Source organism: Pseudorasbora parva, chromosome 4 (genome assembly GCF_024679245.1).
Source record: "Pseudorasbora parva isolate DD20220531a chromosome 4, ASM2467924v1, whole genome shotgun sequence".
Lineage (NCBI taxonomy): Eukaryota > Metazoa > Chordata > Actinopteri > Cypriniformes > Gobionidae > Pseudorasbora > Pseudorasbora parva.
The window spans coordinates 5,905,448-6,026,612 of record NC_090175.1 but is presented as its reverse complement, the minus strand read 5'-3'; the positions used below and the strand labels follow the sequence as shown (position 1 = coordinate 6,026,612).

General features: G+C 40.5%; 3 protein-coding genes across 4 annotated transcripts; 2 read left to right on the top strand and 1 right to left on the bottom strand.

Moving 5' to 3' along the window:
- Positions 1 to 12,837: 12,837 nt before the first annotated feature.
- On the top strand, positions 12,838 to 37,305 carry LOC137073847 (GTPase IMAP family member 8-like). Its single transcript, XM_067442552.1, has 4 exons — positions 12,838 to 13,214; positions 31,664 to 31,741; positions 34,992 to 36,218; positions 36,338 to 37,305. Exons 2-4 carry the CDS (start codon positions 31,723 to 31,725, stop codon positions 37,168 to 37,170), a joined length of 2,079 nt encoding a protein of 692 aa, XP_067298653.1. The 5' UTR covers positions 12,838 to 13,214; positions 31,664 to 31,722; the 3' UTR covers positions 37,171 to 37,305.
- Positions 13,819 to 22,465, bottom strand: LOC137073846 (galectin-5-like). 2 transcript variants are annotated; one of them, XM_067442550.1, is made up of 5 exons: positions 22,327 to 22,465; positions 15,624 to 15,653; positions 15,179 to 15,267; positions 14,899 to 15,055; positions 13,819 to 14,174 (listed from the first exon to the last, which is right to left on the bottom strand). In XM_067442550.1, exons 1-5 carry the CDS (start codon positions 22,327 to 22,329, stop codon positions 14,028 to 14,030), a joined length of 426 nt encoding a protein of 141 aa, XP_067298651.1. In that variant the 5' UTR covers positions 22,330 to 22,465; the 3' UTR covers positions 13,819 to 14,027. The 2 variants fall into 2 exon arrangements, with proteins under 2 accessions (XP_067298651.1, XP_067298650.1); XM_067442549.1 differs by lacking the exon at positions 22,327 to 22,465 and adding an exon at positions 17,617 to 17,753.
- Positions 37,306 to 43,224: 5,919 nt separating the features above from the next.
- LOC137072755 (B-cell receptor CD22-like) lies at positions 43,225 to 90,332 on the top strand. The gene is made up of 12 exons (XM_067440678.1): positions 43,225 to 43,561; positions 51,355 to 51,699; positions 52,836 to 53,084; positions 58,385 to 58,642; positions 59,816 to 60,073; positions 60,219 to 60,476; positions 60,572 to 60,814; positions 81,330 to 81,453; positions 81,627 to 81,672; positions 83,488 to 83,565; positions 83,640 to 83,717; positions 89,242 to 90,332. The coding sequence occupies exons 1-12, from the start codon at positions 43,492 to 43,494 to the stop codon at positions 89,263 to 89,265; spliced, it is 2,031 nt and encodes a 676-aa protein (XP_067296779.1). The 5' UTR covers positions 43,225 to 43,491; the 3' UTR covers positions 89,266 to 90,332.
- The last annotated feature ends 30,833 nt before the right edge of the window (positions 90,333 to 121,165 follow it).

Genomic DNA, 121,165 nt, shown 5'->3' with positions numbered 1-121,165 from the left:
GACACCTAGCAAGGATGGGCCTAGAGCTGGACCAGGCAGCAGGTAGTCGTTCAAAACTTGGCCTTGATACTGAAAGGAGCAGTTAAAAACGACACGGTTCTTGCCATTATGCTGAACAAGATGGTGTGGTAGGAACCATGACTCACCACTTTTGCTGATTTCGTTTGTGGAGAGTTTTAAAGCATAGCCAGCAACTTCCAGCTTCTTTATCTCTTCCTTGTATGCAGCAGCTTTGGCTTGATCCCTTTCAAGGTATCTTTCAGTGTTCCTTAAATTAGGCAGCACTGCTTCCATTGAGGCCTGAAGAAGTGGCATGTCCTTTTTGCGCAGTAAGGGGGTGGCATATCGATCCACTTTATCAACTGATACTCTGGTAGTCTGAGTTTGGAGGAGGTGTATAGCTTCTCTGTCTTGCTGTGACCGTGTTACTGACTTCTCTGATTTGAGTGGAATGACATCAGCCTGCCAAAGCCTTTCCACATTTTTTAGCAACTCTACCTGTGAAGGGCTAAAAGTGGCATGTAAACACTGCTGAGTGTTAAGCGTTACCTCCAGTACTCGAGCCGGGCCTTGCAGAGCCCATCCCAGTCGTGTATTAACAGCTGCTGGGCCCCCTGGTGGGCCAAGGCGAACTGGCTCGATTGGGGTAATGAGATGAGGATGGTCAGCTCCGATTAACAGCAATGGACGAGCCTTATGAATGGGCTGGAGTGGAAGGCCGATCAAATGGTTGTATTTCTGCTGTAAGATCGCCAAAGGATATGAGTACTCTGCCAGGCTTAAGGGTTCAGCTGTGAAGGCATTCTGGATCTTATAACTCTTATGTGGCTGAGAGGGTGTTGAAATTTGGAATGACACTGCTGAACCTTTGAGTGTAGTAAGATCGTGCCTGATGGTTCTTAAGGTTAAGTCCTCAGCCTTTCCTTTGAGTCCTAGCATTTTGGCTGCTGATGACAGGAGGATGGTGCGCTCAGATCCATCATCAAGCACTGCATAGGTGTCCAAACACTGCCCATTATGCTGCAAGACTACCCTAACCACCTTTAAGAGGACTCGTTTAGAACTTGGAGGTCTGTCCAAGTGTAGTGGTTTTGTGGTAGAGCTCACCAGACATGTACCCTCATTTGTTGTCTTAATGTTAACGTCGTGAAGGATCTGTAAGTGTTTGCCATTACACTTGTGGCAGGGCTTCTTCAAAGTACATTGCGCAGATCGATGTGAGCGTGCGCACTTCCAGCATCTGTTGTTGGTCTTTATCCAGTCTGTGATTTGGTCTTTAGTGAGTGCTTGGAATGTGGTGCACTGGCTCAGATAATGGTCTCTGTTATCACAGTATGGACAGAATGCATAGCTCTTCTCGAATTTCTTTGCTGGTTGGCGTAACATATCAGCTGAAGTTGGCTGATCTGCACCATGAAGGATTGTAGCTGCTCTGGGTTTGAATCTGGGTTCTCTGCTTAAGTCAACTTTGTGTCTGACTCTGTCTCTCTGGGCTTTGTTTCCTCCAAAGCTCTCATGGTCTTGGCACCATGACTCAAACTTCAGCCACTTTGCCAAATCAATGAGTGTGTACACAGTACCAGGTTCACTGCTGATGCTCCTTCTAAAGGCTGCGCGTAGCTCGGGTGGTAATTTAGTAAGGAGTCGCGCCACATGAGAACCACAGCGTAGTTCAACCTCTCCATCTGACCCCAAAGTTTTGAGGAGGCCTACTAATGCTTGGACTTGGAGAGCAAAGCGCTCAAAGCTCAATGTGTCACCAGACAGGATATCTGGGGAGTCCATAACAGCTGCTATCTTGTTTAGAGCCAGTTGATGAGGACGGCCATATCTCTCAGTTAATGCCACCATGGTGTCTGAATAAGGGGTTAGCGAGTTCAAGAACGAGTCGGCTATCAGGCGTGCCTCCATGAGTTTCAACAGTTCCGTTGTATCATCTGGCAATAAGTTACCCAAAGCTAACTTTAGCCGGGTAAATTCACCTGGGTCTCGATGGATGAAGTCGGGTATGGTTGGCTGTGGACCCCTATAAGTTGTCTCCTGTCTAGTTGAACTGGACTGCCACGCCACTGGGTTTGCTGGTGGCCCATAAGGTTGAGAATGGGAAGAAACAGCAGGCATTAAAGGCGTAGAGGTTGTCAATTTTGGTTTCAACTGCCGTGAGACCTGTTGGTTTCTAAAGGGGTCAAGCATGTTTGAAGGAACATGTGTCACTCCATCACTAGCAAAGCTGTCTGGGTAATGACTCAAGGCTGGAGATTGAACACTGTGAGCCTCAAGATGTTCTTTACGATGTGGAGTAGGATGTCTGCGTGGGGCTGGTACTGGATGGACTCGAGGGGCTGGTCTAGGAACAGGTTGCTCTGATTCTCTGTAGACAGTTCTAGGTGAGGGTAATGGAGGTGTTGGGGCTACTGGCTGCACTTTATGAAGTGGAGAAGCTGAATCTGGTTGGTTTCTCATTAGCATTTCTTGCATACCTTTCTGGATATCTAACAGTTGTCTAATTTCCTCCTTCATTGTTTGCTGGGCTTGACGAAGCTGTCTGTTCTCTCTTTCAAGGTCATGCAATCTTTCTCTTGATTCTCGAGGTATGGAATGAGTTTCCATCTGTGGTAAATACTCATCTCTCTCGCTACACTGATCTTTGATGAGATACCAGGGCTCTCCCTCTGTGTCTCCTGCATCCAACGAATCAGGTGTTCGTCTGCCAGGCTCCTGGTATGCACTTTGGTGGCTGAAATCGTGCCAATGTGCCATCCTTCTATCTCTTCGCTGATAATCTTCTCGCCCATGTGACTGCTGTGCCGTTAGAGAAGCTCTAATTTGATTTGGATACTGAACTTCAAATTCTTCTAAATAGGCTGGATGGCGGACTGAACGTTTAGGACGTGCACCTTCAGTCTGATATTCATCCATTCTGGCCCAATGTAAGCACAATGATCCGGCTCGAAGGACCAATTTGTTAGGGATTGTACTAAGGACTGTATTGCACTGGTTTAAAATAGCTGTGCTCGCACTGGTGTGTCGGTCAGAACACAGTAGGCAGGAATCAGAATACCAGTCTTTTATTAAGCACAATAAACGGCACAGTCAGACCACAGGGCATTGTGTGGCATTATATTATCAGACATGATATCTGAGGTAGTATGTTGTGTGGTCTGAAACAGTAAATAATAAACACAATTAGCAAATATTAAACATTTCCCTCATTATTAACAATAACTGCCATTTATCCCGATGTTTGATTAGAAACATAACATTTTCTACGGTAGTACCACTTTTCTCCACTAGGTGGCGCCTAGCGCTCATAAACGGAATAATCCGAAACATCTTGCTGCGTCATTGAACAATAAGCTATAAACCATATACAATTACAGATAGGATCTACACACTAATCAAACACATTATTCAGTGATCATTATTATAATGAACTCTAGTGTATTTAGAATATATACATGTTAAACAAACATCTGAGGCTAGATGTAAGCACAGTCGTCATCACTTCGCGGACGATCGAACTCACGATGCTGTAATTATTCATCAGATAGGAAATTCGATAGAGAACACTATTAAAGGACTTACATGGTTTCATCGACGCACAACTTAAACATATCCAGTTTGACCATGAAAGTCAAACTCAGTCCACATGCTGGAGAAACCCAAGTGGTACCTTTCGCGTGGTCGACTCATCAGGAACTGAAATCGAAAGTGACTGACGCACATTTAATAACAACTGATCGGATTGGTTGTTACTTCACAACAAAGATAATTAACTGATTAATGTAGTGATGATTGGCAATTTTTGAAGATACCTGATGTTAACAAGCAGAATTACCAAATGAGGCCATTTTGGTGATCAGTGTTTGTTTAACTTGGGCTCTTGACCCTTGACTTTGTAAGATTATATTTTGTTTGATGCCGTAACCAACAGTCAGACAAGCCATGAGAAAAGCTGATTGTTTGGTGTTGGTTATGTTTTGATGTTGTCATTACTTGATCTGAATCACTCAACTAATTTAGAGTCTCTTAGTTGGGTTTATCTGGTTGATTATAACATGAGATCCAGCATTTTCAATATAATTCTAATGATTTCTTTGCCACTAGAGGCAGACGTTGAAAAGACGTCCACTGAGGAGCCAGAATGAAAGTTTTTATGACGTCTGTTTTGGACGTGATCTGCACGTCTGATATAGACCCTCATGGACCTCAAGGTTAAACACTAGTTCAAATCTGCTCATTGTGGACATATGTTTTATCTGTAATTGCAAAGCAACTCACAGACAAAGTGTGTTTATCCAAAAATCATAAAAACAAAATTAACAGATAATTAGATGTTGATGAGTTATGGTTCATTTGAAGTCACCATTGTGGAGGGAAGCGTTTGCTTTAGTTGGGCTCTTGGCCCCCGTATGTGTGTTAGCCTTTCTGAGGCTGCTGTAACTGTGTGTGTGTGAAACACAAGAGTTGTGTATGAAGGTAAATTGATGCCATATAGAATTGCAAGCGTAGGGTAAGATTTGTGAAAGTGTACATAAGATTGCAAGCGTAAATTAAATTTGCATGCACAAGATAAGTTTTGCAAAGGTGTAAATTGCCTTTCAAGTGTAAGAAAAAAATATTTGCAGCATTTTACTGTTTTCATAAGTGTAATTCATGTATTGTGAAACTGCACCTTCATGTTAACGCAAAATAAATATGATCTGTTTTCTTCTGACTTCCATTTTTCTGCGCTTACCCTTTTGACACGTTTATTTCGCCAAAATACGGCCAAAAGCATTGCACGCCTGTGAACATCGATTTGCAAGCGGAAAAGACAGAGTCAGGAACTGCGAAATAGATTAAGCATGTAAAACCAACTTTTGTGTAAAAAAATAAACTGTTGCAACTGTCTAAATGACTTGTTGTGTGCGTAGGGCAAAAAGGCTCCCGAAATAAACCGATTTGCACAGTTCCGTCTTTCTTTTAGCTGTGCTTACAGTTTTGGCACGATTCTGTCACTGACTGAGTTTATCAAGCGTGAGGAGGAAGGCGGGTCCACTTTCTTCTGGAGCCAATCAAATGAGCTGCTCGATTTACTCTTATCTGATTGGTTCAACCAAGTTGGTTCAAACCTCAGACGCCAGAACACATCTTTATCTTCAATTTATTTTTAATGCACAAATACATATAAATAAACAAACAAATAAATAAATAAATAACGATTGCTAAATAAGCTGTGCATTTTAGACGTATGTTTTCATCCTGAATTTCGAGCTGGTGTAGTCATTGGTTTGGAATTGTGTGTGTGTGTGTGTGTGTGTGTGTATATATATATATATATATATATATATATATATATATATATATATATATATATATATATATATATATAAACACCACTGAGCTGATGTTAAACTTCACAATCAAAACATTTCTTTCCCCTTCTTTAATAGCCATGTAACAATACCATTCTGAATAATTTTTTCAGACCACATTTCATGGTATTTAACAATCAATTATATATTTTGAAACATCGTTCTGGTCACTGTCAATATTGATTCTGATTAGTGATCGTGTAGTTGTGTAGACAGATCAAGCTATTATATAGTTAGCATGAAAAAGGAAATGCTTTCTCTTTGTCCAGATTTGACTGTAGGATAATACAAAACTGATACTTCAAATCAATATAAAACTCAACTTTGACAAAGAGTAGCCTTTTATAATGATTCATATTTATATAACAAGGAATACACAGCCATACAGTATGGATATACCGCCATCTAGAGGTTAAACGATGGCATTACAGATGATAAATGGTGCATAATTTAGAGGTACCCTTAAAATACATGTTAAAGGAAAACATATTTTTGTTATTATTAACTAATTTTAGCAAAATACTACTACTACTACTACTAATAATAATAATAATTTTGGAATCGCCTCTGATCAGTAGTCAGGTGATATTATGCATGCAGTGCAAATACTAGGTCTACGTTTAGCAGCATCAAGATTACAAACTTATATCTGGCAGGATGATGATGATGACGATGATGATGATGATGATGATGATGATGATGATACATGCACTGAATTCACATAAATTTTCTTTCTCAACACACCAGCTCAGAATTCAGGATGGAAACATATAAGTCTTAAACCTAATGGTGCACAGATTGTTAAGCAATTGTGCTTTATTTATTTATTTATTTATTTATTTATTTGTTTGTTTGTTTATTTATATGTATTTGTGCATTAAAAATAAATTGAAGATAAAGATGTGTTCTGGCGTCTGAGGTTTGAACCAACTTGGTTGAACCAATCAGATAAGAGTAAATCGAGCAGCTCATTTGATTGGCTCCAGAAGAAAGTGGACCCGCCTTCCTCCTCACGCTTGATAAACTCAGTCAGTGACAGAATCGTGCCAAAACTGAAAGCGCAGCTAAAAGAAAGACGGAACTGTGCAAATCGGTTTATTTCGGGAGCCTTTTTGCCCTACGCACACAACAAGTCATTTAGACAGTTGCAACAGTTTATTTTTTTACACAAAAGTTGGTTTTACATGCTTAATCTATTTCGCAGTTCCTGACTCTGTTTTTTCTGCTTGCAAATCGATGTTCACAGGCGTGCAATGCTTTTGGCCGTATTTTGGCGAAATAAACGTGTCAAAAGGGTAAACGCAGAAAAATGGAAGTCAGAAGAATACAGATCATATTTATTTTGCGTTAACATGAAGCTGCAGTTTCACAATACATGAATTACACTTATGAAAACAGTAAAATGCTGCAAATATTTTTTTCTTACACTTGAAAGGCAATTTACACCTTTGCAAAACTTATCTTGTGCATGCAAATTTAATTTACGCTTGCAATCTTATGTACACTTTCACAAATCTTACCCTACGCTTGCAATTCTATATGGCATCAATTTACCTTCATAGTTGTGGCTGAGAAAGCAAAGCTAAAGTGACATCAGGTGTTGTCAGCTCCTTGTTGATGATAACTAAATCATCAGAAAGTGTGTATCTGATATTATGTTTTTATTTGGTACAATAGTAATTTGTTTATAGCCTCTGCAGTATTGGCACCAATAGCCTTATCCTGAAGGATGATAAAGTACATACACCCAATGTGTTGAGAAAATATTTCCCATGATCACTCACAGACATCAAGGTTTGGCCTATGTTTCACAACAACGGTGACACAAAACCGCTTCCTGCTGCAATGCATGATGGGTGGCTTCGTAGTACAAAACTGATGCTTGATTGTCACCATTGTTGTGAATCATAGGCCAAATCTTGATATCTGTGTGTGACCATGGGAAATATTTTCTCAAAACATTGGGTAGACATACATTTTTTCTCACCCGTCAGGATAGGTGGTCCTTTTATTGCTATTGGTGCCAATAATGCAGATTCACAAGATTATAGAGGCTATGAACAAATAACTACTGTGCCAAACAAGAACACAAAAAACAACATCAGATGCTCACTTTCTGATGATTTAGTTATCATCAACAAGGAGCTGACAACATCTGATGTCACATTAGCTTTGCTTTCTCAGCCACAACTCTTGTGTTACACACACACACAGTTACAGCAGCCTCAGAAACGCTAACACACATACGGGGACCAAGAGCCCAACTAAAGCAAACGCTTCCCTCCACAATGGTGACTTCAAATGAACCATAAATCCTCAACATCTAAACCTCTGTTAATTCTTAGTAAGAGCTTCTGTAGACGTCTGACTCTGACAGAAATAGTCAAAGTGTGTCTTATATCTGTGATTAAGGGCAGCACAGTGTCTCAGTGGGAAACACTGGCTCCTCACAGCAAGAAGATCCTGGATTGAATCCTGAGCCAGAGAGTCTTTCCTTCAGGTCTGGTTTCTCTCATGATCCAAACATGTGTGAATTACAGATGATAAGTTGTCTAAAGTGTCTAAAGGTGTGAGTGAAATTTATTTTATTTTTATGATTTTCGGACAAACACACTGTCTGAGTTGCTTTGCAATTACAAATGGAAAATATGTCCACTTGTGAATTGTGATGTTCTCATTTGGTGATTCTGCTTGTTATCATCAGGTATCTTCAATAATTGCCAATAATCAGTTAATTATCTTATTAACTTTAACACTGCTTCAGTGTTACTTTAACACTCTTATTTTAACACTTTAACACTCTTGAGTGTGGTCTCACATGTACTCTCAGGAGAGTTCATTTAACACTGGAGTTTTTGCTGTGTCATGAGACAATTAAGAGATGAATTAAGTGATAACTGAGAACACCTGTTAACAAGAATCACTAAAGGACAGAGAAACACGAGAACTACAACTGACTTCAGCCACAGCTTTAGATGAAATCAACTGAAGATAAAAGAAGACATTAAATCTCTGAAGATCTCATCAGAGGATTAAACAACTCCACAAACAGCATTACCAGCTTCACACATTACTAACCAGACTGACTTTATTTCCTTCAGACGTCTACAGAAGCTCTTATTGAGAATTATCAGATGATGTTTTATTGGTTCATCTGATGTTAGCATTATGGTGATCAGTGTTTAGTTGGTCTCTTGACCCTTGACATAATAACATTAGTTTTCCTCTTGCTGCTGTAATGGTGTGTTTTCAATATTTTAACACGTTAACGACTTTTAATTAATCTCATGCGTTATTGTGTTAACGTTGACAGCCCTAATTACAATACATAGAGATTAAACTTGTTACTTTTAGATTTATAAGTTAAGCATTTCTTAAAAATGATGGATTTCAAGCCTGGTGATATTATTGAGCTTCAGTATAAAGGCCTTATGATGTGATATAAAAGAAATGTCTTCTGCTCTGTCGTCTTTTGTGGATCTTTTATTTGACCCATATTGTGTTTCTTATTAGATTTCGTAATCAGTGTGCTGAAAATTTGTCACAGATTGTAAAGGTTTAGTCACATTAGAATTTACGCTCTATTCACTTTCATCCATGTGATCTCAGGGCGACGAAAAAAACTCAAAGCTGCCGGGAAAATTGGCGTGTTTCATGGCAGACGGAAATCATAAGTATTTGTCTTGTGTTTTTTCTTGCATCATTGATTTTCATGCATTCTCAGAAGTTACATGTTGCAATCCAAATTGTTGAAATTTATTGTCCATGTTCTAACAGCCAAAACAGGAAATAGGGAACATGCATTTGATGTGATATAATTTCAGTTCAGACTTAAAATGAAATGTCCCTTTTGCATGCTCAAAATATGATCTTGCATGGGCAGAATTGTGGCAGAATCGTAATCCCATATTTTTTTTCTTTTGTCTTCTCACATTTAATCACGTCTGTTCCCTGGAAAGATTAGTAACGTTACACCTCTAGTGGTTTGAGTCATTAGTTCTGTCATCAGTGCCTGATCTGGGCCGTGACAGCCCAAGAAGCAAAGCATGCAGACCTGGAAACAGAACCGATCAGTTCATCTCTCGAGTCTTTGGATTCCAGTCATTCATTCTCACAGTCCCATCGGCTGAATGCAGAAGATCCTCCACAGGATGGTCAACACAAAATGAACAAATCGCTCTCTGAGACAACTCGTTGTTCCCGAGTCATATTTAAGATTAGTTTAAAAAAAAATAATAATAAATTGTTCATAAACTACACATCTCTAACACATAGTCAACAGATCACAACTGTACACATGCTGGAAGAAGAGGTAAGTGTAATCAATCTTTGTCAATGTTGGAAAAAAATATTTTAAGGATACACTTAATGGGCCCTATCTTGCACCCAGCGCAATTGACTTTGTACACCGACGCATGTGTCATTCCTACTTTGCACCCACGCAGAGCGCTTTTACCTCCACAGAAGCACGTCGCTAAACTAGTGAATAAACTTGCGCTCCCTGGGCGGTTCAGCGCAAAAAAGGAGGCATGTTCCGGCGCAAACAATCCCTGGTGCTATTTTATGTTCCATTAAACAATTGCGCCACTGACCAGAAAAAACCTAGTCTACAGTCAGTGGCGTGTTGCGCGTTGTTCATTATGCTATTTTAAGGGCGCATGCTTGACCATAATGTATAGAGTGCACAACGTGCATACACTTTGCTCATGTAATCTACACAGATGCAACCGTTATTTTTGCAATCATAAATTGTTACACTAAAAAAAAAATTTACACATGAGATGACGGAAATCATTGTGGTATGCCATGAAGATGTGAAAAAATAGGCATAAATCTAGCTTACAAATTATTCAGGCTGTGAACCGCTCCTGGTGTGCGCCTGGTAAATACGCCATAATAATAGCGATCCATAATGGAACTTGCGCACCTGCTTTTAAAGGGAATGTTGGATGCCGCTCTGATTGGTTTATTCACGTTACGCCCAAACCACACCTATGAATAATGAAGCTACTTCAGACCAACCCACTTTAGATTTGCGCCGGGCGCAAGAACCATTTTTCCCGCCGGGAAAATAGCAACAGCGCCGAGACCCGCCCACAAAGTTACTTGCGCTTCGCGCTTTGACACTTGCGTTTCAGATCGTTAAAATAGGGCCTAATGTATCAAGTCCAGACCAAATTGCCCAACGTCAAATGTTGTGGGCGGGTTAATTTCAGCTGGCATCCAGGCAAACAAAAACCATAAACTCACATAAACATTAAGGTCAAACTGCCCAACTAAAGGAAGCACTGATCACTATAATGGTGACAAAACATTTTCAATAAAACATCAACATCTAAACCTGTGCCTGCAGTCAGCGCGGGTATCGGGTGCAAGCAACTAAGATGTTGCACATGTCAAAGAGAATGTAGGCGAACATCCAAATAAACTTAGTTTAAATGGAAAATTTATTTTTGTTCGCTCACAATATTTTTTTATTTACGAAACAAACATTTGTCTGCAAAACTTAGTTCACGCACGTGCGAAATGCCCCTTTGGAGCGCTAAAAATATGATCTTGCACGGGCAGAATTGTGGCAGAATCGTAATCCCAAAACGACTCAGATTCAAAGGTGAGGTGAATTAACAGACTGAGCAATTAATTAAGATGCATTAGCTTATAGTTACATTTATTTTTTTATTCCAAATGTGATCAATGTTTGCATTAGTACTAGTGTTGTATTGGGGAATTTAACGTGACATTTCATTTATAATCTGCTGAAATGAACAAAATTACTTGAAAAAAGATTTGCTCATTTTGCTGAACGAGATTCAAAGATCCGAGTACGTAAAACGATCCAAATTTCCCACTATGCGTCGCTCAGCATACGTCATTTACTCCATTGCTCTGATTGGTTGAGTGTTTATCAAATTGAGGTCTTTCCTGGTTGCTCCTATTAATACTGCTATCGTACATATTTTATGATTGAAATGTTCTTTACAGTCCTGCTCAGCATATCTCCTGTTTTCATTCTTCTCCCTCAGTTTGTTTATCATTTTCATGAGCTCAGTGTCTTAATAGTGATCTTCAGCTTTGTTAACTCTTTCCCTCATTCAGAAGATGCGTAATAGCGCCCCCTACTGTATAACAGTGAAAACACTGAAACCTGGACAATTCAGTTTTGGCCGGGAAATAGTTCTGGATCCACTTAACAAACCAACCCATGTTGATTGTAGGTGATGGTGGTTTGCGTCTTCTTCTTTAGCTCTTCAATGGTGTCCTTGTCATCTGTCAAGTTTAGTCCCGACTAGAATGATCGGAGTTTTGGGACAGTGATGTCTGACCTCTGGAAACCACCTTTCATGGACGCTCTCAAACGAATCTGGATCCACAAGAGAGAAGACGATCAGAAACACATCCGTGTCATCTCTTGTCCTGCTGTATCCCAGAAGTCCAGGTTTACCGGAATCCCATTGAACATATTGGAGGCACATTTGGTCGTAAACACAGTGGGAATGTATTCTCCCGAAAAAACATTGCTGATGAAACTGATCAGAAGGCATGATTTTCCAACAGCACTGTCCCCAACTAACACTACCTTTATGCCCTGCATCTGTGTTAACTTACTGTAAAATACAATGCTTCCTGCTCAGACCAGAATAACCAGCTCTTCACAATTCAGTGACACACTGATTCAACACAACGAAGATGTCACAACCAATCATCAACATCTAAACCTCTGTTAATTCTCAATAAGAGCTTCTGTAGTCGTCTGACAGAAATAAAGTCAGTCTGGTTAGTAATGTGTGAAGCTGGTAATGCTGTTTGTGGAGTTGTTTAATCCTCTGATGAGATCTTCAGAGATTTAATGTCTTCTTTTATCTTCAGTTGATTTCATCTAAGGCATTATCTTAAGAATGTGCTTGCCTACTATTTTTCTCAGGGTGTGTCTACATGACAACAATGTAGTAAAATAAAACCGCATCACTCCATCATGCTAACCTGAGAAATAGCTTCTGTACACAGCAGGCGTTTGTGTCTGAGATTCCTCCAGTGATCACTAGGGGTCGATATAGTTCTGAAATGTAGCATCTCTTCTGTTCTTTGAACCGTATTGAAAGGGAACATCAACTTTTACCTTCATATTAAGTGTGAAATATCTAATAATATATGGTTACACAATCCTCTTTAACACTTCACGGTAAGGGTACTTGAATTATCATGACTTATGCATTACCTGTTAGTTCCTGATGATTCATGAGATATTAATGCATGAATTCATGATAATTCATGTGCCCTTACCGTAGAGTGTTACCCATTTCTCTTCTCTAAAAACCTCAAAATATTTTCAGATTAACTTTAAGAGAAATATATTTTTCTTTTTTAGCTAAAGGTCAATTATGTTTTTCTCTTGTTGAGGAAGTGACGCTGATATTTCTGTAAGTATGTGCAAAAACACAGTTAGCAAAATATCAGTGTTAACCACACACTAAAGCTAAAAGAGCATGTGTTAAACCGTCAGTCGTTCAGTTGCTGTTGATCTGATGAGCTTCAACACGGTAAGACAAACACACTCTTACTTAAATGAAAACTGATGATTATTTCTATAGATGAAGCTCATATAACACATGATTCCTGACATGAGAAATATCTTCTGTTCATCTAATGATCAGTTCATTCACACACACTGATGTTGAGCATTAATAATCTCCAGATGTGCAAAGATCTCACTAACACTAAGAGCTGTTTAGGGTGATGAACACACACTGTTTATGAGTATATGAGTGATGTTTAATGCTGTATTATAGATGTATTTTATGCTGATGTCGGTCAGAATGGCTCCTCCTCTTCCTCTGATCTTTCTGCTCATGATTCTCGGTGAGTCTCTGTTACATTCACATTACAAACACTCTGATGTTTTATTTCATTTTATTGTCAAAGACCCCATAATGATGATTAATGATCAGTTTTCTGTACTATATTGATGCGTTTCCTTTTGAATCAGGAAGTTTGAGTGAGAGGTGTCAATGGGCTTGTCCGTTTTATAAATATCCAATAGTTTTTAGTCAGTTTTAAACATGAATTGCTATTTTTTTTTTGGTTTAGGGGAGGGACTTTCTCACTTATCAGAGCATTTGATTGGACAAACATCAGTGTATCGTTAAATCATGGATATTTTTGGCTAATTTTCTCAGAAGACAGTGTAGAAATACTTGATGAGAATAATTGATGAGAGTTGTGAGATTTACTCGCACACAGACATCAAAAATCAGCCTATGAATCTCAACAATCTGACATGCTTCATGCCTCATGCCACAATGCGTTACATTTTGCATTACAATGCGTTTTTTCTTTTTTTTAATCTTGATTCACGCTTATTGTTTTTCGATTCATTACCGCAGTATTTTAGGTGGAAAATTGATCCTATAATATTTTGCTAGAATTATTTGCACAAACAGCATGAATGGATTGGAAACCTCAATGCAGAACAGTCTTTATTATCATTATCAATTATCATTCTTTTCACTGAAGCTGTGGACAATCACATAGCTATCAGACAAGTGAAATATATCTGCATGTGGAAATACAGATTGATACATCAAATGCAAATAATCTCTTTTTTGCTAAACAAGTTTATATAAATTGCTGCATTTTTTGAACATTCATTTCAGATTTGGATAAGATGCTTTTTTATGGCTGCACAAAGGTCAACTGCAGATCTCCATCAATGTCTAAAACATCAATGTCCTCCAGCTTAGTGTAACGATGCTTGTAAGTGTGAGTTCGTTCACCATTGACAAACACTTCATAGGCTTGATGACCGCAGATGATGGCGACCTAAAAGGCACAAACAAGTCAAGGATGTAAAATCATTAAACTACAGATGTCCCCAAAAAGTTCTAATGTACAGTGCCAACTAACACATTTTCATAACACTTTATTTTACAGCTTCCTTGTTACATAATTACATTGGTTGCATAATTACACACAACTAATCCTAAATCCAACCATAAACCTACCCAGCAGACACAGTAAGTCAATGTGACGTCAGGAAGATGTTAGACTCCTACTAATTTCATTCAGACGTTGGATTTTGGTTGAAAATGAAAATCCCCAACACATCTACTACTTATGCAAACGTTGATCACTCAAAAAATAAATTATAAGCTAAAACAGCCACACACATACGCAGTGATCATGCACATCTCACACAACCCCATTCAGTATAGTGCAAAAATGTATTGTCAACAGTGTTTTCTGAGATTTATAAAATAGCTTAGAAACTGAAGTTATAGTATATATTTTGTAGAATCTAAACCCACAGCTTCACTATTAGTAGAGAGATGCTGGCAGGTAGAATTAATTCACATGCAATCACACCTCTCACTATTCATTCATTATGCCATAGCTGTCCTGTGGACAAGAAAAACAGTGTTTGCATCTCAGCTTAAGGTCTAGGGTTATTTGTTCTCTAATGCGGCCATCAGCGACTAGTCGACATCGACTCGATTTCATCACATAAATGTCGACTTTAAAACATCGGAAGTCGTTCAACCCCTACCTGCAGTGGTTTCCCTCTATTGAATGGAAAAGGTCCAGATCGATCCTCCTCGCCCCACTTTCCATCCTCATAGCTGTTTCTAATAACCATATTTTCATCAAAACGAGGATTGTAGTGAAGTGCAATTCCAATTTTGTGCCGCAGGTTAATTTCTATTCTGTTGGCAAAAAAAAAGAAACTTTATTTCATTGATCAGATGGATGGTGTCATTAAGACAGCTTTTGAAGCCAATTTTAAACCGATGCATGATCTTTCTGCAGAAAGAAATTATATTTTAAACCTTTTTGCTTCAGGACTGATGAGTCCTTGGATGATGATGACTTTGCCAGGCTCAAGTCCACCATGGAAGATGCTTTTATACGGGACCTTCTGAAATTGTGGGTCAGAATAATTAAAGATATTAATATTTAACTGAAATGTAATGTATATCATATTAACACTTTAGTCCCTTGCCAAAAGTTAATTCAAATCCACTTCACATAATACAATAAAAATTGTATAGTATTCAAGATGATTTTATATATATATATATATATATATATATATATATATATATATATATATATATATATATATATATATATATATATTTAGTGGGTTTATTTATGGGCTTCCATACAAACAACAGTGTCCATGCATTTGTAAATATCATTCTTACAATAAAGTGTAGTAAAAGTGCTACAGAGATCAAAATGTTAAAGAAAAAAAAGAAAAAAAAAACTTACAAAAGATCCTGGAGTTGGAGCATATTGGGGCTGTAAGGAAAAATATAAATGCACATATTTAGGAAAGAAGAAGATTGTCAGGTTAGGTTTAGAGGTTTTCAGTTCAGGTTTAAAAAAATAATAAACATTAAAAAAACACATAATTTCCAAAATATGAACGTTCAACTTTTACTGTGCCACAGAATAATGTAGTTTTAATAGTTTCATTGGAAATGCTGCATTTGAATCATGAATCAGTGTTTGCTTAGTAAAAAAAAAAAAAAAAAAAAATTGAGAAAATGTGTTCAGACTTTACTGACGTAAACGCTGCACAATGGCAAGTGGAAATACTGATTTAATTCAGCCACATATGTTTGAACCAAAAGAGATTGATTTATATTAATATCATTTTATGTATCACAAATCATGTTCCGGTTTGCCATCTCAGTCATCTCGGCTTTTTATGTATAAAAATTATTATTATTATTATTTATTTTTGTCAAGCTCTGTGGCTTTTAAAGGTGCAATGTGTGAATTTAATTGGCATCTACCGGTGATGTTGTGAATTGCATTAAGCCACCGCTCACCCCTCCTTTTTGATGCACATAGAGAAGCTTCAGGGGACGACACTGTCAGGGTTGGGTTAAGGGAAAGGAGCGAAGACTCAATATGAAGGAGGAATGGGCTTTACTTGATAAACAAAAACTACACTGAGGTGGAAAAACAAGACTTGACATGGAGCAGGGAAACACAAGGTGTTCAATGACGATCCAGCACAGGACTACAAACACAAGGGGAATAAATAGGGAGCAAACAAAAAGAGGGTAACAAGGGAAGACAGATGGGTCAGATTAACCAATATCAGGAAACAAGGTGGGCGGGGTTAGACAATAGACATGAGCACATGGCACAAATAAACACTTGACAAGCCATGTGCTCACACCAAACATGACATGACTATGCAGTTAATGAGAACTCATAAGCTGTTTTCACAAAACATGATAACATGAAAGCACAGACAGAGCGCACGACAACAAGTGAATGCTCATCTCATTTAATACTGTCAGTCCCGCCGCTGGCCGTCTTGATGAATCAGTGAATCAAGTCAGTGACTAAAACCATCAACTTCATGTCATTTCTGTTAGCAGCATGAAACAAATCTGTTATTTAAATGATTAAACTGCAGAAGGTGATCAAAGAACATTCTTTATCATGTTCGGATCTGTTAATCACACGTTTATCTGCAGTGCACACTTGCCCAAACTGCCGTTAAGCTGCTCAACAGAAACTCTTACTGTATTCATGTCGATGTCGTGTTTGGTGTTAGTTGTGGTGAAAGCATTTTGTGAAAGAAATAATGTTGTAAATTTCACTCGTGTTTATTCAGAGCTCTCAGATACAAAAAAATAAAAAATAAAAATAAACTCACAGCGCCCTCAACAACTCGTTACAATAACACTTTCTCAGCAATCTTTCCCCAGCTCTCCGTCTCTCTCTGGACTGGCATTGCTGCTCGCCTCATTAAACCACGCCCCCTCCACCGCATAATCTAATACTCATTTCAAATGCAAAGATGTCAGCCAATCGCAACAGTGGGTGTTTTCACTGAAGTCTAACAGCAGGCAAGTAAATCTGTGATTGGATGTGCCATGGTCATGAAATATAATTCATTTATAAATATAAAGTTATTAAGGAAATTAGTTTCTGCATTACTGAAAAAGTTTCAAATAGGCTAAATCATCAGACTGGCCTAATGGGGCAAATCCTTTGGGGCAATTGTTCTACCGTCCAACAAAGTCTATAAGCAAATCAATATCATAAATGTAGTAATGCATTTTTTATAGTAATGCATTTAACCTGATGAATATATTTATAGGAAGAGAAGATTAGTTTATTTCATACATGAAAAATGGTAATATCGCTTTTTATTTTTTTATTTTAAATAAAACATTCAGCATATTGTCAATTTACTAAACTGAAATGAATCATGATTTTAAAATAACTGGTCACTTACCGGGTTGAAAAACGGCAGTTGCTGATACAGAGCCATTTTGTCAAATGTTAAAGTTTATTTTCAATCTTATATTCAAGGCTGAGCACCCCTTACAAAATGTCCAGATGAACACAGACAGAGAGTGCTCTGATCAAGCTTTCTTCAAAGGTGCATTTGTGCTTTACGTTTCGGTTTATAAACCTTTCTCAAACAAAGAAATATCAACACATCTAATTCTCGACCAATAAAATTAACTGTTGCCTTATAAGGCACTATTATATAAAATATGCAAAATAACATTAGAGCTCTCACCCCATATAGCATGTGCTTTCTTAAGTAAATAAATAGTGGCTATCACATTACAGTTGCACAATCCTTCAGTCTGCTTCACACTGTAAAAAAATAATAACTTTTAAAAACTGTGAAATGCATGACAGCACAGGGTTCCAAACCTTAATGGAAATAATGGTTGAAGATTGTTACAACTGCACTGAAAAAAGGTTTTCATTAATTCAATTAAAAACATTTAGGGTAATGGTTCACATCTATATTTCATACTTTAGCCAATGAAAAATAAATAAAAAATAACTTGCACAAAACAATATTTTCCATAAAGAAAGTCTATATATATATATATATATATATATATATATATATATATATATATATATATATATATATATATATATATATATATATATATGTATATATATATATATATATATAGTCTTGTTCAAAATAATAGCAGTACAATGTGACTAACCAGAATAATCAAGGTTTTTAGTATATTTTTTATTGCTATGTGGCAAACAAGTTACCAGTAGGTTCAGTAGATTGTCAGAAAACAAACAAGACCCAGCATTCATGATATGCACGCTCTTAAGGCTGTGCAATTGGGCAATTAGTTGAAAGGGGTGTGTTCAAAAAAATAGCAGTCTACCTTTGACTGTACAAACTCAAAACTATTTTGTACAAACATTTTTTTTTTCTGGGATTTAGCAATCCTGTGAATCACTAAACTAATATTTAGTTGTATGACCACAGTTTTTTAAAACTGCTTGACATCTGTGTGGCATGGAGTCAACCAACTTGTGGCACCTCTCAGCTGTTATTCCACTCCATGATTCTTTAACAACATTCCACAATTCATTCACATTTCTTGGTTTTGCTTCAGAAACAGCATTTTTGATATCACCCCACAAGTTCTCAATTGGATTAAGGTCTGGAGATTGGGCTGGCCACTCCATAACATTAATTTTGTTGGTTTGGAGCCAAGACTTTGGAGCCCGTTTACTAGTGTGTTTTGGGTCATTGTCTTGTTGAAACAACCGTTTCAAGGGCATGTCCTCTTCAGCATAGGGCAACATGACCTCTTCAAGTATTTTAACATATGCAAACTGATCCATGATCCCTGGTATGCGATAAATAGGCCCAACACCATAGTAGGAGAAACATGCCCATATCATGATGCTTGCACCTCCATGCTTCACTGTCTTCACTGTGTACTGTGGCTTGAATTCAGAGTTTGGGGGTCGTCTCACAAACTGCCTGTGGCCCTTGGACCCAAAAAGAACAATTTTACTCTCATCAGTCCACAAAATGTTCCTCCATTTCTCTTTAGGCCAGTTGATGTGTTCTTTGGCAAATTGTAACCTCTTCTGCACATGCCTTTTTTTTAACAGAGGGACTTTGCGGGGGATTCTTGAAAATAGATTAGCTTCACACAGACGTCTTCTAACTGTCACAGTACTTACAGGTAACTCCAGACTGTCTTTGATCATCCTGGAGGTGATCATTGGCTGAGCCTTTGCCATTCTAGTTATTCTTCTATCCATTTTGATGGTTGTCTTCCGTTTTCTTCCACGTCTCTCTGGTTTTGCTCTCCATTTTAAGGCATTGGAGATCATTTTAGCTGAACAGCCTATCATTTTTTGCACCTCTTTATAGGTTTTCCCCTCTCTAATCAACTTTTTAATCAAAGTACGCTGTTCTTCTGAACAATGTCTTGAACGACCCATTTTCCTCAGCTTTCAAATGCATGTTCAACAAGTGTTGGCTTCATCCTTAAATAGGGGCCACCTGATTCACACCTGTTTCTTCACAAAATTGATGACCTCAGTGATTGAATGCCACACTGCTATTTTTTTGAACACACCCCTTTCAACTAATTCAACTAATTGCCCAATTGCACAGACTTAAGAGCGTGCATATCATGAATGCTGGGTCTCATTTGTTTTCTGAGAATCTACTGAACCTACTGGTAACTTGTTTGCCACGTATATATAAAGATTTAATCAGAACAAAAATTCTCATTTAATAAATAAGTATTAGACATGATGTGCTTTATCTAATCAAATAGAAAGTTTAAATAGTTACTTTAGCGATTAGCATATGGCTTTGTATCAGTAGAAACCCGGGAGTATATTTAAATGACCATGCTTCCCCATGCATTTTATTTCTGGAAAAAATCCTCAGATGTCCAAGTATCATCATAATCAGAGGATTTTTTGGCCAGAGGCTAAAGACTACAGCCAGTAGAGGAGCTATTTCCACATGTTTTCAACCTGTTCATGGGGATTGGGATCGCACTCACAGCGCTCGGCTTTGGCAGCTGCAGGCATTCATGTAAACGGAGCGGTGCAGAGCAAAGTGAGTGTTTCAACTTCTCAAATTAATTACTATGAATCAGAATTAAAGGAGTACTTGAGCGCTGGGAAGATGAATCTGTATTTAAACTGGGTCATTAATGTAGTAGAAATGTGAAATTATTTTTTTAATTGCTAAGGTGCTTTCTAGACTGAGAAAAGACAGACAATGTATTTTTGTCACATGGGGATGAAAGACAACAATTCCCAGAATGCTTCGCTGCCCTACAAGGCCATTCCCAAAAACATGCAGAAAACATGCGGACATGGCTCCCTCTGCTGGCTGTAGTCTTAAGCCTCTGGCAAAACAATTCCTCCGATGACACAAATTGACGATATTTGCGTCATGGGAGGAATTTTTCCAGAAATAAAATGCATAAATCTCTTGTCTCAGGGGGATATGAGGGAGGGAAGCACAATCATTTGAATATACTCCAGGGTTTCTACTGATACAAAGCCATATGCTAATCGCTGAAGTAACCCTTTAAGATTCCAAAGGCATGATCTAAAAAAAGCGCCAGACTGAACACGTGCTGTGAACGACTGAAACACCCGCGCTTACCTCAGCTCACATCAGGAGAGCTCATTCAGCTCATTTATCACAATGAATGTAATCTGACTCCTGCTGCGTTTGTGCTGTGACAGTCACCCAGCGGCTCAATCACATTATATTGAACAAACACAGGCAAGTGATCCAGTAGCAGTGTCCGTTGAATTCGATGCGACTATCCAATCGAAGTAGAACACATGGAGACTGGGGAAAGTCTCTAGCGGGTCCGTTGATTTTATTCCCCACTGGCTCAAAAGCACACCTATGGCGGTAAACTTCAGGAACGCCCATCAATGTATAAACGAGGAAAGCACCACAACCCCACGCTTCAGTCTTGCCACAAAAGTGGATCTGTACGAATAGAAAATGCCACACAGCCTCCATGTTTGCAGTGTGCCACCGGCCTTATTGTCTTTAATATCTCCCCTCATCAGTTAAGAAATTTAAATTGTCATGGAAAGTCAATTTGTAAGATTGTGAAGATGATAAATGTCTGTGAAATGTAAATAATTTGAAGATGTAAGTGTAATCAAGTTCGTAGATATGGGAAGGAAGGAGGCGGGAACCGGCGAATGTTCAACAAAGACTTTAATCAAATATTAAACAAAACGAAAGTAACGCAGGCAGCCCCTCACGGATGACTGCCCGCACACACATAACAAAACATAAACAAAACTCAACGTAAAGTTCAGGCCTGGTCCTCTCTCGTCCTTGACTGGTGTCGCTCATCCTTAAAGGTCCCATTCTTTGCGATTCCATCTTTCAAACTTTAGTTAGTGTGTAATGTTGCTGTTAGAGCATAAATAATACCTGTAAAATTATAAAGCTCAAAGTTCAATGCTAAGCGAGATATTTTATTTAACAGAAGTTCCCTTTCGAAGCCTACAGCGAACGGCCGGTTTGGACTACACCGCTGCACTTCCTGCTGTAATGACGTCACTAGAACCGTTTGTTGACGAACCCTCCGCCCACAAGAACACGCAAAATAGGGGGCGTTATCCTTTTGCTCTCGCAGGTCGAGAATAGGAAGCGTTGTTTTTGTAGAGTGTGTTTGTCGCCATGCCATTGAAACGCTGTTATTTTCATCCCGGAGTCAAATCACCTTTGTTTGGCCTTCCCACGGACGCTGTACGTAGAGATCAATGGCTACAGTTTATGGTTAACTCGGTTCCGGAAAATTATAATCACAATTTAAAACTATGTGCAGCACATTTTGCTGAGGACTGCCTCCTCAATCTCAATCAGTTTAATGCCGGATTCGCAGAAAGATTATTCTTAAAAGATGACGCAGTTCCCTCTTTGTTGTTTATGGACCACAACCGGTAAGTGTATTTTATTATTTAAGTCAGTCCGTTTAACAGTTTATGTAACTCATGACACAAAGTGCAACGCTGTTTAGCTTTGTTAACTAACGTTAGATGGTAATTGAAACTAAACCCGAAAAACTTAGCATATAAAAGTGTAGTAATTCATTCAGACACCATCGATTGTTGGTGTTTGTAATGATCAGTTTAAACTACTGAATAGACAGCTTACCATTCTGAAACATCCAGCAAAAGTCTTTCCTGAGCAGGTTGTAATCGATACTCATCGATATTCTCCGGGTCTGATTCCGACTCAAATTGATAAGGCAATATATACATTTTTGCAATAACATTGAGCGCGCGTATCTACCCGTTATGATAAGAGGCGGGACCTTTCCGGGCAACGTGCTAAGCTCCTGTCCAATCACAGCGCGGGAAGCTCTGGCCTGATCAGAATGTGTTATTTCACAAGAATAAGGGTAATGAATGAGTTCATGCTTATGGTGTGTAATAAAAATATACATCTACTGATGATTCAAACACATCCAGAGCTTATAGTTAAAAAGAGTTGAAGACATGGAAAATAGTATACATGTTAGATGGCTAGGCAGAATGTCATATGTGAGTATTGATTGCTTTAGATATATACTATTAATGTACACTGACATCTAAATGTGATCGACATTGTTTCAATTAGAAACGGAACCTGATGAGAAACTGTATGTGAGTAATTCTGTATTTATGTGTTGTGTTTTTTCTTCTGAAAGCTATGTTTCATGTTATACGGTTATCAGTACATGAAAATTTTGAAATATTTGCATTAATCCAAATAAAAATAAAAATAAAACAATATACAGACAGAGAAGTTGAAGCAGCAGCTTCGTGTGTCTCGTCTTTATTCACTCCTATATTTTCCCTCATTGCACTTTGAGCCATTATTTTTCATACTGGGCTTAGGAAACTGATGCTAGTAGAGTCAAAAGAGCGCTCCGTATGTAATGAGTGCTTTCTAGTGTACACACTACGGAGAGTGTCCCCATCTAACCTTTTCGTCTTTTCATTATTTCATACAGAAATAAATATTCCACCAAGGAAGAGCACCATCTCATCCATTTTAGGGGTTCACTTTTGATGGTGCTGAATCACCTGATGACAGCTTGGAGGAGCATGCATTTCATTGTTTTGATGCCGCTGTCAGTGCTGTTCTCCTCGGCGAGCAGGCCTGGTAAAACGGTGGCTGCTGAGATTACGTCGGCTGTAATGGAGGTCGCAGAGCTGATTTTCATTGTTAACTCATCTAAGAGCTCCAGCACCGTTACTGTATTTTTTTTTCCCAGCAAACACCACTCACTGCCATCGTAGCTCGGTTGTGTGGACCTCTGCACTTTTTTACCGGAAGCACCACACTACAGAGGTCATATGTATCTGAGTCAACCCAGTGCACTGTGAGGCTTATCAGCGACATTGGGCAGACATCTTAAGTCCACATATCTGAAATAAAGTTCAGGGCTGGAATTCCTTTTAACTTCTCAGCTAACTTGGTTGACACTCTTCTGTATAGTTAAGGTAGTCCTGGATGGTAAACTAAACCGTGGCTGCAAGTGTACAATCACGTCATGGTAATATAAGAATGTCCTGTAAGTTTCAGAGCTGAAAACGTCCTTGTTAGTCAAAGAAAAGCTTTTATAGACACCAGGCCCAGAAAACAGAATATCTCAGAATATGCCTCATCCTGACGTCATCGTGTGGCGAAACATGCCTCTACAGAATAAAATGCACACAATTCAGTAGCCCTGCCCACCGACTCATGGAGCTATTCGGATTGTGCTAGCCAGCAGCAATAAACATGCCAGAGATAGCGAGATATTGCACTATTCCTCCCACTAAACAATGTTATGCCCAAAAGACATCTTTTCAACGTATGCCACTAATGACAAAGACGTTGAAAAGACCTCTTTTGGACGTAACTTTGTTAAGTGGTCTGGTTGTGGAAGAACACAGTTGCTGCATAAGCTTCCTGTAGATCCTAATATTAGGAATGAGTGGTTGAACTTTATTTTGAATGAAGTTCCAGCTCACGTGGGGAAGACATTGTACGCATGTTTGCTTCAATTCACAGCTGAAGCAATTGTAAACAAGTCTCAGGTCAATAGTGGATTTCCTTCTATATTGGATCCGACAGGAATGGTGCAACACACTTATGCAAGTGTTTTATATGTGATAGTATTGCTTTGTTACAGACCATTTTGATTGTGTATGTGTCTAACAGGACATACCTTAGCATGCTGTCACAGGCTGGAGAATACTTTTTTGTTGGTTCATTGCGATTTGGGATCAGACTTGGAAAGCCCAACAACCCTGAGGCTATGTGTTTTCCAGACAGGCTACCAAAACGTAAGCCCAACGGTAGGCCGGTGAATCCTAAATAGTGAAATATAACATTCCTTTCTTGATCTACGATATTTGAAGGATGCGCGCACGTGTGTGTGTGTGTGTGTGTGTGTGTGTGTGTGTGTGTGTGTGTGTGTGTGTGTGTTTACGCTTATATCCACCGATCAGGCGGGCCAAGTAATACAAAAATAATATTCCAATCAATCGCGGGTGGATGAAAAATAAATCATTGTGTTTGTTTGATAAAGACTCTTACGAGCCCTGTGATCGAGAGAATCATTCCGGTTCCCGCTTTCAAAACAATCCCTTATGTGAACTGAACTGACAGGGGAGCTGAAGACAGGGCCGGCGTTTGCTATAGGTGAGCTTGGTTGGTCGCCTAGGGCGACAATTGTGTTGGGGGCACGAGCGCGCTCTAGTGCCGCATTACTTCCCATTAAGCATAGAATCGGAACAAGCGAAATACAACATAATGTTCATTAAACATGATCATCATAGGGCGCCCCCTCAGCCACACATTTAATTACTTATCAACCTGATTATTGGATTGAATTGATGGTGATTATTGATTATTAGTTCAGGCGTTAGGTCAGGCAAGTGCTCATCTTGCGTGTTCATCAAAAATGAGGCGTCTAAACCCGCGGATGCACAGAGACGGAAAAAGAGAAAAAAGAAAGGAAGAAATTTGAAAGAAAGCCCAGTATAGAGGTTAGTCTTCTTATCTCAGCCAACAAGATGTCAAACAAAATAAAATTACTTAGTATCAATCTTATCAACTAATATTTATTTTGTAAATATGATTAATATTGTCACTAAGCTGAACTTGCTAGTTTTCTACATAATTACTATACGTATTGCAAACATAACTTCACTGACAATAATATACAATAACCTACATGGATGTCATTTAAATATCAAAAGTCCAGTTCGTTATGAATATGGATAACGTATGCACGTTAGTTATAAAAAGTACAAACGCTTTCTACGTGGGCGTCGGAAGGAAATAAATACGGCATCTCGTTTTTTTTTTTTTTTTTTACTGGAGCAGCCTAACGATATATGCCATATTATTTACATTAAACACAAATATGCTGTGTTCACTATATTCTCTACAGTGGATGTAGTGTAGTGGTAACACGCATGGCATCAAGATTTGATGCAGATAGATCAGAGGTTCGATCCTGCCTTTTGCCACACTCGCTCTATTCCCTTTTCCCATCACATATCAAATCGGAAAGGCATTTATTTTCAATAAAAAGCGAGAAAATGTTTGAAAAGAGGAAATAAAGCGTTGAACGTGTTTAATAATAAGTGCTTCTCGGTTAGGGGTAGGCCTAGGTAAACAGACATATGCTGAATTAGAATAGAGACGATAAAAGTGAGTGGGGTGGGGTGGGGTGGTGGGGTGGAGGGGTGGGGGGCGCAAAACTCCATCTCGCCTAGGGCAACCAAAGAGCTAGAGCCGGCCCTGGCTGAAGATCATTAAATATGCAAATCTTATCCAATCCTAAAAGTGAACCTTTACTTCCAAGTCTCCAGTGTGGTATTCCCATCAAAACCCAGGGTTCAGGAGAGAGCCTCAAAACCAGTGTAAAAAAATAGCCTATTACTTATTAGTTATGATGTTTTTGAATGTAAAAACCACACAAACGTCATTAGTTGACCTCAGACAACAGTATAAAAAATAAAAAAGCCAGTTCATGACACATTTAACTATAGTTGATATTGAAAAAGCACTTTTTAAAGCTACAGTTGATATTGGAAACGCACTTGTTCTTAAAGCTATAGTTGATATTGGAAACGCACTTGTTCTTAAAGCTACAGTTGATATTGGAAACGCACTTGTTCTTAAAGCTACAGTTGATATTGGAAACGCACTTGTTCTTAAAGCTATAGTTGATATTGGAAACGCACTTGTTCTTAAAGCTATAGTTGATATTGGAAACGCACTTGTTCTTAAAGCTATAGTTGATATTGGAAACGCACTTGTTCTTAAAGCTATAGTTAATATTGGAAACGCACTTGTTCTTAAAGCTACAGTTGATATTGGAAACGCACTTGTTCTTAAAGCTATAGTTGATATTGGAAACGCACTTGTTCTTAAAGCTATAGTTGATATTGGAAACGCACTTGTTCTTAAAGCTATAGTTGATATTGGAAACGCACTTGTTCTTAAAGCTATAGTTAATATTGGAAACGCACTTGTTCTTAAAGCTACAGTTGATATTGGAAACGCACTTGTTCTTAAAGCTATAGTTGATATTGGAAACACACTTGTTCTTAAAGCTATAGTTGATATTGGAAACGCACTTGTTCTTAAAGCTATAGTTGATATTGGAAACACACTTGTTCTTAAAGCTATAGTTGATATTGGAAACGCACTTGTTCTTAAAGCTATAGTTGATATTGGAAACGCACTTGTATTTAAAGCTATAGTTGATATTGGAAACGCACTTGTTGTCCCTAGAAGCTGCTGCTGTTCCTTGTCTTGGATTTTCATGGAGCTCAACATGATAATGACGGGGAATCTAGAACAGAGCCATATCACCAAATGTAAATTTTATGCAAAATATGCCAATAAAAACTTAACAAAGTTTGTCTATGTTTTTTTAACTTAAGTGGACCTGACTGAAATGCAAATATGTCAACATTTTCATATACTGATAACTGTATAACATGAAATATCTGTTTCAGAAGAAAAACCACAACATGCAAATACAGAATTACTCACATACAGTTTCTCATCAGGTTCTGATTACAATTCAAACAATGTCGATCACATTTAGATGTCAGTGTACATTAATAGTATATATCTAAAGCAATTAATACTAACACATGACATTCTGCCTAGCCATCTAACATGTATACTATTTTCCATGTCTTCAACTCTTTTTAACTATAAGCTCTGGATGTATTTAAAACATCAGTAGGGATAATTATTTTGTTACACACCATAAGCATGAACTCTCTCATTACCCTTATTTTTGTGAAATAACACATTTTCTTTTTGTAAACACTGTACTTTGATTCTTAACTGTTATATTAGTTATCAAAAGCACAAATCACATACAGAAATTCACCCCATATTCTTTCAGATTAGCATTAACACATAGCACACGTGCTACACACATTGTCATAGGTGTAAAATCCAGGGGTCAGAAAATAAAAGTCCTGCCTTTTTTTTATTCCACTCATGAACTCAGTCAGCTGATTTAACTAATTAATTCTACCTAATACAGAGCAGGAGTTTTTATCTTCTGAACCTGGACTTTCCACCGCTGACATTTAGTTGGCGCTGACAGTTTGGCTGAGAAATATCAAATTCAGCTTGACAACCACCCTAATATCTTACCTATGGATGTCTTCTAACAAGAGAAGTTTGTTCTCGCCCAGGACGATGCTACACCACTGGTGGAGTGGGCTCTAATTCCGAGCGGGCAGGGCGCGCCTTGGGATTCATACACCAAGACGATGGCATCCACAATCCAGTGGGCCATCCTCTGCTTGGAGACAGCCTTTCCCTTCTGCTGGCCTCCGTAACAGACGAAGAGCTGCTCTGAGGTCCTAAAGCTTTGCGTCCTGTCCACGTAAGTCCAAAGGGCCCGGACGGGACAGAGAAAAGCCAGGGCTGGGTCTGCCTCCTCCGAAGGTAGCGCTTGCAGGCTCACCACCTGGTCCCGGAAGGGAGTGGTGGGAACCTTGGGCACGTATCCAGGCCAGGGTTTCAGGATCACGTGAGAGTTGTCCAGCCCCGAATTCCAGGCATGATTCGTTGACCAAAAATGCCTGCAGGTCCCCTACCCTCTTGATGGAGGCCAATGCAGTCAGGAGTACCGTCTTTAGAGACAGGATTTTCAACTCTGCTGACTGCAAAGGCTCAAAGGGAGGTCTCTACAGTGCGGTCAGCACCAGAGACAGGTCCCAAGAGGGTATAGAGGGAGGGCGAGGCGGATTTAATCTCCTCGCCCCCGTCAGGAACCTGACGATCAGGCCGTGCTTCCCTAAGGACTTACCTCCTACTAAATCTTGATTAGCGGCAATTGCGGCAACGTAAACTTTAAGGGGAGAGGGAGACTGACAGAACATCTTCGGGGGTCTTCTCGGTGAGAAGAGCACCAGTCGACGAACAGATTCCACTTCAACGCATAGAGGTACCTTGTAGAGGGCGCTCTAGCGGAAGTGATGGTGTCTACCATAGCCTGTGGTAGATCACCTAGAACCTCCGCGTCCCGTCCAGGGACCAGACATGGAGTTTCCAGAGGTCCAGAAGCGGGTGCAAGAGGGTGCCCCGTCTCTGAGTCAGGAGTTCTTTCCACAGAGGAAAGGGCCAAGGAGGTGCAGTCGCGAGGAGCACTAGTTCCGGGAACCAATTCCTGTTGGGCCAATACGAAGCTACCACCAGGACCTGCTCCTCATCCTCCCAGTGTCTGTGCGAGAAGGCTCACTGGGGGAAACCAAGTAGAGGTAACTGCAGACTGGAGCAATGGGTGTGCCATGAGGTCGGAAAGGAATGGGGCGTGCCACGAGGTATGGGGTGTGCCGTGAGGTCTTCTCGTCTTTTTACAGTCTATGACCAGGACGCGAAAAGTTTCCTGATCCGCATAAAAGCGAGCCATAAACTTAATCACTATAATTACACAAATAATTATACAAGACAAAATACATTTCTTTTACTTTAGTGAACTAGGGAGCTGATTGAGACTCAGGGTATGTTACCTTCGAAACCTTCTCTGTGGCGCGGGTTACGTGACGTCATCACCACCGCGACTTTTTTGGGATCAATCATTAAAAAACATTCATACTGTTTGTGATAAATGCACTTTTTTATTTTTGTATTGGCCTTTTTCTATTTCATTTTGGACTGACTTTAAAATAGATATTCCTAAAATAGAAAATCCTATTATTAGAATTTAGAACTTCATGACATTTTACTTTGTTTCCAAAACCCATATTTTTCTGAAAAACAAAATTATATAATTAAATTATTTTGCAAACTTTTATATGCATGACACAAATGAAAGAACCCTATTACCTTTCAGATGACTGATCTCACAGTATACTTTGAAACGCTTTCAAACATGAGATCCCAAAACAAAACGTTTTCTACCTTGATTCATAAACTTATATTTGTGTATTTATGTGTTTTGTTCATTTTATACTTGTTATTGTTATTCTCTGATTTACACACTTTGTGCTGTATTTACAATGCTTTATATTCATCGTTTTTTTATTGCATTATACTTGAAATGTCTGTACTTGAACTAAATAATAAAATAAAAAATAATTAAAAAACAAATTATTATTTTAAAGATAAAAATGTCTCCTGACACTATTAAAGTCATACTAATTTTGTACTTTCATTTAAAGTAGGCTACATACAAACTAAAAGTAATATTATTTTTATAACTATGGTACAGCAAATGTTTCTGCTGTATAAAGGCATATATATACATGTTTGATCAAACACTCATCATATAATATAAAATGAAGTAAAACCGGTTTAATAAACTACTTTTAAGTGACATTAATCAAGTAAGCAAAACAAACAACATTTTATCCAAAAAAACATTTATTCAATAGTCATTTTTACAATTAAGTTTTTTAAAACGTCAGTTGAATTTTTCATCAAAGGCTTGTGTTCTAAGTCAAAACTCATTCCTCCACTGATTGATAGTAAAACTAAGGTTACTGCTGATTGGCCAACGCAGTCGTCAGGAGGAAGCTCCTTTGACCAATGAGAAACCTCTCACCACCCACCTACCTCCTGCCACGCCCCTACCTCTTGCCACGCCCATTACTCCAAGCTGCAGCTACCCCTGTCTCGGGGAAACGCATATTTGCGTAGGCCCCAGGGCCAGCTGTGTGCCAGGGCATCCGTGCCAAGGGTCCCCTCGGTCAGGGAATAAAACAACAGGCAATGGGCCGTGTCCGGGCGAGTTGTGACATGCCACAGGAGTGTAGACCAGCTTGTTTGTTGATGTACACAACGGCCGCAGTGCTGTCCTTATGGACCAGAACCTGCTTGTTATGTAGCGCCGTTTTGAAGCGGCCCAGCGCAAGATGAACTGCTAACATCTACAGGCAGTTGATGTGCCATTGCAGTTGAGGCCCCGTCCAAAGACCCGAAACTGCAAGCCCGTTGTACGTGGCACCCCAGCCGGTGGATGAGGCATTCGTGGAGACAATTGCATGCCTGGATACCTGTTCTAGGGGCACACCTGTTTAAGGTTCTTTTGCTACTGCAAATGTGTTTTACAAACACACTTTCACAGCAGCCAAAAACAGACAAATGTATAATAAGAGTAAAGAGCCCAACTAATGGAAACACTGATCACCGTTATGGTGACTTCAAATGTAACACATTCGAGTTAAACCTCTGTTAATTCTCAATAAGAGCTTCTGTAGTCGTCTGACAGAAATAAAGTCAGTCTGGTTAGTAATGTGTGAAGCTGGTAATGCTGTTTGTGGAGTTGTTTAATCCTCTGATGAGATCTTCAGAGATTTAATTTCTTCTTTTATCTTCAATTGGTTTTATCTAAGGCATTATCTTAAGAATGTGCTTGCCTACTACTTTTCTCAGGGTGTGTCCACATGACAACAATATAGTCAAATAAAACTGCATCACTCCATCATGCTAACCTGAGAAATAGCTTCTGTACACAGCAGGCGTTTGTGTCTGACATTCCTCCAGTGATCACTAGGGGTCGATATAGTTCTGCAATGTAGCATCTCTTCTGTTCTTTGTTCATGGTTTTCTGGTCTGTTTAATGTCAAGTGTTTGCTTTTTCATTTTTCCATTGGCTGTTTATTTTTTGTATTTTTATTTTTACATGGTATTTTCTGAATATAATAGTGTGTTTTGTATATACTTGTACAAAATATATTTCTTTAGACAGTTGTAAGTTTTTCAATTGTTTCTTTTCAAGTCATTAAAGGCTAAATTGAACAACACTGACAGATAGTTATGTCCTTTTTACAGAGAGAGAGAGAGAGAGAGAGAGAGAGAGAGAGAGAGAGAGAGAGAGAGAGAGTTAAAGTTCATCTTTATGTAATACTTCTGTGTTTCCGGGCTACAGCTCAAATCTTTACTGCTGCGTAATGTCCAATATACAACCATTGGATGGTGTGGAGGTAATCAAAGGGGCAAAGTTCAGACACTTCTAGTTTCTCTTATTCAGATCCTACAGTCGGACAAAAACAGAGAGACTCTGAATGACAACAAACTGCAAGAGACACAATGGCATCAGCATGTGAAGGTCAGTGTAAATGAACCTGATATGAATTAACCTGATATCACAGCTAGTTTAATACAATACTCAGAACTGAATTATGTGCTTGGATTCTTGTTTGTGGTATTAACAAAACTGACAGGTCATAAAAAGTGAATGCAATCTTATTTAGGATAGATATGTCATACAAGGCTTCAGATTTAATGTACATTATGAATGTATTAATACATTACTTTTCCCAGGATCATTGTCATATATAAACATATATATTTGGTTGTTGTAAAGCCGAGACATGATGGAGAGCACATCTCTGTCAGAGCAGCATTATGACAGTTTTCAGTTTTCGGTCATGATCTGAGACGACGGTTTGATTCCCTGCTCCTACAGATTTTAGTCTCAACTCTTGATTAAAACACAACGTCTGTGATTTTCAAGTAAATGAGAAAAACTGGCTCAGGTATGGAAAGAGGCATTGCGAGGGAGAGGGTTTGACTTCCTTGTTCTAACAATTACTTTATTGGTTCTCATTAAAATGTATTTTATATAAGTTAAATGTTAACTGACAGCTGACTATTATTATGTTGTTAGGTCAAATGTTAATAATCTGCTGGATCAGTGCAGCTACCGATGTGTGCTTTTTCATTCAAAGCTCTAAATCTTATGCCAAGGAATAAATATTTCACATCGAAGCATTAGAGCTCTATTTGTTTTTGTCAAAGTGATTGACCTCTGAAGCTGAGGAACCCATGACTGCATTCGTATCTGGTTCAAAATAAGTGAACCCCAGTGCTGTTTATCGTTCATTAAAACACTGAAATATTTTAACAGGCCTATAGTAATTCCAATACATCTGTCCATTACAGCTACTGGTTTTACATGTGGGGCCAGATTCTTAAGACATAAGTTAAGAAACATCTTAAAGCTACACTGTGTAACTTTTTTAGTTTATTCTTAGCTACACTCTAAAAAATGCTGGGTTAAAAAAACAACCCAACAATTGGGTTGTTTTTACCCAATGGTTGAGTTGTTCTTACCCAGCAATTGGGTTGTCTTAAGCAACATTTAACCCAACCACTGGGTTAAAACAACTCAACCACTGGGTTAAAACAACTCAACCATTGGGTTAAAACAACTCAATTGTTGGGTTGGTGCATTTTCAACCCAACTTGGGTTGTTTTTAACCCAGCATTTTTAGAGTGTAAAAACACTTAGTTCTTTCAAAAATATATGTGTACATTAATGTACATTTACTTCTTTCAGTAATAAAGTATTCTGTTAAGTTTATAATATGCCATTGAAAATACATACGGGTGAGGGGTTTGAATGCCGGTCACCATGTTGACCCTCCATCTTGAAAGTACATTTGCCAAAGAGGGACATACCCGTGAATTCAAGCTTCGCCTTTCACGTTTTAACACTCGATGGCACCGTGTCGAATGTGAAGAGGGGGATTGCCATGTTAATCTTGGACTAAATTGGCCACCGTAGGAGTTAAAACGAAATCAGAATTCCGTCAGAGAGGAACAGAAACTAATATCCACTGGATGGTCATATAGCTTTCACCGCTAGATAGGGGAAAATATCACACAGTGGAGCTTTAAGATAAGTTCTAAGAAGTTTGTAAGAGAGTGTGCTTTTTGAAACATTTTTTATATTTTCTTAAGAACATTATTTTTGTTTTCTTAAGAAGAAAGGTGTTGTTTGCTGTACTACCACTTATAAGGCCGGAAATGAGGTAATAAAGACATTGTTAAAATAGTCCATGTGACTTCAGCTGTTCAACCTAATGTTATGAAGCAATGAGAATGTCAGTCTCCTACACTCTCAGGAAAAAAAGGTACAGTGGAGGTACAATTGTGTTCCTTGGGGAACAAAACGTATAACTGTACCTTTATGATGTCATAGGCATGAACCAATCACTGAATAGATGTCCTTATTTAAGAATATTCTCAGATAAATTCACATTGAATGGTGAAGAGGAGTTTACATTCAACACACATTTGACAATAAAGAGTTTTCAAGAGAATACATTATAATATACACACTGGAAATGAAAGATAAACATGTTTTGATCCATGTCTTAATTATATTTTTTAAACTGGTGTGTTGTTAACTGACCTGCCTGTATACAGCCTAGATTTTTTTATATATAATCAGCCATTATGGATTCCAAAAGAAAACCGAAATGGCAGGAGGAAGAAGCTATCGCTACTACTTGCTGAATTACTCAAACAGCGTTTTTTATTTATTTATAAAACCCAACATTAACCAGCGCTGAAAAAGATGATGCCTGCTCTGTCCAAACGATACTGTGTTTGATTAACTGCTTGTCGTCAAAGATTTCGAACACATTCTCCCTCTATTAAAAGATTTGCGCACGTCTCTGTCTCCTCAGTGCCATCACAGGCCCCTATTGGCAACTCCTCACCACTTGAGAGACCTCTCGAGCTGTCTTAAAGAACTGGGAGAGGAAGAGTGATTCTTAGCTTTAAGAAATTTGATAACTTGCTTTTATACTTAAGTTTGAAAGTAGGAGTAAATGTCATGAATTCTCAGCACTTAAGACTAAAATAGCACTTTGAGAAGCTTGATAAATACGGGCCCAGGTTTAGATGTTGATGTTTTATTAAAAAGGGTTTGGTAACCATTATGGAGATCAGTGTTTCCTTTAGTTAGGCAGATTGACTCTTGGCTTTTTATATGAGTTTGTGTTTTTTGTAAAAGTGTTAACAAGGCACATAATTATTCAAACCAAAATTAGCCATTAACAAAAGTTTTCATGAAGCAAAATGTAGAATTTTGTAAAAAAAAAAAAAAAAAAAAAAAAAAAATTTTAGAGTGCATGTTTGCTGTGGTCCAACGGAGTGCATGATTATTCCCAGTTTATTCAGATTACTTTTCTTTCTGAACAAGTGCACAATCAAGTCTGTGTTGCTTTCTCTTTCATGCAAAACATCACAGTTTGAGTGCAACTGAACTAAGAACACCTCCTCCAGTAAGTCTCTAGTTCGATACCCTGGTGCACACATTGGTCTGCATGGTATCTTTCACATTAATTTTTTATTTGAACTTTGCTCCATTTCAAACTAAACTGCCAGTGTGAAAACGCCCTTACCTGCAGTTTATATGACCTCAACTACTGAGACACATTTTAAATTGTGCAATAGATACACTGTGGCAGGAGCCTATGTTAATGTTAATAACGAGTTGAAAAGAATATCTAAAGCATAACAATTAACAATATTATCTCAAGATAATGACACAATCTGTTTGGCAGGTGATCCACATGATCTGAGGATTGTGTTTCTGGAAGTCTCTGGAGCTGGAAAGAGTTCAATAGGAAATGCAATACTGGGTCGAGAGGTGTTTAAAGAGAGCAGAACCAGAGAGAGTGGTATACAGAGAGGAAGAGTAGACGACAGAAACATCTCCATCATCGACACTCCAGGATTCTTCAACACTCAACTGACTGATGAAGAGATGAAGAAGCAGATGATGAAGAGTCTAGATCTCGCTCATCCTGGTCCTCACGTCTTCCTGCTCATCATGAACCTGGATAACTTCAGAAAGGAGAAGAGGAATGTTGTGGAGGAAATTGAGGATATATTTGGAGCTCAAGTGTTTAAGTTCACTCTGGTTCTGCTTACTGGAAGAGAACAAATGTCAAACAGAGAATGGACTGTGTTTATGCTTAGTGCAAAATTTCAAGAGCTGGTGAGACACTGCAGAGACAATTATCATGCAATCAATAGTAAAAATCAGGTGAATCAAACTCAAAACACAGAGCTTCTGGAGAAGATTGATGAATTTATCAAACAGAATAATCACCAGCATTACAACAGTAGGATTTTCTCAGTTTCTCGAACAAAGAGCATAAGAATAAAGAAAAAACAAGAGGAAGAAAAGACATACAAAAGAAAAGAAAAGCAAGCTAAAACAACATGGGAGACAACTCACAGTGTAGTGGAAAAGAGAACAACACATACTGTGATTGAAGAAGTAAAGGAAATCACAAGAGAAAAGAAACAACAAGAGCGAGAACATGCATACATGAATATAAAGCAAGAGAAAGAGCCGAGACAAGACAGAGCAAAAATAAAGCCAGAGACTTTTGACATGGAAAGTGCAACAGAAGAGAAAAAAACACATGCTGTGATTGAAGAAGTAAAGGAAATCATAAGAGAAAAGAAACAACAAGAGCGAGAACATGCATACATGAATATAAAGCAAGAGAAAGAGAGACACGAACGAGCAAAAATAAAGCCAGAGACTTGTGACATGGAAAGTGCAACAGAAGAGAGAAAAAATCATTCTGTGACTGAGGTTTCTTATCTCAGTCAAACAATGAAAACAACTCACATTTATGAAAAGCCAAGCGATAGGTCATTAGACAGATTCATGGAATTCTCTAATGAAGGAATCAGAGATAGAAATGTAGGCAAGACACCAGAGAAAAGCTGGGCAATGAGCCATAAAATGAAATACCAGATGCAATCAGACGACGGTAAGAACTTTACACAAAACTCTAAACACAAAATCCAAACATCTCACATTATCTAGAGACAGTCAAGTGTCTAGAATGCATAAATCTAAATGTTTAGTTTAAATTTTTTATCATTTCAGATCTCAGGATTGTTCTTGTGGGTAAAACTGGAACTGGAAAGAGTGCAACAGGAAACACCATCCTGAGAGAAAAAAAGTTTGTTTATGAATTATCTTCTGAATCTGTGACTAAGGAATGCCAGAAACATCAGCAGCGGGTGGATTGTCGAAACATCTCAGTCATTGACACTCCAGGACTGTTTGATACATCAATCAGTAAAGAGCAGCTTAAGAAGGAAATAGTGAATTGTGTCTACATGTCTGTTCCTGGTCCTCACGTGTTTCTTCTCGTCATCAGACTGGACATGAGATTCACAGATGAGGAGAAAAACACTGTGACATGGATTCAGAAGAACTTTGGAGAAGATGCTGCTCGGTACACCATTGTTCTGTTCACTAGAGGAGATCAGTTAGATAAACCAATAGAGGAGTTTCTGACCAAAAACAAGCAGATTAATGAGCTAGTCAAACAGTGTGAAGACAGGTATCATGTTTTTGATAACACTAATGAGGATCCAGCACAGGTCACTGAACTGCTAAAGAAGGTAGATATCATGGTGATGAAGAATGGCGGAGAGCATTACACAAATGAGATGTACAAGGAAGCTCAGAAAAAGATCAGGATGAAGAAGGTTCAGGAGTCAGCTTTAGTGGGAGCGAGTGTGGCGGGTGTAGGAGCAGCAGTAGCTGGAGGTGCAGTACTGGTCGCTGCCACTGGAGGAGTTGCGCTGCCTGTAGCTTTAATGGCAGGTGGAGCCTTTCTAACAGGAGGATCAGGTGCTGCCAAAGCCATTGCACATAAGGTTAAACATATCCAGGAAAATAGGAGATCTATAAATCAGGACCAGAATTAGGAATTGGAAAACATAGGATTGGGGGGGTGTTTAGAATAGAATATTTAAATGCATTTGATGATCTAAAACACATTTGATTAATAATAAAACGTATCAAGTATTCTAGTTTACAGATCTTGTCATTAATAAATGATGATATCTCTAGTTTACAGGTCATCATTAATAAATAGCCAACCCCATTCTTTCTACCATAATGACAGTTTTATAAACACTGGATTACAGCAGTCAAAGAAAAACTAATATTATGAGTAATAAACTATAATATTATAAGTCTAAAACAAACGCTGATCACCATAATGGTGACATCCAATGAACATTTTAACATATTACGGTCGCTATAAGAGTTTGAGAATAAAAAATGAAACTTTAGTCTTAGATATTTTTCATGATGTATAGTTTATCCAGGTAATTACTTACATCTGATAGTAATGTTGAGCTAATTTAAGCGAAGAGAGCTTCAGGACGTCCTCGTCCTCACGCAGCTTAACAACATCTAAACCTTTGTTTAATTTCAAATATAACTTCCAGACGTACCTTCCCATATTATGTGTTGTGGAAGTACTTGCCGTTTTTGTGTCTTTTGTCCATTTGCCCAGTTGCCAAATTTATCTGGTAAAAATCTGAATTTGTGAAAGTCTTGCCTTTCAGCTTTTTGATACTGTTAGCAGATAGATTATTGATACTGGGTTTCAAACTATACAAGATGGAAAGGGTTATCTAACAACATCCTCTGTGTAAGCTGGTCATGAAGGGAGTCTTCTTTAAACCTTGAAACTCTAGTCAATTAATTTTTATACATCTTAACTGGACTTTGACAATTTCCTGTCCCAGAATTCCAGTCTATAGTTATGTAACATATTTAAGAAAAAATCATCCAGAAGCACAATATATATATTATAGGCAGGAATAGTTCACTCACTTGACTAGATTAATATATTTTATGGTAATGAAATGGGGCGCGTAATTAAAAAAACACATTGGTTAAACATTTACTTAGATAGAAAAACTGAAGCATGTAAGTTTTTATAAGTTTAGTCATCCATAGCTACACTGGATATACCGGACATTTTGTAAGTGGTGGTTTACCTTGACTATAATATACATTTTAAGATTTGGAGGAGACCAAAATCTGTCAAAATGGACAAAATTGGGACAAAACTAGTACACCATTATGAAAAAAAAAAAAAAAAAGTATAGAAATAAAGTATAGTAATTATTAGGGGTGTCCCTGACTAAGGATTTATACATTCGAATCAGAATTGTTGAATCTTTCCATGGTCGACCGAAAGTCGAATCATCTGTGTGTGTGTGTGTGTGTGTGTGTGTGTGTGTGTATAGGTTGGGAGGGGCACGACACTATAGTCAGCAGGAGGGTAAAACTATTTTTATTTTCATTTGCACACTGCACACAGCAACAACTTTTAATAAAGCAGATCAAAACTGCCAGCCAACTAACAGACAAACTGACAATGGCTTTCTTATTTAGGTTTAAATAAAAGATAATGTGGTGGATAAACATTCGTAAAACGTTTACTCATAACATTTTAAGCCACGATCAAAATACAGAAAATCCCACAAATATAAAAAAGAACATTTTGATAAATAACACTTTTATTTATATGCACGTGCATTTACATGCTTTTACATGCCGATTATGCCTAAAATGGGAGTCGCACACCGGACGCGAAGCTCAGCGCCATGCAGCGCTGTGCCACGTATTTAAAATATTGAGCACCCCCATATTGCCAAAATGGTATGATCGCGAAGATTCAACTGTGAGATCGGTGGTCGAATCCGGCTCCGCATATCGATGCATCGAATCTTCGACTATTCGGGGTCACCCCTAGTGATTATGTATCGTAACAAATTTATTATATTCATACATGGTGCAATGTGTTTTTCTACCTCCTGCATTGACTAAAAATAAGTCTCAAATCAGGAATCAATATACAAAAATATAAATAACTAAACGTGTGCAAAAAATTGTTTAAAAACAAATGTTTATTTGCCTTAAGACATGGAACTTTGTGGGATTGTAAAACTATTGCTTATGAACTTATTAACTTATTGGTCATGACACTCATTAAACTTGTTCTGTCTGAATCTGTAGATTAGTCAAATTAAATAACTATTTCTATGAAAATAGAATTTTGTTATTCATGTTTTTTCTGTATGCAATTTTTAAGAGGTCATACAATAAAAATACAAAAATGACTATGATATGGACTCATTTAATTGTTATGGTTTGTTGTAGAGAATATTTTTTGTTAGACACAAGGGTGAGAGATGATTCAACTCAGAGATGATTAAGATTAACCTAACAAAAAAAATCAATATGCATAACAAAGGTCTGCCAGTATAAAAGAATATACCATAATGGTGACTTTATTATTTTCAATAAATCATCAACATCTAAACCTCTGTTAATTCTCAATAAGAGCTTCTGTAGTCGTCTGACAGAAATAAAGTCAGTCTGGTTAGTAATGTGTGAAGCTGGTAATGCTGTTTGTGGAGTTGTTTAATCCTCTGATGAGATCTTGTGATTGTCAGAGTCTCCAGTTGTCCACCACAGGGCAGCAGAGACTTTGAAACACCTGGATTTGCCAATAGCACAGTTTTTCAGCCAGGAGGTAGAATGAATTAATGAAATCAGCTGACTGAGTTCATGAGTGGAATAAAAATATGGCAGGACTTTTACTTTTTGACCCCTGGACTTTCCACCTCTGCTTGGCGGTTAGGGTTATGTTGCCAACTGTTGCTTTGGCATGCTCTTGACAGCGCTTGATAGCGTGCTTTGCATTTTCATGTGGACACGATTTTTTTTTTAAACAGAAGGAAAAACTCTTTTTTACTCTTTTTATAAAAAAAAAATACCTGTGTGTGTGGACTAGGCCATTAAGGGTTAGTTCATTCAAAAATGTATTTACTCACCCTTAAGTCATCCTTGCTGTGTTCTTCTTTCTTCTTCTTGGCTCTTCCAAGCTTTATGCTGGCAGTGAATGGATGTTTCTGTTTTGAAGCCCATAACTGTGCATCTATCCATCATCAAAGTGCTCCAGAGTCCAGAGGGTTAATAAAGGCCTTCTGAAGCAAAGTCATGCATTTCTGTAAGAAACATAATCCATATTTAAAACTTTACAAACTGTAATCTGTAACATCTACTAACTGTTGTACGCGTGTTCTGGCATCAAGCTGGTCTTTCTAAATGCCTAAGAGAGAGAGGTTGTATTTGATTGGTAATTTTTTTTTTCTTTTTTTTTATACCTTATTTCCTGGCTCACACTTTTCTTATCCAAATTTTACAATTTGCAAGTTATACAAACAGACTAGTGCTGACTGACTCTGATTATGGTCACGAGTCCGATTGACTTGGGTATTACACACAACGTTAAACAGACCCAGGACCCGAAGTAGTAGATTGGGACCCAAACCCATCCGGTTCGGGTTCGTGTCTGGACTTCTGTGTAGAGAAGTCATGCAAATAGTTGGTTCAGCACATGGTTCAACACACAAGGCTTATAGGATCCACCTGTGAAGCATAAATTAAACTACTAAGAAGTCCACATGCAAAACCAAAATGGCCGTTTACCAATAAGTGGCCAATTTCAAAATGCAATAGATGTTTTTCAACCATTTTTCAATGGACTTACATACCCGTTTGGCTCTAATCTACTGGGGTTTGTTTTAGGGGTGGGCCTTCATGAAAACGCTTGAAAACATTTGAAAACACCTTACTGATTGGGAATCATACAGTACCCACATAGCAACATTGTGTCGGCTTCGATATGGGAGGCTACGATACGGGAGGCTTCGATACGGGAGGCTACGATACGGGAGGCTTCGATACGGGAGGCTTCGATACGGGAGGCTTCGATACGGGAGGCTTCGATACGGGAGGCTTCGATACGGGAGGCTACGATACGGGAGGCTTCGATACGGGAGGCTACGATACGGGAGGCTTCGATATGGGAGGCTTCGATACGGGAGGCTTTGATATGGGAGACTTCGATACGGGAGGCTACGATACGGGAGGCTTCGATACGGGAGGCTTCGATATGGGAGGCTTCGATACGGGAGGCTTCGATACGGGAGGCTTCGATACGGGAGCCTTCGATACGGGAGGCTTCGATACGGGAGCCTTCGATACGGGAGGCTTCGATACGGGAGGCTACGATACGGGAGGCTTCAAAACGGGAGCCTTCGATACGGGAGGCTTCGATACGGGAGGCTACGATACGGGAGGCTTCAAAACGGGAGCCTTCGATACGGGAGGCTTCGATACGGGAGGCTTCGATACGGGAGGCTTCGATACGGGAGCCTTCGATACGGGAGGCTTCGATACGGGAGGCTACGATACGGGAGGCTTCAAAACGGGAGGCTTCGATACGAGAGGCTTTGATATGGGAGGCTTCGATATGGGAGCCTGTGGTTTTTGAGTTAATTAGGTCAGACAGGTGAGTAACATTTGGTAAATAATCACTCTATGCCCTTCCTTCTAAATATGGATTGTTTGTTTATTGAAAAATACGAGCAAAATGTGTCAGACAAGTTTGCATTTGAATTAAAATAATCTACAGACACTCGCTACCATGCCATTTAATACATTTACTTTGCTTCCAGAGAAAATTTCTAGAATCAAAAATTGTTTTCACCGAATCTATTGAATTAAGTTTTCACTTTTTTAAGTTTAAATCTGTCTACGCATTGCTTGGCATATACATATGTCTATAATTTTATATAGTTGAGTCTCCTTGTCTGCTATGGCATAAACATAATAGCATTGTATTTACACGACAATGATGTCCTAAAAACTGCAACGTTTTTCCTTTGGGTTTTTCGCATACAGACGAAAAAGTTGTCAAAACGATCCCAGTTCACATGTATCCACAAAAAAAAAAAACGATTAAAACGCTGCATTATACATGCCTGGCCAGTAGTCTGATGCACACACCGTCACCCTTTCCACAAATTCACATTTCTGCAGTTTGCAACAGGAGTCAATATTGGCATCATTTTCAAAAACATGGCCATTCTCAAAAGTTTGTTTTAGGCCCTCAAAATGCTGTTGCCATGTAAATGAATGGCCATTTCTTTTGATTCAGTTTGGCACTGACTAAATGTATGTAAACTATTTAGGTGTCATTCGATTTTTCTATATATTTTTTGTTTTTGTTTATTAATTTTTTTATTTTTTTTGTTTCCAATTTCTGTTGTGCAATATCCACATTAATTTTTGAATTCTTTCTTTAATTGATTTTTGGTTCTAGTACATGAACGTTAAGTGTATTTTTATTAATAATATTATTATTTTAGGCTGAAGGGCCCCAAGGTCAGAAGGTGAGCTGTTCTTGCTTTCTGGTGTTGGTATTTCGAGTGTGGTTTGCTACTTGTAGCCACTTGTGTGCCTATGTATGTGTGTGCGTGTGCGTGTGTGGTTTCAAGACAATCGTTCTGAAACCCACCTTCTCTCTTAACTTTTATGGTAATAAACCTGTGTGCTCTATTTCTATTCGGTAGTCACTTCCTTGTTTATAAAGGGGTGGCATCACTTGCTACTATTGTACTATCAAGTTATTTCCTGTGCCATGGCTACACAGATAAACCATCACAGATGATCATATAACTGATCTCTAACTCATTGCTTTCTCATGTTTATCTCTAAAAATGAATTGTTTAATCCTGATATACAGAACAAGATTATAATAGTGCACCTTTACAATGTTCAGTGCTCAGTATTATCAGCTTCTGTCATTCTGACTTGTGTGTTCCTTTAACTTTCCCTTCAAGTGATCAATTTTATTTGTGATCATCTCAAATGAGGAAAATGTATCTTTCTGAATGACCTGCACATCAATGTACTATAATTATCTACATATAAAGGAATTATATTTAAATTAAAAAAAAAAATGTTTTAGTTTGCTGATGTTGCTCTCATGTTAAGGCGCAGACAATTATATTTCCGCCCCTGGGCTTTAAAAAACAGTGTTAACCACACAACGTCCATTAAGCTAAAAGTGTATGTGTTAAACCGTCAGTCGTTCAGTCGCTGTTGATCTGATGAGCTTCAACACGGTAAGACAAACACACTCTTACTTAAATGAAAACTGATGATTATTTCTATAGATGAAGCTCATATAACACATGATTCCTGACATGAGAAATATCTTCTGTTCATCTAATGATCAGTTCATTCACACACACTGATGTTGAGCATTAATAATCTCCAGATGTGCAAAGATCTCACTAACACTAAGAGCTGTTTAGGGTGATGAACACACACTGTTTATGAGTATATGAGTGATGTTTAATGCTGTATTATAGATGTATTTTATGCTGATGTCGGTCAGAATGGCTCCTCCTCTTCCTCTGATCTTTCTGCTCATGATTCACGGTGAGGCTCTAATTATATATAATTTTCCTTTTAAAAACCCTATAATGAGTGATTAATTATGGAGCCAGAATGGTGACGTTAAAATTTGGCATCACAAATTAAAATTGTCATTGAAAACAAAAGCAAAACTGAAAAAGGAAACATTGGCATTGAAAACAGTTGTATTGGCATTGAAACAAGGCACTGAAAAAATAAAATTATTAAAATATTACAATCTTATTCTTTTATTGTATTGGGATTTATTTGTATTTTTCAATGACAATCTTCAGATTTTTTCTTCATGTCACTCTTTTTCAGTGACAGTTTTTTTTTACAATGTCAGTTTTTTTTCAATGTCACTGATTTTCAGTTTCAACTTTCTGTCACTGTTTTGGCGTGGAGAGGGGCGGGGTCTGAGGGGAGGGGTAAGTAGAGCGTAGTTTGCATATCATTGCATATAGGTATACTGAAGCCGTCACCAGCTCTGAAGCCGCATGACAGATGTCCAGTTTACCGGGAACTTCCAGAGACACCCCTCGCTGCAGCCTGTAGCACGATGACGTTGCTGGATCAGATCCAATACGTACTGGATGGTGGATCGTTATGGCAATGTCATTCATACCGATCTCTGGGTTAATTTATAATGCGTATGCGCTAGTCTTGACATGTATGATCAATATTGTATATAGATGATGTTCTATTGTGTAGTTGTAGGCTATTACTGATAAATAGTATTAAGTAATTATTGATGAATAAATCTTCTTTTCATAAATGTGATGCCTAAATTACATAGTTTCGCTGTACATGCATGCAAAACAGTTACAATTTTATATTCTGATCTTGCTGTTGAGTGGAAGGAAAAATGAGTCAAGTAATTGTCTCTGTAATTTTAATCCTCAAGGTACAATGCAACACGATCTGTAAAGAGCTTAAAATACCAGTAGCCTACACCTTCAAGGGAAAATGCAAAACGTGTGTCCTGATGAGCATGTTATTAATCATTATTTTTGCGCGAGCGGTTTGAGTATTTATCTATCCAGCGAAACTCTCCTGTGCATTCAATGATGTCCCCAAAACTCTACTGCGCATGCGTGTTTGACGTCATCCAATTGTGAATGAAACCCCCACGCATGCGCGTCCAGTACGCGTTGGATCTGATCCAGTACGTCATCGTGCTTCAGGCTGCAGCGAGGACTTCTTGGACTTCCAAGCCGCAAGTCTGTTTTTTTATCTGCCATTTACATGTTTATTCACGTGCAACCTGGCCGGTTTGCTTAACTTTTAACGGCCGTTATGCTGTTTTTTTTCCCCCCCGACGTCAACTGAAACATGTAAATTACTAACGCCGTGTTGGCTAACTTAACTGTGGTTAATGCAGGGTCAAATATAAACACCGGTCACCATATGCACAGAATAAGGCTAAAAGTCTGGTTTTGCAAAAAAATAATTAACGTTAGGTGTCTGTCGAGTACATCACAACAGTGGCTAACAGAAACATAGCCTGTGACGTTAACACTGACATGATAATCAGCGGGGCGCCGGCTATGTAACACTACTGACATCCCCAACCACACACACACACACACACACACACACACACACACACACACACACAGGAGAGCCGCTTGTTCGGCTTAAACGCAGCGTTACACAGTAACTCCTAGGGCCGCGAATGTGCTTCTATCTGTATTTAATGGTGCTCATGTGACGGCACTGGATTCTGCTGTGCTGGTGTGATACTGCTGAACGGTTTGCGTTAGCACGTTTATGAGGTCTTGTGCAGCAGCACAACTAAATTAAATACAGATAAAAGCACACTCGCGGCCCTAGGAGTAACGTCTGTCTCCGGTGTGTGTGTGTGTGGTTGGGGATGTCAGTAGTGTAACTTACACAGCCGCATTAACCACAGTTAAGTTAGCCAACACGGCTAATGTTAGTAGGCTAATTTACATGTTCCAGTCGACGTCGGAAAAAACAAAACAGCATAATGGCCGTTAAAAGTTAACCAAGCCGGCCAGGTTGCACGAGAAAACATATAAATAGCAGATAAAAAATATAAAAAAAGACTTAAACTTGCAGCTTGGAAGTTCCCGGTAAACTGGACATCTGTCATGCGGCTTCAGAGCTGGTGACGGCTTCAGTATACCTATATGCAATGATATGCAAACTACGCTCTACTTACCCCTCCCCTCAGACCCCGCCCCTCTCCACGCCAAAACAGTGACAGAAAGTTGAAACTGAAAATCAGTGACATTGAAAAAAAACTGACATTGTAAAAAAAAACTGTCACTGAAAAAGAGTGACATGAAGAAAAAATCTGAAGATTGTCATTGAAAAATACAAATAAATCCCAATTCAATAAAAGAATACGATTGTAATATTTTAATAATTTTATTTTTTCAGTGCCTTGTTTCAATGCCAATACAACTGTTTTCAATGCAAATGTTTCAATGCCAATGTTTCCTTTTTCAGTTCTGCTTTTGTTTTCAATGACAATTTTAATTTGTGATGCCAAATTTGAAAGTCACCATTCTGGCTCCATAATTAATGAGTAGTTTTCTGTGGTATGTTTTTGCTTTTAAGGCCCTGTCCAGACTAACAGAGATATGTTCAAACCGCAGCTTTTTTATGCAGTTTGGCCATTCCTCCACACGCAAATGCTAAAACCCAAACTTTTTTTGAAAACTTTGAAACTCTGATCACACTGCTGCCGTGTAGCCCGTGAAACCAGCGATGTTGGCTATCTGTTGGTTTGGCATGCTTTTGACTGCACATCATAGCGTAGTTTTGCATTTTCATGTGGATGCAATTTTTTTTAAAACAGAGGAAAAACTACCTGTGTACATGTCGACTAGGCCTAAAGCACAAGGTTTTTGGTGAGACATTACCATGAGACCATTTGTTTAAACAATTTCCAATAGTTTTTTGGGATACTGCATCCCAATGTCCATACTATCCATCCTAAATATTGAGATTTGTGATGTTGTGAGATTAGTGTGTTAAGGGGTTAAGGCAGTTAAGTAGAGTGGTTTATATGAAGGGGTTTATTTAATGTTATCCATGTTATTTTCCATCTGCAGCATCTGGCAGATAAACATTTTACAGTAAGAAATAACATGAAATGTTAACTAATGATTACTGACAGGTCAGTTTACAGTGTTTACGGTTTAGGTATGTCCCAAAGCTTCAACTCTTCGGCTACACACTGAAAAGCATGTACTTTTTCTTTACAAAAAGAGCATACATATGTTTAGGGTGCAGTGTAAGTAGGCAAATTGCTAATTTGCTAGCCAGTGTTTGGTGGTTTAGGGGAGGGACTTTCTCACTCATCAGAGCATTTGATTGGACAAACATCCGTATCGCCAGACCATCAATAATTTTGGCTCATTTTCTCAGAAAACATTAGGTGTGTCTGACATCGCCTGTGGTTGGATGTAAGCGAACAAGCCTTATGTGGAGATATTTTAGAGGTTTATGTGTCAAAGGACTTTGTTTGCAATAGAAAAATGCACTATGGCATTAATTCAGCGTGAGCAGAGTAGCAAAAATAGACTCAGCCCAAAAACGATCGTAGCACTGCTGCTTCTGCTCTGCTCCTGTCTGCACCTGTATTCCAAATATTTGGAGCATAGTGGCTAAAAAAAAGAACCACCAGATTGTTTATGAACTACTTTATATTGTGACAGAAGATTTGCACTATAGGACCTCAAACAAAGATTTGGGACGTATCTTGACAGACAATCTGATATGTATAGAGGTGCCAGATCATGCAATGTTTTATAAACCAATACAAGAACCTTAAAGTCAATCCTTTGATGACCTGGTAACCAATGTAAATCAAATAGAACCGGTGTTATGTGCTCTCTTTTTTTTAATTCATTAGTACTCTGGCAGCTCCATTTTGTATTATTTGTATCTTTGCTATAGAGCCCTTAGGTAAGCCAGTATACCATTACAATAATCAAGAAGAGGGAAGATTTTTTCTTTTGGATGAGGTATAGTATTAATTTCATAATCAGAAAATAAACAAAAATGATCTGAGATTGTTAAATCATTATTTTCATTTAGATTACAGTTTTTTTTTTTTTCAATCGCCAGCAGGCGCTCTAAACACAGACTCACACCTACAAAACACAACTGGCCAAATGGATAATTTTCTTCTCAAAAACACACATTGTTAAATATATACTAACTCTTCATTTCGAAATAGAACACATCTTTCTCTGCACACACTAACTTTACCAAAACAATGGATATCTGACTCAAAATAAAATGATTCTGTCATAGAATAACACTTATTTTCACTTCACAGGGTACATGAAATCAATCAAAGAACACCAGGTTTCAAAATACTGGCTATTGTTAACAAAAACTGCATAGACATTTATGTTTCAGTTTTAAAGGTATTTGCATGCAAAACAACAATTCACCGTTTCCAGTAAAAAGCAAATCAGTTTTTTTTATTTGCTTTTTACTACAAGAGGTACAGTAGAAACACGGTATGATAGAACAGAAAAAGTTTTACAGTATTGCTTACAGTGAACAAAATATCCATGAAATACACAAGAGCATTATAAACAAAAAAACATCAGCAAAAAGCCCAGATATAAGGGAGGGAAACAAAAAAAAAAAAATGTGACATGCATTACTGTATGACCTTATTGACATCTCAAGTGAGAATCTGATTTGAAACAATACTTACCGGTTGGTTTGTTGAAAGATGGGTATAATGGAGGCAACCGTTGACCGCCTCAGATTGGGCTGCACTCTTTCACCAGCCTCTCTTAGTGAAAGACCGTGGTCGATTACATGGTCAATGATAGTGGCACGTATTTCATCACTGCCTACTGTTCTGACAGCCCTTGGAATACCACCACCACACATTCTTACACCTCTACCTTGCCCTTTCCTTGGGGCTGCTCTTCTCCCTGCTCCTGTCACTGCACCTGCACCTCTCACTGCTCCTAACCCTGCTCCTCTCACTGCACCTGCACCTCTCACTGGACCTGCTCCTCTCACTGCACCTGCATCTCTCACTGGACCTGCTCCTCTCACTGCACCTGCTCCTCTCACTGTTCCTGCATCTGTCACTGCACCTGCTCCTCTCACTGCACCTGCTCCTCTCACTGTTCCTGCATCTGTCACTGCACCTGCATCTGTCACTGCACCTGCTCCTCTCACTGCACCTGCATCTGTCACTGCACCTGCTCCTCTCACTGTTCCTGCATCTGTCACTGCACCTGCTCCTCTCACTGCACCTGTTCCTCTCACTGCACCTGCTCCTCTCACTGTTCCTGCATCTGTCACTGCACCTGCTCCTCTCACTGGTCCTGCATCTGTCACTGCACCTGCTCCTCTCACTGTTCCTGCATCTGTCACTGCACCTGCTCCTCTCACTGCACCTGCTCCTCTCACTGCACATGCTCCTCTCACTGCACCTGCTCCTCTCACTGCACCTGCTCCTCTCACTGCTACTGCTCCTCTCACTGCACCTGCTCCTCTCACTGTTCCTGCTCCTCTCACTGCTCCTGCTCCTCTCACTGCACCTGCTCCTCTCACTGTTCCTGCATCTGTCACTGCACCTGCTCCTCTCACTGCACCTGCTCCTCTCACTGCACCTACTCCTCTCACTGCACCTACTCCTCTCACTGCTCCTGCTCCTCTCACTGCACCTGCACCACTCACTGCACCTGCACCACACACTGCAACACTTACTGCACCTGCACCACTCACTCCACCTGCATCTCTTATTGTAACCTGCACCTCTCATTGCACCTGCATCTCTCCCTGGCCCTGCTTCTCTCACTGCTCCTGCTCCTCTCACTGCTCCTGCATCTCTCACCTGCACCTCTTCCTGCACCTGCACCTCTCACTGCTCCTGCATCTCTCACCTGCACCTCTTCCTGCACCTGCATCTCTCACTGCACCTGCACATGCTCCTCTCACTGCTCCTGCACCTATCACTGCTCCTGCATCTCTCACCTGCACCTCTTCCTGCACCTGCACCTCTCACTGCTCCTGCATCTCTCACCTGCACCTCTTCCTGCACCTGCATCTCTCACCTGCACCTCTTCCTGCACCTGCATCTCTCAGTGCACCTGCACCTGCTCCTCTCACTGCTCCTGCACCTATCACTGCTCCTGCATCTCTCACCTGCACCTCTTCCTGCACCTGCATCTCTCACTGCACCTGCACCTGCTCCTCTCACTGCTCCTGCACCTATCACTGCTCCTGCATCTCTCACTGCACCTCTCCCTGGCCCTGCTCTTCTCCCTTGGCCCCTTGCTCTTACTCTTCCTCATCCAGACATTACAGCGTTTGTCTTTTTCTGTTTCCAAAAATATCACTCCTCAAAATTCTCCTTTTACTGTTTTCACGAGTTCACAGTGACATCAATTAAATAGAGTAAAGATTATGTGTATTTGGCGTGCTGTCCGGGGAGGGCTCCGGGCTCAGAAATTTTGCCCGAACCCAGAATCTTTTTTCACTTAGCAAAGGAGCCGTAGATGTGCTATTAAAATCCTTTCTCACTATCTGTACCAATTTTGATTCCCTTCTATGATTATTTTGTTTATTTTTATTGTTACTTAAAGAAACAACAACTTCAGTGTTTTTAACCTGTGTGCATCCTTGCTCTAAAATATGTTTCAAAATAGTACAGCTAACAGGGAAGTTAGATACTTGTCATAGGTTATTCAGTGCTGTTTCAGTGTTTCGCAACAAGAAATGCGCTCCATTCCTACTGGGATGTATACCGTCTTCACGATAGAATCGTGCCCTCTCCCAAAAGAGATCCCAATTGTTAATGAAACCCACGTTCTGCTTCTTGCAGAAGGATTCCAGCCAGTTATTTAGTGTAAATATTCTGCTGAAGTATTCATCACTTCTTCTATATATTGGTAATGGTTCAGGTGTTGTGTTGCGCAAAGCTTCCACCAGTTCATTAAAATCCTTTTTTAAGATTTCCAATTGTTGGTGTTTAATGCTATTCACTGCAGTAACAGTTTGTCCACTTTTTTATCCTGGTTTAGAAATACTGGGATGTGGGCAGCAATGTCATGTACCCGAGCTCCCGGGATGCAATGTTTTTGCACAGTAGTCTCATTTGTCTTCATTTCTAGTTGTCGGGTGATAAACTTGCCAATGATAAACCCTTTACCTAGTGAAACAAGTGATGTAGTATTTGGAGCGTTTGCTGACGTTGAGATCAAACGTTGGGAATGTTGTCGTTGTCCTAGCTCTAAACTGGTATTTCCTCTGTTGTTATAGCCAAGGTTCCACTCATTCCTGTTCCTCTCATGAATGAGAATTCCCGGTGTAGATGTTGAAGGTGCTTCACAGCGGTGCTCCCGTAAGGTATCCACGACCCGGGATATTTCCAACAAAGTTTTCCATTCACAAAGCTGAGAATGCTTCTCCAGTAGTTCCTGTATTTGTGATTCTAAGACTTAGAGTTTACCCTCAATTGAGCATATCTTATGATCTCTTTGATTGATTGAGCAAAACTCTTTCTCGCAAATCTGAGACTCGCAGCGCTGCCACATCAGTGCTGTCGCCATGATGTATGCTCATAGGCCTAAAGCATCTGGACCTGGAATGTGCCAGATGTGGGCCAGATCTGGGATGACAAAATGTTGCAATGTGGCTTAATATTGTTTTAATGGTGGCTTGCTGTTTGGATTATCAATCAATAGATTCTGAGAAGATAAGCTTATAATATATATTTTCACTATTTTCAAGTAGTGAAAAATATTATGTCTCCATGCTTTATTGTAACTGATAAAATTTTCATATTAATGAATTCTGTGTTTCAGGAGTTTCTAGTGCTGGTTGGGGTGTGATTTACAGTCCTTCACGCATCTGTGCACTAAAGGACTCAACAGTGATAATGAGCTGCACTTATACATACCCTACTGGACATCAGATCATGAAAGTGTTCTGGACCAAAGAGTCTGTAAAGGGTATAGAGCCTCCAGATCTGTCTGAGGACCCTGAATATAGTCAGAGGCTTCAGTATCTGGGAGATGAACAGAAGAGCTGCACCGTCAGACTGAGTCATGTGACACTGAAGGATTCACGCGAGTACTATTTCAGATTCATCACTGATAAACCCGATAGAAAATGGATTGGTAGACCAGGAGTGACTCTTAATGTCACAGGTGAGATTCATGAGGTTTATGTGTTCTTCAATGCATTGACTTGAATAATCAGTGTATGATTTTTTTTAGATTTTTTTTAATATAAAACAAGGAAACACCCTGCTTATAAAAATACCTGCGGACCAGGCCTAACTAATCAACTATGAATCAGTGTTGAAGTTAACGAGATAATTACGAGATCAATTTAGTGATGATTGGCCATTAGTGATGACACCTGATGATAACAATCAGAATCACTGAAAGAAAGAGTCACCATGTTTTAGTCACCATTATGGTGATCAGTATTTGCTTTGGTTGGAGACTCTTGACTGTTTAAATGTAGTTTTTGTGCTACTGCCTCAACAGCAAAAAGTGTTTATAAAAAACTTTTGTTATGATAAAGAAAGTATGCAGACAAGTATCTACAGATGGTGGTTATGTTTTGGTAGTACCCTGATTATATGGGTGTTAATTGTACTTTTTTTTTTTTTACAACACCCTGTGATATTCATCAGAAAAAAATGCTTTGAAATGCTATATTTTGTATTATTATTATTATTATTAATATTATTAGACACACATCAAGAATCAGCTTAATAATTTCAACAATGGTGACAAACAGCATATTTAGATTAAAAAATGTTATTCATGCTGTGACTCATGGATGATTTTTGGTCACCCAGAATACATTGCATCATGCTTTTTGATGGTCACCATTGACATGTATACACTGATAAATGACAGAGTAGGTCAAACCTTTTTAACTAGAATATATATATATATATATATATATATATATATATATATATATATATATATATATATATATATATTTTTTTTTTTTTTTTTTTTTTTATGACAGATCTTATGATGTAGAACAGGGGTAATTACTTCTAATTAGAAATCAAGGGTCAAGAGCCCAACTAAAGCAAACACTAATCACCTTGGATAGAGTCACAGATTGTTCTCTGTGCTCTCCTTGCCATAACAAAATGTGTGTTCTGAAGACAGTTAAAGGAGTCCATCATTAATGGACAATCACTTAATTAATCACTTAACTATCTCTGCTTCTGACTGCACTGAGGAGTGTTAATTAACACTGAGGGTTTTGCTATATAGATTTCACATTGTATATATAATGTGTGTGTTGTGTTCAGATCTTCAGGTGGAGTCTCCTGAGAGAGTGACAGAGGGAGATTCAGTCCGTCTGACATGTAAAAGCAGCTGCACTCTGACTGACAGAGGAACATTCATCTGGTACAGAAACTCACAGCCATTAACTGAGAGAAGAGACGGAAACAATGAACTCCTGCTGCAGTCAGTCAGAAGAGAGGATGCAGGCAGATATAGCTGTGCTGTACACGGACACAATCACATCTCTCCTGATGTTTATCTCAGTGTCATGTGTGAGTATATGTTGCTTAATTTTCTTTGAAAATCTATGACAGAGTGACAGGCTTTTATTTTAATGTAAAACTAATCAAACGACAACAACAAAAACCTCCCATGGGGGAAAGCACAGTCTGCAAGGCACACAGGCAGCACACATTGAATACTGGGAAAATAAATATGCTTAACCCCGGGATATTGACGTTCTTTTAACCCATGATAAAGAAACATAAAAAAAGCTGGTAATGCTGTTTGTGGAGTTGTTTAATCCTCCTCTACCGAGATCTTCAGAGATGTTTTGTCTTCTTTTATCATCAGTTGATTTCAGGCTGTGTGGCTTTAGTTTTTAGTTGTTTGTTTAATTTTCTAGCATTATGTTGAACCAACATAATAACATTAATTCAATGTTATGATGAACAAGCAGTCTTAGATTCTATGACAGTCCAGAGTAGAGTGCCCTCAGGTGGTAATCAGGGACACTTGCACTGGTAAATTGCATAGACAGTAAAAGAAATGGACCGAGCAATCCCATTGCCTTCAACGGTGAAATAATGAAGTCAACCTAGGGGCACTCACTTCCTGATGGCTGAGCGAACTGCGCAGGCTCAGACTGAGCTTGACGACGTAGATGTGACGTGAGCCTCCTGTCTGACAGCTGTAGGTCTTCTAGTAGATGTGGAAAGTGAAAGCTGAATCACATTGTTTAAATATTTTCTCCCATTGCTTTTGGCTCACTATGGGCTTCTCCCCATTCTTCTCCCTTGACTTTATCAGACTTTATGTCTCCACGTCCCCCCGACTGTCTCATAGACAGTAAAAGATTGCCTGCGAGCGTCTCCTCAGGTCTATACGGTAATTTCTCAACTGTGCGACAGTGTCGCGTTGGTTATGACGCAATCGTTAGCCTATTTTTACAAAAACAGCTTCTGCGGGGCGATAGTGTAAGATACAAGGTAATGAGGCCTTTTATACATTGTCGTGTTTCTTTAGAAATAAACAATGGACAAATGGAGTCTTTAAACGTCTCAGATGTAAAGTTATTCACTGTCAAAGTGACTCAAAAATGAATGGGAGTCAATGGGATGCTAACAGCAGGTGATGGCTTGGTTAGCAATGGCAGCCCCTAGGGGTGGAACGCTTTCCGAGTGCTAGATTACCCCCTTGGTAAATTGTGACATAAACTCAAAGGAACATCTTCTAGACGCTCCTAAACTTGTCCAGGAAAGAGGTATGACCCGGGGATGGGATGGAGGGCAAGGCACATGGAGCAGAAGAGGGCCTCGAGACCAGGGCGAAACAGGCTGGGTAGATGACCAGGGTGCTCCAGGCCGGGCAGGCGGCCAGGGCAAAGAAGACCAGGCAGATGACATGGGTAAAAGGGCTGACCATCACAACGGAGCAGACAAGTTTGAAGACCCCCATGGCAGAACAGACGGCCACCACAGTAAAGCAGATGGGGTTGAAGACTGCTACAGCAGAGCAGACGACCACCAGAGCAGAGCAGACAGGTTTGAAGATACACATGGCAGAGCAGGCTGAGCAGGTGGCCCAATCGGAGTCCTCTCTAGACTTGGGACAGGAGACGGAGTCATCTCTGGACTTGTGACTGAAGGCGGAGTCCTCTCTGGAATTGCTACAGGACCCCTTGCTGGATGCTGGTCAGTGGCTGGAGTCATCTCTGTACCCTGGACGTACACAGGAGTTGTTGCTGGACTCTGGACGTACACAGGAGTTGTTGCTGGACTCTGGACATGGACTGGAGTTGTCGTTGTACTCTGGACATGGACAGGAGCCATTGCTGGACTCTGGATGTGGACAGGAGTTGTCGCTGGACTCTGACGTACACAACAGCTGTCGCTGGACTCTGGACTTGGACAGGAGCCATCGCTGGACTGTGGATGTGGACAGGAGCAGTCGCTGGACTCTGGACGTGGACAGGAGCTGTCGTTGGACTCTGGACATGGACAGGAGTTGTCGCTGGACTCTGGATGTGGACAGGAGCTGTCGCTGGGCTCTGGACAGAGAAAGGAGATAGAACTGGGTTCTGGACAGAGACAGGAGATGTCACTGGGCTCTGGATGGTGGGCATGGCAACCATGATGGCTGGAGACCTGGGCATGACGAGATGAGACTTTAAACTGGCAGACATGAAGGAACTGCTGCATTTTTCATCTGAGTCTCTCACAGTGAATGCAGAGCCACTTACCTGAATGCATTATCAAGGAATTCACTCAGGGACCCTTGAGGACCATCACAAACAAGTTTGGTTTGTAACTGTTTGTTGAGTTCTTGGCAAAAACAAGTAAATCAAAATAAAGTATGGGAGGTTGGTGAAGTTTGCAATGTTCACAAAATCTATGATGTGGTCCGCGAGTGAGTGAGTTCCCTGGTGTAGACGGATGAGACCTACTGCTACATCCATGCTGGCAAAGTCTTTTGTTATAAACTTTTCTGAGACAAAGGCTGAGTATCTAAGTGCAGTATTTATTGAAGGGTAATCCACAATCGTAGTCAAAAAAAGACAAAAGGTCATATACACAGGCAAGCAGTCAAAAAATCAACCAAGGCAGGAGAGATAGGCAAAAGGGTAATCCAAGGAACAGGCAAATAATCCAAGATCGAGAGACAAGAAACCAGGGAGAATGCTCAGAAATGCAGCTACGCATTTCTCAAGACTTTGCAATGAATGAATGAGATTACTAATGAGGTAATGAAGTCACATAATAGGTAAAGTAAATGAGACACAGGTGGATGTAATGGTGGCTGATGAATCCAATTAAAGAATTATGGGTAATGCATCTTAGATGGTATAACAGTCCAGAGTGGAGTGCTCTCAGTTGTTAATCAGGATCAGGAGTGACAAATTATTTAGAAGCAGACCGGAACCAACTCGTATGAATGTGCATACGTTTTATTTAACTAAAACACAAACACACAACTACTCTACGCAAACATACACGCAAGCACAGAGGACACATACACAGGTATAATGGAAAGTGGCAGTGGCTGGGAAACAGAGGAATGAAGCTTTGGAAAAGAGTCTAACACATGGGAGAACCATCAGTTATGAATACAAACTCCTTTGACTGAACAAAGGGGTTTACAGCTTTAACTAACTACACAGCAGTTTTGTATGTTGTACTTTACTTGCTTTTGTCTGAGCTCTTGAAGAGCATCTGCATACAATCACAGGATAAAGTCTTGATAGTTTGGTCCGATGGTGTTGCAGTTGCAATCGATTCGTTCCATGTTGAGAAAAAATGCGACAGTGACCTTCCAATATTAATTAGGAATATGAATAGACAGAGATATTACAATATATTAAATATATGATAAAAATCATCCACTTTATATTTAACAGAGTAAAATTGATAGAAATAACATTTTCCATAAAAACAACATGCTCTATAAAACTGTAAATTCTTTAATACCATTTTACAAAAACAATTACCTGCACAGAGCAGTAAAGAATGAGAAAGTAGTGAGCACAAACGCTTCTGCTCCATCTATTCTAAACACATTTCACTTGTTAAGAAGCACATGGAAAATAGCGCACATGGAAAGATCGAATTCATTAAAACTGAAATAAAACTATCAAATACACAAAAATATCAACAGAAAATACTCTAGAGGTCAATTATTGTTCATAATAATACATCATCTAACATTCAACATAAAACTTTTATTTTTAACTTTTAATACAGAGCTGCAGCAGAAACAACTCGCCAACATCAGTTCTCTCAAGCTCTGCTGCAGATTGTTCGAACACAGTTAACTACAGCGCCACCAGCACAGCCAATAGGCAGCATGAACACTTTACAGCAGGATTTACTTAAAGGGGTGGTTCCGTGATTTTTCTTGGCTTGGTTGTGTTTATGGGTCGCAGTGTAACATGTCTTCATACTTACATACATTGCGAAAAACGCAATGGTCTTAGATTGGTTAGATGGCCAAATGTAGTTTCCTGTATTTGGCTTGGCGTGCCAAGCACAGGTTATCCGGAAATGCCACGCCCCTTCCTATTATGTACAGAAGTCACATCTGCGGAGACTAGCAAGGGTTTATGATGTAACCAGCCCGGGAAGAAGCTCGTTGTAGTCCAAACCGGCCGTTTTTGTAGGCAATAAACTGCCACAACTTTAAAAGACAATATCTCAGTTTGCATTGAACTTTCAGCACTGTAATTTTGCAGGTACTGTTTATAATCAAGCAGCAACATTACACACTAACTAAAGTTAAAAAGTGAAATTGCATGCAACCACCCCTTCAAAGAATCCTTGAACTATGATATTTATCCCATTACATGAGCATTCATATTCTGATAAATACAACAAACACACTGTGGTCTATAAGAAACTGATGTCCAGCAAAGTTTGCGTTATAAAATAATGAATATTTATATAGGCGACACTAGATAGATGGGCTCAGATTAACTTTTTATTAATGATATTAATGATAGTAATTACCATTAATATTTATGATAGTAATTATAACATTCTATCAATTCTTTCAACACATAACACTATACAACATAAAATGACAATATACAAACAGTAATGATACACAAAATATACTGGGGAAATGCATGTTTGTTCATTTAAAATATTGTCAGTGAATTAGTGAATAGAATTGAGTGCATGTTGGTTGTACTGTTATCTAATTTTAGAACAATCAGCCCAAGCGTCTTTGAAGTGTATGAATTAGCACCTGGGTATTAATTCACAGTGGAGAAACTAGACAATACAGAGCCTGTCTGGTTTCTTAATGAGATTAAATTGTACAAATCATGTTTGTTCAGTCCAATCGCTACAACTTGTTCCAAAAATGTCTGATACCGATACTTAATGGAAAGGATGCCTTCAAGGGTTTTATAAAGTAATTGCCTTTGCAGTTGAGTGGATAAATTAATAAATGCTGGATTAAGAAATACTACCATATGGCACCTGGTCATATTTATTTTTAAATATTTCTCATGTAGATCCTCCACTGAAACCTGTGATTTCCATCCGTCCATCTGGTGAAATAGTGGAAGGAGATTCAATGACTCTGAGGTGCAGCAGTGATTCAAACCCTCCTGCAGAAATTACCTGGTTTAAAGGAGGAATGAGTTTGCAGTCTGGTGATACCTTCAGCATCACTAATATTATGTCTGAGGCCAGCGGAGACTATCATTGTTCTGCTAAAAATAAACATGGATCTCAAGCCTCTGCTTCTGTAAATGTGAATATCATGTGTAAGTCTGCCTTTAATTTTACAAAGTTCTGGGAGATTGGAATTTCTCACAATGCATGTCATTTGATTCTTTTTGTCTTTACAGATCCTCCAAAGAGCGTCTCAGTGTCCATCAGTCCATCTGGTGTAATAGTGGAGGGAGATTCAGTTACTCTGAGCTGCAGCAGTGATTCAAACCCTCCTGCTCTGAACTTCAGCTGGTTTAAAGGAGAAACGATTGTAGGATCTGGAAGAATCTACAGCATCTCAAACATCAGCTCTGATGACAGTAAAAAGTACAAGTGCAAGTCCAGCAATGAACATGGAGAGAAATACTCTGATGCTGTGACTTTAAACGTCATCTGTGAGTTTATTGTAAAACCTACGGACACAGCAAAAACCCAAGTGAAACACCCAAGAGTGTTGAAGTAAATGAGATAATTAAGTAATTAATTGAGTGATGAACACCTGTTGCTAACATATAGAATCACTAAAGGAATGTGACAGAACTTTTAAGTCGCTATGGGGATCAGTGTTTGCTTTAGTCAGGTTTTTGACCCTTGTCTTTTTATGTTACATTTTTTCCGGCTTCTGTAACTGAGTTATGTAAGCCAAACAAACTAAGAAAATGTTTTTATCAGGTGTTATTTTTGTGTTTTGACATAATCATCAAGCTGTGAGCTGAAGCGCTGATCTTATTCAAAGGCTATGGTCTGTCATTTAGACATCAAAAACTAGCATATAAATCTCAACAATGATTCAGTGCATTTTGGGTACACCAATCAAAACTCATTGGTGGCTCCCAGTATGCATTGCATCATGAATAAATAATGAGCCGAATTTTCTTAGCAATTTATTTTATTCTTACTTATGTTGATGTGACTTTTTTAGTAGCTTGTTTTGTGATGTTCAGTGTTTATCTGTTTATCTGAATATTAATTATATCAGCATTGTTGAGATTTATATGTGTCTAAAAAAAGGTTGTTCACACCTTTTCTGTGCTAAATATCATGCTTTAACATCACTGGGCTGTTAATTAATAATGTTAAGTGAACATATCAATATACTCAGATGTTGGTCTTAAAATTATATCAGTTAATCAGGTCTCTACATGAGGATTATGTTACTATCAAAAATGAATCAATACCTGAATACATTACTATGCGTTGTGGTTACCATAACAGATGTATTTTAAAAATACACAGTTAAAGCAGACAATGATTGTGTTTTGGTTTTTAAAGTCAAGGGTAATGAGCCCAACTAAAGCAAATACTGATCACCATAATGGCGACTCAAAATTGTGACTCTTTACTTCAGTGGTTCTGCTTGTTAACAGCAGGTGTTCATCATTAATACTCAATCATCATTGGGTGTGGAATCAAATAAACTCTAAGAAGAGTTCATTTAACATTGGGGCTTTTGTATAGAACATTCCAGCATGTTTATAATGATTTTCCCCAAACACAAGTAGCACAAAAATATCTTATGATCCTTATCACAATAAGTTTGATGACCTATTTAATTTTGTCTTTTCTAGATCCTCCCAAGAGCGTCTCAGTGTCCATCAGTCCATCTGGTGTAATAGTGGAGGGAGATTCAGTAACTCTGAGCTGCAGCAGTGATTCAAACCCTCCTGCTCTGAACTTCAGCTGGTTTAAAGGAGGAATGATTGTAGGATCTGGAAGAATCTACAGGATCTCAAAGATCAGCTCTGATGACAGTGGAGACTACAAGTGCAAGTCCATCAATGAACATGGAGAGAAATACTCTAATGCTGTGACTCTAAACGTCATGTGTGAGTTTATTATAAAACATAAGATGCTGTAGAATATTTCAGCATGTATATTATGATTTTCATCAATAATTAGTTGCACAAAAAATGTTTTTTTTTATAATCCTTGTAATACTAAGTTTATTGATTGTTTTTGTTTCTGTTTTAGACCCACCCAGGAGTGTCTCAGTGTCCATCAGTCCATCTGGTGCAATAGTGGAGGGAGATTCAGTGACTCTGAACTGCAGCAGTGATTCAAACCCTCCTGCTCTGAACTTCAGCTGGTTTAAAGGAGAAACAATTGTAGGATCTGGAAGAATCTGCAGCATCTCAAACATCAGCTCTGATGACAGTAAAAAGTACAAGTGCAAGTCCATCAATGAACATGGAGAGAAATACTCTGATGCTGTGACTCTAAACGTCATGTGTGAGTTAATGATGTTTCAGTAACTGTGGTAACAAACAGATAAGCAAACGAACAATCCCAGAAGAAGATTATACAGTTCATTTTGTCTGTTTTAGATAAACCCAGGAGCGTCTCAGTGTCCATCAGTCCATCTGGTGTAATAGTGGAGGGAGATTCAGTGACTCTGAGCTGCAGCAGTGATTCAAACCCTCCTGCTCTGAACTTCAGCTGGTTTAAGGAGAATGAAACCTCAGCTGTTGGATCTGGACAGAGTTTCAGTGCCCTACAGAGTGGACGCTTCTACTGTCAGGCTCACAATCAACATGGATCTCAGAGATCAGACCCTGTAACTGTCACAGGTGAAGCTTTTATTAACACACTCCTGTATCTTCACATCATTCATCAGTTTGGAGAGTTAATCATGAGGATCTTCCTCTTTCAGTTCATCATGGTGCTGGTCGGAATGTGATTGTGATCACAACGGCATCTGGAGGATTATTCTTCATCATCTTCTTTATTATCCTGTTTATAATGTAAGACAAATAAATAAATAAAAAACTGCAGTGATTGTATAAATCAACTTTTAGTCTATTGTAAGAAATGTCTCTGCTGTTTTTAAAGATTGGTAATAATTAAAAACACAACTTTCATATTTCTCTTAATTTAATATTTAATATTGTCCATATGCTGTTAATATCTGTCATTATAACAGGAAGAAACGAAGGAGTGTTAAAACTGAAGATCTCACAGTGAAAGAGGTAAATCATCCAGACACAACACGACTTTACAGAAGCAGAACATCAACCAATCAGCCGTTATCTATGTTTCAGACTATATCTAAGACTATATCTAAAAAAAAAAAAAAAAAAGCTCAAAATGTTAAAATGTCCTGAAACATTTTTTAAAACATATTAACACCTGCCGTTGACAATCATAATCACTGAAGGACAGAGAAACACAAGAACTACAACTGACTTCAGCCACAGCTTTAGATTAAATCAACTGAAGATAAAGAAGACATTAAATCTCTGAAGATCTCATCAGAGGATTAAACAACTCCACAAACAGCATTACCAGCTTCACACATTACTAACCAGACTGACTTTATTTCTGTCAGACGACTACAGAAGCTCTTATTGAGAATTAACAGAGGTTAGATCAGGGGCGTTGTCTGCGTATGGCAAAATATGGCATATGCGATACCCTAGCATTTAGACAAGCAGGGGAAATAAACGGCTTATTTTGCTTCTCGTAGTTCTGTTGAAGCTTTGAAAAGTAAATGTAAACTTTACGCCGTGTTCTAGTACGTAAGTACGCCGTTCTTACGCCAGACGTGATGCAAAAAGATTTTCAACGCAAACCAAACTCGATCTGAGATCAATCAAAAATCACAGCTAATCAGGGATGCGTTTCCCAAAATCATAGTTGCTAACCCTTTAGTAACTTAGTTGGTTGGCAATGGGAAATTGCATTGCAACCAACAAAGTTGTTAACTTAGTTAGCATTTTTTGCTAACTTAGTTAGCAACTATGGTTTTGGGAAACGCACCCCAGAAGAGTGGGCTCTCTGCAAGCGCACTGACTGCATTCGCAATCAAATTTAGTACAATATCAGATTCCTAAATTAAATCATACATCATTTTAGCATGATTAAAAATACATACGGAGTGACTCAAAAAAAAAAATGTAATAATAGAATATACTTGTTTGTTCACCTTGACAGTTTGAACATAGTTGCTTCCTTTAATTTATTTTCAAGATCTGAGGTAAATTATCTATAGTTGTTTTCAGTAAGGCAATGTCTACAAAAGTTACGAAAAATGATATTCAAATCATTTTATTTTATTTTAATTTTAAAAAAGTACATTATATAAAGAAGATAATCTGCACTTGTTGTATCTTGTATGTTGTTCCGGCCACAATGCTGCAGAAATAAAAACAGCAAAATATATATTTTTTTCCTCTTGTCATGTTTGGTAAGGACACATTGAAAGCTTATATATTTCAGTGTTTGCATTGTTGTTAAGTCTGTTGTTATTTATTTATTTTTTTATTTAAAATAGTTTTATTTGAAGTCACCATTATGGAGATCACTTTTTGAATTAGTTTGGCTCTTGACAAACTACGCTATTTATTTATTTATTGTGCTAATTTGTGATATAAGTCCTTCTGTCTCTCCTGTAGATCTCTGATCCCAATGAAGACACATATACAGCTCTTGAGCTCAAGTCCATGACCTCTGACCTATATGACACACTCGCAGTAAGTGAGACGTCAGCGTCAGATCCTCCATCACAGGTGATCACATTATATTTTTCAGTTGTGTATTTATAAGATTTTTTTATGGTCGAGGAGGATTTAACTGTCTCGCCCCACTAAGGAACCTGACGACCAGGTCGTGCTTCCCAACCGACTTACCTACATGCGTGACAGTGGAAATAGCAGCAATGTAACCGAGGGAGGAGGGTGACAGCCTACGCTCCAACCCCTGCTACGGGAAGGAAAGCACAGACGTGATCGAATACCTTCGGGGATCTTCTTTGGGAATAACACCAATCGACGAACAGGTTCCACTTCAAGGTATAGGCCTGTCTTGTAGACGGTGCTCTATCCGAAGTGATGGTGTTAACTACCTCTTGGGGTAAGTCACCTAGAACCTCCGCATCCCGTCCAGGGACCAGACATGAAGTTTCCAGAGGTCTGGACACGGTTGCCAGAGGGTGCCCCATCTCTGAGTTAGAAGATCTTTCCTCAGAGGAATCGGTCAAGGAGGGGCTGTCGTGAGGAGCATGAATTCTGGGAACCAGGTCCGGTGGGGCCAATACAGGGCCACCAACAGGGCCTGCTCCTCATCCTCCCATCCTCCCTGCCCTTGCACAGTGTCTGTGCAAGTAGGCTCACTGGTGGAAAACGCATATTTGCGCAGGCCCAGAGCCAGCTGTGCACAATAGCATCCGTGCCAAGTGACCGTCGGTCAGCGAATAAAACCACTGGCAGTGGGACGTTTCTGGGGAGGCAACCAGGTTGACCTGTGCCACCCGAACAGAACCCAATCAGCTGGACCACCTGGGGGTGGAGTCGCCACTCTCCCGGGAGCGCAGCTCATGACAGCTCGTCGGCCACACGGTTGCGCTAACCAGGGACATGAATGGCCTAAAGCGCCTCAGACACTTCTGACTCCAGAGAGGGAGATGGGGAGGGGGGGGGGGGGGGGAGAGTTGCGACATGTCGCAACAGGAGCATAGACCACCTTGGCGGTTGATGTACGCAAAGGTCGCATAGCCGAGCCTGATGGTCCGAATGAACCAACGGGACGGACTGGGAGCTCTAGCCTGGCTCGCAGGGACCGAACAAGTGGGCTCATCAGGACCACCGGCATCGACCCACCGTGGGGCAGCGAGGTGGAATACAGGCACCGGCCTGGGGCAGCTGTCTGCGAGCACTGTGAGAGACTACCGCTGAGAACGCTGCGCTCCCGCCGGGCACTCTTCAAGGAGGGTGCCTCGGCTCGTGTTCCCCGCGGCTCTGTCCCGCTGCTGCCGAGGCAGAGCGGAGGCTGCAGTCGTGGGGTTCACAATTGGATGTTGCAGAGGGGTACGTCTAGTGGCTCCGTACTGGCCGACCAGAGTATGGTTTTCGGACCTGATATCTCTCCTGGAAGGCTCTCCGATGGAGATTCCGACCAGGAGGGATCTACTCTCTCAGGCGGACGGGAGATTCCTGGACCCACGCCCAGAGTTGTGGAAACTGTGGGCCTGGCCTCTGAGGGGTGCCTTCCACGTCCCTTTGGGTGGAGTGTCTTTGGGAAGACACCCTCTAAATACACGTTTCCTCCGTGGTACTTTAAGGTTGAGGCCGGTGGTGCATTCGAGGGTCCCGACCTGGGACTTGGCCATTGTCTTGCGGGGCTTGTCTGAGCCTCCGTTTGAACCCTTAGAGGAGATTTCGGACAAGTTCCTCACCCTCAAAACTATCTTCCTTTTGGCCATCTCATCTCTCAAAAGAATAGGAGATATTCAGTCCCTGTCAGTAGGGCCCTCATGCCTAGAGTTTGCGCCGGGGATGGTAAAAGCTTTTCCACATCCCAGGCCGGGTTACGTCCCCAAGGTTCCTACGAGCCCACGGGGCCCATTACTCTCCAAGCCTTTTGTCCTCCTCCTTTCACGACATCAGACCAGGAAAGATTAAATCTGCTGTGCCCTGTTAGGGCGTTAGATACATATGTCCACAGAGCTGCCCTGTGGAGAAAGACCGATCAGTTGTTCATCTGTTTCGGAGCCCCTAAGAAAGGGGCTCCAGTATCTAAGCAGAGAATGAGCAAGTGGGTTGTCGAGGCCATCTCACTTGCTTATGAGGCGGCCGGGCAGCCGTCTCCACTGGCTGTCCGGGCGCATTCTACCAGGGGTATGGCTGCTTCTAAAGCACTTTTGTCGGGGGCTTCCCTCCATGATATTTGCAATGCGGCCAGCTGGTCGTCTCCGCTAACCTTTGTCAGGTTCTACGAACTAGATCTGGCATCTACTGTTGGGGCGAAGGTACTCTCGTAATTGTGTGCGCTTTGGCTTCACACATACGAGACACTTGGTCCTATGGCGATGTGGGTATAAGCGTTCTCACAGCGTTTCGACGCAGCTCGAGTTCCCCGAAAGGGAATGTCTCGGTTACGTATGTAAGCCTAGTTCCCTGAGGGAACGAGACGCTGCGTCGCTCTGCCATACTCCCGGCGTGTCCGTGATCACTTACTTCAGGCTTTATCAGAAGCTAGTTCCTGTTTGTTTTCGCGGACGCTTTATAGCTTCCGGTCGATGACGTCATCACGCCGACGATCGATCGATCTTCCGATGGAATGGTTCTACACGCGCTTCACGATGCATTAACGCAGAGGCGTTCTCACAGCGTTTCGATGCAGCGTCTCGTTCCCTCAGGGAACTAGGTTTACATACGTAACCGAGACGTTATGATCGCATTTGGCCCCGTTGTAAGGCATTTGAATTGCGATTAAAACGTGATTTTCAATATTTTGAAAATCAAATTTTATTGATGGAATATTAAATGGAAAATTGTGTCTCACAAACTTTATTTAAATTTAGTAATATCAGATGTGTTGGAACATTTTTAGATTTGAGTATAGTTACACTAGTTAATTATTTACAATTTTTAGATGACTACCGAGTGTTGTTCTTTGCTCGAGTATTAACAAAAAGGAAAAGTTTAAAATCACTTAAAACAGACGTGATAGCTGATTTGAACGAGTGATTTTCCACAGCAGCATCCATATTTTTAATGTACATGCTTCACCGTCACTGCGCTGTCGTCATCGTGTAAAACCCTCCCCAACGTTTCTGATTGATGCCACGATTTCGACAGAATATAATTAGGTTTGAATGAGCTCTTTGCCAGACTACTTGCAGATATAATCTAAATTTGCCGGAAGTTGTCTGTATTTTTTTTTTTTTATTTATATCCGATTTATTTTCACATATGAATGAAGCCTGAAACCAACCTAAGAATATCCTTCTGTCTCTCCTGTAGATCTCTGATCCCACTGAAGACACATATACAGCTCTAGAGCTCAAGTCCATGACCTCTGACCTGTACGACACACTCATAGTAAGTGAGATGCAAGCGTCAGATCCTCCATCACAGATGATCACATGACCGATCTCTCGCTCTCTTTCACACAGATCGTTCCCAGACCTCCTGAAGACTCCTGCACGACTCTTTATCCTCAGAGCTTTTCTGAATATGAGAATCCATCAGTAAGTGTCAGAACCTGCAGCTCTTCTCAATATAATCAATAAAACTCTTTTCAGTACTACTGTGATTGCTTTATGATTCTTGTGAAAGGGTTTATAATGTTGTTGATGAACTTCAGTCAGTCTTTCTTCATCTTATTGTGTGTTCAGATCAAAAGGAAGAGGCTGCAGTAAGATGCGGAGCACAAAGGGACCAATCCTGAGCTATGTGGGTGGAGCCTCTGAAGATGATTGACAGGGACCATCTTATTTTACGACAATCATCATAGATAATTTTTACTGATACACTGGACAAAATCATAATTGTGCACATTCACAATGATTTTAAAGTCTCAAAGTGCTCAATATTATCATTATCAATATTATTATTATTCTGTCTCCTGGAGCCTATTGCATAAAACTAGGATAAGGAATTAAGCCAGGATATCTTGGTGATCCTGGCTCAGTTTATTCACCAATATAGAGTTATTTTCGTTATCGTTATTGTTATTGGTGTGAGTGTGCCTTCAGGGTATGTTTACATGACAGCAGTGTACTAAATTTTGCATACAGATGACAAGATCACCAAGATATCCCGGCTTAATCCCTTATCCTAGTTTTGTGCAATAGGCCCCTTTATTCCTGTAACTGTACCTTTATATTATCATTATGTGCTTCTTCAAACCCTCCAACTTCCAGCAGATGTAGCCGTCTCTTAGCCGAGCTCTGCCCTCCTACGTACTTCCGGTCAATTTTAATTTTACGTTTTCAGTACTACGTCTGGGACTGCTGTGTATTCTTAGGTTTTCTCTGAACAAATTTTTACCGGTCCAATCAGCGAACAGAGTGAGTGGCTGAGAACGATGACATTGATGTCGAATGCTAGTTTGAGTTGTAGTTCAGTAATGGCGGCAGAGAAAGATGCTAATGAAACCATTCATTCCATTGTGGCACCGCTGCCGAATATCCAGAAGTTAAAGACGGAGCAAGAACAATCTTTACTGGGGTTTGTTGGTGGCCATGATGTTGTTGCCCTCCTCCCCAACAGGGTGAATTCAGGAAAAGTTTGATTTTCCAGCTCGCTCCGTTAGTGGTGAAGGAGCTGTTGAAGCCCTATTTGGACGGTAATTGTTTCTCGTGGGGTCGGAAGGTATTGCCATCATTTAAGTTACAGGGGCTTGTCAGTTATTTTATTGCCGTTCGTTTCACAAAACCTGCGTAAAAGTCCCCGGCCGAATTACCTACCTTGCTGTTATTTGGATGATTTTCTAGACTTTAAAATGCTGGCAAGTATTTACAAGAGCAATATATTACATCACTGCTCAAACAAATGAAAATAAAAGCATGTATACATTTGAATTGGTCCGTTATTTATACCAGCATTTATTATCATACCAATCACATGACATTTTATTTACAGCATACAATCATGTCATGGACCACATGAGCAGTGCGTTCCCGATCACAAAACTCTCTCATCCACCATGGCGTGAATAAATCACAATCCGAATGTACAAGTTTGAGGTTTTATCCTATGGTTTTATCACTGAGGTGGCCTGCACATTTATTTTGACGGATTTGTGAGAAACAGGCGAAGGGCGCATGACATGCGTAACGACCAAACATCAGCGATTGGTTATGGCAGATCCAGAGTGGCTCTGGGCAGATCCAATAGTTTTAAACTTCAACAGAGTTCCCGCCTTCGGGGAAGTAAGCGCTTGTCAGTGGAGAGTGGCCAGACTCTCTGTACAAATGAAATGTACGAGAGTCTGGTAAGACCAGACTAGCTGTCTCCTGCTGTTGACAATTATTCATCTTTATGTGTACCGTAATTCCTCAAATAAAGGCCGGGCCTTTATTTACCTGAACTGCTGATGGTTTTATTTGAAGCAGGCTTTTATTAGGGGCAGGCCTGTCAGGCCTTTCAAATTCCTGTTGTTTGAAAAATAATTGCTTTAAATAAACCATCTTAAATGTAAAGCTATTGTTCCAGTGGACAAATATCAATGATTTTTTAAGAAACATTTGCAAAAATATTACCATACAACAACAGCCAGAAAGGCGACAAAGCAATTTGGATCAGAATTATGGTAGCCTTATCGGTAACCACAATTGAGTCAGTTTGAAAAATGTAAAATGTTTATTCCGCTCTTAATTTTTATATAGGTTGCGTTTGCACATGAGGTTATTTTAGCCTTTAACCCAATGAATGACTCGGTGCTTTTATGTTTCCCGTGAGGGAAAAAGCTTCCTTTCATAAAGCAGTGTATACTTTTAAGCACTTTTTGTTTTAATATAGCTCTTTACACAAATATTATTTTCCAATAAAAAAAATATATATAATTTCGTTATTTTTCTAACCCAACTAATGACTCTGTGCTTGGTTGCATGTGAGGGATAAAAATGCTTCCTTAAAAATAGTTGTTTAAACTTTAAGCAGTTTTTATTTGAATATATCCCGTTACATCAATATTATTTTCTACTTTAAACAACTATATAATTTTGTTATTTTTCTAATCCAACTAATGACTAAAAGCTTCCTTCCTAAGGAAAAAAAGCTTCCTTCCAATTAAGAATACGTGTGTACTTTTAAAACCTTTTTATTTTACTATATCTCTTTACATATTTGTTTATACTTATACTACAATTTCGTTATTTTAGTAACCCAAATAATTACTCAGTGCTTTCTATATATTGCACGTGAGGGAAAAAGCTTCCTTCCACTTAAGAAAAGTTAAGTTCATAGAAACTCAAGCTGCGTCACCATTTTGGGAACGCCTCTGCCTGGTTGTGTCATGAAGCTCTATGTCATCAATCCAATAGGAAGACGGAACGTCATAGGCGGGTGACGTCACGGATCTGGAAACTATAAAGCACACCAGCTAACACACGCCGTTAGCTTCTGTTGTCTTCAACAAGTGCTCCGTGTCATTTGTCTGTCTTAATATCTGTTTGTGTCTGAGTTCAGACCCCTGTTTTACAAGTTTGCACTCACACTGATATTAGAGGAAGGAGATTATGGCAAGTGAACGATCATACAGAGTGGGTGTTCCTTCCTGTCCTCGCTACATCACGAACGGGGATACACACTCTATGTGCATTGTTTGTGTGGGTGATCAGCACGCCCAGTCACCACGAGGGTGCCAGCTGTGAGCATTGTGAGGCTCTGCCTCTCCGCGTGTTGCGATCCCGCCGGGCGCTCTTTGAGGAGGGCGTACCGGCTCGCGTTCCCCGTGGCACAGGCTCCGCTGCTGCTGAGGCAAAGTGGCAGCTGTCATGGGGTTAGCATATGGATCTGACAGAGGGGTGTGAGACGGGCAAGCCCTTTCTCAGCCTTCACCCGTTAAATCCAGTGCCGCTTCTTTGGGTTCGGGAGCTCACACTGTGGTTTCTCCCGCCATACTGCAGCCGTCTTCCTCCAAGGAGGTGGACTGACGACTTGCCACTTCAATTCCCTGCCAGTGAGGAGCATCATGACTGAGTCTGTGTAAAAAGCAGGCTTGACGAGCACGTTCTTCCTGCGTGCTCTGCTCACCCTCAGACTTCAGTCTATAGTAACACAAGCATCGGTGTACATGTGATACTGTTTGGTGCGAGGCATGCAGTCAGCTCCTGATGGTGCTGGCTGTGGTCATTGAGAAATATCGCGATGCGTATAGAATTGCGCCTTTGGACTTTCATCTCGAGGGATGAAAGCCAAATATGTTGTAAACTGATCGTATCTCGTGTTTGCTGAGGCAGCTTGTAGATGACGATTCTGTATGAATACATATAATATTAAAACAGTATCGTCTGGTGATTATGGCTGATTAAATTCTGAGGAATTAAAAATTAAATATTATCTGACTTCGAGGAGTTAGATATGTTCTTTCAGACGTCACCTGCCTATGACGTTTTGTCTTTCTGTTGGATTGATGACATACGTGCTTCACGACGCAATCACGCAGAGGCATTCCCAAAGTGATGACGCAGCGTCTCGTTCCTAATTCAGGGAACTAAGGATACAGACATAACCGAGACATTTTCTACTTTAAAAAAACTTTAATTTCATTATTTTTCTAACCCAACTAATGACTTGGTGCTTTCTTTCGAGCTTTGGAACCACCTTCCCCAGTGAGCTGAGAGCAGTACAGAGCCTGGACCAATGTAATGCTGAACTGAAGACTTTTTTTTTAGAAAGGCTTTTATGAGTTGATTGTTTGTATTATTCTATATATTTATTTGTTATTCATTTTTTTATTTTTCCCTTTTTCCATTGATGCACTTTGAGATTCTTCGGAATGAAAAGTGCGTTATAAATAAAATCTATTATTATTAGTAGTACTAGTATTATATTGATTTCCAAAACACCCTACATGGAAAGGATAAAACTGCCAGTACAAACAGTAGTATTCATATGTGAATGGACTGCAGACAAGTCAACCACAGAAAGCTGTCCAAAATACCTTCCCATACTTTGTAGGAAACGACCAGGGATCTCTCCCACACCCCACTCAGTATGCGGAACCGGAAAGGGCACTAACTCCATACCATGAGTCTACATAAGGCAGGTCTATAAACTCTTCCTCTAGCTGTGATAGGCTCATTTCCCAAACTTTAGCCAACCAATAGTAGGTTGATGTCTTCTATCTCTGACTGTGATAGGCTCACTCCATAAACTTTAACCAACCAATAGTAGCCCAAGGCTAAACACCCAAACTGCCACATTCGACTATCTGCTCTTTGATCGTTGCCCCGACGATGGACCTAATCAACTTCATGCCAACTGGGAATATTGCATGGACTAACCAGACATAGCATGGTTGAATATGACATGGTTGAACATGACTCATGAAGACTGGACACTCATTCAATACACAGCTTCCTCTTCCTTCCACCTGGGAATATGACATGGACTACAATCTCACAGTTTAGTACAGCTTCCTTATGCCATCTGGAAATATGACATGGTCACCGCCAATTAAAACAAAGTGTGGGCTTGATTACATTAAAAATGACGCATCAAATATTTTCTCAGGGTCACTCCCTTCGCTAACAGGACAGTAATGAATCTTTTCTCGTGCCTCCCCCTCCAAGTGGTCAAAATAAAAAGAAAGCTGGATCTGGAATAGATAAAGGACAAATTTTAATACAGGCCTGAGCCTCCTCAATCCAGTCAGCAATACCAATTACCGATCAAACGTTAAACATAAGGCACTTGTAACCCCGGTTACTAGTGGTTAGTAACTAAGAAAAAATAAATTGAAATAAACAAATCCTTAAGATAAACACACTAGGGGTGTAACGGTACAGATTGCTCACAGTTCGGTTTGTATCAAGGTTTTAGGTTCACAGTTTCAGGTTCACGGTTTCTGTATGGTTTGGTATTTGCTATGTTCATGGAAAAAAGGACTACTGTCAATTAAAAATAAAGAAAATAAGAACAAATAACTTAAATACAAGTATCAGCACAAATAATTACTATTGAGCAAAGATAGGCTACTAATAAAATAATGCTTTTCGGGCTTTTCAAGGAAGGTCTAACATTACTTTTTGGGTAAATAAATTGAATAAAGTAATCAAATGTAAAATTACTGCATATTTAACTGTTTAAGTTAAATATTAATCCTTATTAAACTTACAAAAGCTATTCAATCAAGAGCAGTGAGTGATTCACCTATTTGCGTCATTTTTATGGCTATGGCACTTTGACGATCATAATCTCATAATTCAATTTTGCGACTTTAGCCGGGGTTTCACAGACGGGGTCACAATTAATCCACACCTCTCCTGAGCCCCTTTCACACTGCACGTCGGACCCGCAATATTCCCGGAGCATTGCCGGGTCGCCTTCTGTGTGAAAGCAACCACGTCCCGGGATTGATTACCGAATTCGACCCGGGTCGGGGACCTAGTAATATTGCGGTATTCGACCCGGGACGAGCGCTGTGTGAACTAAAGCCGAAACTAATGCAGCAACGTGTACGTAGTTATCATGCGACTCATAGAGCTTGTTTTTTCAATAATACAACCCTGCAGTGCCAGAAGAGCTCGTCGGTGTTTTAAGCGCAGAGAGTGTTCATATACAAAAGAAACTAAAATTAAACAAGCAGAAATGAGCGCAAACTGGACACAAGTCGAGACCACGGAGCTCCTTACTATCCGCGCTGAAGCTGAGATCGCTCGCCATTATACGTCACATCAGGATGTCACGTGTCAACTCGACCCGGGACCGTTAAGCGTTCTGTGTGAAAGCGCACATATTACGGTATTTCGCTGGCAGTGTGAATGGACCAAATCTAGCAACCCGGGAACAAAAGCCGGGTCGCATTATCCGTGTATTTGCCGGAATCGCAGTGTGAAAGGGGCTCTGGATTAATTTGACCAATCCAGAGGGTGAATTCTGAGCGGAAAATATTATCTTTGTCTCTGTTTACGAACCACTTTGCATGTTTTATCAGGTGTCATAAAAGGTATCAAGTAAATACAGTTTTACTCCCAAGTTCGCTAAACGTACTAATTAGGGATGTCCTCGACTAAGGATTTATACATTCAAATCAGAATTGTCAAATCTTTCTATGGTTGACTGATAGTCGAATCAACTATGTGTGTGTGAATAGGTTGGGAGGGGCATGACACTAGTCAGCAGGAGGGTAAAACTAGTTTTATTTTCCTATACACACTGCACACAGCAAACAACATTTAAAGGTCCCGTTCTTTGCATGTTTTCGAAGCTTTGATTATGTTTACAGTGTGCAATATAACATGAGTTCATGTTTCACATGTAAAAAAACAGTATTTTTCACACAATTAATTTATCTGTACAGCGCTGTTTTCTCTGTCCTAAAAACGGCCTGATGATTTCCTTGTTCTTTGAAGTCCCTCTTTCAGAAATACGTAACGAGTTCTGATTGGGCCAGCGCTTCCCGTGTTGTGATTGGACAGCAGCTTAGCGCACTTTACCCGGAAAGGTCCCGCCTCTTACCATAACGGGGAGATGCAAGCGCTGAATGCGCGCTCTTCTCCACGTGGGAGAGCAAAAAGACCACGCCCCCTATTTTGCGTGTTCTTGTGGGCGGAGCTTTAGTCAACAAACGGTTCTAGTGACGTCATTACAGCAGGAAGTGCAGCGGTGTAGTCCAAACCGGCCGTTCGCTGTAGGGTTTGAAAGGGAACTTCTATTAAATAAAATATCTTGCTTGGCATTGAACTTTGAGCGTTATCATTTTGCAGGTATTATTTATGCTCTAACACTAACTAAAGTTTGAAAGATGGAATCGCGAGGAATGGGAACTTTAATAAAGCGGCCAAAACTTCCTGCAAACTGACAGAGGAACTGACAATACCTTTTATTTAAACCTAAATAAGAAAGCCAATGTGGTGGATAAACATTCATAAACCATTTTCTCAAAACATGTTAATGCCGCAATCGAAATACAGAACATCACACAAATATATAAAAAAAATCTTGATAAATAAACCTAAAAAAAGACCCGCCTAGAGAGGAAAAGAACACTTTGAGTGTGTTTACATTCACATTCCTAAGCCGATTGTGCCTAAAGGGGGTCGCACACCGGACTGAAGCTCATCGCCGTCTCAGGATCTCACACCGGACTGAAGCTCATCGCCGTCTCAGGATCTCACACCGGACTGAAGCTCATCGCCGTCTCAGGATCTCACACCGGACTGAAGCTCATCGCCGTCTCAGGATCTCACACCGGACTGAAGCTCATCGCCGTCTCAGGATCTCACACCGGACTGAAGCTCATCGCCGTCTCAGGATCTCACACCGGACTGAAGCTCATCGCCGTCTCAGGATCTCACACCGGACTGAAGCTCATCGCCGTCTCAGGATCTCACACCGGACTGAAGCTCATCGCCGTCTCAGGATCTCACACCGGACTGAAGCTCATCGCCGTCTCAGGATCTCACACCGGACTGAAGCTCATCGCCGTCTCAGGATCTCACACCGGACTGAAGCTCATCGCCGTCTCAGGATCTCACACCGGACTGAAGCTCATCGCCGTCTCAGGATCTCACACCGGACTGAAGCTCATCGCCGTCTCAGGATCTCACACCGGACTGAAGCTCATCGCCGTCTCAGGATCTCACACCGGACTGAAGCTCAGCGCCGTGTCTCAGGATCTCACACCGGACTGAAGCTCAGCGCCGTGTCTCAGGATCTCACACCGGACTGAAGCTCATCGCCGTCTCAGGATCTCACACCGGACTGAAGCTCATCGCCATCTCAGGATCTCACACCGGACTGAAGCTCATCGCGGTCTCAGGATTTCACACCGGACTGAAGCTCATCGCCGTCTCAGGATCTCACACCGGACTGAAGCTCATCGCCGTCTCAGGATCTCACACGGGACTGAAGCTCATCGCCGTCTCAGGATCTCACACCGGACTGAAGCTCATCGCCGTCTCAGGATCTCACACTGGACTGAAGCTCATCGCCGTCTCAGGATCTCACACCGGACTGAAGCTCAGCGCCGTCTCAGGATCTCACACCGGACTGAAGCTCAGCGCCGTGTCTCAGGATCTCACACAGGACGTGCACATTATATACACGCAAGCTCAATTTTGGATCGACTTCTGAAAGAAGAGCTGCACGATGAGAGTATCTTGTAGCACAGGGTGAAATCAGCATGTACTTTGACGATTTGAGGGAAATATTATATAAATGTAATATGAAACCTTGAAATGTCACTATGTGGCGTGGCAGGATTTTAAACAACTCCCTGAGTCGCTGCGGATAGGCACCGAATGGCGCCACTGGTGTGTGTACACTTATTGAATGTGTTCAGATTTTAAAGGCGCGGCGCAAAACTGAACGCCACACTACGTCTTTAAAATATTGAGTACCCCCCTATTGCCAAAATGGTATGATCCTCGTTTCATAATACCCAAATAGATTCGACCGTGAGATCGGTGGTCGAATCCGGCTCTGCATAACGATGCATCGAATCTTCTACTATTTGGGGTCACCCCTAGTACTAATGATACATTTCATAACCGTATACTGTGCACTATTGGTCCAGGAAGAGAGAGAGGAATGCTTTAATAGCAAACACCGTATGGCCGGGAGATATTAAAGCAGAGATATATTCTTACACAGGAATACAAGCATTTAAAATTATCTTACATTGTTCATACATCATGACTATGTTAGGAGTTTACATTTTAAGTTGTGATGTTGTTCTCTTGCTAAGGGAGGGACATTGATATTTCTGCAAGTGTGAAAAAAACAGTGTTAACCACAGTCTTTGAGTCTAAAGCTAATAGTGCATGTGTTAAAACAGTCAGTCGTTCAGTTGCTGTTGATCTGATGAGCTTCAACACGGTAAGACAAACACACTCTTACTTAAATGAAAACTGATGATTATTTCTATAGATGAAGCTCATATAACACATGATTCCTGACATGAGAAATATCTTCTGTTCATCTAATGATCAGTTCATTCACACACACTGATGTTGAGCATTAATAATCTCCAGATGTGCAAAGATCTCACTAACACTAAGAGCTGTTTAGGGTGATGAACATACACTGTTTATGAGTATATGAGTGATGTTTAATGCTGTATTATAGATGTATTTTATGCTGATGTCGGTCAGAATGGCTCCTCCTCTTCCTCTGATCTTTCTGCTCATGATTCACGGTGAGTCTCTGTTACATTCACATTACAAACACACTGATGTTTTATTGCATTTTATTGTCAAAGACCCCATAATGATGATTAATGATCAGTTTTCTGTGCTATATTGATGTGTTTCCTTTTGAATCAGGAAGTTTGAGTGAGAGATGTCAATGGACTTGTCCGTTTTATAAATATCCAATAGTTTTTAGTGACGTCAGTTTTGAACATGAATTGCTAATTTTCTTCTTGTTAGTCAGTGTCCGGTGGTTTAGGGGAGGGGCTTTCTCACTCATCAGAGCATTTGATTGGTCAAACATCAGTGTATTGCCATCAATATTGTTTTAGATGATGTGGAGATAGTGTTGAGGTGTCAAAAGACTTTTTGCGAGCATATCACAGACTTGATTTATTTTAACTAAAATGTGGTGGTAAAAGAAAAAAAAACACTTTAATCATTAATGTCAAGTCTTTAAAACATTTATTTTCTTAATAGTCATGCGTTTGATTATTTGATAGAGCTGTTGTTCGTGACTGACGTCTGTTTTCTCACTTCTGTTTCTGTGTTTATTTCTGCAACATCCTCCATCAAAGCTCATGAAGTAATGAGATCATTTATCACTCGATAGATTCTGAGAAGATGAGCTTATATTTCCTGTCATGAGTCGCTGTAAAGATATGAAGTTTTCAGTGGTCCATTGTGTCTGATAATAAAACATGTTCATAATGTGATGAATTCTGTGTTTCAGGGGTTTCTAGTGCTGGTTGGGGTGTGAGTTACAGTCCTTCACACATCTGTGCACTAAAGGACTCAACAGTGATAATGAGATGCTCTTATACATACCCTACTGGACATAAGATCAAGAACGTGTTCTGGACCAAAACAAAAGATAAAGAGAAAAAAGAAGAGTTTCCAGATCTGTCTGAGGACCCTGAATACAGTCAGAGGCTTTAGTATCTGGGAGATAAACAGCAGAACTGCACCGTCAGACTGAGTCATGTGACACTGAAGGATTCACACAAGTACTATTTCAGATTCATCACTGATAAAGAAAAATGGATTGGTAAATCTGCAGTGACTCTTGCTGTCACAGGTGAGTTTCATGAGGTTTATCTCTTCTTCTGAGCCTTATGTTGAATAATAATCAGTGTATGACAGCAAGGCAAGTTTATTTGTATAGCACATTTCATACCCATTGGCAATTCAAAGTAGCCTGGATGCCAGCCGAACTTAGCCCCGCCCACAACATTTTTAGGTCGGGCAGTTCGGTCTGGCCTCGATCCATAGAGGAGTAATTATCCCCGAACAGAAACTGACCAATGAAATCATCAGGACGGGCTTTAGACGATGACGGACAGATGATCAACAGTAACTTAATCATTACGTCATCAAAGGGGCTTGGGTTATATTTGTTTGAATCCTAAACGGAGAGCTTGTTTGTGCATTCACCTTCACTATTTCTCTCAGAAATTATGATCATGTTGGGTAAGTACTCTGTGTATCATTAAATTATTTTATATTTTTACAACACCGGCAAAGATCGTTTATTCCAGCGCACGTGTAGACAGGGTTGCCAAGTTTTTACAACAAAACCCGCCAACTACTAGCCCTAAACAATGGCTTCTCAGAGGTTTCTCCGGAAGAAAAAAAAATTGTGTTTGGGGGGCAAAATGTGTGTTATTTTGGCAACAATCCCTGCTAAAATTTGCACTCATGGGTCTATATATCACATAATAGTTTCTTCAACCCGCGGACATAGAAAACAACCTGCGGAAAAAAACGTGACTTGGCAACACAGTGCAGTTGAACTCTGTTGACATTTGACAACTAGCGTAATGCGTAGCTTCGTTTCTCTGATTGGTTGTAGGTCTATCCAATCGAGGTCTTTCCTGGTTCGGTTGAAACGCCCCATAATCACAGCCCAATTGGCTGCAATTCTGACTAGAATTGAGTATGACCACGTCAGGCTGAGGTTGAGAACCCAAGTGCAGTTTATTTGAACACTTAACATAAATCAAAATCAAAACAAAGACTTGACAAACAAACACTCACCAGAGTGGGTTACAGCATCAATACCTGACAAAGACTATGGCAAACATGATTGCCTAGGCCATGTCCACACTAATACGTTTTCATTTGAAAACGTATATTTTTCTCTCCGTTTGGCCTTCCGTCCACAATGAGACAGCGTTAACTCAATGAAAACGTATCGTTTTGAAAATGCTCTACAAAGCGGATAAATTTGAAAACGACGTCTTCACGTCGTAGTGTGGACTGTGAAAACTGAGCCTTTTTAATACGATGACGCATTTTTAACCATGTGATGCAGTCATATGACCAATTCATGCCGTATTTATTTTGGCACGTCTCCCAGTCTACATTTTCACTTGCTTTTAGCACTTTATATTCATGTGTTACTCGCAGCAACAACTCCACCTCACTGTCGACCCATTTTAAAAACTCAGTGCCTTTTCTCGACATTGCCGCAAAATTTCAAAGAATAAATAAACGAGTAGCAGAAATGACGCAAGTCGAAGCTTCCTGGATTTGCTCATGCGCAGTACGGGGATGTAAGCGTTTTCAGATGTTTCAGTGCAGATGAACATTTTTTGGAAAACGATTGAAAATGATAGTGTGGTTTTTAGACGAAAACTCAGAAATTTATCTGGATTAGTGTAGCCGTAGCCTTAAATACACAAGGGCTAATGACAAGACAAGGGACACCTGTGAACAATGATTAACCCATAAACCAATGACAACATGACACAGGAACACGAGTCAGGAACACATGAGGGCATAGAGTCACATGACCAGGGAATACATGACAAAACCAGGAAGTGCATGATAAAACCTGACAGTGAACATGAAAACCTAAAAACATGAAACATGAACCTACGCCAAAACACCCTGTGACACTTACCTTGAACAACAACCTAGAGGAGTGTTGCTGTTCTTTGACTGCGTCTGCTTTATGTTCTGAAAAAAAAAAAAATGTGTTGAAGATGCCCCGCCCCCACGTGATTTTTTTTACAGTCCAATACTGTTTTGTTTGTTTTTTTCTCGGAACAAATGGATTTACACATAAATGCGGTAAATTTACTGCAAATAATTCATTTATGGAACCTAGACTGTAAATTTAAAGGATTAAACTGTTTATTAAAATAACAGTATTTTACTGTAGGAGATAGCCTGTATTTTCACAGCAATTTTTAACAATGTGGTGATGAAAGCATGAACGATTTTCCTCAAGGCCCCATTAACACTGCATGGTTCAAGTGACCCAATTCCATTTTTTTTTTACTCTGACGTGGCTCAGATAGGATATGACATGTGAACATGTAAGCAGGATAAAAATTCATGGATTACGAAATCATCAGATCTGATTCAGGCCTAACTCATATGTGGTAATAAATCTGATATCCGACTGACGTCAACTCAAACTGCGATCAAGGGCCTGTGTTGCCAAGTCCGCGTTTTTTCTGCAGAATTGGGCTACTTTAACACAGTTTTGAGTTGCATTTGCAACCCCATCAAGGGCTCTCCTCTTTTCTCCGCCTTACCAGAGAAATGTGCTGGTTACTTCAGTGATTAGCATATGGCTTTCTATCAGTAGTAACCCTGGAGTATATTCGAATGATCATGCTCCCACCCTCATATCCCCCTGAGACAAGAGATTTATGCATTTTATTTCTGGAAAAATTACACCGGTGACGCAAATATCGTTAATTTGCGTCATCTGTAAAATTCTTGGCTAGAGACTAAAGACTACAGCCAGCAGAGGGAGCTATTTCCGCATGTTTTCAACTCGCATGATCACACTCACAGCTCAGGTCGGCTCAGGCATTCATATTAACGGTGCAGCCAGCGGAGCAAAGTGGGTATTTTATCTTCTCAAGTTAATTCCTAAGAAAGATAATCTTCCAAATCATAAACGGAAAACGCGACAGACTGAACACGCGCTGAGAACTACTGCCACGAGCGTGGACGGCTTTACTTCAGCTCTCATCACGAGAGCTTATTCAGCTCATTATGATGCTTGTAATCGTACTCCTGCTGCTTTGTGACACTTCCTCAGTGGCTAAATCACAATATATTGAACAGACACTTTTAGTTTTTAATTGTAGTGTCTGTTCTCTAACTGAACTGATTTTATGAAGATGAACGCGGTGGTGGGAAAGTAAAAGTGATTCAGGAGCGGTGGCCTCACAGGGCACTTTCTGCACATTCTGGGAATTGTAGTCTTTGATCCCCATGAGACAAATGCACATTTTCTGTCTTTTCTGTACTCGGCTCCGAAGCAGAAACATAAATGCGTGACTGCTATGCAACACCGTTTATACCTACGCAGTGGGGCGGGGTTGCATTTGGCAAATTCCGCAAATGTCATTGGATCGTTTTGATTGAGATTGAAGGCAGCTGACTATTCTAAGCAAAGCCCCCATTTCATCAGTACTGACGTAACGTCTCCGTTCCCTTCCTACAGGGAACGAGGGTTACATACGTAACCGAGACATTCATCTACAACAGAAAGGGGAGGGTGTGGGCCCTGGCGTTGTGACCGAAGAAGTCTCTCAGGAGGAGGGGGAGGGCGAGCTGGGCCCATCGGCTTTGGTGATTGTGTGGCTCAACGATTTTTGGTTGATATTATGGGGCTCACAGCAAAGGAGTGTAATAATCTGATTCCAGCATGAATCAAGTCCTCCATTTTCTAAGAGAAGCTAAGATGTGGGGACGCTGGTTAGAGGAATAACATGTCTGGTGAGGGGGGATGTTGCTCTTGTGTTAATGGAAGCTGAAATAGGTTGCAGCACTAGATATAATGTGTGTGTTGTGTTCAGATCTTCAGGTGGAGTCTCCTGAGAGAGTGACAGAGGGAGATTCAGTCCGTCTGACATGTAAAAGCAGCTGCACTCTGACTGACAGAGCAACATTCATCTGGTCCAGAAACTCACAGCCATTAACTGAGAGAAGAGACGGAAACAATGAACTCCTGCTGCAGTCAGTCAGAAGAGAGGATGCAGGCAGATATAGCTGTGCTGTACACGGACACACTCACACATCGCCTGATGTTCATCTCAATGTCATGTGTGAGTACAGATTAATTTGTTGTTAAAAAATTAATAAAAAACAGAGAATGAGATGATTAAAGATGTATTTAATTTTGTCTTTTATAGATCCTCCCAGGAGCGTCTCAGTGTCCATCAGTCCATCTGGTGTAATAGTGGAGGGAGATTCAGTGACTCTGAGCTGCAGCAGTGATTCAAACCCTCCTGCTCTGAACTTCAGCTGGTTTAAAGGAGGAACGATTGTAGGATCTGGAAGAATCTACAGCATCTCAAACATCCGCTCTGACTACAGTGGAGAATACAAGTGCAAGTCCATCAATGAACATGGAGAGAAATACTCTGATGCTGTGACTCTAAACGTCTTGTGTGAGTTTATGATCATCTGCATATTGTTAACATCTTCACATCATTCATCAGTTTTGAGAGTTAATCATGAGGATCATCCTCTTTCAGTTCATCATGGTGCTGGTAGGAATGTGATTTTGATCACAGCAGCATCTGGAGGATTATTCTTCATCATCTTTGTCATCATCATCATCATCATCATCATCATCATCATCATCATCATCATCATCATGTTTATAATGTAAGACCAATACAAAAAACTGCAGTGATTGTATAAATGTTTACATCTTTATTAGTCTAATGTAAGAAATGTCTCAGTTGTGTTTTTAATTATCATTCATCTTTAAAAAAAATTAATATCTTCAGTCAATTAATAGACTCCTTTAATGTCTGTTATTATAACAGGAAGAAACGGAGGAGTGTTAAACCTGAAGATCTTAGAGTAAAAAAGGTAAATCATCCAGACACAACACGACTTTACAGAAGCAGAACATCAACCGTCAGCCGTTATCTGTGTTTCAGACGATATAGCTAAGCTAACAAAATGTTGCTCTAAGAATGTTTTCCAAACATTATTTTTCAGTTATGGACATGTTAAAATGTCCTGAATCATTCTTTAAAACATATGAACACCTGCTGTTGACAATCAGAATCACTGAAGGACAGAGAAACACAAGAACTACAACTGACTTCAACCACAGCTTTAGATGAAATCAACTGAAGATAAAAGAAGACATTAAATCTCTGAAGATCTCATCAGAGGATTAAACAACTCCACAAACAGCATTACCAGCTTCACACATTACTAACCAGACTGACTTTATTTCATAATATAAAGCGTTACAGAGATTTCTTTGTAGTCACCATTTCAATTTTCATTTTCATTTACAAACACATAATTCATTGATGATATAAAACTCCAGACGAGTTTTCTTGTGTGTCCATTTGTATGTGCGCCTTGTCTATCGTACAGTGTGACATTAATGATAACTGAGATCTTACAGTCTGACATTAATGATAACTGAGATCATACAGTCTGACATTAATGATAACTGAGATCTTACAGTCTGACATTAATGATAACTGAGATCATACAGTCTGACATTAATGATAACTGAGATCTTACAGTCTGACATTAATGATAACTGAGATCTTACAGTCTGACATTAATGATAACTGAGATCATACAGTCTGACATTAATGATAACTGACATCTTACAGTCTGACATTAATGATAACTGAGATCTTACAGTCTGACATTAATGATAACTGAGATCTTACAGTCTGACATTAATGATAACTGACATCTTACAGTCTGACATTAATGATAACTGAGATCTTACAGTCTGACATTAATGATAACTGAGATCATACAGTCTGACATTAATGATAACTGACATCTTACAGTCTGACATTAATGATAACTGACATCTTACAGTCTGACATTAATGATAACTGAGATCTTACAGTCTGACATTAATGATAACTGAGATCATACAGTCTGACATTAATGATAACTGAGATCATACAGTGTGACATTAATGATAACTGAGATCTTACAGTCTGACATTAATGATAACTGAGATCTTACAGTCTGACATTAATGATAACTGAGATCATACAGTCTGACATTAATGATAACTGAGATCTTACAGTCTGACATTAATGATAACTGAGATCTTACAGTCTGACATTAATGATAACTGAGATCTTACAGTCTGACGTTAATGATAACTGAGATCTTACAGTCTGACATTAATGATAACTGAGATCTTACAGTCTGGAGATCATACAGTCTGACATTAATGATAACTGAGATCATACAGTCTGACATTAATGATAACTGAGATCTTACAGTCTGACATTAATGATAACTGAGATCTTAAAGTCTGACATTGTCCTTTAAGCTTTTCTCTGAGAAAAGAACAAAGAATGGCACGGAAGTAATTCTTAAAAAGGGAAGATGTGTTCGGAGTTTTGAAGACCAGATACGACGAAATTTTAATCTATAAACTAGCTCTGCTTCACGTTGCTCTGGTTGGTTGTAGCGCTATCCAATTGTGTGCAGAGGGAATTTGAAAGACAGCCGTTTATGGTGAGTTTCCAGACCAAACATCTTGATGTGGGTCTGGTTTGTCAGGCTAATTGACCAGGGAAATACAAATGACACAAATGCACATATATGATTTATATCAGATGTATTTCCACATATGAATGTTGTGAAAGGTGAAAACAACCTAAGAATATCCTTCTGTCTCTCCTGTAGATCTCTGATCCCACTGAAGACACATATACAGCTCTTGAGCTCAAGTCCATGACCTCTGACCTGTACGACACACTCAAAGTAAGTGAGACGCCAGCATCAGATCCTCCATCACAGATGATCACATGACCGATCTCTCGCTCTCTTTCACACAGACCGTTGATCCCAGACCTCCTGAAGACTCCTGCACGACTCTTGATCCTCAGAGCTTTTCTGAATATGAGAATCCATCAGTAAGTGTCAGAACCTGCAGCTCTTCTCAATGTGAAGTTTTATTAAAATGTAAACTATTCATAGAAAAAAAAATCACTTAAAGAATGCTTTCTAAGGCTTTTAACAGTATTTGAACATAAACAATACATTTCTGTAAATGGTCTGAAATTTCAAATCATACAGAATGCTTTCACACTAGAAATGAACCCAACCTTTGTTCAGTTTGATCCGGAGCGAGACTTTCCAAACTGAAAGTCAGAAAATCCGGACCAAGCAAGATTAAATGTATCTCATGAAATACCATGTATTTTTGAGACCCATTTTCTTAAATGTAACATACATTTACTACAGTAGGCTATAGTGTATAGCGTAATAATGATTATTTTTAAACCATCTTATATTTTGGGAGGTAGAAAAACATATATCACGATAATGCAAACCTCAAAGGCTAGTTCAGATTATGTGTTCTAGCATGGACAACAATGCTTCAGTTCAGAGACGTTCACAATCATGATTAGTGCACATTCATGCCAAGCAAATTCATATAATGACAATGTTTCCTCTACAATGTTTCCTCTACTATGATTATATTGTAATTTGTTGCACACAATTGTGAGACAGCATATTTTATCTCCCTCATACTAATTTAAAGGAGCATTCTGCAATAATTAAGCAGAAATTCCCAAAGTCCCAGTTTATTATAAAAATGTGTTTCTCCATTTGTCATTTCTCTGCTGCAGCCGTGCCGTTCCCTCTGCTCCTAGAGGAGCTCAGTTTCTCTGGTTAACCCTTTCTCCACTATCACAGCAGTGCTGTTCCCTCTGCTCCCAGAGGAGCTCAGTCTCTCTGGTTAACCATTTCTCCACTAACACAGCAGTGCAGTTCCCTCTGCTCCCAGAGGAGCTCAGTTTCTCTGGTTAACCCTTTCTCCACTATCACAGCAGTGCTGTTCCCTCTGCTCCCAGAGGAGCTCAATTTCTCTGGTTAACTCTTTCTCCACTATCACAGCAGTGCTGTTCCCTCTGCTCCCAGAGGAGCTCAGTTTCACTGGTTAACCCTTTCTCCACTAACACAGCAGTGATGTTCCATCTGCTCCCAGAGGAGCTCAGTTTCTCTGGTTAACCCTTTCTCCACTATCACAGCAATGCTGTTCCCTCTGCTCCCGCAGGAGCTCAGTTTCTCTGGTTAACCCTTTCTCCACTAACACAGCAGTGATGTTCCATCTGCTCCCAGAGGAGCTCAGTTTCTCTGGTTAACCCTTTCTCCACTATCACAGCAGTGCTGTTCCCTCTGCTCCCAGAGGAGCTCAGTTTCTCTGGTTAACACTTTCTCCTCTACCACAGCAGTGCTGTTCCCTCTGCTCCCAGATGAGCTCAGTTTCTCTGGTTAACCCTTTCTCCACTATCACAGCAGTGCAGTTCCCTCTGCTCCCAGAGGAGCTCAGTTTCTCTGGTTAACCCTTTCTCCACTATCACAGCAGTGCTGTTCCCTCTGCTCCCAGAGGAGCTCAATTTCTCTGGTTAACTCTTTCTCCACTATCACAGCAGTGCTGTTCCCTCTGCTCCCAGAGGAGCTCAGTTTCACTGGTTAACCCTTTCTCCACTAACACAGCAGTGCTGTTCCCTCTGCTCCCAGAGGAGCTCAGTTTCTCTGGTTAACCCTTTCTCCACTAACACAGCAGTGCTGTTCCATCTGCTCCCAGAGGAGCTCAGTTTCTCTGGTTAACCCTTTCTCCACTATCACAGCAATGCTGTTCCCTCTGCTCCCGCAGGAGCTCAGTTTCTCTGGTTAACCCTTTCTCCACTATCACAGCAGTGCGGTTCCCTCTGCTCCCAGAGGAGCTCAGTTTCTCTGGTTAACCCTTTCTCCACTATCAAAGCAGTGCTGTTCCCTCTGCTCCCAGAGGAGCTCAGTTTCTCTGGTTAACCCTTTCTCCACTATCACAGCAGTGCTGTTCCCTCTGCTCCCACAGGAGCTCAGTTTCTCTGGTTAACCCTTTCTCCACTAACACAGCAGTGCTGTTCCCTCTGCTCCCAGAGGAGCTCAGTTTCTCTGGTTAACCCTTTCTCCACTAAAACAGCAGTGCTGTTGCATCTGCTCCCAGAGGAGCTCAGTTTCTCTGGTTAACCCTTTCTCCACTATCAGAGCAATGCTGTTCCCTCTGCTCCCGCAGGAGCTCAGTTTCTCTGGTTAACCCTTTCTCCACTATCAAAGCAGTGCTGTTCCCTCTGCTCCCACAGGAGCTCAGGTTCTCTGGTTAACACTTTCTCCACTATCACAGCAATGCTGTTCCCTCTGCTCCCAGAGGAGCTCAGTTTCTCTGGTTAACCCTTTCTCCACTATCACAGCAGTGCTGTTCCCTCTGCTCCCAGAGGAGCTCAGTTTCTCTGGTTAACCCTTTCTCCACTATCACAGCAGTGCTGTTCCCTCTGCTCCCAGAGGAGCTCAGTTTCTCTGGTTAACCCTTTCTCTACTATCACAGCAGTGCTGTTCCCTCTGCTCCCAGAGGAGCTCAGTTTCTCTGTTTAACCCTTTCTCCACTGCCACAGCAGTGCTGTTCCCCCTGAAGGGTTCAGCTGCGGCTTGGACGTTCCCGTCATGAAACAAGACGTTGGGCGTTCCTGGTAGTATCTCATCGACCAATCGTGATGAGTTTCTTAAGGCACATGGGTATGATGTCATACGCGGGATTTTTCCCCCCCAAACCAGTTCAGCGGAAATGCCTTGCAACTGATTCTAAATATTTAATTTGGCCATGTCCATCACAATAACGGTTGCCTACACCCAACCCTGATACCTAAACCTACCCATCACAAGAAACATTCTGTGTTTTTAAATAAAAAAAAAAAAAACATAATTTAGTATGTTTACGAATCTAAAACATTGTGGACACACACACACACACACACACAATGGTTCATTTCGGCGTAGACATACACGTGGAATCACACACACACATAATGGTTAGTTTCGGCGTAGACATACACGCGGATAGCTCAAAATGCATACAGATAACACGCCACTTGGCTTTTGAACGTGACGCGTATGTTTAGGCAAAGTCATGATGTCATTTTGCAAGATGCTAGATCTTATTTTGAAGCTTCTGTTTGAGAAAAACTAACTAGCGGCAAATGTTGAACATGTTAATCCGGATGTTGACAGCTAGCAGTTCAGCAGAAAAGATGAAGAAGAAGAAGGGGGCGTTCGAGTCTGCGAAAATGGAAACCCCCACCAGCACGATAACGCCCATTTGTGGCCGCAGTTGGATGATATTGCCCGCAGGAGCACAGTTTCTCTGATTAAAGGTCTTAGGTTAGAGGTTTTTCAACATTAATATGAGTTCCCCTAACCTGCATATTGTCCCCAAGTGGCTAGAAATTTTGATCGGTGTAAACCGAGTTCGGGCTGTCTTTCTCTTCCTCTGAGAAAATGAGAGCTCAGACGAGCTGATCTTATATTCTCCTGTTATGACGTCATAACAGGAAAGGCTTCCTCCCCTTCTCCTCTGCTTTCCCGCCCAGAAAATTAGTAGAGAATAGATTCAGTTTATCAGTTGCAATGTCAGCACTGCACAGGCTTTACCATATGGATTCGACAGCACCGCCACAAACAGTGAGTAACAGTGTTCATTAATGCCTGATGTGTAGCTAATATTTAAAGTTCACGCAGACTTTCTTTCTAAATTGTTTAATATCGTCAGTCCCACCACTGGCCATCTTGATGCATCAGAGAATCAAGCCAGTGACTAAAACCATCAACTTCACGTCGTTTCTGTTAGTAGCATGAAACAAATCTGTTATTTAAATTATTAAACTACAGTGAGCGATCAAAGAACACTCTTAATAATGTTCGGATGTGTCAGTCACATGTATATCTGCAGTGCACACTGCCGTTTGAATGATGCTGTTAAACTTCTCAACAGAAGCTCTTACTGTATACATGTCATGTATATAGCTCTCAGATACAAACAAAATAAACTTGCGCTCTCAACAACTGCCTTTCTCTGTCTCTCTTTTCGACTGGCAGTAGTGCTGCTCGCGCCTCACTAAACCATGCCCCCTCCGAACGTAATCTCATTTCAAATGCAAAGATTAACTACTAAATCACAACAGTGGGTGTTTTCACTGCAGTCTCACAGCAGACACACCCCTTAAAACAGAGCATTCAAGACAGAGGGCTATTGTCAGTATAGAAAAAAATGCCTTTTATTTCGAAATTATGAAATTTTTGATGTAAAACCATACTAACAATATAAGTTCACCTCAGGAAATATTACAAAATAATAAAAAATCCATGCCATGGGACCTTTAACCTTTTCTCCACTGCCAACAGTGACATTTTCTCCCACTTCTCATATAATAAGCTCTTTCTTGACTTTTCTCTTTCATATAAGCATCCCACTTCTCATATAACAAGCCGTTCCTTGATTTTTCTCTCTTTCAATCACCTCATTTCCTATATTAATACTGTTAAGTGCCTCCAAGTCAGGTACATCAAATGTTAATTGAGCCGCTTTCAGTTTTTCCACAATTGAGGTATGCCTCTGCGCTCCGGAGATAAACAGTTCTCAACCTCCCGGTCAAAGGGATTTACAAAAAAAAAAAAAAAACTTCTCTCCCTTTCCTTTTTCCCTTTCCATCTGGTGAGGTTTACTCATCCGATACCTTGAGTCTTGATCTCCTCTTGGACGCTGCAAGAGCTCACCTGGTCAATGCTCCGATTTTCTCTTTTTCCGTTCCAGTGAGGCTGACTCGTCTGGTACCGTGAGTTTGATCTCCTTTTGGACACTGCAAAAGCTCTCTTTAACAAACATCTGTGGCCAGTAGGGTTTTTCTCATCTGTTGCAGTGAGTCTGGCCCCCCTCAGACATTGCAATAGCTTTCCCAGTTCATGGGCCAGTAGGGCCTGTCCGCCTGACACTGTGAGGCAATACGGGCCCTCCTGGTCTAGCAACTAGGATTCTCAAAATACCAGACCACCAATTCTCTGCCACATTTCTCTGCCAATTCTCTCACATTATCTTTACTCTATTTAATTTGATATACGTGTGAACTCGTGAAGTGTAGTTTTATTAACTAGTTTTGGGAGAAGCACATTCAGATAATTAAACCTAATTAAACAATGGAGCACATCAGATAATCAAACCTAATTAACAAGGGGAGCATGTCAGATAACGTAACCTATTTAAACAAGTGGAGCACGTTCAGATAATTAAACCTAATTAAACACAAGTGGAGCACATTAAGCTAATCAATCTATCACACAATAAGAGGTGTACATATACAACAAATTTACTTTCAATTTTTATTTTAGCATTCCTCCACCACCCTATCTCCTCACTTTAATTTAATAAACTCTCATCAGATGTCAACACAATCCCCAAATACGCATTGTCTTTACTCTATTTCATTTGATGTAAACTTGTGAAATAATCAATAAAACTCTCTTCAGTACTAGTGTGATCGCTTTATGATTCTTCTGAAAGAGTTTATAATGTTGTTGATGAACTTCAGTCAGTCTTTCTTCATCTTATTGTGTGTTCAGATCAACAGGAAGAGGCTGCAGTAAGAGGCGGAGCACAAAGGGACCAATCCTGAGCTCTGTGGGCGGAGCCACTGATGATTGACAGGGACCATCTTATTTTTTACGAAAATCATACTTTTAAATCACAATTGATAATTTTTGCTGATACACTGGATCAAATCATAATTGTGCAAATTCACAATTAACAATATATCAATTTAAAGTCTCAAAGTGCTCAATATTATCATCTTCAGTTATTCTGTCTCCTGTATTCCTGTAACTGTCCCTTTAAATGATCAGTTTTGTTTGTGATTCTCATATGTGCTTGTTGAAACCCTCAAACTTCCACCAGAGGTCACCATCTCCTGCTACTGACAATTATTCATCTTCATGTGTATGTTGATTTATCTTGTACTGTGTTCAAATATATTTGGGTCATTTACAAATAAGGTTTTATATAATTATTGTATCATTTATTAAATTAAATATTATATAATTATAAAATGTATATAAGGTTTTATATAAAATGTTAGAATTATAATTCTGAATTCATCAATTCCAGCTTCTTCAGGCCCTGTCTGCTTTAATATCAGCTGTTTATTTCATTATTTGAATGTGTTTTGTTGTATTTGGGAGAAGGGTATAGCTGCAGATCTCTGGATATAATCATGGTTAGAACTCCAAAATAGGGCATGGCTTCCTCCAATTGACAGATAGACACATATGTGTCAAAAGGATTGTTCAACTTCAACTAGCGCTGTACAGACTGATTGGCCGGTTAGACATTTTGTCTAACTTGAGACTGCGTCGATGCCATGTGACTGTGATGTAAGGCATCAAAGTGCTGCAAGGGGGATTCGAGAGCAGCAGCTGGTGCATTCTGCGCAGGTTCTCCAGAGCAGCTTCACAAGCTCTGATGATGACACAGCTGATTAACAATTGGCCAAAATTCACCGCATCGCAACAATCATGTGTGTTTCGTGTTTATTCTTAAACCTTCAGATCCACTACTGCTTAAGTTTTTTTTATAACAGTAAAACCTCTTTCATGTAGTTGCAATGTTATATTGTGTCATGTTTATCAAAATAAAACTGGTAAGAACTCCATTGATAGTGTAGGCTTATATATTGAACTATATTATTGTACCATCAGATGCTGTATTAATCAATAAATAAAATTTGAATGAAAATGTCTCTGAAACATCTGTGAATTTGACAAATAATGCATTTATTTCCATTCATCTGTGATAAAAGTATGCAAACATGAGACCCCATAATTAGTGATTAATAAGAAGTTTTCTGTGGTATGTTGATATATTTTCTTTTGAAACAGAAATTGAGGGAGAGGTGTCAATGGGCTTGTCCGTTTTATAAATATCTAACAGTTTTTAGTGACGTCACAGATTTGAACATGATTTGCTAATTTTCTTTTTGCTAGTCAGTGTCCGGGTTAACTCAAAAGTTAAGAGTGTAATTAATGATATTGTTCCCCTCAAAGTCAGGAAAAAGAGTGGCAAACAAAAATCACCTTGGAGAAACTCAACAGCAGTACAAATAATGAAAAGACAATGCAGGAAATCTGAACGCATGTGGCAGAAAACAAAACTTGTGGTCGATTTTACATATATAAAGGTAGCCTTCATGCTTTCAATGTGGAACTAGGCAAAATTAGACAGACCCTCTTCTTAAATATTATAAACAGAAACATAAACAACACGCGCACTCTTTTTGCTACTGTCAAGAGACTAACAAACTCCCCCGAGTCACATTCCCAGTGAAATGCTCTCAGACAGCAAATGAGTTCCCAGCCTGGCTCTGCCCTCCTACGTACTTCCGCTCAATTTTCATTTTCCTTCACTACTACATCTGGGACTGCTGTGTAGTCTTAGGTTTTCTCCGAACAAATTTTTACCGGTCCAATCAGTGAACAGAGGGAGTGGCTGAGAACGATGACGATGATGTAATGCCCTAGTTTGAATTGTGTTGGTGGCCATGATGTTGTGACCATCCTCCCCAACAGGGTGATTTCGGGAAAAGTTTAATTTTATATCTTGCTCCGTTAGTGGTGAAGGAGTTTGCTGAAGCCCTATTCGGACAGGTTTCTCATGGGTTCGGAAGGTATTGCCATCATTTACCGGGGCTAGTAAGTTATTTTATTGCAGTCTACCACCCACGTAAATATCCCCGGCTGAGTTACCTACTGCTTTAGACAAACACCAAGGTTGTCCGAATCCACATCTCTGAGTTTTCAAGAATATATCACTTCAAAATACCGTACGGTTGCTCTTTGCTGTTATTTGTAAGCATTTCTAGACTTGTATTTCCTTAAAATGCTGGCAAGTATTTACTGTATATTATATTGCTAAGAGCAATATATTTCATCACTGCTCAAACTAATTAAAATAAAATCACGTAAACATTTGAATTGGTCCGTTATTTATAGCAGCATTTATCTTCATCCCAAGCATATGAAATTTTAGTTACAGCATACAATGATGTTATGGACCACGTGAGCGCCGCGTTCCCGATCACAAAACTCTCCCGTCCACCGTGGCGTGAATAAATCACAATCCGAATGTATGAATTTTAGGTTTTATCGTATGGTTTTATCACTGAGGTGACAAATCACAGGTGCACATTTATTTAGTCGGATTTCCATGTGTGAAACAGGCGAAGGGTGAATGAAATACATGACGTCCAAACGTTAGCAATTGGTTATGGCAGATCCAATAGTTTTAAACTTCAACAGAGTTCCTGACTTCGCGGAAATAAACACTTGTCAATGGAGAGTGGCCAGACCCTATGTACAAATGAAATGTATAAGAGTCTGGTAAAACCAGGCTAGTGAGTTCCTTCTTCTCCGAGAAAATTAATAATATCAGAAAGGCGATCAGCACATCCATGAGTTGCTCTGGGGTCAGTCAGATCAGACCACAACCTCAGAAAATTTTGATTTTGAAGCAATTGATGGTAAAATTTTAGAAGAAACGGTACAGCACCTTAAAACATCAACTTGTGCCCCTGACACACTCCACACTTCCCAGCCAACACACCCATGTGGGGCCCAAAGGGGCTGCACATGGGCTGATATCGGGGCCCTACCTGGGCTACCCAACTGGGACCCAGCTAATTTTCTCCTCAGTTTCCATGAAGACCCCATATGGGTTTGCCCAAATAAGTTGATGATGGGTTTCTTGATGGGCTCATACCAGGCCCATATGGGTAACCCAGGTCACACCCATTTGGGGCCTACATGGGTTTGCCCAAATGAGTTGATGATGGGTCTCTTGATGGGCTCATACCAGGCCCATATGGGTAACCCAGGTCACACCCATTTGGGGCCTACATGGGTTTGCCCAAATGAGTTGATGATGGGTCTCTTGATGGGCTCATACTATGCCCACATGTGTAACCCAGGTAGCACCCATTTGGGGCCTACATGGGTCTGCCCATAGGGGTTGATGATCGGACCCAAATAGGTGTTACGTAGGGCTTTTATGGGCCACAACAGGTACAGATATATGTGGGCTACCATGTTTTCTGTTTGGTTTAACTTATAGTAAACCCCCAAATACAAACATTACATGTAATCCACTAATTACACTAAAATGTTAAAGGTATTCAATGAACAGAAACCAGTAGATATAGTCCGAGGGCTTTCTGTCCTTTGAATGTAAGTGTATGCCCACTTGATGTCCACATCCAGAAGGTAATGAAAACATCATCAGAGTAGTCCATATGTGAAATCAGTTGGTTAGTTAGACTCTTTTGAAGCTTCGACAATACATTTTGGTCCAAAAATAACAAAAAATATGACTTTACTCAGCATTGTCTTCTCTTCAGTCTTTGTTTTCAAACCTCAAATAAAGAATCAAACGGTCGTGAATCAGCAGATTGATTTGTGATTAATATCGCCAATGTCACGCGATGTCAGCAGTTTGTCAGTTTGACACGCAATCTGAATCATGATCCATGACCATGTTTGATTCTTTATTTGAGGAACACGGAACTTAAACTGGGGTAATATGAACTTCAACACGTTCAACACGGTATATGCAGCACTGCATGCACATGCAAATATATGTATTTAAATAAAGAATCTGTTATTGTTTTAACTGTTAGTCATGGCAGGTTGTCATGGGGAACTTGCTATAGGTAGTTTACAGATGGTTATCACACACTTCTTTCATTGTTGGCCGATGGTGACTCACCGGTGTTTGCATTCTCATACAGTCAAATGTTTGCATATTTGCATTAGTGCTTTGTTCAACATAATTTGCAAGTTAAAAACGTGTTACAAAAGCTCCCAAACTCCAAAAAAAAAAAGCTAAACTAAAAGTAAAAGCTAAACCCAACTAAAGCAAACACCATAATGGTGACCAAATATTTTCAATAATTCATCAACATCTGTTCCCATTCAGTCGGTCACTCTCGACGCCACGTCGGAGTACCGACGAATAGGAATCTCGCTAGCGAGAGCCAATCTACTTCGAGTGTAACTAAACGAGCCAATGCACATTGGCATGCAATGATTGCACCAGCTGCCCATGCCACGCAGAGCGGGTATAAATGAGGCACAGGTGCTTGCATTAAATTAGCCTTTTGCTTCGGAGCCGAGTGGTGAATGGATCGTCCTGAAATCACTCTCTACAAGCGTGTGTTAACATTATAACGAGTCAAGCTCTTCGGGTGAATCTCTCCTCGTTTGGTGTTGGAGTGACGGCATTGCAGCGGGGTCGAATTTCTCTCTTTCACTTTCGATTGTTTTATTGAGCAAAAACAAAGGCTGTTCTCACAGCTGGTTTGGTGCGCTGTTTTAGAGCGCTGAAAGGCCGTTTTCACGGCTGGTAAGAGATCGCCTTCTATGAGAAAGAGAGCGCGCATGACAGGCTGCACGAATTCCCTGTCTGTGTCGCCGCGACTATCCCCTGTGTGCTTCAGCACCCCAGAGAGCATTTTCCCTAAAAGAGCTGCACAGGTAGAGCTTGCGTCTTTTTAAAGATGACAATTTACCTGTGTGTTTCTGGTTGCGGTTGTTCCCTGTCCTCACTGACGGCCACGAGCACTGTTTCACATGTCTGGGCTGCATGCTGAGACTGCGTTCGTGGGTGGTTCATGTTTTCAAATGGGAACATGACCACGTCGGCACGCCGGTCGCGACTCTTCTTTCTCCGGGAAGCTTGAGTCCCCTTTGTTGTTGGCCAGCCGCGGCTCGTGTGTAAAAGCACAGCCGCGGGTCTGCTCGACACTCTGGGAGACCGTGGAGATCAGCGAGAGCTGCCGCCGGGGGAAAACCGGGCGGACCTCTCGCTTCTCTGCGTGTCGTGTGCCGTCGAGCGGCTAAGCTGCAGCGCGCGTTGTCACGGCAACCCAGCGCTCGCTCGCCGCTCTATGTGCGCTGTCCCCGGGCCGATTTCCCGTTGTAGCGCCCTCCCTGGTGGCCACAGGAGAGGTCTACTTTGGTGTAATGGCTGGGGTGACCTGAGGTGGGTGGGGCTTCTTCGGGGATCCAACCCCCTGGGGCCCCTCCCCCTCTAGCGCACTGCAAGCTGTGTAGCTTCTGGATGGAGTTGCTGGTCCTTCTTAGGGGGGAACCTAGCATTTCATTCAGGGCTCCAGCTGAGGATCAGATGTCAATCGCTACATCGGAGAGAGGGCTGTTGTGCTCTGGGAATGAAGATGATGCTGAGCCCACTGTAATGGTGTGTGCTTTGCTGAATCAGATTCAGAGTCAATAGCCATGCTTTCCTGGGATCTATCCCAGATGTGCATGTAAAACTTGGCAGTATGGAACTCCAGCGGGGCCAGCACTGCATAAGTTTTTCCTCCCTCACTACCCTCCTTGGTGGGGTGGCTGTACGCAGACCACCTCCGCCCTGCACTCTTAATGCACGAGGGTAGTTCTGAGTCGGGGTTGAGCTGCGCACATTGACTAACCGTGATCAGGTCATGGCGCAGGCCCTCGGCCAGACGATGTCCACCTCTGTGGTCCAGAAACGCCCCCTGGCTTGCCTTGCTGAGATGCGAGTGGTCGTCAAAGTACGCTTCACGATGCTTCCATCTCACAAGGTGGCCATTTCGGCGACACTGTTGAGAACTGAGCCCAGCAGTTCTTTGCAGTCGGTAGCGGGCTGAGGAAATCAAGTTTCAGAGCTTCTTATGGGCCGCCCCTCAGTCTGCTTGTCGCCAAAGACGTCGCCCCTGCAAAAAAAAAAAAAAAAAAAGGGACCCTCGACACAGTCTGCTCTACTGTGTTCACGGCAGGAGGACGACGCCACCCGTCTCTACTGCTGTTTAAGCGGTCGGTGAAACATCACCTCTGAGACGGGTGACCTGGAGATGGGCGGGGCTGCTTTTCCCCGGAAGAGGGCCGGGGAATGTTTTGAGTCTAAATTCTGTTCTGCCGCTGGTCACAACCAGTGGTACCCAAACTCTCAAAAAAAAAAAAAAAAAAAAAAAAAAAAAGCAGTTCCTCTATCTCTGGGTCCTCAGGGGGCTTGGAGAGTTGTGGCTGGTCAAACGCCGGACCACACTCATCCTCCTCCTGTTTCGCCAGCAGGCAGCAGCGGATGACGCAGGGATGCACCACAGCCTCCTCGCGGACCCTCTGCCCTCCGTGGAATCAGGTATGTGTTGCACAGCACATTCACACCTCACTGCGGGCCACCTCCACGAGACAGCCGCCCCAGGCCGGTGCCTGTATTCCACCTCGCTGCCCCATGGTGGGTACGCCGGTGGTCCTGATGTTCCCGCTTGTTCGGTCTCTGCGAGCCTGGTTAGAGCTCCCCAGTCCGTCTCGCTGGCTCATTCAGGCCATCAGGCTCGGCTATGCGATTCAGTTCGCCCGGCGTTCCCCCTCCCAGGTTCACGGACGTCCGCTTCACTTCGGTGAAAGCTGCAGACGTCCGTGTCCTGCGTGCGGAAATCGCAGTCCTACTGGCGAAGGATGCGATAGAGCCGGTCCCTCCAGCCGATATGAGGACAGGCTTCTACAGCCCGTACTTCATTGTACCCAAGAAAACCGGTGGGTTACGGCCAATCTTGGACCTGCGAGTACTGAATCGGAGCCTTCACAAGCTACCGTTCAAGATGCTCACGCAGAAACGCATTTTCGAGTGCATCCGTCCCCAAGATTGGTTTGCAGCGATCGACCTGAAGGACGCGTACTTTCATGTCTCGTTTCTCCCCCGACACAGGCCGTTCCTGCGCTTTGCGTTCGAGGGGCGAGCATATCAGTACAAAGTCCTACCCTTCAGGCTGGCCCTGTCCCCCCGTGTCTTTACGAAGGTCACGGAGGGGCCCTTGTGCCCATGAGAGAACAGGGCGTTCGCATCCTAAACTATCTCGACGACTGGCTCATCCTTGCACAGTCCCGGGAGCAGTTGTGCGAACACAGGGACTTGGTGCTCAGACACCTCAGCCAGTTGGGTCTTCAGGTCAACTGGGAAAAGAGTAACTCGCCCCCGTGCAGAGGATCTCTTTTCTCGGTATGGAGTTGGATTCGGTCAAGCGGACTGCGCGTCTCACGAAGGAGCGCGTCCAGTCGATGCTGAACTGCCTGAACACGTTTCAGGGCAGGATGGCGGTTCCACTGAAACATTTTCAGAGGCTCCTGGGGCATATGGCGGCTGCGGCGGCAGTTACACCGCTCGGCCTGCTTCATATGAGACCGCTTCAGCATTGGCGTCACGGCCGAGTCCCGAGATGGGCGTGGACACGCGGCACGTATCGGGTGAGCATCACTCCGTCCTGCCGCAAAACCTTCAGCCCGTGGTCAGATCCCGGGTTCCTTCGGGCCGGAGTGCCGTTGGAACAGGTATCCAGGCATGCTGTGGTCTTCACGGATGCCTTGTCCATGGGCTGGGGTGCCACGTACAACGGGCATGCAGTGTCAGGGGTTTGGACGGGCCCGCACCTGCAGTGGCATATCAATTGCCTCGAGTTGCTAGCAGTACATCGTGCACTGAGCCGCCTCAAGGGCCGGTTACGGGGCAAAGATGTACTGGTCCATACGGACAACACGGCGACCGTTGCGTACATCAACCGTCAAGGTGGTCTACGCTCACGTCGCATGTCGCAACTCGCCCGCCATCTCCTCCTCTGGAGTCAGAAGTGTCTGAGGTCGCTTCGGGCCATTCATGTCCCTGGGGTGCGCAACCGGGCGGCCGACGAGCTGTCACGAGCTGCGCTTCCGGGAGAATGGCGGCTCCACCCCCAGGTGGTCCGGCTGATCTGGGTTCAGTTCGGGGTGGCACAGGTCGACCTGTTTGCCTCCCCTGAAACGTCCCACTGCCAGTGGTTTTATTCGCTGACCGAGGGCACACTCGGCACGGATGCACTTGCGCACAGCTGGCCCCAGGGTCTACGCAAATATGCGTTTCCCCCAGTGAGCCTACTTGCACAGACACTGTGCAAGGTCAGGGAGGACAAGGAGCAGGTCCTGTTGGTGGCCCCGTATTGGCCCCACCGGACTTGGTTCCCAGAACTCATGCTCCTCGCGACAGCCCCTCCTTGGCCGATTCCTCTGAGGAAGGATCTTCTAACTCAGAGACGGGGCACCCTCTGGCACCCGCGTCCAGACCTCTGGAAACTTCATGTCTGGTCCCTGGACGGGACGCGGAGGTTCTAGGTGACTTACCTCAAGAGGTAGTTAACACCATCACTTCAGCTAGAGCACCGTCTACGAGACGGGCCTATGCCTTGAAGTGGAACCTGTTCGTCGATTGGTGTTCTCTCCGCCGGGAGGACCCCCGAAGATGTTCGATCGCGTCAGTGCTTTCCTTCCTGCAGCAGGGGTTGGAGCGGAGGCTGTCGCCCTCCACCATCAGTTTGCGTTGCTGCTATTTCTGCCATGTAGAGGTAAGTCGGTGGGGAAGCACGACCTGGTCGTCAGGTTCCTTAGGGGGCGAGACGGTTAAATCCTCCTCGACCTCCCTCCATACCCTCTTGGGATCTTGCTCTGGTGCTCCGAGCACTTCAGAATGCCCCATGTGAGCCCTTGCAGTCAGCAGAGCTTAAGATTCTGTCCATGAAGACTTTACTGTTGGCTGCATTGGCCTCCATCTAGAGGGTAGGGGACCTGCAGGCATTTTCGGTCGACGATTCGTGCCTGGAGTTCGGGCCGGGTGACGCCCACATGGTACTGAGACCCCGGCCTGGCTATGTGCCCAAGGTTCCCACCACTCCCTTCAGGGACTAGGTGGTGAACCTGCAAGCGCTGCCCCTGGAGGAGGCAGACCCAGCCCTAGCTTGCTCTGTCCCATCCACTTAGGTACATGGACAGAACTCAAGCTTCAGGACCTCAGTTCAGCTCTTGGTCTGTCACGGAGGCCAGCAGAAGGGAAAGGCTGTCTCCAAGCAGAGGATGGCCCACTGGTTAGTGGATGCCATCACCTTGGCTTACCAAGCACAAGGTGTGCCCTGTCCACTCAGGGTACGAGCACACTCTACTAGATGTGGTGCATCCCCCTGGGCGCTGACACGTGGCGCCTCACTGCCAGACATCTGTAGAGCTGCGGGCTGGGCGACACCCAACACGTTCGTTAGGTTCTATAGCTTACGTGTGGAGCCGGGTTCCTCCTGTGTTCTCACCTCAAACAGGTAGAAGCACTGAGAGGCCCGGCTCCTGTCGGCTTGCTGCGCCTTGGCGCTTACTACTCTCCAGAAGCAAACTCTGTGAGTCCTCCACCGCCCTCGGTGCCGGGCGTGGCGGAGCGTCCGGCATCAGGCCTCCTACCGCTGAATCCTTGAGAACCGGTATTGGCTTGGGCCATGTGAGTGACCCTGCTGGGATCCCACATATTTTTCCATGGTTGCTCCTCTCGGAAGCCCGTGTCTTTCCCTTGGGAGAGCCCTCCTTTTAGGGATGGGGCCCCCTCACGGCGGCGGGCTACGGCTCAGCTCTGTGTCCACATAACTCTCCTTGGTATGATGTGGTTCCGCAGCGGCCCCCCATTAGGGCATGCTTCCCAGTGTTATCCAATAGTCACTGAGCGGGTCATGCAGAACAGCAGTGATGGACTTCTCTGTGTGAGCCCCGTCTCGTCAGGTAAGAGAGCTCAGGAGGCTCACACAGGGCACTGGAAGGGGGCACAGGCCATGGCGCTTTGGTAGGGATTCCTATTCGTCGGTACTCCGACGTGGCGTCGAGAGTGACCGACTGAATGGGAACGTCTCGGTTACGTATGTAACCCTCGTTCCCTGAAGGAGGGAACGGAGACGCCACGTCCCGTCGCCATGTCCTCTGTACCCTGCTGGGATGCCATTTCTCCTACTCGGCTCCTCAGCAAAAGACTAATTTAATGCAAGCACCTGTGCCTCATTTATACCCGCTCTGCGTGGCATGGGCAGCTGGTGCAATCATTGCATGCCAATGTGCATTGGCTCGTTTAGTTACACTCGAAGTAGATTGGCTCTCGCTAGCGAGATTCCTATTCGTCGGTACTCCGACGTGGCGTCTCCGTTCCCTCCTTCAGGGAACGAGGGTTACATACGTAACCGAGATGATTTCTCTCGAGCACTCCAGAGGTGTAAAGTCCAGGGGTCAGAATGTAAAAGTCCTGCCATATTTTTATTCCACTCATGAACTCAGTCAGCTGATTTCAATAATTAATTCTACCTCCAGGCTGAAAAACTGTGTTATCAGCAGATCCAGGTGTTTGGAACAAACTACAGAACAGGACTTTTTATCTTCTGAACCTGGATTTTCCACCACTGACATTTAGTTAGTTTGGCTTTAAGAAAAATCAAATTAATTAATGAAATGTCATGAAATCGAATTAATTAATTAATTAATGAAATGAAATCGAATTAATTAATGAAATGTCATTAATTAATTTTTATAATCTCACATTTATTATCTACAATCTAACTTCAGTTCACGACTTCACCATCTGTGTCACCAATTCCCTTTGTCTCCAGAATGTGTGTACGCTCAAAGTTTGCTTAAAGGTGCGCACATTCTCCCGTCAAGTTTGCACTCTTTATACATGAGACCCCAGATCCGGCTGACTGCAGTAAACCGCAGGATAAAAAGAGAGACTAACATTAGCGTAGATGCAACTCTTCTTATGATGTAACGAGTACATCAGGTGTTATGGGAAGTGTTCCCGGTTCCGGTTGACCTACATAATCAATACTAACAATAATTTACTGATTTAAATAATAGAAATTGATAATGTTCTATGCAGTGTTGGGCAGTGTTGTGCTACAAGTATTGACATTTTTCAGTAGTGTGGTGGTAGTGTCGCTGTTTTCTCAATGAAATGAGACAGGGGTAGCTGCAGCTTGGATTAATGGGCGTGGCAGGAGATAGGTGCGTGGTGAGAGGTTTCTCATTGGTCAAAGGAGCTTCCTCCTGACGACTGCCTTGGCCAATCAGCAGTTACCTTAGTTTTACTATCAATCAGTGGAGGACGGTTTTGACTTGAACACAAGCCTTTGATGACAAATTCAACTGAGGTTTTAAAAAACTTAATTGTAAAAATGGCTATTGAATAAATGTTTTGTTTTGTTTTTGGATAAAATGTTGTTTGTTTTGCTTACTTGATTAATGTCACTTAAAAGTAGTTCATTAAACCGTTTTTACTTCATTTTATATTATATGATGAGTGTTTGATCAAACATATATATATATATATATATATATATATATATATATATATATATATATATATATATATATATATATATATATATATATATATATATATGTTTATATATATATATATATGTTTATATATATATATATATATATATATATATATATATATATATATATATATATATATATATATATATATATATATATGTTATATATATATATATAACTAGAGAGGCTAGAGAGAAGCAATTCAATTGACTGATAGACAACTACTCTGTAAGTGTTTGTAACTTTTCTCATTTGATTGTTTGTTCATTTGTTGTTGGATAAGTGTGTCTGTGTAGTGCTGAGGTGTGTATTATTAGTTTTGGTATATTCTCTGGGTGTGTGTGGGAGTTAGCATTTGTTGAGTTAGCATTTGTTTGGTCATTGCCACGTTGGAAGCGAGTTTGTTGGGGGCGTGGCCAGCGAGGTATTAAAAGCCTTGTGTGTTTGAAACATTTTGGCTAGAGAGAAGCAATTCAATTGACTGATAGACAACTACTCTGTAAGTGTTTGTAACTTTTCTCATTTGATTGTTTGTTCATTTGTTGTTGGATAAGTGTGTCTGTGTAGTGCTGAGGTGTGTATTATTAGTTTTGGTATATTCTCTGGGTGTGTGTGGGAGTTAGCATTTGTTGAGTTAGCATTTGTTTGGTCATTGCCACGTTGGAAGCGAGTTTGTTGGGGGCGTGGCCAGCGAGGTATTAAAAGCCTTGTGTGTTTGAAACATTTTGGCTAGAGAGAAGCAATTCAATTGACTGATAGACAACTACTCTGTAAGTGTTTGTAACTTTTCTCATTTGATTGTTTGTTCATTTGTTGTTGGATAAGTGTGTCTGTGTAGTGCTGAGGTGTGTATTATTAGTTTTGGTATATTCTCTGGGTGTGTGTGGGAGTTAGCATTTGTTGAGTTAGCATTTGTTTGGTCATTGCCACGTTGGAAGCGAGTTTGTTGGGGGCGTTCCCAGCTGCTTTCAATAACGATACTCAAGTGAGTATAAATAGCGTGATAGTCCGCGGCAGCGGAAGCGGCAGTGTGAAGCCCTCCTTGTGTGAAGACCGACGAGTGTAAAGACTTCAACTCTTCCCAGTGCAACTCCGCCCGAGCAAGGACCCCGGCAAGGCACTTGAGTATCATCTTCCTTTTCATTATTTGTGTTCGGCTCTAATTCCTATCTGGCCTTTTCACCATGTGCTTTCAAATCTCAACTATAACTACTAGCACTCGTAAATCACGCTCCGTACGCACGAGACGCCGTAATCCTAATAATTTGCGCTATATCCTAACATCCTCTGCTACTTTACTCTTTATTCCAATTGGTCTCTGGAATTGCCAGTCGGCTGTAAACAAAGCAGACTTTATTTCATCTATTGGGACTCATTCTCAGCTTAGCCTCATGGCCCTAACTGAGACCTGGATCAAACCAGAGGACACTGCCACTCCTGCAGCACTCTCAAGCAATTATACTTTTTCACACACTCCTCGGCCTATTGGGAGGGGTGGGGGTACTGGTTTGCTTATCTCAAATGATTGGAAATTTGATCCATTACCGTCTCTACCGGCCAGTTCATTTGAATCGCACTCAATCACTATTACTCACCCTGTTAAAATCCATGTGGTAGTGGTCTATCGTCCTCCAGGTCACCTCGGTAACTTTGTGGAGGAGTTGGATGTGTTACTTTCTAGCTTCCCTGAGGATGGCACTCTACTGATTCTGCTTGGCGACTTCAACATCCATCTTGATAAACACCTAGCTGCAGACTTCAGCACTCTACTGACTTCATTTGACCTTAAGTTAGTATCTACTACGGCTACTCACAGATCAGGTAACCAATTAGACCTGGTCTACACACGCAACTGCTCCACAGACAACACTTTAGTTACTCCATTACACACCTCAGACCACTTTCTCATCACTCTTAACCTCATACTGACTCCTGATACAAAACGGCAGGGGCGGCAGTGGCTCAGTGGTTCATGTAGGTTGTCTACAAACCAGAAGGTTGGTGGTTCAATCCCCGGTTCCACCTGACCAAGTGTCGAAGTGTCCATGAGCAAGACACCTAACCCCAGCTGCTCCCGACGAGCTTGATGGCGCCTTACATGGCTGACATCGCCGTCGGTGTATGAGTGGGTGAATGTGAGGCAAAAATGTAAAGCGCTTTGGATAAAAGCGCTATATAAATGCAGTCCATCCAAAACATACTCCTACACAGATTACCTTTCGGCGTAATCTACGCTCACTCTCTCCCTCTCGCCTATCCACTATGGTTTCATCTTCACTCCCTCCACCTGCTCAGTTCTCAGCACTGGACACTAACAGTGCTACTGACACTCTTTGCTCCACTCTAACATCCTCCTTAGACAGTTTTTGCCCCCTTTCATCCAGACCAGCCCGCCCCACCCCATCTGCCCCCTGGCTGTCTGAAGTTCTCCGTGAACATCGCTCTGGACTCAGGGCGGCAGAGAGGAAATGGCATAAATCTAAAAACAATACTGACCTTGCCTTTTATCAGTCTCTTCTCTCTTCTTTCTCTACAAATGTCTCCACTGCTAAAACAACATACTACCACAACAAAATCAACAATTGCTCTGACTCTCGCCAACTCTTTAAAACATTCTCCTCTCTCCTTTGTCCACCTCCTCCCCCTCCTTCATCAACTCTTACAGCTGATGACTTTGCATCATTTTTCACCAACAAAACAGCTCTCATTAGCAAACAGTTCTCCTCATCACTAACTGACACGCACATCTCAACAACTAACACGAACACGCTTCCATCCTTCTCTCCACTCTCCGAGGCAGATATTTCTAAACTCATCCTTTCCAATCACCCTACTACCTGTCCACTTGATCCTATTCCCACTCACCTCCTTCAGGCTATTTCTTCTTCAATCACTCCTGCACTCACTCACATTGTCAACACTTCTCTTCACACGGGAACCTTTCCCACAGCATTTAAGCAGGCTCGGGTAACCCCACTGCTTAAGAAACCCTCTCTGAATCCAGCACTTTTAGAAAACTGCCGACCGGTATCCCTTCTGCCTTTCATTGCAAAGACCCTTGAGCGAGTTGTGTTCAATCAACTCTCTAGGTTTCTTGAACAGGACAACCTCCTAGACAACAACCAATCCGGCTTCAAAAGCGGCCATTCGACTGAGACGGCCTTGCTCTCGGTAACTGAGGCACTGAGACTGGCAAAAGCAGCTTCCAAATCCTCAGTGCTCATTCTGCTGGATCTGTCTGCTGCTTTTGACACAGTTAACCACCAGATCCTCCTGTCAACACTTAAGAGGACGGGGATCTCAGGATCTGCTCTCCAGTGGTTCAGGTCTTACCTCTCTGGTAGGTCCTACAGGGTGTCATGGAGAGGTGAAGTGTCTAAGTCTTATAATCTAGCTACTGGGGTTCCCCAGGGCTCAGTCCTTGGACCACTTCTCTTCTCCATCTACATGTCATCATTAGGTTCTGTCATTCAGAAACACGGCTTCTCCTATCACTGCTATGCGGATGACACTCAACTCTACTTCTCATTTCAACCAGATTATCCTACAGTCAGTGTTCGTATCGCTGCCTGTCTGACAGACATTTCTGACTGGATGAAAGAGCATCATCTTAAACTCAATCTTGCAAAGACAGAATTACTTGTTTTCTCAACCAACCCAGCACTTCATCAAAATTTCTCCATTCAGCTTGGTTCATCGACCATAACTCCATCAAGGACAGCAAGAAACCTTGGAGTTGTGATTGATGACCAGTTAAACTTCACTGACCACATTACTGCAACAGCCCGGTCCTGCAGATTTAATTTATACAACATTAGAAAGATTAGACCCTTCCTATCAGAACAGGCTGCACAACTCCTGGTTCAAGCTCTTGTTCTCTCCAGACTGGATTATTGTAATGCTCTTCTGGCTGGGCTTCCAGCATGCACTATCAAACCCTTGCAGCTGATCCAGAATGCAGCGGCGAGAGTGGTCTTTAATGAGCCGAAGAGAGCGCATGTTACGCCTCTCTTCATCAAACTGCACTGGTTGCCAATGGCTGCTCGCATTAAATTCAAGGCACTAGTTATCGCCTACAAAACAACCTCTGGCTCGGCACCAATATACCTAAATTCACTTGCTCAGACTTACACACCCTCCAGAAGCTTGCGTTCTGCGAACGAGCGGCGCCTCGTGGTTCCATCCCAAAGAGGCATGAAATCGCTCTCACGGACATTTTCCTGGACCGTTCCTACCTGGTGGAATGACCTGCCTGTTCCATTGCTTCTATTACTCTCCCCTTTTTTGTAAGTCGCTTTGGATAAAAGCGTCTGCTAAATGATTAAATGTAAATGTAAAATATATATGTTTATATAACATATATATATATATATATATATATATATATATATATATATATATATATATATATATATATATATATATATATATGTATATGTCATATATATATGTTACATATATATATATATATATATATATATATATATATATATATATATATATATATAAACATATATATATATATGCCTTTATACAGCAAAAACATTTGCTGTACCATTATTATAAAAATAATACTACTTTTAGTTTGTATGTAGCCTACTTTAAATGAAAGTACAAAGTTAGTATGACTTTAATAGTGTCAGGAGACATTTTTATCTTTAAAATAATAATTATTTTCTTAATTAATTTTTATTTTATTATTTAGTTCAAGTACAGACATTTCAAGTATAATGCAATAACAAACTATGAATATAAAGCATTGTAAATACAGCACAAAGTGTGTAAATCAGAGAATAACAACAAGTATAAAATGAACAAAACACATAAATACACAAATATAAGTTTATGAATCAAGGTAGAAAACATTTTGTTTTGTGATCTCATGTTTGAAAGCGTTTCAAAGTACACTGTGAGATCAGTCTTCTGAAAGGTAATATAGGAAGGGTTCTTTCAATTGTGTCATGCATATAAAACTTCGGCAAAAAAATTTAATTATATAATTTTGTTTTTCAGAAAAATATGGGTTTTGGAAACAAAGTAAAATGTCATGAATTTCTAAATTCTAATACTAGGAATTTCTATTTTAGGAATATCTTTTTTAAAGTCAGTCCAAAATGAAATAGAAAAAGGGCAATACAAAAATGAATGTTTAATATATTCAAATGATGTGTTAAAAAAGTGCATTTATCACAAACAGTTTGAATGTTTTTTTAATGATTGATCCCAAAAAAGTTGCGGTGGTGATGACGTCACGTAACCCGCGCCACACAGAAGGTTTCGAAGGTAACATACCCTGCGTCTCAATCAGCTCCCTAGTTCACTAAAGTAAAAGAAATGTATTTTGTCTTGTATAATTATTTGTGTAATTATAGTGATTAAGTTTATGGATCGCTTTTATGCGGATCAGGAAGCCTTTCGTGTCCTGGTAATAGACTGTAAAAAGACGAGAAGACCTCACGGCACGCCCCATTCTTTTCCGACCTCATGGCACACCCATTGCTCCAGTCTGCAGTTACCTCTACTTGAATGAAATAGCTTTTCAATAGCGAAGCTCTTCTGTTGATCAAGTAGTTCGGTAGCGTCCACACAAGCTAACGTTACATTTTCCCAAGCATTTCTGAGGATCAAGCTCAAATTGGAAACACAACTGATAAGAACGCGGATATACTTCACTTTCTACGTTCCTTTCTGCCTCGCACAGATGCGCGCGCAAGCCTTTCAAAAAACTCATTTGGCAGTGAGCACGTAAAGACAGGATAGGCGCGTGCACATTCGCACTATCTAGTTGACGTTTTTTTTCCCCTAGCGCTCAATTCGCTGTTGCACGCGCATCGTCCGCGCGGTGACAAAAGAGAAACTGCAAAGTTTTAAAATCTATCGTGTCTCTTAAATAAACAGCTCTTGTTAAAAGTTTTGGGGTCCAGCCTGGCCACCTCTTGATATGAATGAATGAATGAAACTTGTGTCATGTGTGTGGGAGACACACACACACACACAGGCTACATGTTTTTTTTTTTTTTTTGCCATGTTGGTACTGTTTGGAGCAGGTCTTAATTATTTTGCTACTGTACTTTCTGGACTGGACTGACTTTTTGAACAAGCTGAGTTGTAAATTAACTTACAGTTTGTCCTGCAAAAGTGCCCAAGTCTAAATTGAGCATAAATGCAAACACAGTCATACACAGTGTATGCATATCCTACACATACAGATGAACATACACACACACACACACACTTGACACCAGGGCCTATTGCACAATATTAGGATAAGGGATTAACCCGGGATATTTTGGTGATCCTGGCTCAATTTATCCGCTAATATACAGTTATCTTTCAGTATCGTTATCGTTCTTGGTATGAGATTGCCTTCAGGGTACGTTTACATGACAGCTCTGTACAAAATTTTGCATAAAAATTACAAGATCACCAAGATATCCCAGCTTAATCCCTTATCCTAGTTTTGTGCAATAGGCCCCTGGTTTTCTTAATATTTTGGATCACATGTTTTTGTTGCCGAATTGATTTTGGACAGTTTTTGAATAACTAAAAAAAAATGTGTGTCTATATGCTTGACTTTTATTGATCACTGAAATAGCATTGATTGGAATGAAGTGGGTTCAATGTAAAATTAAATAAATGAAAAGTAGCTTAGATGTAGTAAACTACTTTTTTCAAGTTGCTGTACTTAGCTTGCTACATTTCCCAGGGGGTTAGCTTCAGTGTAGTGAAGCTTAATTTAATGTAGAGTAACTGGTAGCTTAGCTCACTACATTTTCCAAGTAGCTTGCCCAACACTGGTTCTATGTGTATGCCATAGTAAAGAGATGCATTTTGGACTAGCTGGAGTTTGTTTATTAAGCGAGCAGGGCAACCACCCAGTAGAGCATTACAATAATCTAGCCTTGAGCTCATGAACGCATGTACTAACTGTTCAGCATTTTGCATTGAAAGCATGTGCCGTAATTTAGATATATTTTTAAGATGATAGAATGCGGTTTTACAGATGCCACACTCTAAAAAATAATTCAGTGGCTTAGTAAATATCACAGTAATAATTAACTTTATTAACTTAATAAAATCTCTCAATATCATTTACTTGATGGTTTTAGTTAAACATACCAAAATAATTGACTAAAAATCCAACAGTTAATTTTGTCTAAAATGTATAGTTATATTTAAGTTTTTTTCACTAAAATAATTTAGTATTCAAATTACCAATTATTTCTTTTAAATATACTTAATACATTTGCGAAATTTATTTCAAAATTTTTGAGAATGGAGAATTAAACCGATCTGTTTCAAGAACCACAAATATTACTTAATTAAAATCAAGATTATTAATATTTAACACACACTGAAGAAATTGAGTAAGTTTACTCGATTAAAACAATGCACCCCTCCCCCACCCTCTGACGTGACGACAGCTCGACGGTTGAGTGAGTGCGGATATTTGAATTCTCCTCAGTCAGCAGAGCAGTTTCTTCTTCTCAGCGTCGCAGAATTGGGGCATTTCCTCTGTGAAATTCAGGTTTGTATGTTTTTTTTTTTAATCTATATAATCATTACTGTGCTAAAAGGCATTTTATTTAATTCAAAACAACATACAGGGACAGTGTGAGTCACCTTAAGTTAACGTGTGGCGTTGGTCTTTGAAACGCCTGCTGTGTGGCTCAAAACACACAACTTTATTCGTAAAGATAATGAATATAATGAATTTGGATGATAAAATCTTATTTAAACTGGGCACTGTTTGTTTATTGTCAGGTTATGGAGTCTGGCGCCTCGCAGCATCTTTCAGCTACGAATGAAACGCAGGACAGCGGTCTCAAGTTCAAAGTCCACCCGCAGACCGCTAACGTTAGTCTATCTCAGGCCCGAGAAACAGCGCTGATACGGTGGAAATGGGATAACAGACCGGTTGATTACACTTGAATTACTTTTAAATGTTTAATTTTTACTTCTAAAATGTTTGTTACATGAGTTTAAATGTTGTAAAATAACTGTTATTCTTTACATGTCAAAACAGTAATATACGCTGTAATGTTATTGCTGTACTCGTCGACAATAAAGGCCATGTCATGTATGTGTTTGTGTGGACTGTGGAGTATTTTACAAAGGTTTAGAGGAAATTAAAGTTATACCATACAAGTTAGTAATACTCATAAATAAAAACAGTTCATATTAGTCATAAATATTGGTTTTTAAAATGCTTTTTACCCAATTTTTTCTACTCAATTGAATTTGTTAATGTAACAAATGCAGTTACTCAGATCTACTTAATTTTTTTACTTACATTTACTCAGTTCTTATGGTGTCTACAATTTATTTCACTGCTTTAAAATTTACTCAATTTTTTTAGTGTAAAAATGTTTCACTAAAAAAATTGAGTAAATCATAGTATTAGTTTTTAGAGTGCAGAAACGTGGCTTTCAAATGAAAGATTGGTATCAAAGAGCACACCCAGGTTCCTCACTGACGACGAGGGCTTGACAGAGCAGTCATCAAGTGTTAGACAGTATTCTCGGTTACTACTTGTGGAGCTTTTCTGTCCAATAATTAAAAAATCAGTTTTATCTGAATTAAGTTGCAGGAAATTACTATTCATCCAATTTTTTATATCAGCTATGCATTCCGTTAATCTTGTGAATTGGTAGGTTTCGTCAGGGCGTGAGGAAATATAGAGCTGAGTATTGTCAGCATAACAATGAAAACTAACTCCATGCTTCCTAATGATATCTCCCAGTGGTAGCATATACAGGGTGCAGAGCAGCGGTCCTAACACTGAGCCTTGCGGTACTCGATACTGAACTTGTGATCGGTGTGACATCTCTTCATTTACTGCTACAAACTGATAACGGTCAGATAAGTCTGATTTAAACCATGCCAATGCAGTTCTACTAATGCCAACATAATTTTCGAGTCTATTCAAAAAATATATATATATTTTTTTTATTCAAAGGAGAAAGCAATTCAACTCAAAATCAGTTTGACACTCAATATAAGAATAATCAGGTGAATATGGGTCCTCTGGGACACTAAAGACTCCTGTAGTTTTATCCCAACACTTGATCATGCATGATAACAGATAGAATAAGGTCATATTGACAGAGCAAGACATGATTATGTAAGAATGGATTTGACCTGAGAACAAACTCAAGGGATTAAAGCTGCAATAAAGACAATAAATCTTCACTCTCTGAATACAATAGAAAACAAGACTGCACCTGGCCCAATCCTATTTCCTCACCCCTCCCGAGATATGACCCTCTCACCCTCTGGGTCACACAAACATGCAAAATCTCACATATACTGCCACAAGCTGTTTCTGTATGGTCAATATAAATACTTTTGGTGTGATTGGTAAACAGGTTTCATCCTCACATCAGTGGTACAGGTTACATTCCAGCTCTAGTAAAACGGGTCATAAAAGAAGGACAAGCGGGTTTGTTCCTCTGGTGTGGGGAGATGCTCATAAAGATCTTTTGATAAACATTTGCTGTCAGGCCCCAAGGATAGGTGGGACCATTTGGGTCTGAGAAAAGAACCAAGATCTGCAAAAATATTTGGGTGCTAAATGTTTATTGTTCTTTGATCTGGGGGAGTATTTAAGGGGAAGGAGCAAACCGCTCAGGGAAGCATCTGTATCCAGAACTTCCCACACTGTTACGGTGTGTTTCTATAAGCCAGGTAAATGATGACTCTTTGAAACTATGCTTATACTATTTCATACTTGAGTAATATTGTACGCTGATCAGTTGTGTATAATTGTCTTTTAATTTGACTATATTTTGATGTTTTTGCCTGGCTAAAATAAACATTAACTTTGATTAATCTTGTATTATTCTAAGGCCGCTTCTTTTAGTACGATCAAACGGAGTCTGGTATTTCCGCAAACGTTGTCTCGGCGTAGATCAAACAGCAGGACGCAATGGCGGGAGCATAGCGCACAGCATTAGGGATAATCTGATTTCTGACTATCACTGTATTAGCAAGTTGCAGTTCCTGTGATTATTATTCCCATTACGCTTTAAGATCAGTGAGCAGGCGCAACCACTTAAAGGTAAAATATTCACTCTGCAATCCTCTGACTAATATCAGAACCGGCTCGTCTGTGTTTGAGAATGTAATTCGCGAAACATATCTCTAAGAGATATCGGGTCCCTTGATGAATGAAGATAGTGAGAAGTAGAGATACTCAGGGAGATCAAAGATCTAAATTAAATCACAACTAATCATACGATCAGCCGTAATTTATAAACGTAACAAACTCAAGGAAACTACATACAATTAGAGTCAGATTAAATTAAAACATGGAGTCAGATTTAAAATTGGATCTTCACACTTTAATAAATTACAGTGTCCTTTATAGAAGCGCCTGAAAAGGCGAACACGCATTATTCCTTCGACCAGCTGTTGGATTCCTTCGTTGGGCCAAACAGGTGGAGTTTACAAACACATCAGAGGTTTGCTGTGCAGATTAATCTAATTCACCCCACGAGAAAAAGGATGCTGTGAGTTCATTAAAGCACTGAGAAAAGAATGACATTTCTTTACATCTGAATAAACATTATTGATTGTGTACATTACAGAAAATTATAAAACCAAATTGATATCATGAAAGTGGTTTACATAAAATGAAAGTATAGCAGACCATAAACCTATAAAATAGAAATTATGTGATCACAATATGACAGATTCTATTAAACATATAAGCAAAAACACAAAGAACTGGGATGAAACCTATTTCTCGCAAAGGCTTTTTCTCGTGTATGAACAAGGAATATCATTCCAGCCCATGGGAGGGACCAGTTCAACACAGTCCTCAGATCCTAGGTAGTCATCCGGGTTTTTGTCATACCAAAACCTGAATAACATGCATCATATGTTCAATTATTCAGAACCCCCAAATTCATAAATCAACAAAAATCACAGTAGCAAAATAAGCTGGAGATGTGAAAGTGCAGAAAAGCAAAATAATAGTAATAATAATAATTTTCTGTTGATAGAATGTATTAATTGGAAGTTGATTTGCTTGTGGTTGTGGAAGAGGTGTGTTTTCAGACACTTCCTGGTTGAGATGGATTTTTAAAACAAGAATAACAATACTAACATAAATGCAAAGTGCTTTTAGCACTTACCCTTGAATCAGTGGTGAATAATCCACCCATTTCATGTTGCCCTCGATCTCAATGTCAGTCAAACCAATCCACACTCTGTCGTAGATTTTTGCCCTTAGGAAATTCTGTGTGAGAATAAAACAGGAATGAGTGTGTTTCCTCTCATTCATGAACAGAAACTCACAGAAACTCACCTCCTTCTCTTCAGTGTTGATAATGATCAGATCAGCTCCTCGATCCCTGCAGTACTGCCTGCTCTGAGACCAGATCATCGTCTCGTTGGATATGAAAAACCAACCTGAACCCCACTTATTTCCTAACAGAAGGACACTTTAAAAAAATAAGATAAAAAAATAAGGGTGAAAAACAGATGACAAAAACAGATCTGCACCAACCTTTTTCATAAGCTTTCTTTAGATCATCACTCAAAAACTTGACTCTGGTCTCTAACTTCAGTTTCTCCTGACTCAAAGAGCTGAAGTTGTTCTGCAGTTGTTTTCTTTCATTCATTAGATCAGTGTAACTGTCCTGCAATCTGCTGATAGTGTGGTTGAACACTTCAATTGTGTTCTTGTAAGACTTTAACAGGTCTCTGTCTGCTGTGCTCATGATATACTGCAGTATTGATGTACTGGTGTCGGCCAGCAGAAGAACACAAATGAGCCCGAGACACACCGTCATCAACACCAAACACCTGCTTCCTCCTGACATACAGAGAAAACACACACATCAATTCAGAACAACACACTCTATAGTATGAGATATAACACCTAAAATCAATTTAAAGGGAGAGAGGAAAGAGTGTTGTTTTTGAATTTTATTTTTTCAAAGACAGTCATCCTAAATTAATATACATATGCAAACAAGAACATATGCTGAAAAAGTCAAATGAATAACTTCTGTTGAGGCATTTTATAGTTGTATTGTTCCTAGAGAACAATGATTGAAATTTCAGCAAAATTCCTCCACATAAACTTTCATCTCAGCTTTAGAAAATTTACTCCTTACTGCACTTTCCAGCTTTTCCTTCATCTTGGTAGCGTCTTGGTATCGGAGGTCCAGTTGTGCCCTGAGTATCTCTTTTTTCAAAACGTACATAATATATGTCTGATTCCATTATGCACCTTCTTACAGTTTCATACTGTGTTCAAATATAAGCTGCGGTAACATGAGCACCGTTTATTTAAATAGTATGGCCCTGTCCATTTCTGTGGAACTCATGCAAAAGATTTAAAGGAAATGATGCACTAAGACCTTAATAAAACAATACAAAACAAAACTCAATATTTGAAGAACATTCTTATAACATAAATCTGTTAGCGGGGTAGTATTTATATAATGAATCTTAATTGATTGTAGCTATGCAAAGGTGACTGTTGTTTTGTTACCTTTTTTTTGTTTTTTGTTATAGTCTTAGAGTGTCATTTCCTTTAAATCTTTTGCATGGGTTCCACAGAAATGGACAGGTCAGTATGATTTAAATAAACGGTACTCATTTTACCACAGCTCATATTTGAACACATACTGTACTGTAAACTGTAAGAAGGTGCATAATGAAATCAGACATTGATTATGTAAATTTTGAAAAAAGAGATACCAAGGGCACAACTGGACCTCCGACACCAAGACGCTACCAAGATGAAGGAAAAGCTGGAAAGTACAGTTAGTACATTTTCATATGTTGATTGTAATTGAAAAAAGACTCTCTTTCCTCTCTCCCTTTAAATTACTTACAATGTTACCTAAAATGTTGATTTTAGGTGTTATATCTCATACTATAGAGTGTGTTGTTCTGAATTGATGTGTGTGTTTTCTCTGTATGTCAGGAGGAAGCAGGTGTTTGGTGTTGATGACGGTGTGTCTCGGGCTCATTTGTGTTCTTCTGCTGGCCGACACCAGTACATCAATACTGCAGTATATCATGAGCACAGCAGACAGAGACCTGTTAAAGTCTTACAAGAACACAATTGAAGTGTTCAACCACACTATCAGCAGATTGCAGGACAGTTACACTGATCTAATGAATGAAAGAAAACAACTGCAGAACAACTTCAGCTCTTTGAGTCAGGAGAAACTGAAGTTAGAGACCAGAGTCAAGTTTTTGAGTGATGATCTAAAGAAAGCTTATGAAAAAGGTTGGTGCAGATCTGTTTTTGTCATCTGTTTTTCACCCTTATTTTTTTATCTTATTTTTTTAAAGTGTCCTTCTGTTAGGAAATAAGTGGGGTTCAGGTTGGTTTTTCATATCCAACGAGACGATGATCTGGTCTCAGAGCAGGCAGTACTGCAGGGATCGAGGAGCTGATCTGATCATTATCAACACTGAAGAGAAGGAGGTGAGTTTCTGTGAGTTTCTGTTCATGAATGAGAGGAAACACACTCATTCCTGTTTTATTCTCACACAGAATTTCCTAAGGGCAAAAATCTACGACAGAGTGTGGATTGGTTTGACTGACATTGAGATCGAGGGCAACATGAAATGGGTGGATTATTCACCACTGATTCAAGGGTAAGTGCTAAAAGCACTTTGCATTTATGTTAGTATTGTTATTCTTGTTTTAAAAATCCATCTCAACCAGGAAGTGTCTGAAAACACACCTCTTCCACAACCACAAGCAAATCAACTTCCAATTAATACATTCTATCAACAGAAAATTATTATTATTATTATTATTATTATTATTATTATTATTATTATTATTATTATTATTATTATTATTATTTTGCTTTCTGCACTTTCACATCTCCAGCTTATTTTGCTACTGTGATTTTACGAATTTGGGGGTTCTGAATAATTGAACATATGATGCATGTTATTCAGGTTTTGGTATGAAAAAAACCCGGATGACTACCTAGGATCTGAGGACTGTGTTGAACTGGTCCCTCCCATGGGCTGGAATGATATTCCTTGTTCATACACGAGAAAAAGCCTTTGCGAGAAATAGGTTTCATCCCAGTTCTTTGTGTTTTTGCTTATATGTTTAATAGAATCTGTCATATTGTGATCACATTATTTCTATTTTATAGGTTTATGGTCTGCTATACTTTCCTTTTATGTAAACCACTTTCATGATATCAATTTGGTTTTATAATTTTCTGTAATGTACACAATCAATAATGTTTATTCAGATGTAAAGAAATGTCATTCTTTTCTCAGTGCTTTAATGAACTCACAGCATCCTTTTTCTCGTGGGGTGAATTAGATTAATCTGCACAGCAAACCTCTGATGTGTTTGTAAACTCCACCTGTTTGGCCCAACGAAGGAATCCAACAGCTGGTCGAAGGAATAATGCGTGTTCGCCTTTTCAGGCGCTTCTATAAAGGACACTGTAATTTATTAAAGTGTGAAGATCCAATTTTAAATCTGACTCCATGTTTTAATTTAATCTGACTCTAATTGTATGTAGTTTCCTTGAGTTTGTTACGTTTATAAATTACGGCTGATCGTATGATTAGTTGTGATTTAATTTAGATCTTTGATCTCCCTGAGTATCTCTACTTCTCACTATCTTCATTCATCAAGGGACCCGATATCTCTTAGAGATATGTTTCGCGAATTACATTCTCAAACACAGACGGGCCAGTTCTGATATTAGTCAGAGGATTGCAGAGTGAATATTTTACCTTTAAGTGGTTGCGCCTGCTCACTCATCTTAGGCCTAGTCCACACGTACACGGGTATTTTTATTACCGGAGTTTTTCCTCCTCCGTTTTAAAAAACAATCGCGTCCACACAAGCACGGTTTTAAAAAAAAATCTGTCCACATGAGAACGCAAAACTACGCTATGATTGGCTGCCTGATTTCCACATGGGTCCCATTCACTGCACCAATGCACATTGCACTGACTGAGGGATGCCATGAGCTCAAGTGAAACACTTCTACGAGTTCCTTTACTTTGGACTCAGTGACAGGTAACTGTATACACAAGTGCAGGGCCGAAGTGGACTGTATAGCTTCACACACTTGCTTTACTATTTTGTATTATTGCATTCTGGCGCCTTTGTTCTGCAATACAATGAAATAACTGAACATCTGTAGGATAAACATGTGATAAGCGCTGTTAGTGGAGTCCACCGCATAGAATCGACTCACGTAAATCAAAAGGAGATGTGGAAAATCTGACGTCAAACAAAGGAGAGAACGGCGCGCACTTCAATTAAAAAAACCGAAATCTCCGGTTTCACCATCTACACGACAACGCTGTAACCGGAGTTTCTAAAAATCTTCACCCTGGCCGGAGTTTTCAAAAAATTCCGGTTTGAGTAACCGGATACAGCGTTTGCGTGTGGACGAACAGCCAAACCGCGTAGAAAAAGCTGCGGTTTTGAAAATACCCGTGTTCGTGTGGACAGGGCCTTAAAGCGTAATGGGAATAATAATCACAGGAACTGCAACTTGCTAATACAGTGATAGTCAGAAATCAGATTATCGCTAATGCTGTGCGCTATGCTCCAGTCATTGGTTTGATCTATCCTGACACAACGCCTGCGGAAATACCAGACTCCGATTGATCATACTAAAAGAAGCGGCCTTAGAATAATACAAGATTAATCAAAGTTAATGTTTATTTTAGCCAGGCAAAAACATTCAAAATATAGTCAAATTAAAAGACAATGATACACAACTGATCAGCATACAATATTACTCAAGTATGAAATAGTATAAGCATAGTTTCAAAGAGTCATCATTTACCTGGCTATAGAGACACACCGTAACAGTGTGGGAAGTTCTGGATACAGATGCTTCCCTGAGTGGTTTGCTCCTTTTTCTTAAATACTCAACCAGATCAAAGAACAATAAACATTTAGCACCCAAATATTTTTGCAGATCTTGGTTCTTTTCTCAGACCCAAATGGTCCCACCTATCCTTGAGGCCTGACAGCAAATGTTTATCAAAAGATCTTTATGAGCATCTCCTACACCAGAGGAACAAACCCGATTGTCCTTCTTTTACAACCTGTTTTACTAGAGCTGGAATGTAACCTGTACCACTGATGTGAGGATGAAACCTGTTTACCAATCACACCAAAAGTATTTATATTGACCATACAGAAACAGCTTGTGGCAGTATATGTGAGATTTTGCATGTTTGTGTGACCCAGAGGGTGAGAGGGTCATATCTCGGGAGGGGTGAGGAAATAGGATTGGACCAGGTGCAGTCTTGTTTTCTATTGTATTCAGAGAGTGAAGATTTATTGTCTTTATTGCAGCTTTAATCCCTTGAGTTTGTTCTCAGGTCAAATCCATTCTTACATAATCATGTCTTGCTCTGTCAATATGACCTTATTCTATCTGTTATCATGCATGATCAAGTGTTGGGATAAAACTACAGGAGTCTTTAGTGTCCCAGAGGACCCATATTCACCTGATTATTCTTATATTGAGTGTCAAACTGATTTTGAGTTGAATTGCTTTCTCCTTTGAATAAAAAAAAATATATATTTTTTTTTAATAGACTCGAAAATTATGTTGGCATTAGTGGAACTGCATTGGCATGGTTTAAATCAGACTTATCTGACCGTTATCAGTTTGTAGCAGTAAATGAAGAGATGTCACACCGATCACAAATTCAGTATCGAGTACCGCAAGGCTCAGTGTTAGGACCGCTGCTCTGCACCCTGTATATGCTACCACTGGGAGATATAATTAGGAAGCATGGCGTTAGTTTTCATTGTTATGCTGACAATACTCAGCTCTATATTTCCTCACGCCCTGACGAAACCTACCAATTCAGAAGATTAACGGAATGCATAGCTGATATAAAAAATTGGATGAATAGTAATTTCCTGCAACTTAATTCAGATAAAACTGAATTTTTAATTATTGGCCAGAAAAGCTCCACAAGAAGTAACCGAGAATACTGTCTAACACTTGATGACTGCTCTGTCAAGCCCTCGTCGTCAGTGAGGAACCTGGGTGTGCTCTTTGATACCAATCTTTCATTTGAAAGCCACGTTTCTAGCATCTGTAAAACTGCATTCTTCCATAAAAAAAAATAAAAAAAATAATATATATATATATATATATATATATATATATATATATATATATATATATATATATATATATATATATTGTCACGGGGTGAAGAACCACTCGACAAGGCAGGCTTCGTGAAAAGTGGCCCCGGAGGGTAGATTTATTTACAGTGAAATCAAACTGGTGAAGGAAGGGAAGCCGATGTGTGATGGCTGGTGCTTTAAGTACTCTTTAGTGCTCAATCCAACCAAAAGTGGGTGACCCAGACGTGCTCCAAAGGGGTGGGCTGTCGGTCACTCGCTGCTTTCTGGGGAGAACAGAGAAACAAAGGTTAGACCAGCGTTTTGTCGGCTCAAGACCTCAGTCTTCCCCATCTGCTCAGTCTGTGCTGCTTATGTGGCTGTGGGCTGATTGGGAGCAGCTGTGACCGATCAGCCGGCGATGAGGAGGTGCAGGTGTTTTGTGTTGGTTACCAGGGCGACGCTGATTCCTCCGAGGATGCTCGTCACATCATATATATATATATATATATATATATATATATATATATATATATATATATATATATATATATATATATATATATATATATATATATATATATAAATTACAGCACATGCTTTCAAGGCAAAATGCTGAACAGTTAGTACATGCGTTCATGAGCTCAAGGCTAGATTATTGTAATGCTCTACTGGGTGGTTGCCCTGCTCGTCTAATAAACAAACCCCAGCTGGTCAAAAATGCATCTCTTTACTATAGCATACACATAGAACATTATCAATTTCTAGTATTCAAATCAGTAAATAATTGTTAGTCTTGATTATCTAGGTCAGCCGGAACCCGGAACACTTCCCATAACACCTGATGTACTCGTTACATCATAAGAAGAATCGCATCTACACTAATCTTTGTCTCTCTTTTTATCCTGCGGTATACTGCAGTCAGCCGGATCTGGGCCGTATCCAGATCAGATGGTGGAACTGTGCCCAGACATGACCAACGCATCCTATATAAATGCAGTCCATAAAGGGGGGAGGGGGGGGGGCATACTCAGCTTTTTACACTGTTAAAGACTTGGATTCCCATCCTAAACATAAACAAAGTTTCAAAAACTAATATTGGACGTTTGATGGAGTATTTCTGTGTCAAAAATACTCCTTCCGGTTTCTGACAAGTTTCGGCGAGTTTTTTTCGAGTATGGCTCGGCTTGACGTCGACAGAGTGTCCTTGCAAGGTCCTTGTATGGGCCATACGGGCTCTTCTCCCGGTAGGGTGCACGCGCGTGACTTGAGCGAGAGAGGAAATTTACGCCCATAAACACTGCTCAGCTGCAGATCCAGTCGTCCGTGAACACTTATGTCTTTATAGTCCGCGTCACGCTCCACTTTATTCCTATGGGTGACATCAAGCGACTTCAACGCTTCAACACAGCATTCCGGGAAGGCAGCGCTGCATTTGAACCGATTTGAACGCAGAAATGACGAGAAGCTTCACAACATCGCTTTAGTCGCGTCGCAAAGTGGATCTCCACCGTTCACTGCTGTCAGGACTTCACCAAATCATACCAAAGAAGTGTGTTTTTGACGGAGAGGTCCCAGCGATAAAGGTTCGGTCCTGCTTTGGAAGCAGCCGGTGAGTAAAACTGCTTCAGATGTCTGTGCTGTTGGCTATCGTCGCATGAGTAAACATCAGTAAACGACACGATCGCGTGCTTCGTCATTTAAATGCGCTAACGAACTTCATTGCTGTTCTCTGTATAACGTTATACTAGTCTGACGTGCAAAAACGCTTTGCTTGCTACTGCTAAGGTTTAGTCGCATACAATAGTCCATAAACCGAATCATATCCTCATAAACTGCGAGTAAACACACACAAATGTTGACAGGCCACTACAGTCCATACCACAGAGACGGACGTCCTGATGTTGCTGCTTCTCCTGTTCAATTTATTTCAGCCTCCGGATCTGATTCTGAATCCGATCGATAGCCATGAGTTTCTCCACGCTTGAGGACGTCACCGCTTTGTGCGCTCGTCATTCTTTAGCTCCGCCCACACGATACGCCTCCAGGCGCTCGTTTTTTTTCCCGAAAGACTCGGTACAGCCCATATTTCTTTTATAAATATAACAAAACGCAAGACTTTTCGGAGATATGAAGGATGCAATACTACTCTATAGGTACTCAAGATTGACATGAGATTGACTGAAACTGAGTGTTTCACCCCCCCCCCCCACTTAGACATAGTATGATATAATAGATATAATCTTAGATATATATATTTTTATACCTGTAAAGGATATAATGGGTAATATAATTGTTACTGATGTTGAGAAAAGAGTCATGAGGTTACCTTTGAGGTTACCTATGGCCAACGAAATTAGCAGATCACTTGGCTCTAATTGGGGTAGATATAGACATAACTATGATTTTGTCATCTTCCCTTTTTAAGAATGACTTCATTGCCGCTCTTTGTTCTTTTCTCAGAGAAAAGCTTAACTCAAAGTCTTCCAGAGTCGCGGTCAGAGCTGATTCGAAAGACCGCCGCCGTTCGCCAGTTTCTGTGTTTACTAGAAGCACTCAAACGCAACTCGGCCGTCGTCATTATGGCCCCGCCCGCCGACTCTATACATGATGTGATTGGGCCGTCCAGATTTTGAGGAACACAGCTCAGAATGGTATTGAGAGTTCCTAGACGACACTTGCAGGCAAATTAAATTGGCTGCCGCTAGGGTGCGTCTAGATTTCTAGGCTAGGTGCAGGCATGCTTTGAGATATTTTCTTTTACATCGAGAAGCACACACAGACAAAACCACAGTAGGCCACATGGACACAAAAGCCACATAGATATAGATCTACAATAGGTCTCCTGAACCAATACCACGTTTTAGCCACTTGGGGGAGTATCGCACTAGGTGTGGTACTTCACTGTGTGACAGTACAGTAAATGAGATGGCCATGTTTACTTTTACTTTCACTTTTAACGGAAAGGGTGGAGTGTTCAATTAACAATGGAAAAGGAAATGGAGGCAAGGTCTATTTAAGCAGGTAGAAGGACACATCACAAGATATGCTAGTTGATTCATGAGAAAGAGAGTTAAAGGAAATCGTTACCGTTTGGAAGGGAACACGGCGTGTGTTTGAACCGAAGCTGACGTTACCCATGCGAGCTGTCTGATGCGATGGGGCGTCCTGCGATTC

Excerpts from the sequence above, each read along its gene's own strand:
- LOC137073846 (XM_067442549.1), bottom strand. The coding sequence starts at position 17,652 with ATGGCTCTGTATCAGCAACTGCCGTTTTTCAACCCG. Across the intron at positions 15,056-15,178 it reads ATCAGTCCTGAAGCAAAAAG|AATAGAAATTAACCTGCGGC; the intron begins GTTTAAAATATA and ends TTTTGCCAACAG. Across the intron at positions 14,175-14,898 it reads ATAGAGGGAAACCACTGCAG|GTCGCCATCATCTGCGGTCA; the intron begins GTAGGGGTTGAA and ends TGTGCCTTTTAG.
- LOC137073847 (XM_067442552.1), top strand. Across the intron at positions 36,219-36,337 it reads CCAGATGCAATCAGACGACG|ATCTCAGGATTGTTCTTGTG; the intron begins GTAAGAACTTTA and ends TTATCATTTCAG.
- LOC137072755 (XM_067440678.1), top strand. The coding sequence starts at position 43,492 with ATGTATTTTATGCTGATGTCGGTCAGAATGGCTCCTCCTCTTCCTCTG. Across the intron at positions 43,562-51,354 it reads CTTTCTGCTCATGATTCACG|GAGTTTCTAGTGCTGGTTGG; the intron begins GTGAGGCTCTAA and ends TCTGTGTTTCAG. Across the intron at positions 81,454-81,626 it reads ATCATCATCATCATCATCAT|GAAGAAACGGAGGAGTGTTA; the intron begins GTTTATAATGTA and ends TTATTATAACAG.